This window comes from Eurosta solidaginis, chromosome 3 (genome assembly GCF_040869045.1).
Source record: "Eurosta solidaginis isolate ZX-2024a chromosome 3, ASM4086904v1, whole genome shotgun sequence".
Taxonomy (NCBI): domain Eukaryota; kingdom Metazoa; phylum Arthropoda; class Insecta; order Diptera; family Tephritidae; genus Eurosta; species Eurosta solidaginis.
In genome coordinates this window covers 52,890,107-53,014,440 of record NC_090321.1, presented here as the reverse complement: position 1 = coordinate 53,014,440, position 124,334 = coordinate 52,890,107, and the positions used below count along the sequence as shown (strand labels likewise).

Below are 124,334 nucleotides of genomic sequence, written 5' to 3'. Positions count from 1 at the left end.
TGTGTTCAAAGGAACCTTCGCACCCTGGGCAGCACAATAAAGATCTGTGGCTTTTGGAGTGAAGTGCGAGGACGCAATTTCTTCAAATGATCATCACAGCGCAAAAAATAAGTTTAACTAAAGCCATATCCGAATGAAAAAAAGACGGGGCCCAAATTCTGTTATAAAACAAGGATTCAAAAGTGAATTATTTGAATATACGCCAAGAAGAAGTAGTAAACTTAGTTCTTAGTCTGGGCTGGATGCTGGTTGGTTCCTTTTCTTTAATCAAAATCCAATTTAGGAGAACAAAAAACACCTTTTAGCCGACACAATTAGCGAGTTTTTACTGAAGTGATAGAACAAAGAAACTGCGTGGAACAAATCCACATACGCCATTCCATTAAACCGAACAATAACTTTAAAACAAAACACATTTAAGAAGCAAGAATGATGTAAAGGACATTCATTTCAATACACGCAGGATATTTATGATATTAGAAAATTAGAGAAGCAAACACCCGCACTTGAGAAATTTATCTAAAATTAGTGACAGGATGAGAATAAAAGATCGAGTAGGGCAGACACAATGCAATATTGTACAGTGAAATGGTGTAAGTGGGTATGTTGTTGTTGTAATGAAAAACAGCAGATGAACAATAAAAACGACGCAACACAAAAGCAGATAAGAATAAATGGAGGTGTGAGCGTTTGTGGGTTTTGTATTGAAAATGGAAGCTGAAAAATGAGCTGAGACACGAGTTAATGGAGTGCAGACATTTAATTGTTGTTACTGTTTATTGTTGTTGTTGTTGCTTTTTCAAGTACCGGCCTATATTAAGGAGTTGTGGTGTTTCGACTTATGTGAGGAAGCCCCGAAATTTCGGGATATTTTATAGTACCTAGTCTCAATGATACTTCAATCTCTTGGGACCACATTCCAAATCATTTGAACTTGACTTTCGGTGCCAAAATATCCAGTAGCGACATCGACCTGTCTCATAAAGTCGTCAAAATATACGCCTAAGTTGAATTTGCATATATAAAACAAAGAAAGCATACTCGACTTAGGCAATGGCGGACTTAATACCAAATAGTGTCATTGAACTCCAGATGGAGCTCACGTTTGGTTTTAACTCACTTAGAGTTCCTGGATAAATAAGCTAGGAACTCAACTCAATTATTAACCAGTTTGTTTATCGCAGATCATTCGGTGCTTCGATCGGTTAAGTTGAACTGACCGGTCCGTGAAGTCCTCACATAAACTGGCTGAGTCCATAGTGTTACTAGAAGTTTGTTTAACGACCCAACTAAAAAATCCCATCAAAAACCAGGAATTTTGTAGCAAAATAACTCCTCTTGGCAAATACTAGAAGCTTTCTAGTATCAAGGATGGGAGAGCTCCCTAAGAAATAAGTAAGCAAAAAAGACTATAGGTCTCGAAACCCAAAATTTTTCTTATTTTGTACAATTACGATAGCGAAACTTTTCTTTAGCCTATCCTAGCCAATTTCTGGTCTGTAGGTCGTATATGCTCGGGCACCAAAACAATTAATATACAACCATTTTTTTTTTTTTGTCACTAGCTTTGAGTTCAAACCTCTGTTTCAAGGAAAGAATCTGCTATGATTTTTTCTTATTTTCAGAACAAATATTTAGTCGGACTTATCCTCGGCATATTCAAAGCATATTTTTCCAAGGCTTACTCAACCGAAGTACAATTTTTACATCCGCACGATAACGATATGAACAACTCCGTTTAGACTTTAGATACGGACCACCAACTCAAACAACTTTCTTGTTTTTTTAACCAAGTACAAAGTCTACAGTAACGACAGCGGAAGTTCTTAGATTACAGACACATAGTTTATTTTAGCCAGTTGCGTATATGTCGACGGTGCCTGCTCGGGCACCACCGACCATTAAATCTTAACCAGTCATTTTATAGACACCAGCATTGAGATCATACCTCAGATTTCATCAAATACTCTTCTATGGCTGTGCTTATTTTCGAAATTTTCTAGCATTATCCTCGCGCTATTCAAAGCATTTCCTGCTCTGTATGTAGTCCCTGCTCGGGAACCATAACAATCAATTCTCAGCCATTAATTTTTTTTACACCAATTTTCAGTACAAACCTTCGGCTGCACTAATTACTCTTCTGCTGGCCTAAGTATATAGTTCATATGGTTGTACTTGTCTCCGGAAAAAACTTCCATTTGGAACTCTTCTCGCAACATTGTTATTGTTGTTGTTTTAGCGATAATACACTATCCGAAGGCTTTGTGGAGTGTTATCGATGGTGATGGTCCTTTGCGTATATAGATCCGGTACGTTCTGGTAACAAGCACCACTAAGGTGCTAGCCCGACTATCTCTGGGACAATTTAGTTTGACCGCATGAAACTTACAAGTTCCATGAGGAATTTGGGGTCGCCAGAGTTTCGTCTGCAAAGAAACAGTATTCGCCACGGGTAGGTGAGGTTGACCTTGAGTTGGAGAAGCTATACATTTCGCTGGCGGTCCTTTGAAAGGGTTGTGCTACACAACCCCTTGAATCAATTTGGTATTATAGTCACCTCTTACGACAGGCATACCTTCCGCGGCTTTATTCTAAACCACTATCCCGCTGGGGGTTCTTGGAGAGCATTCTGTTCCAAGGGTTACGAAAACTAGGTTAGATTCGGAAGATATATCAGGATTATCATCCCTAACTTTTTGCTAGGTGAGTGCAGTAACATGCAATTTCTGCTGTGCAAATGGATCGCCGCCATAACTAAATGATGATCCCACTTGCGTGACTGAATTGTGTAGGCTGATGCTGATATTGATGCTTTTGCTGTCTTCAAACTTGCATAGAACTAGAATGTAATTTTAAAAATTCAACATATCATTGCTGACTGATTGACGGTTGCAAACGGACTCTGCTTGTGATATCTCTCTCGTTGGCTCGTGTTTGAATTTTGCGCATATGGCACGATCTCTTCGGAGCACACTTTGTCTGACTGTGGGGGTGTGTGTGCTTAGTGTTAGTTGTAGATGATGGTTCTAAATTTATTTACCTCATAAATTTTTCTATTTCTGCCTCAGTGTGGAAAAATGAATGCGCGTGCGCAGCAGCAGAAACAAAAGCATTTGGAATTTCGGGCCAAGGACTAAAAGGCACAGCTGCTATTCCAATTTCGTCTGTGGCTTGTGCTATATTTATATCAATTGCATGTCACAACCATATCATACCACAAAATAAGTTTAATATATACGGTGTAACAAACATATGTACATATATTTTTTGTAAGGATAACAGGGCCGTCCACATTTTCAAAAGTGGTAAGAAGCAGCCTAACCTACGACGTGATAGACCTTTGTTATTACTTGAACGTCAAAAACACTCCTTGATTATGTATTTTGGGGAGTACAATTGCTGAATTAACGTGATTCCGGGTCGTTCCTGCACTCATATCTGTCAGGAGGCTCCACTGTTTTTGGATGGGAAATGTAAATAATTGGAAAACTCTAGCTTCAACTTGGATTGAAAACTAGAGTTAGCAGATCTGTAGGGTTTTGACGAACGCCGTGATTTTTCACTGTGACATCTCAAGCGCAGTGACTTTTATTCGTGACTGTGATTGCACAGTGATAAAAGAGCAATATGTTCTTAATCGCATTTCACAAACATGCTTACAAATAATCGCGACCACAGACCTAAGCAATGATTATTGCTGTGATACACTGATTAGTGTCACAGTAAGCAGCGATCGCGGACGTTTCCATACCTTACAAAATAGCAGTACATACAGTTAATGCGATATTTACCGTTACTTAAATCACAGGTGATCCATATCGCAGATCATAGCCCTGTAGACAAAAGCTGTGATAGGTTCTGTTATTGCTATAACTGATAAGCGTGATTGCGAACGGGATGCATATGCCATCACAGCCAGTCAGCCACAGCGATTTATTTGAAGATATCGCTGTGTTTAATTGAGAACTTTCTGTCACTATCATAAATGTAACTGTCACTGTAACATATTTCACACCATTGACCTAAAATTTTTATTTTCTGTTTTGACAGTAAAATTTTCAGATGATCTCTTCTTCCTGAATAGTAAGACATGTGGTGTTATAAGCTCCGGAAAACTTCTGATTAGCTGGAGTCGCAACGTAAGACCTCACACTAGCATCTTTATTCAATTTCTAATTCGACAACAAGTTCTTGATATCATTACCAAGGAGTCGCTATGTCCATGTCATTATTACACACTCCCCAAACATCTTCACGCATAGCTCCAAGCCATCTACTTCGAAGATATGCCGCTCTATTTAATGACATGAAGTAGATCTCTTAATGGCTACTACCTAAAATTCGGAATTTTTATAGATGAAATCTGAGTTCAAAGTCCGTCATCAAAAATATTGAATGCAGACTGGCCCTGCTGGCCACGCCAGCTGCGCTGTTGATGAACTGGAGAGGGTGCTGACTTATTGTGATTTTATGAAATCAGAAATAGTAAGGAAATGTGGAGCCTCGCTGTTGTCTCTTTGCTGGGTTCCTAGCACAGCAATATCGTAAAGAACGAAACTGCAAATGAGATGCCCAGGAAAGGATCAAAAATGGACATAAACTAGGCGGATGACTCTGTATGCCAAGCATTAAGCGATCTTATGAGGAGAATCGGAGAATATACGATTGAGGCAATTTTCTTGCTATGAATCAACCAAGACGACTCAGAGGTTTGATGGTACCTAAGATGATATTTGGACCGACAGATAACCAACTTCCTACTCAAATGTAAGGAATCTAAGGTGGTGTACTTACGAGTGTTATCTGAAAACATTGTGGTATTGCATCGATGCTTCCACGATACTACAGCGGCTTAAGAGACAGTAGGCATGCCTGTCATTAAAAGGCGAGGCAGTTGGGCTAGTACCAATAGCTGTTTGTACCACAGCGTATCGAATTCAGTCCAGAAAAGGACTGTCCGTATCCGTATCACTGCTTTAGCCTTCTGTGAGTGTTTCTGAGGATATAACAAGAGCAGCCAGAGAAAGAGGTGTATTTCCATCTGTTTATTTGCCAATGGCCAAGACTACAGATGAAACAAACAAGTTGAGGAACGTTGCGTGTCCTAATTCCTTGAGTTTTACTTCTTTAAGAAGTCTAATGGCACTGGAATCTACATGAGAGGTGTCCAGAAGAGTGTGGCATTGCCAAACTCCTAATTGATCGTCATCGCTCCCTAGGTACGCTTGTTATGCCATTAACCGGATACAGTCTAATGGCCGCCCCTCGGCAGTAAATTGGCAAGCACCCCGACTGTATTTCTGCCACGAAAAGCTTTTCAGTGAAAACTAATCTACTTTGCAGATGTCGTTCGGAGTCGGCATAAAACATGTAGGTCCCGTCTCGCCAATTTTTAGGCAAAATTAAAATGAGAACGACGCAATTGGAAGAGAAGCTTGGTCTAAAATTCGAGGGTGATCTTAAGGCCACAATAGAGGTGGACAGTTGGCGCAGGGGTGCTCAAATGGCGAACACGGCGATACATGTGTACACAGATGTTTCCAAAGTAGTGGAAGGAGTAGGGTCTGCGGTATACTGTGCTGATCCGGCAATAAACAGATCCTACAGGCTGCCGGATTACTGTAGGGTTTTCCAAGCATAAATATTAGCCGTAACCAAAGCAGTAGAAACCCTGGAAGAGAATAGCTTAAGCTGCAACCGTGTTAACTTTTATATTGAGAGTCAAGCATCAATTAAGGCAATAATATCGCATAGCACAGCATCTAAATGCGTGTTGGAGTGTAAGCAGTCCCTGGAGAGAATCAGGACAGGGAGAAGCATACATCTATATTGGGTCCCAGGGCATATGGGAATAGATGGGAATGAAAAAGCGGATGAACTAGCTAAAAAGGGCGCATCCCTTGAAGCTTGCTCCGTAGATGTCCCAATTAGACTGGGCGAAATTAAGCGAAGGTGAGAGGTGCACATGATCGACCAAGCAGGAAAGGCGTGTGTTCAAGCGCGGGGCTGTAAAGTGTCGAAGATTATGTGCAGGTCTTACAACCTTAGACTAACAAAGTTGCTTCTATCATTAAAAAGAGAGGACTGTAGACTCATGACGGGTATTCTGACTGGACACTGCCTTCTGGCGTCACATGCCTTTAGATTAGGCTTGGTCAGTGAAAGCAGATGTAGGAAGTGCGGGCTGGAGGAGGAAAAGATCAAGCATGTTCTGTGCTCTTGCTCTGCGCTTGCCAGGCTAAGACTCCAGCTATTGGGAGTGATACAGCTGTCAGATCTAGAAGCTGCAAGTGGCTTAAATCCTAGGAATCTTCTAGTGTTTGCCAAGAGGGCGGAGTTATTTTATAACATAGGTCCTGGTTTTTCAGTTTGGTCGTTAAAACAAACTTCTGGTAACACTACGGACTTATTCAGTCTATAAAATTTCTTCGGAGGCTATCGGACCTTACATTTATTTTATTTTAGTCTGCTGGGAGCGCATGGCAATTCCAACAAACGAGGAGAGGAAGGAACGGTTGTTGTTGTAGCAGAACTTCGCCCCATCCAATAGGTGCGACCGATCACATATTGTCATCAATGTCCTCTAACGGGAATCCAAGAAAACTTGCTGTTTCAACAGGGGTGGACCATAGTGAGAGGGATGTTAGAGGCGTTGGTTCCACATTACAATTGAAGATATGGTTGGTGTCATGTGGGGACACATTGCTAGCAGGACATACATTTTGTATGTCGGGTTTGATTCTGGATAGGTAAGAGTTTAACCTTTTACAGTACCCAAATCGAAGTTGAGATAGAGTGACCCGCGTTTCCATAGTGAGAGTGGGTTCCTCTTCTGCGAGTTATGGGTATTTTTCTTAGTGAACTGGATTCGCCGGGCAATTCCCGACATAGAGGTCCCACGCCTGTTTGTGGATATCACTGAGGACCTTTTCAGTTCGATTTGCTTGTATCATTTCGATACGTACTACCATCCGTCGAAGAAGTCCCGTTACTTCGCTCTTCCTCGTTAACGTCAAGCTCAGATGCCGTTCTTATTACGTGGAGGAAACTTCAAAAGAGTAAGGAAACCCATATGCCCCGTGCCTTGTGAAATCTAGCACTACTACAAAAAAGAGAACATGCTTTGGTCGCCACTTCTTGCCTCTTCCGCTTTACCGCCAAGCACATGCTCTTTTGTCACTAAGAGAAAAGGCCAAAGAGACCCACATACGACGTGCCTCGTAAAATCGACGCACAGAAAACACAACATACTTTGGTGGCCGTCGCAAAAACGAGAAGGTAATCGAAAGCGTTAACGGCTCTCTTGACCAATACTTATTCTTGATTTAAACGGAAACACTCCATTGGCAATAAGGCTAAATTCTACTCTACAATAGCTCAACTGCCTTAGAATTTGAACTGGGAACAGCTCGAGCTCTCATTCGTGCCTCTCTGCCTTGTCAGCTCTACAGTCCTCCTTAACTAACCTATGTCGCGTGCTTCAGAAGCGGAATCGTAGGTCAATGGACCGTGCTTTTGGTAGCCCTGACTTAAGCATTGTTCAAATAGACCAAAACCCAGCTAATTCTCATTTTTGAGGGTTAATATGCTAATTTTTTATTCATTTGATATGTAAATAAAGTTCCGAATGCTCGCTACGCCAACAACATCTGGTAATAAATGTGGCTTTCAAAAAATATTTTTGTTCATTGTAGTGAAAGCATAAAAAATAGCCACAAGGACATGTCATAGCACGCGATAAAGCACCATCTAAAAAGTCCTACTAATTACAAAGCCAGACATACTTACATTCATACAAAGTAGTTCATTAGTGCATCAACGCCAGTCACTCGCTATTTGGGCGTCTCGTATTGCATTGCTTCTGATAAGCACTCACTGCTACTCTTATCAGTTGGACACGATCAGCGAACATGCATTTCAACATTTTCCGATGGCTGTAAAATGCCATGGCATTTAATTGATATTCGTTTGCCAAGTAGACAAACATATGGCTCCCTGCAGAGCTGATGTAGGATATACGTAAGCAGGAAAGCACAACAACATCGTCGGTGTCGCTCAGGGATCGGTTCTAGGACCGTGAGGTGTGCTATAAATCGACCTCCCCGGAGATACGGAAATTGTTGGCTACTCAGATGATATTTTCGTCGTAATAGAGGCCAAGAAACTGTATCTGCTCCGTAGGAAGAATAAAGGAATCTTTGATGACTATGGTGCTGCAGATGGTTAGCAGCAAGACATAAGTGAGCTTAAAGCAGACTGTGGATGAGTTAGTGCTGACCATAGAAAGTAATCAAATAAATACAAAGCTTAACTTTAAATATTTAGTAGTAAACATTGACACAAAACTAACATTTATGGGCAATCGGAGCGAAATTTCTAAAGTTAGTGGAGCCATAATACTAATAAACCCTAGCATCGACTGTCCAAAAGAAGCTGGCTGTCAGCTATTGTCCAACGTAACAAGCTCACTAATATTATACGCTGCACCAGTGTGGCACGGATCTAAGCTCATCCACTAAAAAGACATAAGTACTAGCAGCCTACCAACTTATTGCCTTCGAATAGCAAGTACTTATCGGACGGTGTCCGACGACGCGATCCTTGTTCTATCTTTTAAAATCCCAACAACTTTTTTAGTCTAAGGTTGTAAGACCTACACATAATCTTCGACACTTTACAGCCCCGCGCCTGAACCCCGCCTTACCCGCTTGGTCGATCACGTGCACCTCTCACATTCGCTTAATCTCGCCCAATCCAATTGGGACATCTACGGACAAGCTTCAAGGGATGTGTCCTTTTTAGCTAGCTCATCCGCTTTTTCATTGCCATCTGTTCCCATATCTGGAACCCAATATAGATGAATGCCTCTCCCTGTCCCGATTCTCTCCAGAGACTGCTTACACTCTAACACGCGTTTAGATGCTGTGCTATGCGAGATTATTGCCTTAATTGCTGCTTGACAGTCAATATAAAAGTTAACACGGTTGCAGCTTAAGCTATTCTCTTCCAGGGTTTCTACTGCTTTGGTTATGGCTAATATTTTCGCTTGATATACTCCTTCCACTACTTTGGAACCATCTGTGTACATATGTATCGCCGTGTCTGCCATTTGAGCACCCTTGCGCCACCGTCCACCTCTATTGTGGCCTTAAGATCGTCCTCGAAGCGCAGATAGGGAATCAGGTAGTCTGTTCGTCTTGTGATTGATGACGCTATACTACTGTGGCCGTATGGTCGTCGCTCAAGCTGCCCGAGCCACCGAGGCGGGTTGCAGTTGTTAACGCTATGTTCCTTGCTAGCAGGTCTACAGGTGGAATGTGCCGAATGGCATACAGTGCAGCCGTCGGGGTTGTTTTCAGGTCTCCCGTTATGCTAAGCATTGATAGTCTGCATACCCCCTCTAATTTTTTGAGGTAGGTTGTTTTTTGTATGGATTTCCACCAAACAAGAACTCCATAGTATAGAATAGGGCTTACAATCGCTGTAAAAACCTATGAGAAAGAGAGGGCGATAAGCCCCACGTACACTCCAGCATTCTTTTACATGCATAAAGTGCCGTTGAGGCCTTCTTCACCCTCTCCTCCACGTTGAGCTTCCATGACAGCTTACTGCCTAGGATGATTCCTAGATATTTTGTGCAAGGTTTCTCCTATAGGGTCACCTCTCCTAACTTAGGCCTGGTCCAATTGGGGACCTTGTACCTCTTTGTAAACAAGACCATATCCGTCTTCTCCGCATTGACTTTCAACCCGACATTAGATGCCCAGGTATAAATATCCCGAAGGGCCCGATCCATCAAAGATCTAATCGTTGGAAGGCACTTTCCACTTATGACAATTGCAACGTCATCTGCGTAAGCCGTAAGTTTTACGGGTCCCTCATCCAATCGCCTGAGCAGTTGGTTAATGACCAGCGTCCATAGCAGCGGTGATAGCACCCCTCCCTGCGGCGTGCCCCTGTCCACTGATTTCGTTGCCTCGTCCACTCCTCATTGTGATACAATATTCCTGCAATTTTACATACAGCCGATCAATCAGGTTAAGGCTGGATGTATTTTAATGTAATTGAGACCATTATTGAAAGCTGCGGCAATGGCTAATAAGTGAGTGAAATCGAGGAAACGGTGCTGGATCTTCATATTAGTTCGGAAAATAGCGGAATGTATAACAAGCAGTGATAAAAATTCCTGAGCTGCTGTGAGCAAGATGGCGTTTATAGTTATGATGCCGTTCCACGGGATGTGGATTGGCATGGTTTCATTGGGGTACTTGGGCTCTGCAGACCGCACTTCAACTTATGTGCATGTGTCTTGCTCACATTTCGATAGACATCTGCCAAAAGCGATTTAGTACCACCCAGCCAGGGACTGCAACGTAACTTCCTTCATCTTTTTCGAGTAAGCCGGACTCTCGTTATCTCCTTTCAGCAGGTCCACCACTTCGTTTCTTCTTTTCATACCACCATTATTTATCTTTTTCACATCATCTTGGTCTTACGATCTCGTGCGAGACAAAGCGTGCTCAATGGTTTTATAAGTAATTTTTTTTACAGGTAGGCTTCCCAGGTATGCGTCGGGCGCTATGAGATTTGGTTAAGCTTGCGTACCTTTGAAAAAATGCCTACGATATTGAGGATACGGGCGAAAAGGAATAGTTGAGAGATTCCAGTGTATATGTATCTTTGTTTGGTTGGGAAAAGATAGTTTCCTTCTCAGGCTTGACAAAATTTCATCGTAAGCAGATATAGAGTTGGTTGATGGTAGCGTGCTCCGCCTACCACACCGTGAAAACTCATCGGCCTCGCAGATGCCGTTCGGAGTCGGCATAAAACAAGTAGGTCCCATCACACCAATTTGTAGGAAAAATTAAAAAGGGGCACGACGCAAACTGGAAGAGAAGAGAAGTTCGGCCTAAAATCTCTTCGGAGTTTATCGCGCCTTACATTTATTTATTTATAGTTACAGAGTTGGACAATGTGCAATCGCATCGATGATCCAATGACAACGTTTCCTCGCCAGAAACTGTCAAGATGAAGAGAAAGAGCAACCGATTCATAACTTCTGTCGTCCAATGTGTGAACTGCAGACAAAGCAACTCAGATTTTTGTCAATGTCTGGAGGCCTTCCCTTACGCCCTCTCCTTACTACTTGACATCACAAGGGAAAGCAAGGGGAAGGGAGAAAGTCGGAAATGTCTAGCAGATGACTGTCTGTAATCATTAAGACACCTCGCGCTTAAATGACGAGCTTTTGCAAGGAAAAGAGGAATGTTCCCTCGCCGGTTTTTGGAAGTCTCAACCACATTTAACTTCATAATGGGTTCCACCTGAACTTCCCCACAGCAGGGCAGCTACCTCCCAGCGTCACCTTCCCTCTAAAACTACTGTCATAATTAATTTTTACTCACCCCCGCTCAACGACGCATAGCATCCATAAGCGCCTGCGCAGCTGCTATTACTACGCTTACTCGCATGCTATGCATTAGACGAAAAAGGTATAGTCCTTTTGGGCTGTTATGTCATGCATAATAAATGAATGCATGAATTAAGCGTAAGCGGCTCTAAAACAACCCTCTCTAACTCTTGCTCTACCCTCCGTCAAGAAATGAATTCTAAATTTAGCAGCAATGCTATGTTGAAAATTAGTTAATTTACGAACCGAAAATAAAGAATGAAAAAAATAAATTTTTAAAAGGATTTTTCAGCAATTTAGGTGAAACTCTATACACAGCTGATGCGTCTCCAGCGTCGTCCTTTGTGCAGCGTGGGGGAGAAAGGACGAATGGAAAACAAATAAACAAATAAATGGAAAACTAAATCTTCTAAACACGTAACGTCCTTCCTCTTCACCGCACACAAACTCGGCTTTTACCACTTACAGATAGACTTTACGCTCCCTCTCTTCAAGCATTTGTCACAGGATATTGAACTCTTGCTCGCCTCGCATAGGTACACATAATTCCTAGAAGTAACGCACACAACAAGCCACAATTTCATTAAATGGTTATTTTTATCTTTTTTGCTATTTTGTTTTTGGTATGTCCTGACATGTCCTTGTTGATTAGCTTGCTCTTTCAAATATTCTTTTGCATTCCTTTTCTTTTGGATTTTTTTTCGTGGGCGTAACTGCTGACGGCTCGTGCCTATTGCCAACTGACACATAAGAACAACAAAGTTAACAATAAAAACAAACAATCGAAATGTTCCGCTGAGGAACATTTGAGCTCAATATTAATTACTAGCATAAACCCATATGGAACTTTTGTACATTTGTGCTGGTCACTAGACCGGCTGACTGTGACAGTTCAGTATGGCTATAACTTTCTATAGTATTTAGTTAACTGTACTAATATGCTTTCGTCCTTTTAAATATCAATTATGACAATTGACTAATGATTGGTTGAATTCTCAGCGTTGACAGTTGTGTGACAACTATTTTTGTTTCCCTTGTCAGTCTTAGCTCCCTATCTATTTGGGCCTAGGAAACCTGATAAGTCAGCTTCGTCTACATTTACCAGTCTACAAATTTGAGGCTCTGCATTTAAATACCCACTGTCCGATATAACCAAAGTATGTAGTAAATCGATTTCACTCTTACCATCTTTATAGCTTAGGCCCAATAGCCCACTATAAACCGTTTTAACCCTTTCACTACTATACTACAAGTAGCGGTCTGATACATGGTTGGTTGGTTGGTTGGAGTGGCGACTCCCAATTGACCCCAATTAGCGCTCATGCGCCGTTTTGATACCAAAAACTCGTGAGTTAACCAATGAAAGGGTGTTGTAAGAAGACTAATAAACATTTTCAAGCGTCTCAGGGAAACCCATCCCCCTATATCCATCCTGTGGAGTTTATAAATTTGAGAAGCTCTCCCGGTCTAACATCCTTGAGCTCTGCGAGGCTTTCGAAAAAGGGCTTTCCAAGAAACTTTATTCTGCTTCGACAGTGTGCTGGGCATTCGCACAGCAGATGCTCAACCGTTTCCTCCGCCTCCGGACGCTTGCAGTTGCGACAGAAGGTATTGTGTTTCAGTTCCATCCGTGCCGTATGTACCCAAATTGTCCAATGCCCCGAGAGCACCACAACTACTCTGAATAGTTCCCTTCTGTTCATCTTAAGGATAGCAAATACTCCCGCTCCCACTCCGCAAGTCATCTTAGATTCGGCCGTGAAAACCGAGATGTCGAATCTCTGAGTGACCCCCCCCCCCCCCCCCCCATCTTTCCAATCCTTCCTTGTCGGGAAGCAAAATTAGCAAATTTTTCCTGATAGCTATAGCAAACACTTTTTGAAAAAATCTTAAATCATTGGAAAATAGGTTTTGTTCCGGCATAATGTTACGAATATTAGCAAAACTAAGGGGTGCTGCTATATCTAAGCCGATGCTAAGCAGTGACGCGAATTCACATCAATAATTCAATCATTATGTATCCACATAAACGAAACAATAATTGCGTCTACACATATGTATCATGTACGTATACGAGCAGCGGAGAATCAATACACAAACACATTCATATATCTGAGATACTCCTGAAAGTATGCAATGAGAGAAGCCATAAAATCGTGGAATTGTAGTTACAGCTGAGAAGTTTGAGAGCTGATGGCAACTAGTAGATTCTGGAAGCGCCTAGAAGATGGGAACGTTGAAATCAGAGAGTATAAAAGGCAGCAAATGTAGAGGCGCTGGAATTCAGTTTGATTTGAGCTATCAAGCAGTATCGATTGGTTATTAAGCCAGCTAGTTGCAAAGTATAAGTGTTATTGTGAAGTACTTTAATAAAGGCCATTTTTCCATTATTCAATATTGGGGTTATTTATTCAACAGTTTAGTGATACGAACTTAGAAAAAGGGCAAATAAGAGGATTTTGCAAGTAAATTCGATACAATAATATGATCCGGTTGTTTTCTTACAAGCCGTTGATTGAGACTAATTAGATCATCGGTGTCATTTATTCAAATATAGTGCACCAAAGAAATGATATGTCTCATATTTTCTCTCGTAAATGGACGCACTTTGAAATAACACTGTCTCATTACACAATATTAGTTGTCAAAACAAGCTATCAAAATGTATAACGACATTGAACTAACCAAAACCGCTGATTGCGAAGGACTCATAGGGCCAATTAATGGTGACTTATCCATAACCAGATAAAACAGCTGATCGAACCAACCTTATGGAAATCAATGTAATCGATTAATGGTGCCATACCATAACCCTAAAGCCATAAACATACCATAGCCAACCAATTGGTTTTTGGTTTTTCGCCATATCCATAACCTAAAAATATTTGAGTTGGTGAATTTATTAACTTTTTGTATATTTTATTTATTGTTTTGGAGACGTTTTGACTAAGAGACTTATTGCTTGTGGAATATGTTTGTAATTTTTGGCGTTTTCCTCATTTTAATGAAAATGTCAGATGTTTAAGGTTATGGCACCATTAAACGATCACAATGGAGGTGGTTATGGATATGGGTATGGTTACGACTATGGCGTTAGGGTTAAGGAAGTTTAATTGACACTTACAAGAACCAATGTAAAGCTTGCGTATTCAAATAGGGGAGAAATGAATGAATTTTTTACAATTTTTTTTTTATTTCTTTTGAGATGTATAATCCCTATGGTAGTGAAAGAGTTAATGTTTGATAAACATTTATCCAGTTTATGTGTTACTGTCGCCAAAGTTACACGCATCAACCACGTCCATATCGAAGTCTCATTAAATTTATTACATATCTGCTTTTTTATTGATCTTGACTGTTTCTGCACAAATTTTCGAAGTCCGAAAAAGTCGAAATCCAATAAACATTCGAATTCGAAGTTCGTCTAATGTCTGAACCTTTTCCATTTTCCATATTAAATATGAATTTATAACACCCTGTGCACAAAATCGTTACAACAGTGGCCGCCAAACTTTTTGAAATAGAGATAAATACCCCCACAAGAACATTTTTTGTCAAATAAAGCATGATACAAGATATTTTATACGTTGTGCCCCCCGGGTGTGAACATTAACCTTATAAGGGCACAAAATATATCAAAATAAATTTTGGCAAATGCAGCGAAATTTGGCGTTTCTTTATATAATTTGTATTTAATTTTCGATTCGATTACTTTTGCTTACTTACTTACTGACTTAATTGGCGCTTAACCCTTTAAACGGTTATGGCCATCCAAAAAGGCGCCGTAGTTACTTTTTAGCTGTGCTAACTGGCGTTACCAGTACCAAGGCAATTTAAATCGTTTTCCACCTGGTACATCCAGCAGAGTAGGGGCTGCCGGAGTATCCTCCTTCATTCGTATAACATGGCTGTGGAGTTTACTTTACTTACTTGTTCACTTTTACTTTGTATTTTAAAAATATTTTAAATTATATTATCATGCTGAAAAGAAAATGTTTGAATTTTAAATATTTTGAAGTTAGTTGTTGAATAGATTTGTAAAATAATAAAAAAAATTTTTAAATATTAAATAAAAATAAAGATATTTTATGATGGCGCACCCAGCGTTGCCCTAAATCTTTCGAAGAAAGAAGAAGTTCTCGTTTTCCGAGAGAGGTCTTAACTTTTCAATAGCTCTCCTCTTCCGAAGTAGCAGCTTTAGGCAAGAGTGATTTTTCATTAAATTTCAAAGCCGATGTTGTTGTTTGTGTCAATGCTGGTTCCTAAATGAAAGAAGTATTTTACCAAAGTGTATAGAAATAATAAGAAGCGTCAGTTCGATATTTATTTGTAATCTTCCTTATTGGCGGGTATTAGAAAGTTACCTTCTACACATTTTAAGAGGTTTACATATTGTGATTGTTGGAAAGAGGCTGAATTGTTTAACTAATACAATCACTTAAAACAAACAAAAATACCTCATGAAAATGTGTAGGGCAATTTAAAATTACCCCGCAAATGGGACATAACACATGAATTTCGCAAAAAGTACGAACTGACGTCTCGTATTATTTCTATCCACCTCCATAAAGATACCTGCAATCTATCCATCAGGCATAAGATTGCGTTAAACGCATCTAAATGAAAAACTTTTTATGTGATGGGGTTTTTACCATTAGTATCATTGTGAATGATAACTAAGTGTGATATCTTCTGCATAGACGTCAAAATTCCAAAGTGATTGGATCACCTGATTTGTAATTGACTATCGCTGTATCATTCTGTATGTCTACCTATCACCCGCTGAAGATAGGCGCCGCCATATTGAAAACCCAATCGAAACGTTAAAAAGTACCCATATTAAACATCCTGTCAGGCAGTTGACAGATAAGATATCACACTTAGTTATCATGCACAATGAAATTTTTCATATAGATGCGTTTAACATAAGCTTATGCATTCCAGTAACATCGCCACAATCAACCAAGATGTTGCCATGGTTCAACTATATACAGGTTGGCTCATCTGTAAAGCAACAAAATATGTCTGTTCATATTGTCAAAATCTGTGTATTGGTGTTGGTGCGAATGGTATGGAATGGAAACATAAAACTTAGCAGTTTTTGTATGTGTAAGTAAAATGTTGCCAATGTGTTGGGTTCACTTTGAGTTTGCAATCTCCTTTTGACAATCCCTTCGACCATGCAATGACATAAATAAAATCAGCTGATGAGATGAGCCAACCTGTACATAATTGAACCATGGATGTTGCGTTTAGAAATATGAAGGAACGTCAGACTTGGCAATTGAAGTTTATTTCGCCTTGCCCATTCACATTCCAAATATTGCGAAGCACTGTTTTAAACATTCTCCCAATACAACAAAAGTACTTTCTAACATATTTTGTGTCGTATTTGCGTAATTGCGAAAAATAATAGAAAAGTTACCACTTAAGAGGTGTGCCAGCACGTTGTAAAAAATGTTGCTGTGAAAAAGTAATTATGCGGAAACTAAGAAGACGGTGAAGTTCGCCGCAACGTTATATAGCGGCAGGGCATTAAATATTACGGTCGTCATGACTGTAGAAACTCGCTCACCACCGTTTTTTGCCACCGCTATTTGCAAAGCGGTGCACATTTTGTCAAATAATTGAAATTATTTATATTATTTATTTAAAGAAAAAAATAAGGTAAGCATCCAAAACACACAAAATTAAATTTTGCGAATCGTCTGCCGTAACTTCTCGTAGTTTCCAACAAAGCGGTGCCGCTAAAAACGGTGAGTATACCGGCCGCCTTTTAGCGGTCGTAACATAGCGGCACCGCTTTTGGAGGAAACCAAGCCTTAACAGAGTCAAATGCTTTGCTGAAATCGGTATAAATCACATCGGCTTGCTTATTGGATAAAAAATCCATCCACAACTAGAGAAGTGAACTCAAAAAAGTTGGTTGTGGTTGACCTTCTACGCACAAAACCATGTTGCTGGATGATAATAAAGAACTACAAAAATACGAAACGTTTTATGTGACGGGGTTTTCACCACTAGTATATATAATCGATACCGAAGCTTGCAAACTGTTATTATAAATTATTGAACCTAAAGATTTTCCACTGTAATGTAAACAAAAAATGCTGCTGGTAACCATAGCAACGGGTGGTTACCATAGCGATCGGCACAAGCGGCGGTAGTCGTGCTCACACGTACTTGTTGTCGGCTTCGTGCTGATGAAAATCAAAATGGTCTATTTGATCGTGGCCAACGTGATTGACAAGCATTAGTGTGTTAGTTTTGTGAGAACGTGAAATCGGCAAGTTCGCGGAAGAAAAATATTTTACGTTGCGGTTTATTGAAACCTACGAATGCAAAGGTCGGATGGAAAAGAAATTGCCAAAAATCAGGTAATTTTCTTAGTGGCTTAAGATTAGCATACTCGAAAAAATTCTTAGAAAAAAATTCAAAAATTTTTATGAAAATTCGCAAAATTTACAAGCAATAAAAAATCGTCATCCGATGACATGTTTACGTCCGCACGCTACGAATTTTCAATACAAGCTTGATGCTTTACGCCAATTACACGGCTCAAGTATCCTTGTGCCAATTACCAATTTGCACAAGGATTTGCCCGGTGTGTGCACTGGTTGCGCTATTTGCGCAGAGAACTGCGCTAAAATCAAAACGATTTTGATATTTCCGCATGTCTACAAATATTGCACATGCTTTTTTCTTCGTGTGTGGTGAATCTTCACAGTTTACCTGTGGTTCCTGATAATATAACATCAGTAATTGTGCCGTTGCCAGCCAGCATAATTGTACAAAATGTGCACTTAAGGCTCGGTTTTCAGTAGTTGGTTAAGCTAAGCTTAAACCAAGTTTGCTTGTACTAGTCAAATTTAAACTCCGGTTCAACTACTGAGCAGTTTTTCAGTCACAGTTTAATTCCGCCTTTTTTGTACGGCACCATTGGTTTTTTATTATCTAGTTAATTTGTAGATACGGCAACGTGATATCCAACATCATTTTTTATTTATTTTTAAACTAGATAGTTCTCGAATTGATATCCAACTTCATTCTCCAATCACTATCCAACCTTTGAGAAATTATGTAAAATTTAGAGTTCTCAAGTTGATTATCATTACCAAATTAATATCCAAACTTTGAGAGATTTTGGGAAATGCATAGTTCTCAAATGAAAATCCAGCATATTTCTCCAGTTGATATCCTACATTGGATATCGCGCTGAGGTAGTGTTGAAAAAATTCCCAAGATGGTACCACCAAAACCAGCAGCTGTTTATTGTGAGAAATAAACACCTGGTTGATAGTAATAATAAAGCGTAATTTATCAAAATAAATTATGTGAAAATATTGTAGTGTGGAGTGTTACATTTGAGTCCCTTTAGAGAACCACAAGTTGGGAACTCAAATGCTCAAGCCCAAATGCTTGTTGGGTATATTCGACGTCATTTCGAACGAACGCAAATATCTGGTAGGTTAAATCCATCATCCAGTGATTTGTCTAGCTCCGTATCACGATCAATTCTCACTGGAATGCTCTGGATCATTGAGAGACTTGAGAAGCAGAGGTCGTGATATTTTTACATACGTGAAATGTGATATGCAGATGTCGCCGCTGTTTACCATTTAACTCATACTCATACGGCGAAAGACTAAGCAGGTTTATTAAAGGCAGCGTTGCCAAAACTAAAGACAAGTAATTAAGAAATTATCTGGTTCACAAATTGAACCAGACTTCTATCTGGATTTAGCTGGCTCAAATCATTGTTGTTGCATTTACATGCAAAATTATTAATCTGGGTCAGGATGTTTGCGACGGGATGATGGCTTAACCAAATATTTTTGAAAAATAAAGATGTTGCATGCGCGAACTTCGGTGGAAAGCAGCGGAGTTTCACAAAAATCGTATAGGTCTCTTTCACCACACCACAAACTTTAAAATAATTTAAGCACACAAAATACACTGATTGTAGTTTAAGAGTGTCAAAATGTAAATTCTGAACATAATAGCTGAATAAAAAGTGTACAAATAATTGTTAAATAATAAATACAGACATTGGTAGTTTAACACATTCTGCTATGGTGAGTGGTGAATGTGACCTACTAGAGTTTTGTGAAGCTTCACACTAGCTATCATCCCGTGGCAAAATCCTGAGCCAGATAAATAATTTTGCATGTAAATGCAACAACAATGATTTTAGCCAGATAAATCCAGATAGAAGTCTGGTTCAATTTGTGAGCCAGATAATTTGTTAATTACTTCTTTTTAGGTTAGCAACGCGGCCTTTAATATACCTAATTTTTCAAAAATAGATGTCGCTGCTTAGCCTTTCGCCGTATGAGTTAAATGAAAAACAGCGGCGACATCTGCCTATCACATTTCACGTGTGCGAAAATTTCACGACATCTGCTTTTCAAGTCTCTCAATGATCCAGAGCATTCCCGTGAGAAGTGAGCGTGAGCCGGAGCTGTAAAACTCACTGGAAGACGGCAACTATTTTTCGTTCCTGCGACATCTCTATTTTAAATTTATCTCTGGCTTAACTGTAGTTTAAGCCGGAGTCATTGGTGCCGTATGTCGTATCGCTGTAGTCGTATCCCTAACGTAATCAGCTGTTTATCGGTACGACGGTAAACCAAAACCCAATTGGTTGGCTACGATACGGTTGCGACTTTAGCGGCACCAATAATAGATTGCATTGATTCTCATAAGGTTGGTCGAATCAGCTGTTATAAGGTTACCGATAAAGCACCAATGTCTCCAGCTTTAACCCTGCCAGATGCGCTCAGCTTAAACTTCAGTTAAATTAGACCATGGTACAATTATCAGGTAAAGCATTAGCGAAAATGCAACCCTCCCGTATATTTTGTTGTTGCCGATTGTACATAAACTGTCAAACGTTCTTTCAGTTTCTTCTGTCAAAAGTGATGGAAGAAGAAAAATGTCAAAAGTAATTTTCGTCAACAAAGCCAAAACAAAAAAAGAAAAAAGTTGGTTTGCTGATGAAGCTGGAGGAAAAAGGCATTTTAAATGGAAAATAAAGGTAATTAGCTGATTTTTAAATGATATATATTTAATTTAATGTTATTATTTATTTACATATATCAGCTGAATCACTTCTTCAACGTTTCCAGCGCATCAACTCTTGGTAATTCTATACGACAGCATGACACTGATAATATGCGTTCATAAATATCAAGAGAGGTGTTAAAAGACGCGCATTGACCTCGACAACAATAATCAGTAGGCAGAGGTAAAATATTTTGTGTTGGACAAGAGATATTTGCAAAAGAATTTGAAATGTGCGCGTTGTAATGTTGATATTTGTTACCCACAAAAAAAAATGTGGACATAAGTGTTTTGCGCAGATATAGTTTTGGTCTCCAAACCGGTGTTGAATCCACCCAGATTAATTTTTTATAAGCGTGGCCGAAGGCCGCCAGCGCAAAAATGCTATGGATCTCACCGCGGTCTCGAAGCATTCCGGGGTCATTTTCGGTTTTTTGGGAACATCTTTTGAACGAGCTAAAATTTTTCTTTTCCGCCTTCGGATTACTGTTTTTGGATTTGGTGCTGCATGTTATCTTGCACTCAAAGAAATGGAATATGATAAGAAATTTCGAAACGTTTATATGATCGCATCACTTCAAGATTATCACATGGTATATGTAATGGTGATCCAGAGCAAAGGTATAGTGGTTTATTAAATTTATCATTGCTTATGGCCTTAAAAGATGTGGCGTTGTCTAGTGCCTCAGCATGTACTTCTGCATCACTGGAACCTACGTGCGATTGGAACTGATGAGGATTTGGCACATAGTTCAATAAGGTATACGAGTTTACCGTACTGAATTGTTTAGTTAATTTGAAAGTAATTTATTGTTAAATTTTTATAGATTTGGTATTGGTTGTTTTACCACCATTGAAGAGGTTGATTATATTACCGATATCTGCATCAAACATGTCGAACGTTTACGTGAAATGTCTCCATTATGGGAGATGGTACTAGAACCAATTGATTTGAAAAATATCCAATGGTCGCAACATTAATTTTGTTTATGATATATAAATAAAGGACCGTTTTGTATTGTATGCATCTTTTAGTAAATGTATTTATATTCCAAAGCAGTTTAATGTAAAGTGAGATACAACTTTTTTGGAATTATTTTGTTCCTACTTTATCTGCATAAGGTCGTTATTTTTTAGTATTAAAATTATATTGGGAAATGCTTTTGCTAAATGTTTTTTGTAGTGGACCTTATTTTCAATACATGTATGTATGAGTGCTAACGTTACTGTCTCCAAGAAATGTTGAAAATTTGGGATGAGATTGTATATAAAATGCTGAGTTAATAGTATGTTCATGAATAAGTACTGATTTATTTTAAAATTTCATGTATTTTGTAAAGTAAAAATTAACTAATTTCGTAACCTAATAAATATCGAAGATACATATATACATAATAACGTTTAACGTTGGAAACTCGTCGTGTCGGTATTTGAGGTGCAGATTTCTTTGAAGAATATGTACTCCATGTCTTTAGATGTAATCTTTTTTAATTAAAAAAAGCACGGTTGTGTTGGATACTAGTTCGGTTGTAGTACTGACTTCAATTACGGTTCCGGGTTTTCCTTCTGGCCCTAGCCAGGAGGCTTTTGTAGCAATTTCGGCTTTAGGTTTGATCTGGTATCGGTACCTGCTACGGTAAAGTTCGGCTTGGAATATTTCCGTTTTCAACTCCAGTATCGGTTATACTCCAGTTTTTTTCTTGTCATCATATGGATGATATAAATAATCCAAAAGTAAATCTATAGCATGTAAAACATAATTGTCCAGCAATATTTTCTCTTCGCAAACTGTTTGTGGCCCTGATAAGGGCAGCTTTTCGTAGGTATAATTGTTTAGCATTTTTTTCTCTTTGTTGACTAGTGGTGGCTCTGATAAGGGCCGTTTTGCGTATACTTGTATAGCATATTTTCGCTCTTTGTAAACTAATGGTGGCCCTGAAACTAGGGGAGGTTACTGCGTCTGGGTTTCACGGCTTATTCGTGGCACATCATGCATATCCGTTTGTGTGCTGCAGCTGTTCCGTGCAAAGTATTGACCTTTCGCTCCAACGGTGTCACTTAAAAAAAAGCGAACATGTAGAAGGGACTTTATTATTTATCCTTCATCCTTCCTTCACGTTGTAGCGGCGAAAGTATTGTCCGATATTTTGGTAGATAACTGTAGGAATGACCGTTGGGGACGATGTGACAACTTCCGTTTTTTGCAAACTCTTGATTAGCACTGCTAAGTCATACATAAAATTATATTATATTTTTTATCTTACAACATTCGGGAAACAATATTTACATCAAAGACGGTAAATATAGCGATGGAGTGGAGTTGGGCATCAAATTTACTCTCTTAGCTCCCACAATAAGGTCACAGGCCTGAAAATGGAGCGAAAAAGTTAAGCCATTTTAGGGAAGCTAACGCCACAAGCGTTTTCCCAATTTTTCCTCTTCCTTGATCTTGCGGGGTAATTCTTTACTTTAGCTCACAACTGCAAAAACTCGTGCAAAGTGTCAAAAAAATGCGTTTTGGACTCAGGACGACGAATCCGAAAGCGAAAATTAAAAATTTTATTTCTGTCAAAAAATATTCCAAAAAAACTGAAAAATGGCACCGGAGCGCTCCGAAACCGGGGGTGGAATCCATAGTATTTTTGCGCAGGTAATAGTCTAGTTGAGGGATCGACTGCTAATACCCTACCAGAGACGCGCCTTGACATCAGTATTAGTAATCCGAAGGCTGAAAATAAAAATTTTAATTCGTTCAGAAGATATTAACGAAAAACCAAAAAAAGACCCGCGGGTACCTCCGAAACCGGGGGTGGGATCCGTACTAATTGTGCGCAGAACACCGTTCTGCGTTGGCGGCCTTCGGCCGCGCTTATAAAAAATTACCATGGGAAACCAAATCTATATCCACGCAAAACACTTTTACCCACAGTTTTTTTTGTGGGTACCCAACACCATCAAAATTACAACAGCCACATAGAAATTTTCAACTTTGTAAATATATCTGGTAATAGTCTAGTTGAGGGGTCGACTGCTAATACGCTACCAAAAATATCGAGAGAGGTGTCAAAGGACGCGTCTTGACATCAGTATTAATAATCCGAAGGCGGAAAATAAAAATATTAACTCGTTCAAAAGATATTAACGAAAAACCGAAAAAAGACCCACGGGTACCTCCGAAACCGGGGTGGGATCCATAGTATTTATGCGCAGAACACCTTTCTGAGTTGGCGGCCTTCGGCCGCGCTTATTAAAAATAACCCTGGGCTACGCCATGCCAAGTCCGGGTGTGTGGTATAACCGTGGCTACCGCCACGGTGATGCACAAATTTTTTTGTGGGTACTAACACAACAACAACCACATGCAAATCGCCAACTTCAACTGCAAATATCTCCGGACATGGATAACATTTTTCTTTTCCGCCATCGGATTATTGTTCTCGAGATTAATACGCGTCTTTTGACACCTCTCTCGATATTTTTGGACGAGTTTTAGTAGTTGTGGGCTAAAGTAAAGAATTACCTAATAAATTTTCACATCAAAAGTAAATAAACAAAAAATGTAAACATAAACAAAGTTTAACATTTTATGACCAACTTCGAATGAAAAAACATGTAAATGCAACTCTGATGCGTTTACCTGGTTATTGTACCATGAATTAGACTGAAAAACTACAGAATAAGTGTAAGCGAACTTTAATTGCCAAAATGAGTACTGACTTGTACCGAAAAACCGGCCCTAAGTGGTACTAAGCATTTAAAATATAACATAAATTATCTAGTTAAAATCGAACTAATTAATCGCTAAAATTTTTAGTTTAGCAAATAAAATTGTTTCATACAGTTTGAGAGCCAGTGCGTTTAACTTTGAAATTCCTTAATTAGCTGTCAAAAAATTCAGTACTGCCAACGACAATTAAAATTTTACCCAAGAAGAATGCCAACAAAAGAGAATCCAGAAGAATTTTTTAACTTGTCGTCTGTCATCGGTTGTGTAAACGCAGTCTGCGTTCGTCGCCTTTTTTCTGCACAAAATATTTTCTACAGTAATTATTTTATACTCGCATTTATCTTCAACGTTTTAAATAAATAAAAAAATTGTTAGCTGTGTATTTGATGTTTACAAAAATGTTTATAACAAGACAATAATTGAATACAAATGTGCTATATCTAGACACGAAAAAGAGCAAAGTAAAGGTAGATAGGCACAAGTTAAAAAGGAGTAAAACAGGAAAAAACGAAACTTGAACTACAAAAAAAAAAAAAACCAAAAAATTATTCCTTTGTGTCGGTGCTTGGAATTTGGTATTTATTGAATTGTGTATACGTACGTGTGTGTGTGAATGTGTATCCATAGAAGCAAGTAGAAATTGTGAAGCGGTAGAAAAAAGCAAAAATAATACCAAAAAACCAACATTTAGCTTATTTTTATGGGCATCCCAGTTTTAAGATGGCAACGAAATTTAAAGAGCAGATTAAACAAATATTTTTGTGATGCTCATAAAAGGCAAGTATGCTGGCGTGCCGCTAGTGGACATAAATTTTACTTGGTTTGTTCTTACGCCCCTCCATTTCACAACGAAGCTGTGTAAGCAATTTTTAAATTGTTGGGGTTGGCATTTACTTTTTTCTTCCTTGAGCAAACGAATTTTCCGGTTTTGAAAAGAAGCGACTGCGCCTATTGCTTGTTTTTGTTGTTGCTGTTGGTCTGGATAAGCACTATTGCCACTTTGCAGCCAGTTGACTTGTGTGCGAAAAAATGCCGGCGGTCTATTAAACCACCACCACCGCAAGTAGTCTAGCTACCACCCGGTCATTTGTGATTTGCCATGTGACTAGCAACAGCTTTACTGGTTACTGTTTACTGCCTTTCCATGGGGTCAAATGCAATCGTACAATTGTACCTAGTTGTTGCTTATATATTTTTTCTTTTATTCATTAGCAAAAATTCAATTACAACAAACGCTGTAAATCACGACTTCAGTGTTAGTCATTTCATCTCTACTCTCTAAAAAGTATATCCCACAGGTTTGTACGTTCGCAAGTGGAATGTTCAGATGTTCGTGGGCAAAACAGTTTTTGAAAAGCGCACTTAAGTCGAATATGCAATGTGACCGATGTGCATATGCTTGGGTAGTAGCTCAGTTTGTGTGATGTTGGCGGAATGGGACGTGTGATGTTGGCGGAATGAGACCATCATTATCTGTGGTGTTCTAAAGGTTATGTCGGTGTTAACTGATAATGACGCCTTTCCTTATTGTAAGGGTTTCGCCCGATCCAATATATGCGATTATATACAAATTTTCAACAATATCTAAGGGGAGTCCCAGGAAACTTGCAGTTTCAACACGGTTGGCCATACGTGTTACTGGCGTCGGTTACACATTACATTTGCGAAGATCGTTGGTGTCATATGCAGACACAAAACATGCAGGACATTCTTTGTGTATGTTGTCGTTGTTATAGCAGTGTTGTGCTCTATCCAATAGGTTTGATCACTCACAATTTGGAGACAAGCAGTTTCTAAAGATTTAGACAAAAAAACATTGCTGTAACAGGCGTCGTTGGCTCCATATTGCAATTGAAAAGATGGTTGGTGTCATGTGGAGACACATTACATACCGGACATACATTGCGATGTCAGGGCGGAATGCTTCTTCAATCAGATGTTGCTTCCGATGCTCATGTATTTGTTGTTGTTGTAGCGGTGCTTCGCCCCGATGCCCATGTTTCTGGGTATTTAACAGAAACTGTTTAGCATCAAATTTTTCTCTCTATTGGTGATTATTCTCGCCTCACTGTGTAGATGGTATTCTGGAGCCATGAGAAGACATCATTTGGGAGTTCTGAGCGCGGTATTTGGCTGGCCTCGATTTTCCTCCAGTGTGTGGGTTTTTTTAAGCTCCGTGATCATATTGGGTACGCGTAGCAATCAAGCTATTACATATGTTCATTATCATCGCATAAATAGGGATAGAAGTTGGATTTAGATAAAGACATATGAAAACGTGTTTGATATTTAGATAGAGATTATTGGCTCAACACCAATCAACTAGATTATTGTGGTCGGTTTACAAAATGGCGGAATCCGATATAGCATTAATATTTCGTAAGACCATGGAGAAGTAAACTTGAGTGCTTAAAACAGGAACCAATATCTGTTAAGATTATTGCCTTTACGAACCCCTGCTGTCTGGACAAAAGGGCAAGACTTATAGTTAAGCATCATTAACTTTAAAAAGGAAAGTGGGACGAATACAAATCCTTTACATGCCCTACCTATCCCAACTGATTCCCGCCAAGGGGAGCTGCTTTCCGCAAGGTCATTGAATCCGCCTCGGCTCGTTTTATTCCCGCCGGTAGAATTGCCGAAATTTGGTCACACTTCCCGGCGGAGACCGCAATTTTAGCGAGAGAACGTGACCTTATAAGACAGCTCGATCCCGGCGACCCACAAATAAGGGATATAAACCAACGCATCAGATTGCTTGTGGATGAACACAAGCGGGCGAAATGGGAGGAGCACCTAAGCGGTTGTAACCGCTCTGCCGGTGTAGGTAAACTTTGGTCCACTGTAAAGCCTCTATCGAATCCGTCTATGCACAATGACAAAGTTTCCATCGCTTTTGGCGACAAAGTGCTGTCGGATGCGAAAAAATGCGCGAGCGCTTTCTGCCGACATTACATAATGCACCCTACGGTCGACAAAAATAGATGGAGGGCAACAGACACGCAGGTAAACATAAGTCAGCGCGTCACCAATTACCATCACCGCCAAAGGGGTTGACGATGCCATCGGTCATGCTAAACCATCCAAATCAGTGGGCCCAGACGGCATAGCCATTCCGATGCTTAAAAGCCTAGGGAAAGAGGGTTTCAAATATTTAGCACATGTCTTCAACCTGGCTCTTTCCACCTTTGTCATACCCGAAAAATGGAAAATGGCCAAGGTGGTACCGCTACTAAAACCTGGGAAACAAGCTAACCTAAGACAGACATATCACCCGATATCTCTCCTATCGCCAGTAGCCAAGACGCTCGAAGCCATTTTGCTCCCCCACTCAAAGCAAATTTGCAGCTAGCCTGTCATCAGCATGGCTTTAGAAAACTCCATAGCACCACCACCGCGCTGAATGCCATTAGCATCCAGATAAATTGTGGTTTAAATCAGAAGCCTCACCATAGAACAGTACTCGTAGCGCTAGACATATCAAAAGCTTTTGATACGGTCAACCATGGCACGTTACTGCAAGACTTGGAAGGGTCTACCCTTCCCCCATGTCTTAAAAGGTGGACGGCTAATTATCTGGGTGGTCGGCAGGCATCGGTGCAATTCAGAAACGAAATATCAAAGCCAAGAAGAATTAAACAAGGGGTGCCTCAGGGTGGTGTCCTATCCCCACTTTTGTTTAATTTTTACATATCAAAACTACCTTCGCCACCAGAAGGAGCTACTATCGTTTCTTACGCCGATGACTGCACAATAATGGCCACAGGCCCGGGCCCAAAGTCGATGAGCTTTGCAACAAAATAAACGGCTAACTCCCTGATCTCTCCAGTTTTTTCGCCACGCGAAACCTGACATTATCAACCGACTAAATCATCCGCGACCCTATTTACAACCTGGACGTCCCAAATGTCGACCATTTTGAACATCCTCGTCTATGGCACTACGCTACCGAGTGTCCTACACCCTAAAATCTTGGGTGTGACGTTTGATCAGGATCTACATTTTGGTGAGCACGCAGCGGCAATTGTTCCGAAAATCCAGAGCCGTAATAAAATCCTCAAATTCCTTCCTGGCAGTACTTGCGGAAAAGACAAAGAAACGCTCATTACCACATACAAAGCAATTGGCCCGCCGTTTGCGTGCTACACGTCCCGTATATGGTCGCCAAGCCTAAAAACTACCCACAGGAAGAAGCTACAGGGCTGCCAAAATTCTGCGCTCAGAACCGCCACGGGCTGTCTTCTTATGTCCCCAGAACACCATGTACATAATGAGGCGAGAATACTCCCCATCAGGGAGAGAAATGAGATGCTAACCAAACAGTTCCTGTTGAATACCCAGAAACCTGGGCATCCCAACAGACATCTGATTGATGAGCTAGCACCGCCTAGGGACTTAAGGAGTCATCTCCGTAAGCATTTTGAGGAAATACGGCACCTGAGAATTCAGCCGGGTGAACTCCACAAACAGGCGTCGGACCTTTATGCCGGCAATTGCCCGATGAATCCAGTACTCGGGGAACAGTACCCAAAACTTGCGGAAGAGGAACGCATACTCCCCAGGGAAACGCGAGTCACTCTGGCTCAACTTCGTTCTGGATACTGTAACAGGTTAAACTCTTACATATCCAGAATCAACCCCGACATACAAAATGTATGCCCCGCTTGCAATGTGTCCCCACATGACACCAACCATCTCTTTAATTGTAATGTGGAACCAACGCCTCTAACACCCCTTTCATTGTGGTCCACCCCATCAGCAAGTTTCCTTGGACCCCCGTTAGAGGATATTGATGACAATTTGTGATCGGTCGCGGCTATTAGGTGGGGCGAAACATTGCTACAACAACAACAACTTATTATTTTCAATTTTGAGACAGGATCCAATTCGTCAAATAAGACAAATAAGATTGGAAGATAATTCGCTCAATACAATATAAAAAAATCTAATAAGATACTTTCCAAAGCCTTCCATAAATCGGATAGCGATCTTCCATACTGGGTACCATACGGCTAGACAGGCCATCCGAACTGTCCCTCGTGCCTCGATTTAATTGACTAACGCAATTTACGTGAGCCTCTCATTATGATCCACCCCTGTTGAAACTGCAAGTTTCCTTGGACTGCCGTTAGAGGATATTGATGACAATTTGTGATCATTAGCACCTATTGGGTGGGGCGAAGCACTGCTACAAGAACAACAACAACGTGAGCCTCACCGTATTACACATGTCTAGTTCGTAGCAAAGACTACCAGCGATGCCAGCGATAACTGACGCCAAGGTACAATGTGATCATATAAAATCGTTCCCGAGATGGGCTTATACCTCAATGGTGCTTGTTACAGGATCTTATTTGGCAAAGACCATCAACATCAATAATACTCCCCAAAACCTCCGTCGAATGTCTTTATCGCTACAACAAGGGGCACTAAGGGAAGTCAAGTTTTCTTCATATGTTTTATATGTCAGAATATATCCGCGGTAGGTAGCCTGTCGTAAGAGGCTAATAAAATACCAGATTCAAGGTGTTGTGTAGCGCAACACTTTCTGCTTGCCAGCCCAGTATATATCTGGGGCGACCCCGAACTCCTCATTGATCTAGGGGCCCCCAGCGGGTTAGGGGGATTATAATATACCCGCGGTAGGTATGCCGATCGTAAGAGGCGACTAAAATACCAAATTGACTCTGGGGAGTGACTTTATCGTTAATAGAACAAGATCTACATCTAGGGGGTGGGAGGGCTGGATGGTTTAAAAGGTTGCATGTGGTCATAACATATCTTTCCCGAAATGGCCGGGCTTGGTACCGGAACTTACCGGATCTGCATCCGGCAAAGGACCATCAACATCGATAACACTCCCCAAGGCCTTCGGGGAGTGTCCTTATCGCTACAACAACAACAACATCAGCAGGCCTGCCCTTACATTTCTATAAATTTGTTTTCTATCTAACTACCTTATGGTATGGAGGCTATCATATCCTCATAGCTTATTTAACCCAGTTGTGGACGTACAGTCCAAGTAAGGTGTACATAAAATATCTGCGTATACCTATTATTTGGTCCCCCTGACTGTATATTAAAAATGTATATTGTACAACAGCTTGTACATATAAAATGCTGAAACAACACAGGCGAATGCACGTTGAAGAGGAACAGAGCAAAGGAAAATAAAATGCTTGGATACGAATTGAACTCGATACAATAAATATTTATAAAAACAATCAAAAGCAATAGCACACCAACACCTAGCGCACTCATCTACAATAACAATAGCCACAGAGAGATAGAGAGCCTGGGTCTGCTCAACGCCGTAATTTGTTTGTTTGTAGTATTGTGGCGTGAGGGGTATATAGAACGAAATCGTTCGAGAACAAAACTTGTAGTCGCGGACAAGGCGAATTCATTACAGGTGGTGTTATCCCATCAGCTGATTGCTTCTTCTTGATAATTTTCCATACAAAGGCTTGTACAACCAAATGTCAGTTAATCGAAATCTATGAAAATTTTCTTTTGACTTGACATTCATCTGTACGGCGAATTGATTGAATTCGCTTTGCCACCACCTGTATAGATTCGCCTTGTCGCGGACGTAGCCACAAACAAAAAATGCAATAACAACAAATATGTAGATATTACATTTATGTTGTGTGTAGAAATTTATGTTTTTGGTTAGTTGATGCCGTTCTTAATGAAAATCGTTTTTCAAAAATTGACTTTGAGCTAATTCAACAGGTCAAAATAAAATAAAATTAAAAAATTTCTTCATCATTTGCTACCATACCACTTTAGAAATTTTTGAGTTGTGTTGCTGTTTTGATGTCGCATATGTTTTTAAATATGATACATTCCATTTCGAATAAAGCAGTAAAATAGAAAAGCTACGACCAACATTTCACTTAGAACAACGCATAAAGTTGATTTCATGACATATTATTATTTGGAAAAAGCTTAAAAAATTTACCAATCTACAAAAGTCCGATTGACGGTGGGCGTAGATACTAACCACTATACTATCGAGTAATTGATTTGGGTCTTTCATGCATGCAAAAGACGTGAATACTAAGCACTATACTTATGAGTAATTGACTGCGACTTCACTTTAAAACGCAGTATAGTATCAAGCAATTGTCTTGTGTATCAAAAATTCTTATAAATTCAAGACAAATTTTTCAAGATATCTTCAGAAATCCACCAAACTATCAAATGAAGATTGATAGCGGAGGATTGTATTAACCACTATTCCATCGAGCAATTGATTGTGCATTTACCCCATACTAACCAGTGTAAGAAGTAGACATTAGAAAGAAATCAGAATACAAATTTAAGTTTTTTTACTTTGAGTAATTTTCACTGTCCTGTGTTTTTATAAAATAGAGCTTTACACCTTTTGTCTAAAAAAATGTAATGGTGTTGTTTAATTTTACTGATATGCCTTGTTCGCGATGTACATTTTCCGAAAACGTCAAACTGCTTGACATAGTTATATACGGTATCTTCTTCAAACGTTAATGGCCCATATATACACTATAAATAAGTTAGCCAAATCCAGCGCCTATCTGGCAACTCTTATCACTTTTGAGATAAAGAGTTTATTGAGCTCAACGTAGCTTATAATACAGCGATTGCGCTCCCCACATAATCGTCTGTGGGTGCAAGCGATCAGACGACGGGCGAGTAATGAAACAACGAAACATAGCGATGTCGGTGTTTTGCGGAATTTGATGCTTAACTTTTGCTAGTTCACTATTCAAAGCTGTGTCGTGCGGGCGCTACACACATACGTATACATAAAACACTTTGAATCGTCTACAATTTTACCTAAAATAGAACAAATGTGAAATTAAAACAAAAATAGTAAAAGGCAAATTTAAAGTTTTGGCGTGTGCAGAACGCGTATAAAGAGCAAGTATTCGCCAAATTGGAGAAGCAAATACCTATGTATAACATGTGAAAAATTCTCATCTTAAGCAACAAGTGTGGATATTAATTATTGAACAAACACAGGAGGTTTAAAAAATTGTTTATTGAAAAAATACGCTACTTAATATTGGGGCTAAGTTTTTATCTATTTATGTAGAAATTCTAGTTAAAAAAAAATAGTAATAGTTTAAAATCCAGAAAAGTTGTACATGAGCGCCTAATGAAATACTTTTTACAGAAATCTTTATATATTTAATGGTTTTAAACAAAATACGTCTATATGTATATGTATTACGAAAATATACCATGTTTTATTAACAAAACTGAAACAAAAATCAACGAAGGCTGATAAAAGAAAATATTAAAAAGTAAAACAAAGTTTTATATAATCATCGAAAAACTGCAAATAAACATTAGTTAAGATAATTTTTATTAAATCAGCAGAAATTAATTAAAACAACAGCAATATAAATACATATACAAAAACAACTGCATAAATAAACCGCCAAACATAGCTCACAGCTTAATAAAATTCTGCTTCAGCTGTCATACATAGTGGGAATCAAATAAAAAGCTATACAGCAAAGGGGAAAAATTTAATAAAACAATAACAAAAGCAAAATGGAAGCAATTGCCAAACACGACTTCTCAGCTACTGCCGATGACGAATTGAGTTTTCGCAAAAGCCAAATTTTAAAGGTATGTAGCGATCAGCTGATAAAATAAATACAATTATGTTTTTTTTTCTAAATTGTTGCTCTCATTGCGGTGTACCATGTAAATACAACAACAATTTGTATTAATGGGTTGCTTAAGGTTGCTGCAGCGAGGCCAGCGATTGCCATAAGCCACCTCTATTACAAAGCAAACAACGCACAAAATTCATAAATTCAAAAAAAAAAGTTTGTTTATTGTACTATCGAATTATCCATGAAGCTACAAAAATATACCAATTTATGAAATAGGCGCAGTTACCAACCACTATAATATCGAGTTATTGATTCGTTTTACTGTCCCATGCCAAAGGCGTGAATACTAACCACTATACTATCGAGTAATTGAATAAGGACTTCCGTACTAATGGCAGTATTTACACTATCGATGAACTTAATTGTGTCTTCCATGCAAAGGGCCAAAATAATAACCACTAAGCTATCGAGTAATTGAATACAGCTTCCCGACGAAAGGCAGCTGCATTGCCACTATACTATCCAATGGATCATATCTTCCATTTAAAGACATGAGCACTATATACCATACTATTGAACAGTAAACTTCAGTCTCACGTATACAGGACAGGGTTACTATAGCTTGAGTATCGCTTGTTTCCGTTCATTGTCATTGCTCCGACTTTCATCGGAACAGATTAAGGGATTCAAGTGATTGCTAAGCTCAATACAAAGCTTTATAGCTTCACAGCTTGCCCAACCCAATTCTCAACCTCACCTACCCGAGGCGAATCCTGTTGCAAATATGAATGTGTCGTTTACATAGCAGGCGACCTAGGGTAGAAGGCTTAATGGGGTCATATTAAACATCTCACGAGATATTCGGGCTAGTACCTCAATTCTGCTTGTGCACATAAATCATTTTTGAACCACCTGTTCCGCTGCTTTCGAAGCGGCGTGAATTATTAATATACTTCTATGCACTAAACTAGAACAACAGTAACTAAAGACTACCGTTTTTCCGTGAATTCTGACAAAGACCCGGCTAAAAGTCAGCAGCGTTTTCATCGAATTCCTTCGAAACTCATATCCCATACCTAATGATCATTCTATACGTGTACACAAGTTTCTGATCTAAAGACAACTGGCGCTATGCTAAGAACCATGGACATAATATATAAGAACCGATTTCGTGTCCTGAATTTATAGGCTTATTACGAACCATTTGTTTGGCTTTAGATTGAAATATAAATAACATTTCTGTTCAACTAGGTTTAAAATCAAAAGTGGTAAGTCATACAGCGAGCGTGACCAGCTCTCTAGTATATCAGTGTATGGTATAAACACCACGTAAAGCTATAATTCATTCTGTGATGCAGCTTGAAATTAGATTACATTAACTATATATATATATGTTTCATAGCAGCTCTGTAATTAAATCACGCACTTTAATTTAAATAAAAATTTGTTCAACACAAGCGAATATATTTTCCAGAATTGTTTAGCATTCCCAACTAACATTACCAAATGAGGCCGGCCACTTGCTGTGTAAGTAGAGGTTTTGAGGGGAGTTCATGCATAAACACGTTTGTTATGCATACAAACATTTTTATTATGCTTTTATTTATACCGACTTTGATAAAAAAAATTCGCAACTTAAATTTTTTGCTCAGTCTGTTGTCTGCTATTCCGAATAACGCTACATCATACTACATGTGTAGTGTACAATCTTATACATATTCATTGTATGATTCAGACGTGAATAAGTTTACATTTTCACATATGTATACAATATCACCGTAGTTAAGCTTCTAAGAAGTAAATAGATATGCTATTGAAGTCCCATATGAGCACTTACTCACTGGCTAACTTACTTATTCAACAACTGAACTGCAAACTGCTCGGTTTTGCAAATAAATGCAAATCTGCATGACAACAACTCCAATACAACGAACTCAACGTCATCGTCATTGCCCCATCTCCGGTCGTCTAGTGTATGCATGAATACATGCGTCGTTCGAGTGTGTTTTGCGCTAGCTCGTTAAGGTGAAAAGTAAATACAAGCGGAGTTCAAGAGATTTTCCACACAGCGCATTGACAAATAGACATAAACGACATGAATAAGGGAAAGCATTTCAAAGCACAAAATAAATATAAAGAAAAAATGTTTTTCTGTGAGAAAGAACAACTTTTGGGGCTTTTGTAATTTTCTTTTTCATCAGAGTAATTTAATTCAAGTTGTCAACCCCACTAGTTGGAGAGCGTTCGCGCGTTCGCAGCAATATAATTCGCTTAAGCCAGCCCATTATGTTAGCCAATTGCTAAACTTAAGTTTGTTGCAAACTCCAACGGTACTCGTAAATCTGTTTCCTTCTCAGAATATGAAAATTAGTACACTGCCGCCCATTCATGTTAAGAAGTTGAGTCACATTTGCCAGGTGAAGTTTCGAAGGCTTTCTGCTATAAGAATAAAACCGCGTGCACACTTTCAGAAGATGTAAGCTATTCCTTTGGGTTTCCGGTGTCAAGCTCCAAAATTTTTAAAGTTAGGAAAGAATATATGTGTTTTAAATAAAATACGATTAATCTAACTTTATCGCAAACTAAATACTAATATGCGGTGCAAACCCTAAATAGTTCAATGAATTTCAACCGCTGTACTAGAGAACAATTACACCCAGTTTTCCAAATGGAAAGAATAGCCAAAAGCTACTAAACTATTCAGTAAGGGTATTCAGCCTTCCACGCTACGGGTACTTATCTAGCGGTACTATCGAGAAATTTAATAATAGCGCCGATGTCGAACCTTCTTTTTATGCGCAGTCTTCTAGTAGCGATAAGGAGTTTTATCGATGTTGATGGTCCTTTGCCTGATAGTGATCTCCGGAACGATTTGATATTACCACGTTGCACCTTCAAGGTCATCCAAACTCCTCTTTGCTTGAGGGACTTTGGGTCACCAGAACATCGCTGCTAAATGAACAGGATTCACGTAACGAGGGTGACCATTGAGTTGGAAAAGCTATAAGTTGCGCTGACAACCCTTGAAATGGTTGCGCACACCACATTTTATTCTTAAAGAGAGGTGATTATCCATTTTTCACATCGAACCCTCGCATGCCATGGAGGAGTTAAAACGCTGGTTTTGTCAACACAGCAAGATTTTATCGACGATTTTAATTTTAGTACCTTATTACTGTTATTTTCCAGTACCTACCCATGAACTGAAACAAATGTTTCAACTTCATGATCCCCCAAGTTCATTTGTTGGACAATAACATCGCCACAATCACGTAACACTGTTGTGTTTGTAAATATAAAAGATCTAGGCAATTGAAGTTGGCAATTGAAGTTTATTTCACGAAGCACTGTTATAAACTTTCTCACTATACACGAAAAATCCTTGCTAACATAGTTTGTTTTCTTTTCCTTTGTTAAATGGCAGTTTTTAACTGTGGAAAATGTTAGAAAAGTATATTTCACTTGCAAAGTGTGAAAGCACCCTTAGCCAAAGCAATTCTTCTTATGCTGTGCTTGTAACAAAAGTTTGAAGTTGGCTACTTTTTGATGTCAGATTGCGCCAGTGTCGTTCAATCTGCTGTTCTCCATAAAAATATGTACGTGTAATCTACTAATCATGTATAAGATTGTCTTAAACCCGTTGATAGGAAAAACCGCTATGTGACAGGGTATTTAGTTTTAGTGGACGCCGTCCTATCCCGATCCGATCATTTTTCTTCGAGTTATGGCTCCCGAAACATAGAAAATTGCTTAGTCATAAAAGGGCCGTGCCACACCCATTTTCAAAAAATTTAGTGTTTTCCAATTTAATGTTATAATTCAATTTAGAAAGTAAAATTCTATTGATACAAAGCTCTTTTTCGCTAAGACATAGGTTATTATTTTCGTCCACGACCCTTTTAAAAATATTTTATATAAAAGTGGGCGTGTCCCTTAACCGATTTCGTTAAAGCATTCCTTATAGTAAAGGCAACCTCTGCCGAATTTTGTTACGATAGGTTTAACTATTTTTGATTTATGAATAATATTTGTAAAATTGATTTTATCACAAGTGGGCGGTGCCATGCCTATTTAAAAAAATTTTTCTAATTTTTATCAAGAGTCTCAATATCAGTCCACATGTCAAATTTCAACATTCCATGTGTATTATTTACTAAATAATCAGGTTTTTTTGTGTTTTCCAAAATATTATATGTATAAAAAGTGGGCGTGGTTATCATCCGATTTCGCTCATTTTCAGTACCAATCTATTCCAGATAAGCTCGTGTACCAAATTTGGTAAAGATATCTCAATATTTACTCAAGTTATCGTGTTAACAGACAGACGGACGGACATGGCTCAATCAAAGATTTTTTCGAGACTGATGATTTTGATATATGGAAGTCTATATCTATCTCGATTCCCATACACCTGTACAACCAACCGTTATCCAATCAAAGTTAATATACTCTGTGTGCAAAGCACGCTGAGTATAAAAATCATCAGCAGAAAATATCAAAAGATAAAGAAATACAGAAAAAGTATGCACGGTTTGAAAAGTAAACCGGTATATTTATATTCCCAAAAAAGCATTGCCAAATCGATATGTACACCAGCAACAACACTTCAATGTTGGGTTTTCTTTAGTTATTGAATTTTCCGCGCAATACAACACTGTCTCAACCGGCTGTTGACTGTGATATATTGCAGTCTTACAATATGCCTGTTGTTCCCCAGCGCTTTTTAATAGTATCATAGTTATTTTGTTGCTCTTGAGACTCCTTTGCCATTTCTTGTTGCTGATGCTCATTGATTCTTTTTTGTTGCGTCCTTTATGATTGTTTTGGTAGTTGTGCTGAGTGCCATGGTTCAACTATATGGTTAGCTCATCTGTAAAGCAACAAAATATGTCTGTTCAAATTGTCAAAATCTGTGTATTGGGGTTGGTGCGAAAGGTATGGAATGGAAACATAAAATTAACAGTTTTTGTATGTGTAAGAAAATGTTGTCAATGTGTTGGTTTCATTTTGAGTTTGATATCTCCTTTTGACAATCCCATCGGCCATGCAATGAAATAAATAAAATCAGCTGATGAGATGAGCCAACCATATAATTGAACCATGGATGAGTGCAATGTGCTGTGGGGGTATCGTAGTACAAAAACTTTAGGCCGAAAAAAATGTAGTTTTAGCGCGGCAGCGGCATGGAAGAAGAAGAACAGCAGCTGTTGGGACGTCTGCCAGGCAGCCAGCCACCACAGCTGACATGCAACGATTTTACTAAAGAGTTCATACTTACATATATGTACGTAGACATGCAATCTCAGTTTAATACAAGTATCTTTAAGCCAAATTAGTACTTCGACGTGCATAACAATGAGAGCACAATAATGAAGTTGCCGTATGAAGATTTCAAGGTCTAGCATTTCAAACATATAGGCCTCGAAAGTTAATTTAATTGATGGACGTATTTTCAGCATATTGAAAGCGGATCTTATCTTAAATAGATGTTCGGAATTACTAATACTTTGTATTAACGATAAAAGGACTCCACGAAGGTTTCGATGTTGATGGTCCTTTGTCGGATATACATCCGGTACTTTCCGGTAACAAGCACTATTAAGGTACTAATGATTACTTTATCACCGCCGCAGTCTGTTCATCCATTTTTTAATTCTCGGCTTCAATTTTGCATTGTGTTCTCTTTTTATTACCTTTAGTCCCTTTCATGTTTGTCCCCTCATTTCCATTCGAATTTTTGACTCACGGAAAAGTCTTTTTCGGTAACTTCCCGTTGAGCTACTTGATACTTAGAACATAGTTCAAATCTGGGAGATATTACAATGCAAGTGAAAAAAATCCGCTAGGTGGCGCACGGATCGAGATATACAGAAACTTAATTTTAAAATGGAAATTTTGCGATCGACTTTTAACTAACTTCTCGGTGATCCAGAGACTTGAAACTTAGCACATAGTTTGCGAGTCGATGGCACTACAATTCGTGGAAAACAAAATGCCGCCAGGTGGCAGACGAATCGAGATAAACGAAAGTCCCTGAAAATCTCTGAAAAAAAACGCAGGGAATCTTGCGATCGATTTTTAAGTAACTTCCCGGTGAGCTAGAGACTTGAAACTTGGGGCGTTGGTCAGAATCCGGTAACAATGCAACATTTTATCAAACAAAAATTTCGCTAGGTGGCACATGGATCGAGATATTAGGAAAATGTATTTTAATTTGGGAATCTTTCATTCCATTTTTAACTAACTTCCCGGTTACCTAGAGACTTGTAACTTAGTACATAGTTCGAGACCCGGGGACAATACAATTTACAGAAAATAAAATTCCGCTAGGTGGTGCGCTAAGCGACTTACTACAACAAATCATTGAAAAACGAGGGGAATCTTGCAATGGATTTTTCAGTAACTTCCGGGTGAGCTGGAGATATGAAACTTGAGCCGTAAGTCAGAACCCGGTGACAATGCAATATTTTATCAAAAAAAATTCCGCTAGGTGGCGCATGGATCGAGATATTAGGAACATTTATTTTAGTTTGGGAATCTTTCAATCCATTTTTAACTAACTTCCCGGTTTCCTAGAGGCTTGAAAGTTGGCACTTAGCTAGAGGCCTGGTGACAATACAATTTTAAGGAAACTAAATTCCGCTAGGTGGCGCGCTAATTGCGATAACTCCAAATCCTTTAAAATCGGGGGAATCTTGCGATCGATTTTCGAGTAACTTGCCGGTGAGCTAGAGACTTGAAACTTGGAGAGTGGGTCAGAACCCGGCGACAATGCAATATTTTATCAAATTGGGAATCTTGCAATCGATTTTTAACTAACTTCCTGGATATCTAGAGACTTGTAACCTGAAATATAGTTTAAAACTCGGTGACAGTGCAATGTTTGATCAAAAAATTTGAGCTACGTAACGCACAAGTTGAACTATTTAGAAGATTAGGCCATACCTTCATGGCTAGCCTCCTGAGATTTGCAGGCGTTGTAGAATTCCACCTCGTTGAAGGCCCAATTCAATGCACGTCCTTGCATACTTTTAGGCGTACGCGACTTTCACCACGATTCTTTTAGACTTTCAGGCGTATGCGAATTTTACCACGATTTTCAGCTGTGCAAATTAAGTAGCTAAGAAACGAGATGGAATTCTCTTGTTATGATGGGAGGTGGAATTCTGTTGTTTTCGCCAGTGTTGCCAGCGACAATTCCACGAATTCTCTTAAATCTTGCTATTTTGAACAAATAAATAAAGGTAAGAATTTTCACTTAGGAATTACTTAAATTACTAATCAAAGTTGCAATTGCCTTTTTGTAGGCAGTAATTAAAGATTGAAAATAAAAAGATGATAAAAAACATCTTAAGGATTACCTTTAAATAAATGGCCCAAAAATAGAACGCAATTTTTCCTTTAATACAGACATAATCTTGTTGAACTTTGACCAAAAAACTTTAACAATAGCTCCTGTAAATGAATTTTGGGATTTAAAATTATAAAGGTAGAGTGCGTGTTTAAATTTTTAATAATCAATTAGTTAATCCCACATTGCGCTCCACTTTTATAGTTTTAAATCCCAAAATTCTTTTACAAGAACTATTGTTAAAGTTTTTTGGTCAAAGTTCAACAAGACTATGTCTGTATTAAAGGAAAAATTGCCTTCTATTTTTTGGTTCATTTATATAAAGGTAGTCCTTAAGATTTTTTTATCATCTTTTTATTTGTTTTTGGTATTTCTTTTGTGTCTTGGCGTGTTCTTTGCATAGATATGCAACATTCATATCCCATGCGTGGACTTTCTGTTTCTGTATTGTGTATACATATTTGTATATCTTATTTTCTCTCTATGCTCTATATGCTAGCCTGCCACTTTTAGTTTCATTTTAATCCTTTTCGTTTCGTCCCGCTTACCTTTTTTACCCATTCTTTTATATTTTTTCGTTTTGTTTACTTACTCATGTGAATGCACGCAATGTAAGTTGATTGTGCTTTTCTAAATTGGTATTCACTTGGTCCGACCAGTTTGTTCATATTTCATTCGTTCTTTGCTACTATTTATTATTACTTTATTTTTATTTTTTTCTTTATTTAATTTACTCTTCTGCTATCCCAACTTGTATTTCGTTGTCGTAAACTCCAACTTCACAACGCTATTTTTAGCCCATTTAAACCAATTTTTGCTCGCCAGACCGTGTTTATTTGCTAGGAAATTATATGAGCCTAATATTAGCCGTGTTTTTTTTACAAGCGTATACGCGTTTACGTTTGTGCGTAAAAAAAACGCTTATCCTCGCTTAGATAATGCTTAGGAGGCCCATCTAGCGGCAGTGGTTAAATAACTAGCTACATAACAGGGTGTACCTAAAATCGGAGACACAAACCTCTGGTGGCCAAAATGTATAACATATAGCTGAATCGGGTGCGATGAATAGGGGATACACGCAATTTTTAGAGGTGAAACATAGAATTAGTGTTGAAGTGAAACATAGACACATATTTCAGTTACATCTGAGTATAATGCGTAGGTATACCTGTCGTAAGAGGCGACTAAAATACTGGATTCAAGGGGTTTGTGTAGCGCAGCCCCTTCAGGTCGCCAGCGCAATACATAGCTTCTCCAAACCCAATTGTCAACCTCACCTATCCGTGGCGAATCCTGTTTCATTAACAGCCGAGGCTCGGGCGACCCCGAACTCCTCATGGATCTAGTGGGTGGTAGGGCGGGATGGCCTAGAAGGTCGCATGTGGTCATAACAAATCGTTCCCGTGATGATCGGGCTTGGTACCGGAACGTACCGGATCTGCATCCGGAAAAGGACCATCAACTCGATAACACTCCCCAAGGCCTTCGGGGAGTGTCCTTATCGCTACAACAACAACAACATGCGTATTGAAATTTAGTAGGACAAATTTTATGCGCAGCAATTTCAGAGGTGTATTTAAAGTTTGACGCTTAGCAGTCCATATAAAATTTAAGCGCAAACGTCTATTAGCTGGTTTGTCTGGCACATGATACCTCTAGCTTAGATTAGGTTTAACTCTCCTGTCAAAAATGACTTCAAATGGACCGATTGTGTCCATAATGCTACCAGAATTTGTTTGACGACCAAACGGAAAACCCCCAATTAGTTATCAGGACTTATGTTTTAAAATAACTGTCCTCTTGGCTTAATAGCTGCCTCTAAATGTGCCAACTCTGCCGCTGTAGTTGTAGCCTTGACCTCGTGAGAGCAGAGAACATAACACGTGCTTAACCGTTTCTTCCTGCAGTCCGCACTTACTACATCTGCTATTACTTACGAGTCCTAACTGATAAGCGTGTGACGCCAGAACCCAGCGTTCAGTTAGTATGGCTATCATGAGCCTTAACTCTTCTCTCTTTAGAGATATGAGCAACTTTGTAAGTCTAATATCGTATGATTTGCACATGATCCTAGACATTTTGCATCCCCGCGCTTCAATTTCCGCCTGAAAGGCGCTACAGTGATTTGGCAGCCTGTAGGGTCTACTTATATATGGATGGATACTGAAAACAGCAGACCAGACCACTTCTATCAATTTGGAGCCATCGATATAAATGTGTATAGTATGTTCTGCCATTTCCGCCCCGCGTAAACCCTCAGGCTCTATTGCGGCTTCAAGATCTCTTTCGAAGCTCAGCCACCGGACTATGTATGAAGCTATAATAATAATTTGCCACAGTATACCTCCAAGTAGATTCTCCTCCAACTTTGGATTGCTATATATCCTTTTTCCTGTAAATTTGCGCTCCCTCAGTTTCAATGGTTACTCCGAATTGCAACTGTTAAGACAAATGAATTCTTTCGCGCTGTTCGGGCGTTTTGCAAAAACAAGTTATGCACCTGATAACACCGTGGTGTGATGGTAGCGTGCTCTGCCTACCACACCGTATGCCCTGGGTTCACACCCCGGACAAAGCAACATCACAATTTTAGAAATAAGGTTTTTCAATTAGAAGAAAAATTTTCTAAGCGGGGTCGCCCCTCGGCAGTGTGTTGTCAAGCGCTCCGAGTGTATTTCTGCCATGAAAAGCTCTCAGTGAAAACTCATCTGCCTTGCAGATGCCGTTTGGAGTCGGCATAAAACATGTAGGTCCCGTCCGGCTAATTTGTAGGGAAAATCAAGAGGAGCACGACGCAAATTGGAAGAGAAGGTCGGCCTTAGATCTCTTCGGAGGTTATCGCGCCTTACATTTATTTTTTTATTTTACCTGAGAACATTCGGTAGGGTAGGCAAAGACGGTACTCATGTTTCTCCAGAAACCTTAAAATCCTTCCTTCTAAAACGTTCAGCCTGACGTCGCTAAGTGCATACGCAACAAGGTTGTCATTGTAAAGCTAGATGCTAGTACTCCGCCTACAACACTGAAGGTCCTGGGTTCAATTCCCGTGTGGTAGTATCATGCTCCGCATACAAAACCGATGGTGCTGGGTTCTAGTCGGGTTCTAGACAAATAACCATGTAGCTCCCGCCAATTTGTAGAAAAATTGAGAATGGATCACGGCGCAATTTGGAAGAAAAGCTCGGCCTAAATCTCGTCGGAGTTAAATCGCGCCAAACGTTTTTTTTTCGAAATTTCGGGTTTAGCTCTGAGCCCCTTTACATTATTTAGCTCTTTGCAATTAGAGTTTTGTTTTCTTGATTTTGTTTGTATACAGTTTTCTTTGGTGGCTCCTTGCATGTGTTGCATGCAGTGCACATAGAATGTTGCAAACGGGTTTTACTTCATTGTATTGTATTTTGTTTTGTCTCGTCACACTTCCAAAGGTCAAGACAAGCCATTTCTAAAGCCGTATAGCACTCCAACTTGCTTATATCCACAAAAAAAAAAAAACAACAAATAAGTCATATACAGGATTATTCAATACCATACTAAGTCATGTACATACATTAAAGCTATCAAATGCTTAAAATCCTTGAAGTTCGTACTGGATTGGCTAGGTTAAGTTGAAGTGATGAGGTTAGATCAAACTGGCCACTCAAGAAAACCTCCCATAGACTTATGAACAGTTAAGTACTAGAATTTGTTGGGTGACCAAAGGCAATATATCAATTTATTATCAGGAATTGTGTTACAAAAGAGTTCTGCCCTCTTGCGAATATTTAAAGTTTTGTAGGATCAAACCTTTTTGCTGCGTCTAGATAAGATTACTGGGCTGTGCTAATAGGTGGAGCCTTAATTTGGAAAGGGAAGGAGAAGAATACATCTTATGCTCCACTGGCTGTTCCTCAGTCAACACTTTCTTCATCTGTTGTCAACACGACGAAAGTATTTGCGGGTAATGCCCAGAAGCAATTCCCTGTAAGAATGCCCATCATAATCCTATATATTTTTCTCTTATGTGATAAGACTAACTTTGTCAGCTTATATTAACGCGACTGTAGCTCAAGCATGTTTCCTCCAGCCTGAAAGTCATTGCAGTTATCTTGCAGCTTGCATAATCTCCTAAAGTTTTCTTCACCTTATTCTCTACATGGAGTTCCCACGAAAGTTTACTGTCTACTATGATGCTCAGATATTTTGTACGGTATTTCTCATGTAGGGTTACACCTCCTTACTTCGGAATAACCCAGTTCGGGAATTTTGACTTTTTAGAGAACAAGACTTGAGCGGTCAGAAGAGCCCCTATACCATGCGCAAAATTTCAAAACAGATTTTAACATTTTTCATATCTGATTGTTTTTTATAATAGCAGATTGTCACAATATACCAAATTGATTCAAGGGGTTGTGTAGCGCAATCCTCTCAAGGGGTTGCTAGCGCTATATATAGCTTCTCCAACCCAATTGTCAACCTCACCTACCCGTGGTGAACCCTGTTTCACTAACAGCCGATGCTCTGGCGATCCCAAGTTCCTCATGGAACTAGGGGGTGGGGAGGGCTGTATGGCCTAGAAAGTTTAATATGGTCATATAAATCGATCCCGAGATGGTCGGGCTAGTTCCTTAATGGTCCTTTGTTACCGGATCATACCGGATCTATATCCGGCAAGGGACCATCAACATCGATAACACTCCCAAAGCCTCCGGGTTGTGTCTTTATAGTTAGTACAACAATTCAAGTGGTTGGTTGAATAAAGCCTGGTTTAAATTGACTTTGAGATCATTTGAGATGGTCATAAACTCAATTGACGTTATTTTATAGTTGATGTATACATATGGAAGTTTTGGAACGATTTTTCGTCATGCCTAGTAATATTTGGCTCAGTATTATAGGTGCGCCATCTTCAGTCCCATTATTGGCGGGACAGAACGATTTTCATTGCAGAAAATACACTCGCAGTGTTTGCCAAGCCACTGCGGATGTGTGAACCGTTTAGAGTTGTTTTGCTTCAAATTAAAAAAAAAAAGTTTTTTCCACACATGATGTTGCTTTACGCGGGCCTTGAACCCAGGACGCATGCCCGACGATTTGAACCTGAGTGTTCTTAGCCAAGTCCACAAGAAAGGGGATACTGAAAACTGCGCCAACTCGCGGAATAAGCCTTCTAAATATCGCATATAAGGTCCTGTCAAACATATTGTGCGAAAGATTGAAGCCCACCATGAATCGGCTGATAGGACCTTATCAGTGAGGCTTCAGACTTGGAAAAAACCCGCGAAAAACGAATCGACACACATCACCTCTACGTCGCTTTTAAAACCGCCTACGACAGCACGAATAGGAGCTGCCTATATGCCGCCCGCAAAACTTATACGGATGTGCAAACTGACGTTGAGCAACACCATCAGCTCAGTCAGAATTGGGAAGGTCCTCTCCGAGCCGTTCGCAACTAAAAGAGGTTTCAGACAGCGTGACCCCTTATCGTGAAATTTCTTTAATTTGATGCTGGAGAAAATTATACTAGATGCAGAACTTAACTGCTCGGGAACAAAATCCTATAAAAGCGAGCGTGCAATTACTGGTGTATGCTGATGACATTGATATCAATCATAGCCTGAACACCCGCGTCGTAAGTTCTGCTTACACCAAACTAGAAAAAGAAGCGGTAAAGATGAGTTTGATGGTGAATGAGGACAAAACGAAGTACATGCTGTCATCGAGCAAAGAGTCAGCGCATATGCATATGTGTATTGGCTACTGTTGGCAGCCATAATTTCGAAATAGTACAACACTGCGTTTATTTGGGAACCAGCATAAACACTAACAACAACAAAAGCTCAAATCCAGCGAAGAATCACTCTTGCCAATGAATGTTACTTCGGACTTGGTCGGCAATTGTAAAGTAAGGTCCTCTCTCGGCAAACCCGTCCTGCTATATGGTGCAGTAGCATGGACCATGACAACATTTCTGGGAGTGTTCCAGAGAAAAGTTCTTCGAAAGATTTATTACCTCTACGCTTTGGCGATGGCGAGTACCGAGGAAGATTTAATGATGAGCTGAACGAGCTTTACATCAACAACCTCTAGCTAATTAAAACGCAGCGGCTCCGCTGGCTAGGTTATGTTATGCGAAAATTACACTACGGGTAAGAAAGTATTTTTGTCGGAATTCGCCTATTGAAGCAGAGGAAAAGGGCGGCCCCACTCCGCTGGAAGGATTAGGTGGGAACCGATTTAAACTCCCTTGGTGTGACCAATTGGCGCCAGTTGGTAGAGCTAAGATGCGACTGGCGCGCCTTGTTGCACGGTCATAACAGTTTAAACCGTTAAATGCCAATTAAGTAAGTAAGAACTATTAAATGACTGTATGGAGGGCCAGTCTTAAGGTATTCTGTAACATAATTCTTCTCTAAAAGCAACAAAATGAGATTTATTGCGTTTTTAACACACATATTAGCTTCATATTGTAACGAATTTACTGCAAATCCTCTTATTTGCAACCTTCTGCTAAGTTCGAATCACTAAACTGTTTAATAAATAACACCACTATTTAGTAATGCAAAATGTTCTTTATTAAAGTACTTCACAATAAATAACTCTACTATTGCGCGACAGATAGCGTGCTTAATCAAAACTGATTGTAGCGCCTCTATTGTTGAGGCCTTTTATTGATTTCCTCGTTGCATCTTCTAGGCACTTCTGTGCTAGAATCTATTAGTTGGTTATCTGTTATAATTATAACTACAGATGTACTTGTATAGCTCTCATATGCGCGTGTGTTTGTGAGCGACACTTCCACAATTATAATTGCATATCTCACATAAGATATCTGCATGTGTTTGTGCGTTGCTTCTCCGCTACGTGTACGTACATACATATGTGTAGACATAATTATTGAATTATTGATGTGCATTCACATCACTGCTTAGCATCGGCTTAGAGATGACAGTACCCTTTAGTGTTGCTAATATTCGTTACAATATGTATGTTTTTACCTCTCTAGGTTAGGCGCGCAAAGGGACCCATCTAGCGGCAATTATTGAAGAAGGCAGTGGTTAAATAAATCGCCACTTAAAGAGTTTTGCTTTCTAGCGGAGACACGAACCTTTCTTTTTAGTTTTTGTATTGTTTCGTTTTTTTTAAACAGTATTTATGTTATTATTCTGATTATCTTAGGCCCGGGTTTTCCGTACAAGTTCAACTCAGTTTGTCAGTTAAACTACGTTTAAACTTATTCGTCTACTTTAACCGAAGTTTAAGCTGAGCTTAAACGGCCGAAATGGCGTCGAATATACCCAACAAGCATTTTGGGCTTGAGTACCATTATAGCTCCTGTTGATAACTAGGCATACTTCTAAAATTTCAAGAGTTGTTTCGAAACAGTGGCTCAACTCGAGAATCAAAGTGTACTCAGCAAGACAGGGAATTTTTTATAAAGCAAAAAATGCTGCTGAACAACTTGTGGTTCTCTAACTGGACTCAAATGTATGATTCCATACTACAGTATTTTCACGAAAATAAAATGAAATATACATATTAGACTGGGTCGATTTATTAACCTATATCGCGCCATCGATTTTTTGATAGGATTTGGGCTCAGGAAAAAAATTCCACTACGCATACCCAAAAAAATAATTTTCGGGCCTGCGAAATCTAATTTTTTTGACTTTTTTTCGACTTTGATTTTTAAGGTTTTTTTCATGACTTACTAAAAAAATGTTCATATGTATACCCTGTCCGACCCAAAAATGTCCGCTAAAAACGTTGGCGATAACAGTTTATTGAAAAAAATATATATACTTTTTTGGGTATGCGTAGTGGAACTTTTTTTTCTGAGCCCAAATCCTATCGAAAAATCGATGGCGCGATATCGCTTAACTTTCGTCCATACAAATCGACCCGGGTTAATTCATATGTATATAGTTTAAAAAGTAACTAAATATGTAGCGCGATAACCTCCGAAGAGATTTAGGCCGAGTTTCTCTTCCAATTCGTCGTGCTCCTTTTCCTAAAATTGGCAGGACGGGACCTACTTGTTTTATTCCGACTTCGAACGGCATCTGCAAGGCAGATGAGTTTTCACTGAGACCTTTTCATGGCAAAAATACACTCGGAGTGCTTGCCAAACACTGCCGAGGGGCGACCACCCTTAGAAATTTTTTTTTGTAATTGAACAAACTTTATTCTAATATTTTGATGTTGCTTTGCCCAGAGTGTGAACCCAGGATCTTCGGTGTGGTAGGCGGAGCACGTGACCATCACACCACGGCGGCCGCCTGACTTAGGAATAATTAAATAAAGATGTTGCATATAACTTCCGGAACTAGATATATATTTCGCTGGAGAATTTTTTTCCATGTTTGTTGGGTAAACAAAATCCAGCTGTTGCCGTATCTACAAATTATTTAGATAATAAAAAAAACAATGTTGCCGTACAAAAAAGCATAGCCCAAAGGCGGCCTTAAACTGTGACTTAAAAACTGCTCAGTAGTTTAACTGGAGTTTAAATTTGACTAGAGTGTAAGCAAACGTAGTTTAAGCTTAGCTTAAGCAAAACCGGGCCATAGAAGACTGCCTTTTGCTTTGAAATCTTTATACAGTAACATTTTATTTTAATGTTAAAAAATAAAGTTTCTATATATGTATAACCAAATTTCAGAGAATAAAAGCAGTAATATTTGTTTTATACTGCTTTCTTGTTGCAAAATTGATTTACTGCTTTTTCGGTTAAAAAATTTTAAATACTCGACATATAGAATAAATTTTAAATTTTGTGCCATCTGTAAATTTGGTTTTTTAATGATTAATTTTTGAGGTAATTGCCAACGGCAGCCACCGTGGTGTGTTGGTAGCGTGCTCCGCCTACCACACCGTATGCCCAGGGTTCACACCCCGGGAAAAGCAACATCAAAATTTTAGAAATAAGGTTTTTCAATTAGAAGAACATTTTTCTAAGCGGGGTCGCCCCTCGGCAGTGTTTGGCAAGCGCTCTGGGTGTTTTTCTGCCATGAAAAGCTCTCAGTGAAAACTCATCTGCCTTACAGATGCCGTTCGGAGTCGGCATAAAACATGTAGGTCCCGTCCGGCCAATTTGTAGGGAAAATCAAGAGGAGCACGACGCAAATTGGAAGAGAAGGTCGGCCTTAGATCTCTTCGGAGGTTATCGCACCTTACATTTATTTATTTTTTAATTGCCAAAATTCCTAAAGAATACATGACTATACATAATATCAGCCTTTAATTTAATTTATGGAACTCACTCCATATCTTCGCAGCTCCCTCGTTCGCTGTCATCGCCAGCAAGGGCTACCGCTAACAGCAACATTTGATTTTCACAGTCGGTCGCATTTTTATACTCAGCTGAGCAGAATTTACAGAGTATATTAATTTTGATCACGTAACGTTACCCCGTAACGGCATAAACTAATCGAGATAGATATAGACTTCTATGTATCAGAATGATCTGGGCGAAAAAAGAAATTCATTTAGCCATGTCCGTCCGTCCGTCCGCCTGTCCGTTAACACGATAACTTGAGCAAATTTTGAGGTATCTTAATAAAATTTGGTATGTAAGTTCCTGGGCACTCATCTCAGATCGCTATTTAAAATGAACGAAATCGGACTATAACCACGCCCATTTTTTCGATATCGGAAAAATCTAAAAACCGAAAAGTCCGATAATTCATTACCAAAAAGGATAAAGCGATGAACCTTTATAGGTGGGTTGACCTTATGACGCAGAATAGAAAATTAGTAAAATTTTGACAATGGGCGTGACACCGCCCACTTTTAAAAGAAGATAATTTAAAAGTTTTGCAAGCTGTAATTTGGCAGTTGAGTATGTAATGTTCGGTTACACCCGAACTTAGCCTTCCTTACTTGTTTGTATAAAATTTATTCAACATCGTTTATATTTTCATGGCAACGTAATATTTTGCTTGTCTTTTTATTTTATATTGAAAATTTATTTGGTGTGTGTCTTTATGCGCTTGTTTATTTTTATTTGCTGTAAAATTTTAAAAAATTTTTAAATGCTAAATTCCGTTCGCTTTTCTTTTGCCTAATTGAACTCTGCTCTAAATATAAAGATTACTGTTGCTTTAATTTTTCTGTTGGTAGTATTTGTTGTTTTTTCATTTATTAAACAATAAAAATTGATCGGAACGATTGTGTTTTCCCATTCGCCCGCCCAATTGTCCTCTCATGCACAGTATCTACGTGTTTTGTCATTTGCCCTGGCCACTTGTTTCTATATGAATTTCGAAATGTTAGTAATTGAAGGCCGGATATTGTTTATTAAAACTTATATTTAGAATTTGTTTAGTGTATTTTTATTCGTTTGTATTCTAGACTCTTAGAAACTTACAAAGATCAATGATTGAGGTTTGCGGTTGTAGACTTTGCAAAAATTGATTTCCGCTATTTTTTTGACAGCCTCAAAACTATTCTGAAATGATCGTGAGCCTGTATTATACAAAGCTTACGTTTTCTTCTCTATTACAAGCGAGTATTTCGAGACTCGAGAAATTTAGAACTCGACTTCTCACGAGAAATTTCGTTTTGGAAAATTTCACCCCACCCTTTGACTTTCTCTTTCTCCCACTCCGTTTTTTCCCTCACATCTTTTCCGCTCCATCTATCCCTATCTCTCTATTATTCTAACTCTTATCTCTTTCTCGGTATCTTTCTCCTTCCCTATTTTCTCTTCTCTCTAGTTCTTATTCTTCTCCATCCCTTGTTCTTGGCCCCAATTCCAGTTACAGTCCCAGCCCAAGTCGCAGTCCCAATCCCAGTCGCAGCCCAGTCCCAGTGCCTGGTTCATTTTCCGAAAAAGTGTCGCAAATACGAATCTAGGCAAAGGGCTACTTATATACTAAACATGAGGCAAATCAAACCGTGAGTATAATTTGTTGGAATAAATCGGTCCCTGGTCCACTTCCTGGAAAAAAATATCGTAAATACTAATCTTGGCAAAGCGCTGCCTATATACCAAATTTTAGGCGAATAGAACTTGATCGAATAGATCGGTCTCCGGTCTACTTTACGGGGAAGGAAATAATCGTTATACTAATCTAGGCAAAGGCCTACCCATAAAAATAGATCGGTTCCTGGTCCACTTCCCGGAAAGACTTCACAGGACCACTCTCTTGCTGTGAAGCTATCCTGCAAATTTCAATAAAATCGGGGGAGTGGTTTCGGAGTCCATAAGCTGCATACAAACACACTTCCTTTATATAAAGATAAATAAAAGCTTATACAAATGACAACTGGTTATTCGACAATCCCACCGTTAGTTCTAATACACATTCAAAGCCACTTTTGAGTTGAATGCTGCATCTGAATCTGACCCTTGGGACATCGCAAAATTAAGATACAATTCCACTATTAAATAAAATGTTAAGGAATGTCAACAACTTATATAGATCGAAATCAAAAGTGAACTCTTCTTGCATATGAGGAAAAACTCCTAAAAGGGACGTTCCGAAGAACAGGAGCTGTATACAGGTCACCATTTGGCTCCTGCTTCCCGCGGCGCCAGTGTTTATGACCATAGTGGGTCGCCGCGCGCCACTGCTTGCTGCCTTTGAGTAATACACCTTTCTTCGGTACCCAGGATGTTTGGGCGCCTCTTACGACCGGCATGCCTGCCGCGAATAAGCATCATGAAGAATACGCCTTTGCGTGCCAAGATACCATAGCCATTCATGCATCGTGGTAGCTGACGTCATTTGGAATCACCGCGCGGGATCAAGTTTTCATCTACCTGCCTCTCCCTAATCACAGAAGGTCTCCCCGTTGCTCTGAACGCCGAATAGTTTTACGAAGCTTTGAGTGCACCATTGCACTAAGTTCATATCTGCGTTAGCTTCATACACACAAGTTTTCCTTTGCAGAATTACATTAGAAGAGCTTGCCAAAACATTTCCCAGAGGTGACCCCGGTTTCTGAAAAACTATAAATTGTTGTGATGTTAGGTAGTCACACTACTTCTATACCAAGGTGGCCGCCTAAAATACCTACAGATCGTGATTTGCGTCGCCGAGACACCCTGATGACGCATTTTTTAGTGAGGGTGATTGATTATTCCTTTTCGTTGTTAATGCTGATTTTCAGATAGACGAAGTCAGAGTAAGAGTAGTTGTTTGAATTCGTGCTGGAGTGGACTTTGTAGCACTTCTACAACCATTCTAGTTCGGCCGTCATCCTTAACCGAGCATAATGTCAACTATATGTATTTGCTCAGTCGGCTTCGGTACGATTATACGACACGTCTGTGTGTTATTTTAGCAAAACGCTGTATAATCAAAAGTATTTCAACTAAAAATGTAGAATCTCTGTATGTAGTCCACCACAGTTTTGCTCCTCACTCGTCTGGTCCAAGCAAACATTGTCACACCTAGAAAAAAAAACCTTTAAACTTAGCTCAAAACACACGATATTAATGTTTAACCTCGCTGTTGTTATAACGGTATAACAATTCGAAAGTTTTTGGAAGTGCGGTCGCATCTGATATGAGTCGAACTCGTTCCGAAACTTGGACCTGATTATATTGGCTAACAATGTATCTATATTGAATTACTTATCATAAACCTTCCACGTTGTTAATTGGACATCTTTGGGTACATGTCTATTCATACATAATTTAAAGGTAGGAACTAGAGGTTTACGCCGATCACCGCGCGCCGGCATACGCCGGTTTTCTTGCTTTAAAAGCTTGATTTTTCTATTTAAAAAAATAATATTTAGGAAAGGTTTTGTTTATATGTATTTAAGGAAATCAACTTGTTGGCCATTTCGGAGAGATCCGGGGTTTTTGCATCAAAATCTCGCAAACCGTTCAAAAATTTTCAGGAGTAGCTCCTTGCGAAGGGATTGTTCCTCGTTCGCATGCTGAGAGGCTTCGAACCTAACCCCGGTCTTTGGAATTGGTACTGCTGCGTATGCTGAAAAGAAATAGAGATACATAAAATAGTCACACTTTTGCCTGTATATCTCGGGCAAAGCGTAGTTTCACCTAGGGTTAACTCCTAATAATCGTCGCGAACACAATTTCTTTAAATCATTTGTGGCTCCTTGGCGGTCACGCATAAAGGCGACTTAGGGTTGCTATGAATGGTCTATTAATACTCATGACTATCGTGGCACAGGGCGCCTCCAGTTTTTTCGGCTGTTTTTAAGAGCTAAAATTTCCGATGTGCGAACAGTAGGAATCCCTACCACCAGTCGCTACCACGCCTCCTCACACCATATGCCAGTACAGAAGCTATAGGACTGCGACTTCGAACTCATACCTTCCTCGACGTCACTTTCCTAGAAGCTCTAGGTGTTGCTCCGAAGACTTTCCAACGGATGCTTTTGTCGCGCTATGCTGCCGAGCTACACTTTGAAACGTTATGAAGTGACTATTCGGCCAAAGATGCCGCCCTCGAAATCATAAGCAGTCTAAGTGGATGTCATTGCGTCATGGGTGAAAATCCGTATAATCCTCGGCGCATCTACATAATTAAAATTTTACAAGGACCCTGGATAAAATTTTTAAAATGTAGACCAAAGATTGCAGACGTTTGTGTTCACAACATTGATTTCAATAGTCTTCGTTAAATCAAATTTAGAATGAAAGTCGACGGATTTTAGGTTGAAAGTTGTTAACTACTGTTTTCCGGCCTTACGATATAGGAGCTCATTATGGATGACCGCGTAGCTTCAGTTTTCAGACAAGTTCGACTGTCCACTACGTTAGGGTAGTATCACACACGGTCATTAGTTCCACTGGCTTGGGAAAGCTTTTGCTTCACCACTTTGAGTGTTCTTGCGAAGGATAAAGCCTCACCTGGTAGATATATGTGCCTACGTATTCACAATTGTAAAAGGAGCCGTAACGTGTAGGTGATATTTAAACTTAGTTGATAGGCTATAATCAATGTGATTCACTCCAAGGGACTAGTATTGGATAGGGCCGCCAACTTGAGGAAATGTCCAACCGGGAGACTTGGGTGTTGAAGGATGAAGGGTGAAAATCAAAATTAACATTTCATACGTTATTGTATAGCTTCGCAAATAAACAGCAGATGTTTGAATGCAAGACTTAGTGATTTTTCAAACCCTTCTCATAAGTACATATATCCTCAACTTAAGTATGAGGTAAGAATAATTTCAAAGGAGTGTTTATGCCCCTAGAACCTACTAAAGGATTTTGCATCACTGATTTCGCTTATTCTTGAGGACAATTTAAAAACATTGGGTCATTTTATTTGAATTATGCAAAGTGAGCATATAAATTTATTATATAACTTTTCTTTTAGTATTTTGTTTTATTAACTTGCTGAATTGGGTGATGGAAAGTTCGTGTTGAGTTGACATCGAAAGCGCCTGTTATTTTAAATAACTTTTGAATTGTTATAAAGAGTTAAATTTCGCTATTAGTTTCTTATAACTGCCAGTGATGCGCATCCGTTGATACCACTTTCGACCATATCCGACCAATTTTCGACATGAACAATAAATGGCCTAAACAGTCTTAAACGAGTAGAAAATATAGTAACGCGCCGGACGCCACGCCGGTATTTTTGACATTCGGCGGCGGCGTGCGAAAAACGACCAAAATCGGCGGCGGCGGCGGCGTTTATCGGCGGCGTATATCTCTAGTAGGAACAGAGTACTTTAGACGTGCGTTAGCTTTGAGGACTTCAAATAGTTTGGCTTCATCTTTTTAGTGTGACAGGATAGATTTTTCTACGTATGTAATGTGATAGCAGACCAGATCGATTTGATTTAGTTTTCTGATAAGGCGGTATGCTATATGACTTTACCACTCCAATCATATACATATTTACAAATTTTTTACTTGCCTTTACCCGCGGCCCCATCCGCAAGCAGAAAATAAAATGTATGTTCTAGTCACGTTAGCTTGCTTTCCCGGACGTATCCCAAGAACCATTCAGAAATGATCCCGGAAGGGCCGCCACGTGATCCCGGAAAAGTCGTAAAATGATATCGAAATCGATTCAGAAATGACTCGGAAGGGTCCCAAAACTATCCCGAAAAAGTCCCGAAATTACCCTAACGGGATCCCGAAAACCATCCAGAAATGATCCCGAATGGGTCCCAAAACGATCCCGAAAAAGTCACGAAATGACCCCGCCGGGATCCCGAAATCCATGCAGGAATGATGTCGGAAGGGTCCCAAAATGAAATCTAAATAGAAGAATTGATCTCTGAAGGGTCGGCAAATGATCCCGAAATAGTCCAGAAAAAGTCCCGAATTTACCCTGACGGGATCCCGCACGAATCCCGTAGACTGTTCAGAAATGATCCTGGAAGTGTCCAAAAATTATCCTGAAATTACCCGAACGGAATGCTGGGAGGATCCCGAAATAGTCCAGAAAAATTCCCGAAATTACCCCGACCGGATTCCGAAAACCATCCAGAAATAATTCTGGAAGGGTCCCCAAATGATCCATAATACCATCCAGAAATGATTCCGGAAGGGTCCCAAGACGATCCCGAAATAGTCACGAAATGGCCACGACGGGATCCCGAAGACCATTCAGAAATGCTCCCTGAAGGGCCCCCAATGAAATGACCCTGACGGGATCCCGGACCGATCCCGAAAACCATCCAGAAATAGTCCCGATATTACCCTGACGGGATCCTGGACGGATCCCGAAAACCATCCAGAAATTATGGCGGAAGGGTGCCCAAATGATCCGGAAATGACAACGACATAGTCCTGAAAAAGTCCTAAAATTACCCCAACGGGATCCCGAAAACTATCCAGAAATTATAGTTTTGGTATGAAGTCTTCAGCATAGCCGAAGACAGTCCCGTCCTTAATTGTGTATTTCATATTTATCTTAAAAATCGCTTATGTACATACCTGTTCACTATATATGTATGTATTTGATATATTATACAGCCGATTATCTGGATGTTACGAATGTGATAAGATTATTGTTCAGTCCCATTCATGAAAGGTATGAAGTCTTCGGCACAGCCGAAGACAGTCCCGGCCTTACTTGCTTTTCCTTATTTTCTGAAGTGTTTTGATATTACATATCTGCTTAGAAATGTGCGCCTGATATCGTGTTTGAAATTTTCTTTCATTTCCTACACAAATGGCTGGTCATTTTAGTATCTATTGACCATTAAGATGCTCTTAAAAGAGAATAAAGCTCAGATTTTCTCCCAGAAATAAGGTTTAAGTAAAATACCTACTGAAACAGACATGTCGACCTTGTAACTAACGTCTTCAATCAACTATCCCGTCTTCGACCAAGACCGAAATTGGGATGATATATTTTTGATCTAGGTATTAGCGACTAAAGGGGTAGGACTGGAAAATATCGCTTACTTAAACGAACACCGTTATGTGCATCTGTTATGAATGTATACTTGAACTTGATTGCACATTTGCTATTTCTTACATACATACCTACATACATATATATGCATTTTTATATTTGTGTATTGTACACTAAAATCACACCAGTCACCACAACACGATAACTTATTAGATTAACCATTTGGTACCAATTCCATAGTTTCACAGATTTTTATTGATCGTTTGAATCAAAATCACTTTCGATTCGTGTTAAATGGGGTTACACTGAAATGACAGCCCTGGATCTGTAAAAATCTCGAGTCGCATAAAACGTGCTACAGTGATCGTATGGAACGATACTGCTCCAGCTTTTCAAAGTTTTGTCTTCATAAACAAATTTTAAAAGCAGCAAATATTCCAAACATCTTTTGATATTTGCCCATATTTCAAGCGTTTGAGTTTTGAAAGAAAATAATTTATTATTGATGAACTGCTAGGCTAGGCTCAGCTATGTACTTCAACCAAAAACAAATTGCTTATCTACGGTATGGTTATCACTAAGGCGTTATGCTATGGCGTAAATAACAGAATACGTTTATTTCCATTATGGTGATTGCATTAGCTATTTTATACGGAGTTTGCTAGGGCCATAAAGTACTTATTCCGGAATTTTCTTTTTATCTGAAGTTCTATTCATTAAAGAGGGAACTTCAAAGCTAAGAATAAAGTTGGATCTCAGAACCTAAAGCATTTGCATGGGTCACACTTTCATTGCATACAATGAAAAATGTGTTTTTTTTATCGCAATTATAATTATTTATTTATAGATAACACAAAAAGAAATATGGTCAAGTCGACTGCTGATTGAAATATCACCATATCTTAGCTACGGTTTCGAAAAAGCTCTATCTTACCATAAATTCTATATGTTTTGACGTGAGCTGCAGCGTTTATGAAAGAAGAGTTCTGAAATATGGCATTCAGCCAAGTTAGGGTGATTTTCCATTCAGTAGTCGATTTACAACAACACCCTGCAATTAAGCATTTAGAAATCGATCTATAAATTCTCGAACATCCACATTCATTATATCTGTAAAAACACTCGGATACAAGGCGTGCGAACAACCCATATTAAATGATACCACCGCACGAAGTTGTCTTCTCACAACGAGGTCTCTTAAGCTAGCCCAACCTTTTCAGCCCAATCAAAAAACGAGACCGTACTAAATTGCACAACATTTATTACTAATTTAGTACCGATTAATTAAATTTATTACCCTTGTATTTTAAAAAATATCGAGGGTTGGGCTAGCTTAAATTTAAGCCAGCCCAACCCATATGCACAATCAAAAAACGAGACCGTACTAAACTGCAAAACATTTATTACTAATTTAGTACCGGTTAATTAAATTTATTACCATTGTATTTTAAAAAATATCGAGGGCTGGGCTAGCTTAAGTTTAAGCCAACCCAACCCATATGCACAATCAAAAAACGAGACCGTACTAAACTGCAAAACATTTATTACTAATTTAGTACCGGTTAATTAAATTTATTACCATTGTATTTTAAAAAATATCGAGGGCTGGGCTAGCTTAAGTTTAAGCCAACCCAACCCATATGCACAATCAAAAAACGAGACCGTACTAAACTGCAAAACATTTATTACTAATTTAGTACCGGTTAATTAAATTTATTACCCTTGTATTTTAAAAAATATCGAGGGTTGGGCTAGCTTAAATTTAAGCCAGCCCAACCCATATGCACAATCAAAAAACGAGACCGTACTAAACTGCAAAACATTTATTACTAATTTAGTACCGGTTAATTAAATTTATTACCCTTGTATTTTAAAAAATATCGAGGGTTGGGCTAGCTTAAGTTTAAGCCAACCCAACCCATATGCACAATCAAAAAACGAGACCGTACTAAACTGCAAAACATTTATTACTAATTTAGTACCGGTTAATTAAATTTATTACCCTTGTATTTTAAAAAATATCGAGGGTTGGGCTAGCTTAAGTTTAAGCCAACCCAACCCATATGCACAATCAAAAAACGAGACCGTACTAAATTGCACAACATTTATTACTAATTTAGTACCGATTAATTAAATTTATTACCCTTGTATTTTAAAAAATATCGAGGGTTGGGCTAGCTTAATTTTAAGCCAACCCAACCCATATGCACAATCAAAAAACGAGACCGTACTAAATTGGACAATATTTATTACTAATTTAGTACCGGTTAACTAAATTTATTACCCTTGTATTTTAAAAAATATCAAGGGTTGGGCTAGCTTAAGTTTAAGCCAACCCAACTAATATGCACAATCAAAAAACGAGACCGTACTAAACTGCAAAACGTTTATTACTAATTTAGTACCGGTTAATTAAATTTATTACCCTTGTATTTTAAAAAATATCAAAAAACGAGGCCGTACTAAACTGCAAAACATTTATTACTAATTTAGTACCGGTTAATGAAATTTATTACAAGCCAACCCAACCCATATGCACAATCAAAAAACGAGACCGTACTAAACTGCAAAACATTTATTACTAATTTAGTACCGGTTAATTAAATTTATTACCATTGTATTTTAAAAAATATCGAGGGCTGGGCTAGCTTAAGTTTAAGCCAACCCAACCCATATGCACAATCAAAAAACGAGACCGTACTAAACTGCAAAACATTTATTAGTAATTTAGTACCGGTTAATTAAATTTATTACCCTTGTATTTTAAAAAATATCGAGGGTTGGGCTAGCTTAAATTTAAGCCAGCCCAACCCATATGCACAATCAAAAAACGAGACCGTACTAAACTGCAAAACATTTATTACTAATTTAGTACCGGTTAATTAAATTTATTACCCTTGTATTTTAAAAAATATCGAGGGTTGGGCTAGCTTAAGTTTAAGCCAACCCAACCCATATGCACAATCAAAAAACGAGACCGTACTAAACTGCAAAACATTTATTACTAATTTAGTACCGGTTAATTAAATTTATTACCCTTGTATTTTAAAAAATATCGAGGGTTGGGTTGGCTTAAGTTTAAGCCAACCCAACCCATATGCACAATCAAAAAACGAGACCGTACTAAATTGCACAACATTTATTACTAATTTAGTACCGGTTAATGAAATTTATTACAAGCCAACCCAACCCATATGCACAATCAAAAAACGAGGTCGTACTAAACTGCAAAACATTTATTACTAATTTATTACCGGTTAATCAAATTTATTACCCTTGTATTTTAAAAAATATCGAGGGTTGGGCTAGCTTAAGTTTAAGCCAACCCATATGCACAATCAAAAAACGAGACCGTACTAAACTGCGAAACATTTATTACTAATTAAGTGCCGGTTAATTAAATTTATTACCCTTGTATTTTAAAAAATATCGAGGGTTGGGCTAGCTTAATTTTAAGCCAACCCAACCCATATGCACAATCAAAAAACGAGACCGTACTAAATTGGACAATATTTATTACTAATTTAGTACCGGTTAACTAAATTTATTACCCTTGTATTTTAAAAAATATCAAGGGTTGGGCTAGCTTAAGTTTAAGCCAACCCAACTAATATGCACAATCAAAAAACGAGACCGTACTAAACTGCAAAACATTTATTACTAATTTAGTACCGGTTAATTAAATTTATTACCCTTGTATTTTAAAAAATATCAAAAGACGAGGCCGTACTAAACTGCAAAACATTTATTACTAATTTAGTACCGGTTAATGAAATTTATTACAAGCCAACCCAACCCATATGCACAATCAAAAAACGAGACCGTACTAAACTGCAAAACATTTATTACTAATTTAGTACCGGTTAATTAAATTTATTACAAGCCAACCCAACCCATATGCACAATCAAAAAACGAGACCGTACTAAACTGCAAAACATTTATTACTAATTTAGTACCGGTTAATTAAATTTATTACCCTTGTATTTTAAAAAAATATCGAGGGTTGGGCTAGCTTAAGTTTAAGCCAACCCAACCCATATGCACAATCAAAAAACGAGACCGTACTAAACTGCAAAACATTTATTACTAATTAAGTACCGGTTAATTAAATTTATTACCCTTGTATTTTAAAAAATATCGAGGGTTGGGCTAGCTTAAATTTAAGCCAACCCAACCCATATGCACAATCAAAAAACGAGATCGTACTAAACTGCAAAACATTTATTACTAATTTAGTACCGGTTAATGAAATTTATTACACTTTTATTTCAAAAAATATCGAGGGTTGGGCTAGCTTAAGTTTAAGCCAACCCATATGCACAATCAAAAAACGAGACCGTACTAAACTGCGAAACATTTATTACTAATTAAGTGCCGGTTAATTAAATTTATTACCCTTGTATTTTAAAAAATATCGATGCTTAAACTTAAGCTAGCCCAACGCTTGATATTTTTTAAAATAAAAGAGTAATAAATTTCATTAACCGGTACTAAATTAGTAATAAATGTTTTGCAGTTTAGTACGGTCTCGTTTTTTGATTGTGCATATGGGTTGGGCTGGCTTAAACTTAAGCTAGCCCAACCCTCGATATTTTTTAAAAAACAAGGGTAATAAATTTAATTAACCGGTACTAAATTAGTAATAAATGTTTTGCAGTTTAGTACGGTCTCGTTTTTTGATTGTGCATATGGGTTGGGTTGGCTTAAACTTAAGCTAGCCCAACCCTCGATATTTTTTAAAATACAAGGGTAATAAATTTAACTAACCGGTACTAAATTAGTAATAAATGTTTTGCAGTTTAGTACGGTCTCGTTTTTTGATTGTGCATATGGGTTGGGTTGGCTTAAAATTAAGCTAGCCCAACCCTCGATATTTTTTAAAATACAAGGGTAATAAATTTAATTAATCGGTACTAAATTAGTAATAAATGTTGAGCAGTTTAGTACGGTCTCGTTTTTTGATTGTGCATATGGGTTGGGTTGGCTTAAACTTAAGCTAGCCCAACCCTCGATATTTTTTAAAATACAAGGGTAATAAATTTAATTAACCGGTACTAAATTAGTAATAAATGTTTTGCAGTTTAGTACGGTCTCGTTTTTTGATTGTGCATATGGGTTGGGCTGGCTTAAATTTAAGCTAGCCCAACCCTCGATATTTTCTAAAATACAAGGGTAATAAATTTAATTAACCGGTACTAAATTAGTAATAAATGTTTTGCAGTTTAGTACGGTCTCGTTTTTTGATTGTGCATATGGGTTCGGTTGGCTTAAACTTAAGCTAGCCCAACCCTCGATATTTTTTAAAATACAAGGGTAATAAATTTAATTAACCGGTACTAAATTAGTAATAAATGTTTTGCAGTTTAGTACGGTCTCGTTTTTTGATTGTGCATATGGGTTGGGCTGGCTTAAACTTAAGCTAGCCCAACCCTCGATATTTTTTAAAATACAAGGGTAATAAATTTAATTAATCGGTACTAAATTAGTAATAAATGTTGAGCAGTTTAGTACGGTCTCGTTTTTTGATTGTGCATATGGGTTGGGTTGGCTTAAACTTAAGCTAGCCCAACCCTCGATATTTTTTAAAATACAAGGGTAATAAATTTAATTAATCGGTACTAAATTAGTAATAAATGTTGAGCAGTTTAGTACGGTCTCGTTTTTTGATTGTGCATATGGGTTGGGTTGGCTTAAACTTAAGCTAGCCCAACCCTCGATATTTTTTAAAATACAAGGGTAATAAATTTAATTAACCGGTTCTAAATTAGTAATAAATGTTTTGCAGTTTAGTACGGTCTCGTTTTTTGATTGTGCATATGGGTTGGGCTGGCTTAAACTTAAGCTAGCCCAACGCTTGATATTTTTTAAAATAAAAGAGTAATAAATTTCATTAACCGGTACTAAATTAGTAATAAATGTTTTGCAGTTTAGTACGGTGTCGTTTTTTGATTGTGCATATGGGTTGGGTTGGCTTAAACTTAAGCTAGCCCAACCCTCGATATTTTTTAAAATACAAGGGTAATAAATTTAATTAACCGGTACTAAATTAGTAATAAATGTTTTGCAGTTTAGTACGGTCTCGTTTTTTGATTGTGCATATGGGTTGGGCTGGCTTAAATTTAAGCTAGCCCAACCCTGGATATTTTTTAAAATACAAGGGTAATAAATTTAATTAACCGGTACTAAATTAGTAATAAATGTTTTGCAGTTTAGTACGGTCTCGTTTTTTGATTGTGCATATGGGTTGGGTTGGCTTAAACTTAAGCTAGCCCAACCCTCGATATTTTTTAAAATACAAGGGTAATAAATTTAATTAACCGGTACTAAATTAGTAATAAATGTTGAGCAGTTTAGTACGGTTTCGTTTTTTGAGTGTGCATATGGGTTGGGCTGGCTTAAACTTAAGCTAGCCCAACCCTCGATATTTTTTAAAATACAAGGGTAATAAATTTAATTAACCGGTACTAAATTAGTAATAAATGTTTTTCAGTTTAGTACGGTCTCGTTTTTTGATTGTGCATATGGGTTGGGTTGGCTTAAACTTAAGCTAGCCCAACCCTCGATATTTTTTAAAATACAAGGGTAATAAATTTAATTAACCGGTACTAAATTAGTAATAAATGTTTTGCAGTTTAGTACGGTCTCGTTTTTTGATTGTGCATATTAGTTGGGTTGGCTTAAACTTAAGCTAGCCCAACCCTTGATATTTTTTAAAATACAAGGGTAATAAATTTAATTAGCCGGTACTAAATTAGTAATAAATGTTTTGCAGTTTAGTACGGTATCGTTTTTTGATTGTGCATATGGGTTGGGCTGGCTTAAACTTAAGCTAGCCCAACCCTCGATATTTTTTAAAATACAAGGGTAATAAATTTAATTAATCGGTACTAAATTAGTAATAAATGTTGTGCAATTTAGTACGGTCTCGTTTTTTGATTGGGCTGAAAAGGTTGGGCTAGCTTAAGAGACCTCTCACAACGCCCGGTGCCCCATTATCTTTAACGCACACATCAGCTGTATCATGAGTAGCACAAATCATTGATGGTGTCATAACTCTTCCTGAAGTAGAATAACGACACGCACAATCATCAAATCGTAATGTACGCATAAGCGTAGACTGGAGTATTTTCGAAGGACTCTCATATTGTACAGTTGTCCAACCCCATCCACTAACTCGCATTTCTGCTCTCGGTGGAAATGTATGAGTGGGAAGTTCTATTGCTTTTACTGTTAGACAATCGTTAAAAGATCCACGCAATATCATCACAGCAATATCCATATGATTTGTTTCGCGATTATAATTACGTGGATGATGTGCTCCACGCACACCAAGAAATTGTCCATGTGAGCGTATATGACGTAAATCCGTTACACCAGCTGCAACAACGAATAAGTCCACATCAAAACCTGCCACGCAATTTGCAGCTGTAACCACCTTACTCATACTGAGTAATGACCCAACGCAATGATATTCTTCGTCATAATGGATTGATACTAAGTATGGTTCTCTATTTATATACCAAGTCCTGCCACCTACTATGCGATATTCCGAATTAGTATAAGTCAAAGAGCAGTTAAGAATGACAAACAATAGCGCAAAATATACGCGTAAATTCATAGTTTAGGAATATTTCCTTCGCTTTTAAAGTATAGAGTACACCAAGATCAATTTTGTGGACGCTATTTATACATAGTTGGGTGGTGTGATTGAAAAATAAATAAAAATAGATTCCAGGAATTTGAACAATAAAAACAAATTAAAGCTAATTAAAATTTCAATGACCTTATTGATGAAAAATACAAAATATTTATACAGCTTTTTAAAATGACATTTCTACAGAAAGTTCTTATTATATCAGCTTTATATTTTTACTAGCCTTTATCCGCGGTCCCGTCCGCAAGGAGAAAATAAAATATATGGGGTATTCACGTTAGCCTGCTTATCATGTTATCAATTTAAATTTTTTTTGTGTCTAATTTATTTTATTTTAGTAATAGAGTAAAAAAAAAAACTAAATGGGCTGATAACCTTATAGGGTCCCCAAATGATCCCGAAATTATCCAGAAAAAGCTGCGAAATGACCCCGACGGTATCGCGGACGGATCCCGAAAACCATCCAGAAGGGTCTCCAAAAGGTCCCGGAACAGTCCCGAAATGACAAGGACGCGAATCTAGACTGATCCAGAGAACCACCAGAAATGATCCCTGAACGGTACCCAAATGATCCCTACATAGTGCCGAAAAATTTCCTAAATGACCCTGATGTGCTCCCGTACGGAGGATCCCGAAAACCATCCAGAAATGATCCCGGAAAGGTCCCAAAATGATCCAGAAATTGTCCCGAAATAACCCTGACGTGCTCCCGGACGGATCCCAAACACCATCTAGAAAATATCCCGGAAGGGTCCATAAATTATCCCTACAAACTCCAGAAAAAGTCCCGAAATTACCCCGACGGGATCCCGGGCGGATCTCGAAAACCATCCCGGAAAGGTCCCGAACGGGATCCCTAGAAACGATTTCGGAAGAGTACCTAAATGACTCCTGAAATAGTCCGGAAAAGGTCACGAAATTCTCACGACAGGATCCGGACGGATACCGAAAACCATCCCGAAATGACCACGACGGGATCCCGGACGGATCCAGAAAACCATTCAGACATGATCACGGAAGGGGCCCAAAATGATTCCGAAATAGTACGGAAATTACCTCAACGGGATCCCGGACGGATCCAGAAGTGATGTCGGAAGAGTACCTAAATGACTCCTGAAATAGTCCGGGAAAAGTCTCGAAATTCCCACGAAAGGATCCGGACGGATACCGAAAACCATCCAGAAATGCTCCCTGAAGGGTCCCCAAATGACCCCGACGGGATCCCGGACGGATCCAGAATTGATGTCGGAAGGGTCCCTAATAGTCCAGAAAAACTCACGAAATGATGCCGGAAGGGTCCCCAAATGATCCCGAAATAATACAGAAAAAGTTACTAAATGACCCCCACGAGATTACAAATACGGGAAGCTAATTATAAAAGCAATTATGCAAGCATGGCAGCAGGCGCGTTGAAGCGAATGAAGAGTTACAAACAAACAAACATACAGATAAAGCTAATAAAAGCGTGTTAATAAAAACAATTGAAGGAGGGAGGATGGGAGAGCGCCACTGATCGTTTTTCCAAAATTGTTTAGATATCGATCTGTATAAGCCAGATACCAAAAATTATTGATCTACGAGCAAATTTATTTCAAATTATAACCATAACTCATCAGAATGTGAGAGGGGGGGGGGGGGGGGCGACGGAGGGTGTCACTGTTCACTTTGTAAGCCCTCGACTTATTTGACCCATTGGGTTTGTAATATTGGTGAAGGTCAGTATACTTACAGTTATAATGTGTAAAAATTATTAAAAAGTAATTGTTCGAAGGGGTTGTAGGACCTCTCCCCTTTCCATTTTCGAAAAGTGTTTAGCCAGTAGACTTTTATCTATCTGTGTCCCAAATTGCATCAAAATCCGTTCTGGCGTGATTCAGTCACAAAGACGAAAAAATATAATTAAATTATAACTGTTCCTACGGGGCGTGAACCCCCCCCCCCCCCCTTTTGAAAAACATATAGCTAGTGGATCCTGAAGACTATTGGCTACATGTGTGCCCAATTTCATCCGAATCCGTCCACCCGTTCTTGCATGATTGGGTCGTGTGAATGAAAAATAACTAAAACCAGATTCCAGGAATTTGAACAATAAAAAAAATTAAAGCTACTATTGAAAGGAATTTTTTTTGTTCACTAAGCCCATTTAACCTTGAGGAAATTTTATTAAGGCAGCAGGCGCGTTGAAGCGAATGAAGAGTTACAAACAAACAGACATACAGACAAAGCTAATAAAAGCGTGTTAATAAAAACAATTGATGTAGGGAGGATGGCGGGAGGAACGATTGTTTAGATCTCGATCTCTATGAGCCATATACCAAAAATTATTGATCTAGGAGAAGATTTATTTCGAGTTGTAACCATAAATCACCAGTTGGAGAGAGGGGGCGGGGTGGGGGGGCTGGGGCAACGGGTGGTGTCACTGCTCATTTTGTAAGCCCTCTACTTATTTGACCCGTTGAGTTTGTATTATTGGTGAAGGTCAGTATTCTTAAAGTTATAATGTGTAAAAATTATTAAAAAGTAATTGGTCGAAGGGGTCGTGGGACCTCCCGCCTTTCCATTTTCGAAAAGTTTTTAGCCAGTAGACTATTATCTGTGTCCCAAATTTTATCAAAATCCGTTCTGGCGGGATTCAGTCACAAAGACGAAAAAATTTAATTAAATTATAACTGTTCCTAGGGGCGTGAAACCCGCTCCCCCCTTTTCATAAAAATATAGCTAGTAGATCCTTCTAGACTATTGGCTACATGTGTGCCAAATTTCATCCGAATACGTCCACAAAAATAAATAAAAATAGATTCCAGGAATTTCAACAATAAAAACTAATTAAAGCTATTATAGAAAGGAAATTTTTTTTTGTTCACTAAACCCATTTAATCTTTAGTAAATTTTTGGTTAGAAGTGCCTAATTAAAATTTCAATGCCCTTAATGATGAAAGATACAAATATTTACACAGCTTTTTTAAATGACATTTCTATAGAAATTTTTTATTATATTAGCTTTATATTTTTACTAGCCTTTACCCGCGGTCCCGTCCGCAAGGAGAAATTACAAAATATGGGGTATTCACGTTAGCCTGCTTATCAAGTTATCTGTTAAAATTTTTTTTTGTGTCTATTGTATTTTATTTTAGTAATAGAGTAAAAAAAAGAACTAAATGGGCTGATAACCTGTTAGGGTCCCCAAATGATCCCGAAATTATCCAGAAAAAGCCACGAAATGACGCCGACGGTATCGCGAGCGCCATCCCGAACCATCCAGAAATGCTCCCGGAAAGGTCTCCAAAAAGTTCCGGAAGAGCCCCAAAGAAGTCCCGAAATGACAACGACGTAGACTGATCCAGAGAACCACACAGAAATGATGCCTGAACGGTACCCAAATGATCCCCAAATAATACGGAAAAGAGTCCGAAATGACCTTGACGGGCTTTGGGACGGATCCCAAACACCATCCAGAAAAAATCCTGGAAGGGTCCCTAAATTATCCCGACATAGTTCAGAAAATGTCCCGAAATTTGGGGACCCTTCCGGCATCATTTCTGTATAGCTCTCGGGATCCGTGCGGAATCCCGTGAGGGTTATTTCGGGATCATTTGGGGACTCCTCCGGTATACTTCCTGGATGATTTTCGGGATCCCGTCGGGGTTATTTCGGGAATTTTTCTGCAGCATTCTAGGGTTACTTGGGGATCCTTCCGGGATCATTTCTGGATAGTTTTCGGGATCCCGTCTGGGTTATTTCGGGACTATTTCGGAATAATTTGGGGACTCTTCCGGTATAATTTTTTGGATGATTTTCGGGATCCGTCCGGGTACCCGTCAAGGTAATTTCGGGACTATTTTGGGATCATTTTGGGACCTTAACGGAATCATATCTGGATAGTTTTCGGGATCCGTCCGGGCCATTTCAGGACTGTTTCGGGATCATTTGGGAACCCTTCAGGGATACTTTCTTGACGGTTTACGGAATCCCGTAGGGGTAATTTCGTGACTTTCTGGATTATTTCGTGATCATTTGGAGAGCTTGCCATCATCAGTTCTGCATGGCTTTCGGGATCAATCTGATATCCCGTCATGGTCATTTCGGGATCAATTGGGGACTCTTTAAGGATCATATCTGGATGGTTCTGGGATCCGTCCGGGATTATTTCGGGATAATTTGGGGATCATTTCTGGATGGTTTTCGGAATCCGTCCGGGATCACGTCAGGGTCATTTCGGAACATTTTTGGCTATATTACGGGATCATTTGGGAATCCTTCCTGTATCATTTCAGGAAGGCTTTCGGGATCCCGTCAGGGTAATTTCGGGATTATTGCGGGATCATTTTCGGACCGTTCCGGCATAATTTCTGGATAGTTTTCGGGATCTGTCCAGGATCCCGTCGGGGTTATTTCGGGACTTTTTCGGGAGTATTCCGGGGTCATTTGGGGATTCTTCAGGGATCCTTTCTGGACGGCTTACGGAATCCCGTCGGGGTCATTTCCTGACTTTCTGGACTATTTGAAGGTCATTTGAGGACCCTTCTGAGATCATTTCAGGATCCGTCCGGGATCCCGTCAGGGTCATTTCGGAAAATGTTTGGCACGGGATCATTTGGGGATCCTCCTTGTATCATTTCTGGATAGCTTTCGGGATCCCGTCAGGGTATTTCGGCACTTTGTCTGGATCATTTGGGGTTCTTCCGGCACCATTTCTGGATGGTTTTCGAGATCAGTCTGGGATCCCGTCAGGGTCATTTCGGCATTTTTCGGGATCTTTTCGGGGATCATTGCCGCATGGTTTTCGGGACCCCGTCATTGTAATTTCGGGACTTTTTCGGGATCATTACTGTAAGGTTTTCGGCACCCCGTCAGGGTAATTTCAGTACATTTTCGGGGTCATTTTGGGACCATTCCGGCATCATTTCTGGATGGTGATCCGGATCCATCCTGGATTCCGTCAAAGTCATTTCGGGACTATTTCGGGATCATTGTCAGACCCTTCCCACATCATTTCTGGATAGTTTTCGGGATCCGTCCGGGACCCCGTCATTGTAATTTCGGGACTATTTCGGGATGATTTGGAGACCCCTCAGGGATCATTTCTGGATAGTTTTCGTGGTTTTTCCGGGATCCCGTCGGGATCATTTCGGGACTATTTTGGTATCATTTTGGAACACTTCTGGGATCACTTAAGGACTCTGCGAAACCGGTAGTTCAGCACACATGACTTTTTAAATTATGAGCTTTTATGACCATGGATCTGCTGCTAATTATTCGTAATTAAAATTCGGTATTTAATAATTTGGGAAAAATTTAAACAACGTGACATCAGGACGGACAAGGCGACAGCTGTTTCGATTATACCTTGTAAATCTCTTCAAAGCCTTTTCTCCCCGGAGTGGGAGTCGAACCCGTACTCCTACGATAGTTGAGATGGTTATAAACGCATTCAGCTACGTCATGCCTTAGTTGTTGTAAAGTTTTTCGCAATTGCCTTCTTTTTGCATATTTTAATCTTTTACACATTGCATACTTCGTATGCAATTATGTGCTAAAGCTATGCTTGGTACGGCGGTTTTCAAAGAAACTTTGGTTTTGTTGCTGTTTTTGTTCTATTTATAGAACTACAACGAATTAACCAATTTTGTCTGTTTGTATGATTTAATAAACTTTAAAATTTTTTTTGTATTTTTTCCGAAAAGTACATTTAAAAACATATTTAAAAAAAAACTGATCCCAAACGGTCAATTTTTGAAAAAGTTATAGCATTTTGAAAACAAAAACGGGGTTTTTTTTTAAATTCATAACTTTTTTTGAGTTGGATGAAAAAATTTAAAAAACTTCTGAAAAACGTCTTTCGTAAGCTAGAAAAAGAAGAAAAACTTTCAGCCAATTCTAAAGGGGTCGGGTTCAAAATTGGTTGAAATGGGATGTAATACCCCATATATAAACAAACAATTACTCGGAAATTTTCTTTTGCAAAAGTATAGCAAAATCTTTGTCAAAGCCGCGTTCATTTCATTTCGCTGGTGTATGCGTCAATATGAATCTGTTTCTTTAACTAATTAAAACTTTCCATTATAGTTATTAATTAAATATGCTCATTAGGCTCCTATATCAGAAATTTTGTATGGGAAAGTATAAACACTTAATAAGCTTTTTGTATTTGCCATAAATCCCGAAAATCATCCAGAAATTATCCCGGAAGGGTCCTGAAAGTACCTCTCTGAAGTTGGCAAGACAACTTTTACGTGGAAAAAATTACCTATTGGGAAAATTGCCGTGAATTTGCCGTGAATTATCCGTGAAACAAAAAAATTTTCCGCTGCCATATTTTAGAAAATATAGGGCGTGCCACTCTCAGAAAACTACTTTAGCGACCAGATAGGAAAATAATTCTTGCACACGAATTTGCCGTAAATTTGTCGTAGATAAATGGCATATTTTATAAATTCGAAAAAAAAATATTTAAATTTTTTTATGGTGCACCGCCAACTTCATGTGAAGTTTCGAAAACCACCTTAGAGACCAGTTAGGAAAATTATTCTTGCATTCTTAAAAAAAAAAAAATTCGACTGCCTAAAAAAGTTGGGCCAATTTTGCACGGTTTACCGCGGGGACCTGTTGTTGTTATTGTTGTTGTAGCGATAAGGGTGCTCCCCGAAGGCTTTGGGGAGCGTTTCGATGTGATGGTCCTTTGCCGGATACAGATCCCGTACGCTCCGGTAACACAGCACCATTAAGGTGCTAGCCCGACCATCTCGGGAACGATTTATGTGGCCAAATTAAACCTTCAGGCCATCCCTCCCTTCCCACCCCCAAGTTCCATGAGGAGCTTGGGGTCGCCAAAGCCTCGTCTGTTAGTGAAACAGGATTCGCCACGGATAGGTGAGATGGACAATTGGATTTGGAGAAGCTGTATATTGCGCTGGTAACCTGAAGGGTTGCCCCTTGAATCTGGTATTTTAGTCGCCTCTTACGAAGGCATACCTACCGCGGGTATATTCTAACCCCCTAACCCGCTGGGGGTCCGCGGGGACCTCAAGCCATTGTTCATATAAATATTAAAATTTGTAATAAAACTTTTCGCGCACTTGCTAAGTGAAACTAAACCGTCTAAATCAAAGAATGATGCGATAGTTATTTGGGTAACCCAATTTCTATTCCATGTGCCATTTCAATAGACATCATCATTTTTCATCGCACTTACCACACATTAGGAACAATTTCAATCCTTTCAAAAAAAATCCTGCCGCGCTTGTGCAATAAGCGGATTAAAGATTTCGTAAAATGCAACGTCAACTTGGGAAAAGCTGCGGCACAAATCCTAGAAAATGTTCTCTATACTCCTCATACTTGAGTATCACAAATAGGACAACTAAGTGGATAGCTACGGCCATGTGCACACGTACATATGTATGTACATTTGGCTGGGTCGATTTGTATGGACGATAGTTAACCGATATCGCGCCATCGATTTTTCGAGAGGATTTGGGTTCAGGAAAAAAGTTCCACTACGCATACCCAAAAGTAATTTTCGAGCGTGTGAAATTTCATTTTTTTTGACTTTTTTTCGACTTTGATTTTAAGGTTTTTTTCATGACCTACTAAAAAAAAATTTCAAAATTTCGACCCAAAAATGTCCGCTAAAAACGTTGGCGATAACAGTTTTTTTGAAAAAAAAAAATAATAATAATTTTACAATCAAACGAAAATTTTTTAGTAGGTCATGAAACAAACCTTAAAAATCAATGAGCCCAAATCCTCTCGAAAAATCGATGGCGCGATATCGGTTAATAAATCGACCCAATCTAATGAACATACATATGTATATGACCTTCCCATTTTCGCTTATTTCATGTGTGTAATTAGTTTTTTTAATCACTGCTGCTAAAAAGGAACAAAGTATGTACATATGTAGCATTTCCTAAAGGCCGCGGCACAATGACATTTTTCATAAAGATGCATTTAACACAAGCTTATGCATTCCAATAACATCGCCACAATCAGCCAAAATGTTGCGTTTGTAAATATGAAGGAAATTCAGACTTGGCAATTGAAGTTTATTTCGCCTTGTCCATTCACATAAAAAATTTAGCGAAGCACTGTTATAAACATGCTCCCTATACAACAAAAAAAAAACTGCTAACATATTTTGTGTCGTATTCGATTGTTATATTGCAGTTTTTTCTTGCGAAAAATATAATTATAAATTATGAAATTTACCAACGAGGGGCAAAATAATTTCACTTGCAAAGTGTGCCAACACTCTTAGCTAAAGCAAATGTCAATTTTTTCTTCTTATGATTTGCTTGCAATAAAATTTAGAAGTTGGCTACTTTTCAATATCAGATGGCGCCAGTGTCGCTCATTCAACCGTTCTCCATAAAAATACGTACAATTTACTCATAAAGCTGGCGACATTGGTGCTTTATCGGTAACCGTATCGGTAACCTTTTAACAGCTGGTTCGACCAACCTTATGAGAATCAATGCAATCGATTATTGGTGCCGCTAAGGTCGTAACCGTATCGTAGCCAACCAATTGGGTTTTGGTTTACCGTCGTAACGATAAACAGCTGATTACGTTAGGGATACGGATACAGCGATACGACATACGGCACCAATGACTCCAGCTTAATGCATCAGCTTGTGTTAAACCCATCCATATGAAAAACTGCTTATGTGACGAAGCTATTAGACTCAAGCAATAAAGTAGTATTTGTATGGCATATTTACGAATTACTTTTTGTGTGTTAGCAAACATGCGTGCATAATTCCTACTTCATTGATTTTTCATCAACAACTAAAACACTACTAATAAGATGATTTTAGTTTTACTCACACAGCTCAGTTTTCATTTTGGTGACCACTGTACTAATATAACAACAAACAAAGACGAACAGGATCGCTACTGTTTTTTTCATCTATTTATCTTTGCGTATGGGTGTTTCGGCGGCCACCGTGGTGTGATGGGTAGCGTGCTCCGCCTATCACACCGTATGCCCTGGGTTCAACTCCCGGGCAAAGCAACATCAAAATTTTAGAAATAAGATTTTTCAATTAGAAGAAAATTTTTCTAAGCGGGGTCGCCCCTCGGCAGTGTTTGGCAAGCACTCCGGGTGTATTTCTGCCATGGAAAGCTCTCAGTGAAAACTCATCTGCTTTGCAGATGCCGTTCGGAGTCGGCATAAAACATGTAGGTCCCGTCCGGCCAATTTGTAGGGAAAATCAAGAGGAGCACGACGCAAATTGGAAGAGAAGCTCGGCCTTAGATCTCTTCGGAGGTTATCGCGCCTTACATTTTTTTTTTTATGGGTGTTTCCCACGTTATGGACGCTCCACCCTACACACTCTTTTGAGCATAAAAACCATAGCAGGCATAATGCAGAAAATTTGCATAGCTTTCTATCTAACTCAAATACAACAAGCAAGGAAGGCTAAGTTCGGGTGTAACCGAACATTACATACTCAGCTGAGAGCTATGGAGACAAAATAAGGGAAAATCACCATGTAGGAAAATGAACCTAGGGTAACCCTGGAATGTGTTTGTATGACATGTGTATCAAATGGAAGGTATTAAAGAGTACTTTAAGAGGGAGTAGGTCATAGTTCTATGGGTGGACGCCATTTAGGGATATCGCCATAAAGGTGGACCAGGGCTGATTCTAGAATTTGTTTGTACGTTATGGGTATCAAATGAAGGGTGTTAATGAGTATTTTAAAAGAGCGTGGGCCTTAGTTCTATAGGTGGACGCCTTTTCGAGATATTGCCATAAAGGTGGACCAGGGGTGACTCTAGAATTTGTTTGTACGATATGGGTATCAGATGAAAGGTGTTAATGGGTTTTTTAAAAGGGCGTGGGCCTTAGTTCTATAGGTGGACGCCTTTTCGAGATATCGCCATAAAGGTGGTCCAGGGGTGACTCTAGAATGCGTTTGTACAATATGTGTATCAAACGAAAGGTATTAATGAGTATTTTAAAAGGGAGTGGGCCTTAGTTCTATAGGTGGACGCCTTTTCGAGATATCGCCATAAAGGTGGACCAGCGTGATTCTAGAATTTGTTTGTACGATATGGGTATCAAATGAAAGGTGTTAATGCGTATTTTAAAAGGGCGTCGGCCTTAGTTCTATAGGTGGACGCCTTTTCGATATATCGCCATAAAGGTGGACCAGGGGTGACTCTAGAATTTGTATGTAAGATATGGGTATCAAATGAAAGGTATTAATGAGTATTTTAAAAGGGCGTGGGCCTTAGTTCTATAGGTGGACGCCTTTTCGAGATATCGCCATAAAGGTGGACCAGCGTGACTCTATAATTTGTTTGTACGATATGGGTATCAAATGAAAGGTATTAATGAGTATTTTAAAAGGGCGTGGGCCTTAGTTCTATAGGTGGACGCCTTTTCGAGATATCGCCATAAAGGTGGACCAGCGTGACTCTATAATTTGTTTGTACGATATGGGTATCAAATGAAGGGTGTTAATGAGTATTTTAAAAGGGCGTGGGCCTTAGTTCTATAGGTGGACGCCTTTTCGAGATATCGGCATAAAGGTGGACCAGAGGTGACTCTAGAATTTGTTTGTAAGATATGGGTATCAAGTGAAAGGTATTAATGGGTATTTTAAAATGGAGTGGTGGTAGTTGTATATGTGAAGGCGTTTTCGAGATATTGACCAAAATGTGGACCAGGGTGACCCTGAACATCATCTGTCGGGTACCGCTAATTTATTTATATATGTAATACCACGAACAGTATTCCTGTCAAGATTCCAAGGGCTTTTGATTTCGCCCTGCAGAAGTTTTTCATTTTCTTCTACTTAATATGGATGGTGTGTGTTACACCCATTTTGCAAAGTTTTTTTCTAAAGTTATATTTTGCGTCAATAAACCAATCCAATTACCATGTTTCGTCCCTTTTTCGTATTTGGTATAGAATTATGGCATTTTTTTTTTAATTTTTCGTAACTTTCGATATCGAAAAAGTAGTCGTGGTTATAGTCGGATTTCGGCCATTTTTTACACCAATACAAAGTGAGTTCAGATACGTACGTGAACTGAGTTTAGTAAAGATATATCGATTTTTGCTCAAGTTATCTTGTTAACGGCCGAGCGGAAGGACAGACGATCGACTGTGTATAAAAACTGGGCGTGGCTTCAAACCGATTTCGCCCTTTTTCACAGAAAACAGTTATCGTCCTATAATCTAAGCCCCTACCAAATTTCACAAGGATTGGTAAATTTTTGTTCGACTTATGGCATTAAAAGTATCCTAGACAAATTAAATGAAAAAGGGCGGAGCCACGCCCATTTTGAAATCTTCTTTTGTTTTTGTATTTTATTGCACCATATCATTACTGGAGTCGAATGCTTACATAATTTACTTATATACTGTAAAGATATTAAATTTTTTGTTAAAATTTGACTTAAAAAAAATTTTTTTTGTAAGTGGGCGGGGTCGTTCTCCGATTTTGTTAATTTTTATTAAGCATACATATAGTAATAGGAGAAACGTTCCTGCCAAATTTCATCATGATATCTTCAACGACTGCTAAATTACAGCTTGCAAAACTTTTAAATTACCTTCTTTTAAAAGTGGGCGGTGCCACGCCCATTGTCCAAAATTGTACTAATTTTCTATTCCGCGTCATAAGTTCAACTCACCTACCAAGTTTCATCGCTTTATCCGTCTTTGGTAATGAATTATCGCACTTTTTCAGTTTTTCGAAATTTTCGATATCGAAAAAGTGGGCGTGGTTATAGTCCGATATCGTTCATTTTAAATAGCGATCTGAGATGAGTGCCCAGGAACCTACATACCAAATTTCATCAAGATACCTCAAAATTTACTCAAGTTATCGTATTAACGGACAGACGGACGGACGGACGGACATGGCTCAATCAAATTTTTTTTCGATACTGATGATTTTGATATATGGAAGTCTATATCTATCTCGATTCCTTTATACCTGTACAACCAACCGTTATCCAATGAAAGTTAATATACTCTGTGAGCACTGCTCAACTGAGTATAAAAATCTTTCGCAAGCGATGCACAGGTCATCATAAACTTGCTGCTCAGACGTACAATACATATGTAACTCATATTTTAAGCGGTTGAATGGTTTACGAAGGAACATGCAAAGACTATAGCTCATAATCATACTCAAAATAAAATAGATTTCATAGTTAGCTGCAGCTTTTTTGACAGATAGCTAATAGAAAATTATATCAAAAAGCTGTAACTAAATTTAAAACCTATTTTATTTTGATTATGACTATGTGGCTATATATTTTTATAAAATATGCCACTTACCATATGGTGCACCATAAACATTTTTTTTAAACTTTTTTTTTCCGAATTTATAAAATATGGCACTTATCTACGTCAAATTTACGGCAAATTCACGTGCAAGAATTGTTCTCCTAACTGGTCTATAAGGTGGCTTTCGAAAAGTGGCACACTTCATTGGCGGTGCACCATAACAAAATTAGAAAATTTTTTTTTTCAACAAATTCGTGTGCAAGAATTATTTTCCTAACTGATGTCTAAGGTGGTTTTCGAAAAGTGGCACGCTAACTTCACGTGAAGTTGGCGGTGCACCATAAAAGAATTTAATATTTTTTTTCGAAATTATAAAATATGCCACTTATATACGGCAAATTCGTGTGCAACAATTATTTTCCTAGCTGATCGCTAAGGTGGTTTTCTGAGGGTGGCACGACAACTTCACGTGAAGTTTGCTTGCCACCCTATATTTTCAATTTTTTTTGTTTTACGGATAAATTACGGCAAATTCACCGCAATTTTCCCAATAGGTAATTTTTTCCACGTAAAAGTTGTCTTGCCAACTTCAGAGAGGTCCTGAAAGGACCCCGATGGGATAATAAATAAGGTGAAGCTAATTATAAAAGCATCTTAATAAGGCAGCAGGAGCGTTGAAGCGAATAAAGAGTTACAAACAAACAAACACACCGGCAAAGACAATAAAAGCGTGTTAATAAAAACAATTGAAGGAGGGAGGATGAAGAGAGGAGACGGAGAGAACCACTGATAGTTTTTCCAAAATTGTTTAGATCTCGATCTGTATGAGCCAGATACCAAAAGTTATTGATTTAGGAGAAAATTTAGTTCGAGTTATAACAATTTATAGATTTTGTACCAAAGGGTGAGGAGGGGTGAGGGTTTCACTGCGCACTTTGTAGCCCTTAGACTATGATCTATCTGTGTCCCAAATTTCATCAAAATCCGCGTAGCCGTTCTAGCGTGATTCAGTCCCAAAACGAAAAAATATAATTAATATATAATTGTTCCTAGGGGCGTGGACCTCCCCCTATTCAAAAAAATATAGCTAGTAGAACCTTCTAGACTATTGACTATATTTGCGCCAATTTTCATCCGAATACTTCCAGCCGTTCTTGCGTTATTGAGTCACAAAGACAAACGTCTGGACATCAGCAACATCCAAACTTTCGCATTTATAATTTTAACTAGCCTTTACCTGCGGCCCGTCCGCAAGGAGAAAGTAAAACATATGGGGTATTTATGTTAGCCTGCTTATCAAGTTATCTGTTTTAAAATTATTTTTGTCTAATATATTTTATTTTTGTAATAGAGTAAAAAAAAAATAACTAAATGAGCTGATAACCTGATGAGTCATGGGAAAAATACTTGGTTACATGCTCAAGTACAAAATAGGGTTTTACTTGCTTATGAATATATCTAAATAAAAGTGCATATGCGTAGTAGGAGGGGGAGTGGCATTAGTCTCGTTTTATGAACGAAAAAATGTTTCTTTTTGTCGGTTGTGTGCCATGGTTCCGAGTGGAGACAAGACCTACAGGTTTTTAAGCCGACTCCCACCAGCATCTGCAAGGCAGATGAATTTTCGCTGAGAAATAGCATAAATACACTCGGCGCGTTTACCTAACGACTGTCGAGTGGTTTCACCGCTTAGAATAGCGTTTTTTGCCTCGTTGTCGCCTTACCACATTAGTATCTTCAGTGGCTACCTAACGAAAAATCACCTTTACCAACAAACGCGGCTTTGAACTGAGTATGCAATTGAATAGTAAAGTTTTCTCTCGGCAACGAAAATCATACTCTACAATTCACTTATCGTACCAGTCGTGTCCTACCATTTGGTGCAGAAGCTTTAGATGAGGTGGCTTGCGGCTTACGGACATCTGCAGGTTGGCGACGGCGGATACCAAAGAAGATTTCATAATGAGCTTCTTATTCTTTATCTTGTAGCACTGCCTCGTCCCATCTCAAAAGAAGGTGTTCTTGTCGGCATCATCCTATGGAAGAAAATGAAAAGTGAGGTTCCTAGTTCATTGAAAGGACCAGCGGAAGATGTTTTGAGTTCTCTTGGTGTTTCCAATTGGTCTCATGTTGCGCACCGAAAAATCGACGGGCTCGATTTGTTGGACGACTTAAACCGTTTAGACGGTTAAGCGCCAATTAAGCAAGTAAGAAATAACGGTAACCGAATCGAGCATTTTACGCCGAATACGATCTAAACCGAAAAAAGCGGAGTAAGCTCTCCCATAACAATAAGAGTTTCATGATAAGAACTGCTTGAAAGGACCAGCGGAAGATGCTTTGAGTTCCCTGGGTGTTTCCAATTGGTCTTACGTTGCGCAACAAATAAGTGACGGGCGCAATTTGTTAGACGACTAAGACCGTTTAGATTAAATCGCCACTGCTTCGCATGTGCATTTCCCACCGCTCCGATTCAGTATGTATCAATCGTGTCATAACTATAAACGCCTTTCGCCCACAGCAGTCCAAGAATCTATATGTCTGCCCATTAGAGGATCAGTGTGGTCAGAAGGGATCCTCGTCTAGTCTACGCTTGTATAAATACTCCTTGTATCCGCTGTGTTCACTCAATATCTGCTTGATGTGGTATTTTAGTTCGCGTGTTTACGCTCATACCATTACGCTATATTCGGACCTACCGTGAGGGTCCAACGCCTCTTTCTCGCTTCCTCATATTTTTCTTGCCGTTACGTTGGACAATAGGTGACGGTTAGTTTCGTCTGGGCTACCGATTTTGGTCGTTATTCGCATAAAGGCTCCACTAACTTAAGAAACTTTCCCTACCATCGCTCAGATTGCTGTGGTACTTGTTTACTCCTGAATCTTTCAAGTAGGGCTGTGCATTTATTTGATAATCCCTGATGATTATGACAAACTCATCCATAGTCCGATTCGAGCTCACCAACACAACTTCTGCCTCAATGCAACCCCCTACTTTATCTACACCCATGTATACGGATCTATAAATGACAGTAGTTTATTATTTATGTATGTTTATAGACGGGCGCCCAGTAACTGGCTTTGGCCCCTTAACGGGCGCATAACTTATCTACTGTATATCTGTATCAGCTTCTGTCTGTCTGTCAGTCATTTGTTATGGCATATTTTGCCAACAATGCCATTAGTTAATGTTATTCGTTTCTAGTCGTATACACACATACATACATACATACATACGATTTAAGATACAAGCGCCTAATCAGCAACACCTCGCATACATACAGCTGCTTGGCCACATCCTCTTTTGCCTCAGTTCCTCCTTTTAGAGCTGCTGAGCTATCCAACCTTTGTTTAATTTACATTTTTAAGTAATTGCTTTATTATAATTCCAGCTGTGGAAAATTTCTATTTTTTGCACATTTCTCACATAGTTTTTATACCCAGCTGTACTTGCACACGGGGTATTATAACTTTGATTGGATAACGGTTGGTTGTACAGGTATAAAGGAATCGAGATAGATATAGACTTCCATATATCAAAATCATCAGTATCGAAAAAAAATTTGATTGACCCATGTCCGCCCGTCCGTCTGCCCGTTAACACGATAACTTGAGTAAATATTAAGATATCTTCACTAAATTTGGTACACGAGCTTACCTGGACTCACAGTAGATTGTTAATGAAAATTAGCGAAATCGGATGATAACCACGCCCACTTTTTATATATATAACATTTCGGAAAACACAAAAAACCTGATTATTTAGTAAATAATACAACAAGAATGTTGAAATTTGACGTGTGGACTGATATTGAGATTGATAAAAATTTCAAGAAACTTATTTAAATGGGCGTGGCATCACCCACTTGTGATAAAATCAATTTTACACGTAGTATTAATCGTAAATCAAAAATCGTTAAACCTATCGTAACAAAATTCGGCAGAGAGGTTGCCTTTACTATAAGGAATGCTTTGAAGAAAAATTAACGAAATCGCTTAAGGACCACGCACACTTGTATATACAAGATTTTTAAAAGGATCGTGGACGAATAAAATAAGCTATATCTTAGCAAAAAAGAGCTTTATATCAATGGTTTTTCATTTCCCAAGTGGATTTATAACAATAAATAGGGAAAACTTCATATTTAAAAAATGGGCGTGGCACCGGCTCTTTTATGAATAAGCAATTTTCTATGTTTCGGGAGCCATAACTCTAAGAAAAATTAGTTCAGAATAGAGCCATATGTATATGTATTATTGCGCAGCCTTGTAACACTATTAAGCACACAAAACAAACAACAACAGCATTTCAAGTGTACAGCTGGGTATGTAATGTTCGGTTTATCCCGAACTTAGACTTCCTTACTTGTTTTATTTTCCTTCGTTGATTTTTATTGCAAATGTAAAATAGTCAATGAAATAATGAATTGAAATGCATTGAGTGAATTTGAAGAGATCGTTTGCCGACATCCCGTGAGTTTTTGTGAAATTATGACTAATTAATTACACAAGTTTACAAATTCAGGTCAACTTTTGGATCTGATCAGATAAGAGCGATTCTTAACTATATTTGATATGCTGAATTCGAATCTGCATTCAGTTTTTCAAGATTGATTCTAGTTTCCGAGATCTCGTATGATAGCACTATTGTGCTGTTATAGCAGCTTTTAAATCGTGGCACTGCTTGATAAGTAAGTAAAAATGGCAGAATGTTCATAAAAGTATGAACATATAACTACGCCGCTCTAAAATAAGTAAATTTATACAGTCCACTAGAATTTAAGATAATATTTTCATACATACATACAAACAGGATAAGGTACCTAAACCTATCACACATACACACACATATGTACACACATGAGTACGCTCTGGAGGGAACCTAAAAACCATAAAGATGATTGCTTCTTTTGTTTGATGAAAGTTACGGGTATAAATGCAAAAAAATTAGCAAAATATAATTATCCTTATGTATCATCAGTATCCAAGCCAGTTCCACGTACTGCTAATGATCCATTGCCAGTTTATCGGAGTATAAGTGCAAACGTCCTGGAAACTTTAACTCCATCACCCCCGAGCAGTGAAAGCGACTTTGTCATGGAAGGGCCACATTTAATTTTGCAAGATGAACTAAGCGATTTGATTCGTGATTTGAATTTGTCCAAACAAAAAGCAGAGTTGCTAGGATCACGGCTGCAGCAATGGAAAAATCTAGACTCGCGAACAAAAGTTACTGTATACAGAAACAGAAATGAGGTACTTCGACCGTTCTTCAAAAAAGAAGACAACATAAGTTTCTGTAACGATATTAATGGTTTATTTAATGAAATGAATGCACTCTACGATCGAAACGAATGGCGTTTATTCATTGGTGGTTCCAAATACAGCCTAAAAGCTGCTCTTCTCCACAACGGGAATAACAAACCATCTATTCCGATTGCTCATGCAGTACAAACGAAGGAATGCTACGAAACAGTGCGGAAGATCCTGTGCTTCATCAAATACAATGATCATAAATGGAAAATATGTGGTGATCTAAAGGTATAAACATTAATTCCAATTAAATCGAAAACACTTATTTTTTATATTATTTCAACAGGTTATTGGCATCTTAACTGGGATGCAATCTGGATTCACCAAATTTTGTTGTTTCTTATGCTTGTGGGATAGCCGCGCAACTGAACATCATTATGTGAGGAAAGAATGGCAAAGTCGTACTCAATATGAGCCTGGACAGCAAAACGTCTCCGCTGAACCACTTGTAAATCCACAAGACATTTTCCTGCCACCTCTTCACATTAAACTTGGTCTTATAAAGAACTTCGTCAAAGCATTAAACCGTGAAGGACCGGCTTTTCAGTACTTAGTCAAGTTGTTTCCTAAATTGTCATATGCAAAAATCAAAGAAGGAATATTTGTCGGACCTGATATTAGAAAACTAATGGCTGATAAAGAATTTACAAAATGTTTAACGCCCGATGAAGCAGCCGCGTGGGCATCTTTTCAAAATATCGTTCACCACTTTCTTGGTAATCACAAATCCCCTAATTTTGAGGAAATTATTGGCGATATGTTGGAAAATTATCGCAAGATTGGAGCTCGGATGTCTCTAAAGATGCATTTTCTGCATTCCCATCTCGATTTTTTTTCCGAAAACTTGGGTGATACGAGCGACGAACAGGGAGAGCGGTTACACCAAGATCTAGCCAACATTGAAGACGATACCAAGGATTTTGGGATGAAGGCATGATGAGCGACTATTGTTGGACTCTAATACGCGAAACAGATACTAAACAATACAAAAGGCAAAGTTCCACCAATCTTCATTTCTGATTTGTTACTTTTAAGTTAATAAAATGAATATTATTTGACAAAAATCTTAAAAAATGAATTTATTGACTATATTAAAAACTAGAATCAATCTTAAAAAACGGAATGCAGATTCGGATTCAGCGTCATAAATTGACTTAAAAACTACTTTTAGTTGCCCAGATCCAAAACCGTGTATACTTGTGTTATTATTTTTTTTTTTTTTAATTGATGGAAGATGGCACAGTTTGACATATGTTCACAAAATAAGAGACAAAAGACAATGGTAAGGTATTCTCCCTACGAAATCGTATTGAGTAACTGTTAATTTATCTCTGAGAAATCTGTGAGAATGAATCGGGGACTAACTTTAATATACTGCAAGATGCAATATCTATGATATAAAAGCGTGCAGGTTTAATCCGTCGTTCATATAAGCCCAGAGTTTACGGCTAATTTTTTTTTTCATTCAGTTTGTACTCATCTGTAATTCTCCAGTGGTTAATGGTTATATCGCTAGCTCTTAATGACCAATACAGTAAAACATCTTCGACTCCAAACCTACCAAATCCATAAACTTACAGTCAGAAGTGTGGGCAATCACCCCCAGAGTTTCTAACAGTCGTGTCTCGTCGAAATAAGCGACATGAAATCGTGTTCGATGTATTGATTTAATAAAGTTTTCAAGTGTTGCTCTAAAAAATTTACTACCCATTAATATCGAAAAATTGAAGGAACAACGAAGGAGATAAGCCTCTTAAGGATTACATAGGCCGACCGCTCGTCAGCAAACGATATCAGCCTGAAACGCCGAGTGTTCGAGGTATGTTTGTGGCCCAAGATTTTCCATTACAGCGGTCGTTATTTTAATTAATGCTACTATTAGGCCTCGATGCACTGCGACCTTCATTTAGATCTATTGTGCTTGATTTACATAGATCTATGCGTACTTTGCAGACGGAGTATATTAACTTTGATTGGATAACAGTTGATGGTACAGGTATAAAAGAATCGAGATAGATATAGACTTCCATATATCAAAACCATCAGTGTCGAAAAAAAATTTGATTGAGCCATGTCCGTCCGTCTGTCCGTTAACACGATAACTTGAGCAAATATTAAGATATCTTCACCAAATTTGGTACACTAGCTTATCTGGGCCCAGAATAGATTGGTATTGAAAATGAGCGAAATCGGATGATAACCACGCCCACTTTTTATGTATATAACATTTTGGAATACACAAAGAACCTGATTATTTAGTAAATAATACACCTAGAATGTTGAAATTTGACATGTGGACTGATTGATATTGAGACTCTTGATAAAAATTTGAAAAACACCGCCCACTTGTAATAAGATCAATTTTACAAATATTTTTAATCATAAATCTAAAATCGTTAAACCTATCGTAACAAAATTCGGCAGAGAGGTTGCCTTTACTATAAGGAATGCTTTGAAGAAAAATTAACGAAATCGGTTAAGGACCGCGCTCACTTGTATATAGTTAAAAGGGTCGTGGATGAATAAAATAAGCTATATCTTCGCAAAAAAAGAGCTTCATATCAATGGTATCTAATTTCCCAAGTGGATTTATAACAATAAATAGGAAAAACTTCACATTTTAAAAAATGGGCGTGGCACCGCCCCTTTTATGACTAAGGAATTTTCTATCTTTCGGGAGCCATAACGAAAAAAAATTAACGGATCGTAATAAAATTGGGTACACAGATTTTCCCTATAGCATAAAATATTTCTAGAATCTAGAAAGAAAAATGGACCGGATCGGTTAAAGACCACGGCAACTTAGATATAAAACAAGTTTAAAAGGGTCGTGGACTAGAATAATAAGCTATAACTTAGCCAAAACTAGTTTTGAATCAATGATATTTCACTTATCAAGTTTTATTGTAAGAGGAAATGGGGAGACATTTTTTTTTTTCAAACGGGCGGTGCCACATGTAATTTATCTGAAATGAAATGTGCAATTGAAGCTCACGGTGAGTATATATTGTTCGGTTACACCCGAACTTAGACACCTTTACTTGTATGTGTATCAGATAGATTTAAGTGATATTTATTGAGCAAATCAACGCTGAAATTAGTAGCCATACCAACTAACCATCATTTGATGTGACATTTTTTTAAATTAATTATATACATTGATGTGATATATCAATATTATATTCTCGAGGTTATCAGATCACCTTTCAATCGATTTTCGCTTCTGTTAGACGTGTTATCATTAGGGTTCCCAAATTTTTATTTTGGGTTCCCGGTACAAACCTAAAATTTGAGCCAAATTCCCGGGATTTTAAAAAATTTCCCGGGACATTTGAAAAATAAGAAACACCTATATATTTGTATGGGTTGCTCATTCGGCGAAATAAGTTTTTGATGGAATTAAACTTTTTAAACTCATTTATATATAACAAATATTTTTATGAAACAGGCTAACAATTAATACGTTTACTGTGTTTAATGCTAATTCAGTATTCTATGGATTCATTTTCCTAACGTTATTTTAAAACACAACACTTCCCCATGCAAAATGAATATTTAGGTGTGCGAAATGTCAAACATTGACAATATTCAGAACCACAGTAGGGATGAATTATTCTTCTTTACACAGTTGCATGCAATATGTTTATGAGCTGAATACAATCGAAGTCGCAAATATGGCCATGTTTCGTAGCAGATAATAATTTTGGTATTGTGAAAATGCCGGGATATAGCATTTCCCGGCGGGGACACTTTAAAATTTGTGAAAAATACGGGATGTCCCAGCCAATACGGGACATTTGGCAACGCTAGTTATCATGTGGCTTTGAACTTTGATCTACATATTTCATATTTTATCTGCCTTATTATATAAAGGAATATATGCAGTTTGAGAATCTAATTTGGAAAAAATATCAATAAGATTAATTTGTTTTATTTTTTGTAATTTAACAGATTTTATAAATAAAAAATGATGTGATGTCGCATGAAATTATGATGCGATGTGATGCGATATGGCGATGTGATGTGATAAAATAATATGTTTTTTTTTTGTATTTTTTACATAATTTCGTTTGCTTATTTATATATTTTTTTAACTATGGATTAAATTTTCAGCTCATTCATGACATGTGATAGCACATCATCTGCTACGTTTTTTTAATGGACTTCGTTTTTCTTCTTAATGTAATTTTATTGAAGTTTCATTTGTTTTTTGTTATAATTGTATTCATACAAAATTAAATATGCTTACGTGTTTCTAGTTTGTATTTTTTATACTCAGTTGAGCAGAGCTCACAGAGTATATTAAGTTTGATTGGATAACGGTTGGTTGTACATATATAAAGGAATCGAGATAGATATAGACTTCCATATATCAAAATAATCAGGATCGAAAAAAAATTTGATTGAGCCATGTCCGTCCGTCCGTCCGTCCGTTAACACGATAACTTGAGTAAATTTTGAGGTATCTTGATGAAATTTGGTATGTAGGTTCCTGAGCACTCATCTCAGATCGTTATTTAAAATGAACGATATCGGACTATAACCACGCCCACTTTTTCGATATCGAAAATATCGACAAACCGAAAAATTGCGATAATTCATTACAAAAGAGAGATAAAGCGACGAAACTTGGTAGATGAGTTGAATTTATGACGCAGAATAGAAAATTAGTAAAATTTTGGACAATGGACGTGGCACCGCCCACTTTTAAAAGAAGGTAATTTAAAACTTTTGCAAGCTGTAATTTGGCAGTCGCTGAAGATATCATGATGAAATTTGGCAGGAACGTTACTCCTATTACTATATGTACTCTTAATAAAAATTAGCAAAATCGGAGAAGGACCACGCCCACTTTTAAAAAAATATTTTTTTAAAGTAAAATTTTAACAAAAAATTTAATATCTTTACAGTATATAAGTAAATTATGTCAACATTCAACTCCAGTAATGATATAGTGCAACAAAATACAAAAATAAAAGAAAATTTCAAAATGGGCGTGGCTCCGCCCTTTTTCATTTAATTTGTCTAGGATACTTTTAACGCCATAAGTCGAACAAAAATTAACCAATCCTTTTGAAATTTGGTAGGGGCATAGATTTTATGACGTTAACTGTTTTCTGTGAAAATGGGCGAAATCGGTTAATGCCACGCCCAGTTTTTATACACAGTCGTCCGTCTGTCCTTCCGCATGGCCGTTAACACGATAACTTGAGCAAAAATCGACATATCTTTAATTAACTTAGTTCACGTGCTTACTTGAACTCACTTTATCTTGGTATGAAAAATGAACGAAATCCGACTATGACCACGCCCACTTTTTCGTTATCGAAAATTACGAAAAATGAAAAAAAAATGCCATAATTCTATACCAAATACGAAAAAAGGGATGAAACATGGTAAGGTAATTGGATTGTTTTATTGAAGCGAAATATAACTTTAGAAAAAACTGTATAAAATGGTTGTGACACCTACCATATTAAGTAGAAGAAAATGAAAAAGTTCTGCAGGGCGAAATAAAAAACCTTTAAAATCTTGGCAGGTATTACATACATATGTATATAAATAAATTAGCGGTATCCAACAGATGATGTTCTGGGTCACCCTGGTCCACATTTTGGTCGATATCTGGAAAACGCCTTCACATATACAACTACAACCACTCCCTTTTAAAACTCCCACTAATACATTTAATTTGATACCCATATCGTACAAACTCATTCTAGAGTCACCCCTGGTCCACCTTTATGGCGATATCTGGAAAAGGCGTCCACCTTTAGAACTAAGGCCCACTCCCATTTAAAATACGCATTAACTCCTTTCGTTTGATACCCATATTGCACAAACGAATTCTAGAGTCACCCCTGGCCCACCTTTATGGCGATATCTCGAAACGGCGTCCACCTATGGAACTAAGGATTACTCCCTTTTAAAATACTCATTAACACCTTTCTTTTGATACCCATATTGTACAAACAAATTCTAGAGTCACCCCTGGTCCACCTTTATGGCGATATTTCGAAAATGCGACCACCTAAACAACAACCACCACTCCCTTTTAAAACCCTTTACCTTTAATTTGATACCCTTTGCCTTTAATTTGATGCCCATATCGTACAAATACATTCTAGAGTCACCCCTGGTCCACCTTTATGGCGATATTTCGAAACGGCGTCCACCTATAGAACTAAGGCCCACTCCCTTTTAAAATACTCATTAACACCTTTCATTTGATACCCATATCGTACAAACATATTCTAAAGTCACCCCTGGTCCACCTTTATGGCGATATCTCGAAAAGGCGAACCCCTATACAACGAAGGCCCACTCCCTTTTAAAAATACTCATTAACACCTTTCATTTGATACCCATATCGTACTAACAAAGTCTAGAGTCACCCCTGGTCCACCTTTATTGCGATACCTCGAAAAGGCGTCCACCTATAGAACTAAGGCCCACTCCCTTTTAAAATACTCATTAACTCCTTTCGTTTGATACCCATATTGCACAAACGAATTCTAGAGTCACCCCTGGCCCACCTTTATGGCGATATCTCGAAACGGCGTCCACCAATGGAACTAAGGATTACTCCCTTTTAAAATACCCATTAACACCTTTCTTTTGATACCCATATTGTACAAACAAATTCTAGAGTCACCCCTGGTCCACCTTTATGGCGATATTTCGAAAATGCGACCACCTATACAACAACCACCACTCCCTTTTAAAACCCTCATTAATACCTTTAATTTGATATCTACCCATATCGTACAAACACATTCTAGAGTCACCCCTGGTCCTGGTCCACCTTTTTGGCGATATTTCGAAACGGCGTCCACCTATGGAACTAAGGATTACTCCCTTTTAAAATACTCATTAACACCTTTCTTTTGATACCCATATTGTACAAACAAATTCTAGAGTCACCCCTGGTCCACCTTTATGGCAATATTTCGAAAATGCGTCCACCTATGGGACTAAGGATTACTCCCTTTTAAAATACTTATTAACACCTTTCTTTTGATACCCATATTGAACAAACAAATTATAGGGTCACCCCTGGTCCACCTTTATGGCGATATCTCGAAACGGCGTCCACCTATGGAACTAAGGATTACTCCCTTTTAAAATACTCATTAACACCTTTCATTTGATACCCATATCATACAAACGCATTCTAGAGTCACCCCTGGTCCACCTTTATGGCGATATCTCGAAAAGGCTACTACCTATACAACAACCACCACTCCGTTTTAAAACCCTCATTAATACCTTTAATTTGATACCCATATCGTACAAACACATTCTAGAGTCAACCCTGTTCCACCTTTATGGCGATATTTCGAAACGGCATCCACCTATAGAACTAAGGCCCACTCCCTTTTAAAATACTCATTAACACCATTCGTTTGATACCCATATTGAACAAACAAATTCTAGGGTCACCCCTGGTCCACCTTTATGGCGATATCTCGAAACGGCGTCCACCTATGGAACTAAGGATTACTTCCTTTTAAAATACTCATTAACACCTTTCATATGGGTATCAAATATCGTACAAACGCATTCTAAAGTCAACCCTGATCCACCTTTATGGCTATGTCCCTAAATAGCGTCCACCTATAGAACTATGGCCCACTCCCTCATAAAATACTCTTTAATGCCTTTCATTTGATACACATGTCATACAAACACATTCCAGGGTTTCCCTCGGTTCATTTTCCTACATGGTTATTTTCCCTTATGTTGTCACCATAGCTCTCAACTGAGTATGTAATGTTCGGTTACACCCGAACTTAACCTTCCTTACTTGTTGTAAATAACTTTCACATTGGTTTTATAGTCCAGTGGAATCGTGCAAAATTACAAACAGTTGACGACGAACATTGTTTTAAAAATTGCAAAAAACTGACTTGGCGCTTGAATGAGCTGAATTGTTTTAGTTATACAGTTGCTTACTTGCATATTCGTCACAGTCTTGGAAACATTTATGCATATATACACTTATACATACATATGTATTCAATTGTTTTTTACATACTTAAATTATTACAACTTTTGACGGTTTTTTTTTATAATTTTCTATTAGCGCTCGTGTAGTTAACAATACACTTTTTTTGATAATGAAAACTTTTTAAATAAAACTTGAGTGAGAAAAACAACTTGACATTTTAACTCAAAAATAAGAAAATTTATAGAAAATCCCATATTGCAACTATGTGATGCAATGGCTCCCATCCTCATTATGTGAAACAGCCAGGCAGGTTTTGGTGGCATGGGTTCCCGAGCAACAGCGACATGAAGGTAATGAACAGGTAGGCTGCCTGAGGGTGCTATAGCAGCACTCTATGGTCCAAAGCTGTGGAGTCACAAAGGCATGCACTAGGGAAACCAGAATTAACTGTTAGAGAAAGCAGTTCAGACAACACTTGATGCATGCCTAGGGCAAAAACGAGCCAAATTTTTTAAACTCCTAGCATTGAGAGTACCAACAAAATTATTTAATCTAAGCAGAGAAGGCCTACGAACTCTCACTGGGCACTATACGGGACACTGTCATCCATGATATCATCTAAGTAAGTTATATCTATCCGATACAAAAATCTGTCGCTTTACAGGTACTCTTCCATCTAGGAGGCGTGAATCTTAATCCCTCAAAATAAACAAAAGGATACAACTCTTTATCTGCGTAGTAATAAGTGAAAGTTTTCATACTTTTAAATAAATTTTCGCATAAAATTTGTTTTCATTTTATGACTTCACAGAACGCTAATTATGTTTATTAATTATTTTCGAAAGATAATTTTTTATTTTCTATGTCACATACATATATATAAATCTTATTTTTTATTAGTTTGCGTTGAAATTATTAATAACTTTTTTTCAACAAATGCTCAGACATTTGTTCGTGTTTTTTTTTTTTTTTCATATCATCTTTGCGTCACTTGGCAGCTACTTTGCTTTTTGTTTGTGTTTTGCGCCTCAATACAATTGGGTCAACGTAGCTGACTGCCAGTGGGGTATATTCTACATTTCGACAAGTGATGTACTTGCTTATATGCTAATAGGGTTGACAGAAGGTGGTACTAATGCTGATTAACCACGCGCTTAATTTTATTTAAAGTCGAATGTGATAGACAGCAGTACGAACGTATATGAACCCTTCAAAGAAGAAGTAAATTCAGTAAAAAAAAAAAAATCACCAAAAGCGAGGTGACAAATGCTGTAAGAGAAGATGATATGGCATTCCACCAAGCAAGGTCGGTTGGCTTATTGGTCATGCGAAAAATGTCTTCAACATTATCAGATTATATGGCATGCTCGCGCCTCTAAAACACTTTTTCAACATACCCCATACTGGCCACATTTAGGAACTACCTAAAAGATAGCTGGCTCAGTTATGAAGCAAAGCAAGGCCAGAGAAAAGTAAGAACAACAGGCAGAGCAGCTCAGGAATCGGTGTTAGATTCTGACCTCCGGAGTTCTACTTATGACAGCCTTCTTAGCTTGCCAAGAAAGCACTTTTCTCTTCGCTTTCGGAGATGACGTGGCTGCCGTAATTAAAGCACGAAACTACCAGTTGACATATGTAGTTTAAATTAAATCAAGCAATACTCAGTGTAAATACATGGATGTATGACCATGGACTTCATCTTAGTACAGTGGGAACTGAGATCGTGATCCTCACGAGGAAAAGAAATCCCACCATAATCAATATAATGGTTGGGGATGAGCAAGTAGAAACACCCAGCTCCACGAAACACCTTGGGATGAGGCTATATAAAAAGCTTACATTTTGCGACCAAAGAGCCTGCGAGAAGACTGCGCAGATCACAGGGTACCTAAGTCGATTAATAGCAAACATAGGCGGGCCAAGGCATATATAAAAAAGCTGCTTGGATGCAATGAAATTGTAGAAGTACTGAGCAGCTATTACCACAGCCCAAGCGGAGGGGAGCGAGCTACGAATTGGCTCTTCTTACTGCACGATTTCTACAGAAGTTAATTCCCTCCGTGTCGGCGAAAGAACGTTATCAACATGGAGGGAATGTTCGGAGCTGCTTATTGAGGGTTCTTTCCTATGGCTGAGGTCCAAGTACATAGAAGACGCCTGGATGCATGTTCAAGACTGTGTTGAGAGAAGTGCCAATAAATATGTCCGTTAGTGGAGCTCGGCTGCCCAGAAATCGCTCTCTGGAAGAGCTATTTCTCAGACAGACGAGCTTCTATCGTTGGTACCTGTGAAAGTGTGGAAAGGGAGGTGGCTCGAGGCTGTCAGCAGGGATCCATCTGTGGTCTATATATATGGAACATGATGATGGACTCGCTGCTAAAGCAACTCCAGCATCTTTGCAAATTCTGCGCATATGCGGATGACCTCTTATTAGTAGAGGGTGATTCTCGCGCCAGCGCTGAGCTCCCACCGGTTGTCCGCATCGGCGGGGTCAGCATCAGGTATGCGACTCAAGTCAAATATCTGGGGCTGACAATGGGTGAGCGACCTACTATGCTGTCAGGGACAAGATGCAGAATGTTTCGTGGCAGTTACGACGCTTCATTCCGAGTGACTGGGGCCCGAGTCGCCGTGCCGTTCGTACAATATATCGTGGCCTATTCGTAGCATGTACTACTTTTGGGGCCGCCATATGGTACCGAACAGTCATGACTGCTCATGGTCTGAGGCCCGTGCTGAGAATACAGAGGTGCATGATGCTCCCATGCTTTCCCTTGTGTCGTACCGAGTCAACGGATGCGATGCAGGTGCCGCTTGCTGCAATTTAATATTTAATTTATCTTTAATATATGGCGTTTTCTCAACAATGTGGAAGGAATCTTTTCTTATCCCGGGGCATAGCAAAGTTATCCGAGGCTATTGTTACCCACCAGCTAACTTTCTCTATTTCCCCCATAATTGCAAGCTCGCAACATGAGTTCTGTAAGGGCAAATCAACTATAGCATTTTCAGGTCAAATGAAACTTTTTTCAAGTCAAATGAAACTTTTTTTCATTTTAAATGAAACTTTTCATTTTAAATGAAACTTTTTTCATTTCAAATGAAACTTTTTTCAAGTCAAATGAAACCATACTAAGGTAATTGTCAATATATTTATATCGTACTTTATAACGCTAAGTATTTATCAAATTTTTCTTTAAGACAACTATTTCTAATTAGCCACATTGGAGGCAAAATTTTTGCTTAAATTTTCTTTGTGAATTTAAGCTGCAGTTAAGGTCGGCTTAGTTTAGCCTTTCCTTTTGATCGTTTCAATTTTTAATAGATAAAGTAGCAGGGTTATGCGCTAGGCAACTTATATACTACAGTTTAACCACCCACTTAAAATAAGCACCTATATTTTTTACTTGTATCTACTCCTCTTATATGTATATAAAGCACATTCTTCTTCTACATATACTTCGTTAATAACGTAGGAATAAAGCAACGTAGAAGGAACCAAAGAGTATGATGTGAGCGTATTTCCTATTCACTGTCTGACACCAACTAACACATCGGTTGAATCCTCTGTATTATGCTTTTCTCTTTGACCAACGTCTTACCAAACAACATAGTAGGTCATGAAAAAACCCTTAAAAATCAAAGTCAAAAAAAGTAAAAAAAAAATGAAATTTCGCAGGCTCGAAAATTATTTGTTTGGGTATGCGTAGTGAAACTTTTTTCCTTACTCCAAATCCTATCGAAAAATCGATGGCGCGATATCGGAAGTATTACATTTAAATACAATATACAATGAAAAATAATGGAATAAAAACAAATATATATGTTTTCAAATGCCCAAACGAGTGAAGTACAATGTAACTACGCCATAGAGTAGAAAAGATCACTTTTTACCGTTATGTTTTTCAGCATAGTTAAAAAAGATCTCTCCACAGTCCACATGCTCTACTATATAGTTGGTAAAAGTAATGTTTTTCTCAATACCTTGCTATCGTTCTATGTTGTTTGGTAAGACGTTGGTCAAAGAGAAAAGCATAATACAGAGGATTCAACCGATGTGTTAGTTGGTGTCAGACAGTGAATAGGAAATACGCTCACATCATGCTCTTTGGTTCCTTCTACGTTGCTTTATTCCTACGTTATTAACGAAGTATATGTAGAAGAAGAATGTGCTTTATATACATATGTATAAGAGGAGTAGATACAAGTAAAAACAAGTAAGGAAGGCTAAGTTCGGGTGTAACCGAACATTACATACTCAGTTGAGAGCTATGGAGCCATAATAAGGAAAATGAACCTGGAGTAACCCTGGAATGTGGTTGTATGACATGTGTATCAAATGAAAGGTATTAAAGAGTATTTTAAGAGAGAGTATGCCATAGTTCTATGGATGGACGCCATTTAGGGATATCGCCATAAAGGTGGACCAGGGCTGACTCTAGAATTTGTTTGTACGATATGGGTATCAAATGAAAGGTGTTACTGAGCATTTTAAGAGGGAGTGGGCCTTAGGTCTATCGGTGGACGCCTTTTCGAGATGTCCCCATTAAGGTGGACCAGGGGTGACTCTAGAATGTGTTTGTACGATATGGGTATCAAATGAAAGGTGGTAATGAGTATTTTAAAAGGGAATGGGCTTTAGTTCTATAGGTGAACGCCTTTTCGAGAAATCGCCATAAAGGTGGACCAGGGTGACTCTAGAATATGTTTGTACGATATGGGTATCAAATGAAAGCTGTTAATGAGTATTTTGAAAAGGAGTGATCCTTAGTTCCATAGGTGGACGCCGTTTCGAGATATCGCCATAAAGGTGGACCAGGGGTGTCTCTAGAATGTGTTTGTACGATATGGGAATCAAATGAAAGGTGTTACTGAGCATTTTAAGAGGGAGTGGGCATTAGGTCTATAGGTGGACGCCTTTTCGAGATATCGCCATTAGGGTGGGCCAGGGGTGACTCTAGAATGTTTGTACGATATGGGTATCAAACGAAAAGTGTTACTGAGCATTTTAAGAGGGAGTGGGCATTAGGTCTATAGGTGGACGCCTTTTCCAAATGTCGCCATTAGGGTGGGCCAGGGGTGACTCTAGAATGTGTTTGTATGATATGGGTATCAAATGAAAGATGGTAATGAGTATTTTAAAAGGGAGTAATCCTTAGTTCTATAGGTGGATGCCTTTTCGAGATATCGCCATAAAGGTGGACCAAGGGTGACTCTAGAATGTTTGTACGATATGGGTATCAAACGAAGGGGTATGAGGTCTATAGGTGGACGCCTTTTCGAGATATCGTCATTAGGGTGGGCCAGGTGTGACTCTTGAATGTGTTTGTACGATATGGGCATCAAACGAAAGGTGTTACTGAGCATTTTAAGAGGGAGTGGGCATTAGGTCTATAGGTGGACGCCCTTTCGAGATATCGCCATTAGGGTGGGCCAGGGGTGACTCTAGAATGTTTGTACGTTATGGGTATCAAACGAAAGGTGTTACTGAGCATTTTAAAAGGGAGTGGGCATTAGGTCTATAGGTGGACGCCTTTTCGAGATATCGCCATTAGGGTGGGCCAGGGGTGACTCTAGAATGTGTTTGTACGATATGGGTATCAAATGAAAGGTGGTAAGGAGTATTTTAAAAGGGAGTAATCCTTAGTTCTATAGGTGGACGCCTTTTCGAGATATCGCCATAAAGGTGGACCAAGGGTGACTCTAGAATGTTTGTACGATATGGGTATCAAACGAAAGGTGTTACTGAGCATTTTAAGATGGAGTGGACATTAGGTCTATAGGTGGACGCCTTTTCGAGATATCGCCATTAGGGTGGGCCAGGGTGACTCTAGAATGTGTTTGTACGATATGGGTATCAAATGAAAGGTGGTAATGAGTATTTTAAAAGGGAGTAATCCTTAGTTCTATAGGTGGACGCCTTTTCGAGATATCGCCATAAAGGTGGACCAAGGGTGACTCTAGAATGTTTGTACGATATGGGTATCAAACGAAAGGTGTTACTGAGCATTTTAAGATGGAGTGGACATTAGGTCTATAGGTGGACGCCTTTTCGAGATATCGCCATTAGGGTGGGCCAGGGTGACTCTAGAATGTTTGTACGATATGGGTATCAAACGAAAGGTGTTACTGAGCATTTTAAGAGGGAGTCGGAATTAGGTCTATAGGTGGACGCCTTTTCGAGATATCGCCATTAGGGTGGGCCAGGTGTGACTCTAGAATGTTTGTACGATATGGGTATCAAACGAAAGGTGTTACTGCGCATTTTAAGAGGGAGTGGACATTAGGTCTATAGGTGGACGCCTTTTCGAGATATCGCCATTAGGGTGGGCCAGGGGTGACTCTAGAATGTTTGTACGATGTGGGTATCAAACGAAAGGTTTTACTGAGCATTTTAAGAGGGAGTGGGCATTAGGTCTATAGGTGGACGCCTTTTCGAGATATCGCCATTAGGGTGGGACAGGGGTGACTCTAGTATGTGTTTGTACGATATGGATATCAAATTAAAGGTATTAATGAGGGTTTTAAAAGCGAGTGGCCCTTAGATATATATGTGAAGGCGTTCTCGCGATATCGACCAAAATGTGGACCAGGTGATCCAGAAATACATCTGTCGGGTACTGCTAATTTATTTATATATGCAATACCACTAACAGTATTCCTGCCAAGAGTCCAAGGGCTGTTGATTTCGCCTTGTAGAACTTTTTCATTTTCTTCTACTTAATATGGTAGGTGTCACACCCATTTTACAAAGTTTTTTCCAAAGTTATATTTTGCGTCAATAAACCAATCCAGTTACCACGTTTCATCCCTTTTTTCGTATTTGGTATAGAATTATTAGCATTTTTTTCATTTTTCGTAATTTTCGATATCGATAAAGTGGGCGTGGTTATGGTCGGATTTCGGTCATTTTTTATACCAAGATAAAGTGAGTTCAGATAAGTACGTGGGCTAAGTTTAGTAAAGATATATCGGATTTTGCTCAAGTTATTGTGTTAACGGTCGAGCGGAAGGACAGACGGTGGACTGTGTATAAAAACTGGGCGTGGCTTCCACCGATTTCGCCCATTTTCACAGAGAACAGTCACCGTTATAGAATCTATGCTCCTACCAAATTTGAGAAAGATTGGTAAATTTTTGTTCGACTTATGGCAATTAAAGTATTCTAGACAAACTAAATGAAAATGGGCGGAGCCACGCCCATTTTGAAATTTTCTTTTATTTTTGTATTTTGTTGCATCATATCATTACTGGAGTTGAATTTCGACTTAATTGACTTATATACAGTAAAGATATTAAATTTTTTGTTAAAATTTGAATTAAAAAAAATTTTTTTTTTAAAAAGTGTGCGTGTTCTTCATCCAATTTTGCTAATTTTTATTTAGCGCATATATAGTAATAGTAGTAAAGTTCCTGCCAAATTTCATCATGATATCTTCAACGACTGCCAAATTACAGCTTGCAAAACTTTTAAATTACCTTCTTGTAAAAGTGGGCGGTGCCACGCCCATTGTCCAAAATCTTACCAATTTTCTATTCTGCGTCATAACGTCAACACATCTACCAAGTTTCGTCGCTTTATCTGTCTTTTGTAATGAATTATCGCACTTTTTCGGTTTTTCGAAATTTTCGATATCGAAAAAGTGGGCGTGGTTATAGTCCGATATCGTTCATTTTAAATAGCGATCTGAGATGAGTGCTCAGGAACCTACATACCAAATTTCATCAAGATACCTCAAAATTTACTCAAGTTATCGTGTTAACGGACGGACGGACGGACGGACATGGCTCAATCAAATTTTTTTTCGATCCTGATTATTTTGATATATGGAAGTGTATATCTATCTCGATTCCTTTATATATGTACAACCAACCGTTATCCAATCAAACTTAATATACTCTGTGAGCTCTGCTCAACTGAGTATAAATATAGGTGCTTATTTTAAGTGGGTGGTTAAACTGTAGTATATAAGTTGCCTAGCGTATAACCCTGCTACTTTATCTATTAACAAGTAAGGAAGGTTAAGTTCGGGTGTAACCGAACATTACATACTCAGTTGAGAGCTATGGTGACAACATAAGGGAAAATAACCATGTAGGAAAATGAACCGAGGGAAACCCTGGAATGTGTTTGTATGACATGTGTATCAAATGAAAGGCATTAAAGAGTATTTTATGAGGGAGTGGGCCATAGTTCTATAGGTGGACGCCATTTAGGGATATAACCATAAAGGTGGATCAGGGTTGACTCTAGAATGCGTTTGTACGATATGGGTATCAAATGAAAGGTATTAATGAGTATTTTAAAAGGGCGTCGACCTAAGTTCTATAGATGGACGCCTTTTCGATATATCGCCGTAAAGATGGACCAGGGGTGACTCTAGAATGCGTTTGTACGATATGGGTATCAAATGAAAGGTGTTAATGAGCATTTTAAAAGGGAGTAATCCTTAGTTCCATAGGTGGACGCCGTTTCGAGATATCGCCATAAAGGTGGACCAGGGGTGACCCTAGAATTTGTTTGCACATTATGGGCATCAAACGAAAGGTGTTAATGAGTATTTTAAAAGGGAGTGGGCCTTAGTTATATAGATGGACGCCGTTTCGAGATATCGCCATAAAGGTGGGCCAGGGGTGACTCTAGAATTCGTTTGTGCAATATGGGTATCAAACGAAAGGAGTTAATGAGTATTTTAAGAGGGAGTGGGCCTTAGTTCTATAGGTGGACGCATTTTCGAGGTATCGCAATAAAGGTGGACCAGGGGTGACTCTAGACTTTGTTTGTACGATATGGGTATCAAATGAAAGGTGTTAATGAGTATTTTTAAAAGGGAGTGGGCCTTCGTTCTATAGGTGTTCGCCTTTTCGAAATATCGCCATAAAGGTGGACCAGGGGTGACTCTAGAATGAGTTTGTACGATATGGGTATCAAATGAAAGGTATTAATGAGAGTTTTAAAAGGGAGTGGGCCTTAGTTCTATAGGTGGACGCATTTTCGAGGTATCGCAATAAAGGTGGACCAGGGGTGACTCTAGACTTTGTTTGTACGATATGGGTATCAAATGAAAGGTGTTAATGAGTATTTTAAAAGGGAGTAATCCTTAGTTCCATAGGTGGACGCCGTTTCGAGATATCGCCATAAAGGTGGGCCAGGGGTGACTCTAGAATTCGTTTGTGCAATATGGGTATCAAACGAAAGGAGTTAATGAGTATTTTAAGAGGGAGTGGGCCTTTCTGGACCAGGGGTGACTCTAGACTTTGTTTGTACGATATGGGTATCAAATGAAAGGTGTTAATAAGTATTTTTAAAAGGGAGTGGGCCTTCGTTCTATAGGTGTTCGCCTTTTCGAAATATCGCCATAAAGGTGGACCAGGGGTGACTCTAGAATGAGTTTGTACGATATGGGTATCAAATGAAAGGTATTAATGAGAGTTTTAAAAGGGAGTGGTGGTAGTTGTATATGTGAAGGCGTTTTCCAGATATCGACCAAAATGTGGACCAGGGTGACCCAGAACATCATCTGTTGGATACCGCTAATTTATTTATATATGTAATACCTGCCAAGATTTTAAGGGTTTTTTATTTCGCCCTGCAGAACTTTTTCATTTTCTTCTACTTAATATGGTAGGTGTCACAACCATTTTATAAAGTTTTTTTCTAAAGTTATATTTCGCGTCAATAAAACAATCCAATTACCTTACCATGTTTCATCCCTTTTTTCGTATTTGGTATAGAATTATGGCATTTTTTTTCATTTTTCGTTCTTTTCGATATCGAAAAAGTGGGCGTGGTCATAGTCGGGTTTCGTTCATTTTTCATACCAAGATAAAGTGAACTGAGTTTAGTAAAGATATATCGAATTTTGCTCAAGTTATCGTGTTAACGGCCATGCGGAAGGACAGACGGACGACTGTGTATAAAAACTGGGCGTGGAATCAACCGATTTCGCCCATTTTCACAGAAAACAGTTAACGCCATAAAATCTATGCCCCTACCAAATTTCAAAAGGATTGGTTAATTTTTGTTCGACTTATGGCGTTAAAAGTATCCTAGACAAATTAAATGAAAAAGGGCGGAGCCACGCCCATTTTTAAATTTTCTTTTATTTTTGTATTTTGTTGCACCATATCATTACTGGAGTTGAATCTTGACATAATTTACTTATATACTGTAAAGATATTAAATTTTTTGTTAAAATTTTACTTTAAAAAAATTTTTTTTTTAAAAGTGGGCGTGGTCCTTCTCCGATTTTGCTAATTTTTATTAAGCGTACATATAGTAATAAGAGTAACGTTCCTGCCAAATTTCATCATGATATCTTCAACGACTGCCAAATTACAGCTTGCAAAAGTTTTAAATTACCTTCTTTTAAAAGTGGGCGGTGCCACGCCCATTGTCCAAAATTTTACTAATTTTCTATTTTGCGTCATAAGTTCAACTCATCTACCAAGTTTCGTCGCTTTATCGGTCTTTTGTAATGAATTATCGCACTTTTTCGGTTTTTCGAAATTTTCGATATCGAAAAAGCGGGCGTGGTTATAGTCCGATATCGTTCATTTTAAATAGCGATCTGAGATGAGTGCTCAGGAACCTACATACCAAATTTCATCAAGATACCTCAAAATTTACTCAAGTTATCGTGTTAACGGACGGACGGACGGACATGGCTCAATCAAATTTTTTTTCGATCCTGATTATTTTGATATATGGAAGTCTATATCTATCTCGATTCCTTTATATATGTACAACGAACCGTTATCCAATCAAACTTAATATACTCTGTGAGCTCTGCTCAACTGAGTATAAAAATTGAAACGATCAAAAGGAGAGGCTAAACTAAGCCGACCTTAACTGCAGTTTAAATTCACAAAGAAAATGTAAGCAAAAATTTTGCCTTCAATGTGGCTAATTAGAAATAGTTGTCTTAAAGAAAATTTTGATAAATACTTAGCGTTATAAAGTACGATATAAATATATTGACAATTACCTTAATATGGTTTCATTTGAAATGAAAAAAGTTTCATTTGACCTGAAAATGCAATAAAAAAAAATTTCATACGTCCGACCCAAAAGCGTCCGCTAAAAACGTTGGTATACATGAAAATTATACAATCAAATGAAAATTTTATAGTGTTCATAGAGTTTAATGTGACAAAGTGTACCACAAATCTATGGTACCGATTTTCTATGTAATTAATGGTGTAATTTTTGTAAATTTTACTTAATTTTAATTTGTAATTTTGTCAACCGCCACATCTAAAAATATTACGACCCTGATGATGCCAAGGAAATTTGGCGAAATGTTGGGCCGTAAGGTGGAATAAACTTTGTTTTATTCGCACTACAACGAAATAAATCAGAATAGTTAAGGAAACTTAATTTCCGAAAATTTTTTTAATAGGTCATGAAAAACCCCTTAAAAATCAAAAAAAGTTTCATTTGAAATGAAAAAAGTTTCATTTACGGCCCGATTCTTAGCGTTACCGGTAAAATAGTACCCAGAACATTATGTAACCGAAACTCGTTACCAGTTGTTTTATTCGCGATTCTGGCCAAAGTTGTAACGCTGTCATCGCCGAAAAACTCACCAGTGTCTGTGGTGAAATTTAAAAGTTGGTTTTCTTCGCTTTACCCATGGCGGAACGATACAAGGTGGCAGCATGGGACAGCTGAATAAAATTTTTTTTTATTTAGTTTGATACATCAACTTCCGGCGCAGTACGATTTTGACATTTGTCCATCGAATTTACAAAAACGAAGTACATGGAATTTTTATTTATGTTTGTAGGTATGTCACCATGCTGCCACCGTGTATGGTTCCGCCATGGCTTTACCGAAAATGTGTCACTCGTAGATACGATGTTAACGAATAAACGGGACGATGTGTATATACATACATATGTGCATACATGCATACGTTTTTACATAGCTATATTGTAATATATACTGTGAAAGTGCATGGAAACAAATATGTATAGCAAGAGGCAACACTTTTTTACTATTATGTTTACTTATTTGCGCTCACAATTCTTTATTTTTCAGTATTGCCTTTTTCCAAACAACAGCTTTTGTGTGGTTACATCGATGTTACCACCTATTTTAGTGGGTAAACAATTATCCGGCTACTTTCGTGGGCAGAAAACCAAAAGGGTACAAAAGTTACCATATGAAGAAAGTTGCCGTGGTGAAGAAAGTTGTTACCACATTAGAATCAGGCTGTTAAAATGAAAAAAGTTTCATTTAAAATAAAAAAGATTCATTTGAAATGAAAAAAGTTTAATTTGAAATGAAAAAAGTTTCATTTGAAATGAAAAAAGTTTCATTTAAAATGAAAAAAGTTTCATTTGACCTGAAAATGCTATATCACCAATTTACTGGAATTTACCACTCACGTTTCTAATGGATTTATAAAAGGCCTTCATACCGATGTAATTTACACCGATTTCAGTAAAACTTTCGACAAAGTACATTACTCGGTCAACTTGGTTTTCAACCCCGTTTTATATGCTGGATTTCTTCGTATCTTGATAATCGTACGCAAAAAGTAATCTTTAAAAATACACTTTCTGGGGTCATCAATGTTTCTTCTGGTGTTCCTCAGGGCAGCCATCTTGGTCCGATTCTGTTCTTGTTGTTCATAAAAGATATATCTAATACAATTAAATACTAAAAAATCTTGATGTACGCAGACGATGTAAAACTTTTCAAATCATATGCCTCGGTTAAGGAACATTCCTTGCTTTAAATCACTTGGTTACCTGGTGCAATGTAAATTATATGCCGCTCAATCTCAAAAAATGTAAATTTATGTGTTTTTCTCGGAGAATTTCGCCACCAGCTTCATATACAATTAACAACTATAGTCTAGAAACTAAATAATTTTATTGACTTGGGAGTCATGATGGATTCCAAACTTAGTTTCAACCTTTATACTAATGCTATAGTGAATAAAGGCAAAGGTGTTTTTGCATTTGTTAAACGGTGGTCAAAAGAATTTAACAAAACAAAATAAGTCAAAATTTAACGACCCTTACATAACTAAAGCACTTTTTACAACATTAGTTAGGCCAATATTAGAATACGGCTCAGTAATCTGGAATCCGCGTTATCAAGTCCATGCAGACAGTCTCGAATCAATACAAAAACAATTTTTACTATTTGCCTTAATAAATTTTCAATGGGACTCTTTAACTAATCTTCCACCTTATACTAATCGATTAAAGCTTATCAGTCTTCCAACTCTTGCTATTGGAAGGGAAATGCTTGATGTAATATTTATGACAAAATTTTTAAATGAATCAATTTCGAGCCCATTCCTTCTGAACGAAGTGAACTTTTGCGTTCCCTCTCGGACATCGAGACACTTCAAACCTCTTCTCCTGAAACAATGTAGAACGAATTTCGAACAAAATGAACCTTTTCGGCGTTTTTGCCAAGATTATAACTCTCACTCAAACACATTTTATAGCTAGGACTCCCTTTTTTATATAAAAAAGATTGTTCGCACCTCTCTTAATAATTAATGTATAATACATTTGCTTCTGCTCTCTTTAAGTATTACGCTTGGCTGTAGCTGAGTAGTCTTAGATCGCGTCGCTTCACAAACCGCTGCCCATTAAAGACTCAACAAAAAAAAAAAAAAAAGTTGTTATATATATATAAATCGATCGCGTAATTAGGCTTAGCCCGGTTTCATTGGGCCACTTGAGGGCAGCGCGAAAAAAAAATATATATACCATTAAAATAAAAAAAATTTATCTATCAATTTCAGATTTATTTATTACTAAAATAACTTTTTTCTTTATATTTTTAATAACAGATTTTAAATATGGAAGACGATTCAAATTGGTATCGAGCCGAATTAGACAGTAAAGAGGGTCTCATACCCAGTAACTATATAGAAATGAAAAATCATGAGTAAGTGTGGCTCCCGGCTATGCCTGTATTTAGTATTTTTCCCCTAGATAAATTTTAAATTTCTCCTTCCGCCACCTGTATAGCTGGTACTATGGCCGCATCACACGTGCCGATGCTGAAAAATTACTCTCAAATAAACATGAAGGTGCATTCTTGATTCGTATAAGTGAATCCAGTCCTGGTGATTTCTCCCTATCAGTCAAGTACGTATTCTTCTTTAAAGTTAGCAACCTCTATTAATATTTTTATTATCATAATTTCTCTATCCCGCTACAGATGTCCTGATGGTGTGCAACATTTTAAAGTTTTACGTGACGCACAGGGTAAATTCTTCCTTTGGGTAGTTAAATTTAACTCACTCAACGAATTAGTAGAATATCATCGAACCGCAAGCGTATCAAGATCACAAGATGTTAAATTAAGAGATATGATACATGAAGAGGTAAGTAATCGTGGATCCGAAATTAAAATTGTATTAACCTACATATGCACAAACAAATCTGCATGGAAATAGCGACCTAGGCAGGCATAGCATGTTACCGGAACGTACCGGATCTGCATCAGACAAATGACCATCAACATCGATAACACTCCCCAAAAGCTTCGGGGAGTGTCTTTGTCGTTAATACATCAACAACAGCAAAAACAACAGGAGCCAATCAGCATTCTAGTTCACCAAGAAATGTTGTTGTTGTTGTTGTTGTAGTTGGTTCGTTACGTTTCGGTAAAAAGCACCATTAAGGTTCAAGCCCTACAATCTCGGAAACAATTTAATGTGACGAGATTGATTGTTCCACTACTCCCTAGTTCCTACCACTCCCTAGTTCCATGGCACTTGGGGTCGCCAGAGCCTTTCTACTACAACAAAAACAACCAAGAAAATGTCAACTAACATTCCTCCTAGCAATATTTCAGCAATATACCTTGCTGAGCTAACTATTGCACCATTTTTATGGGTTTCTCTTCTGTCAATATATTAGACTTGGGGCTGCGCTAAGGAAATCACTTTGTCACAATTTTTATATACAGTGGGTTTCAAAATTAATTATTGCCCATATTTTCTTAGTTTTATCAAAACTATTTATTTACTACTATTTACTATTTTACTATTTGTAAAATCTGAATGAAACATTTGGATTTCATAATCTCATGAAAGCGGCAACTTGACGGCTGCCTACACCTTACGGTTGCCTATTATTGGCAGAGTCATCGCTGCCTTAATAAAAAGGAGTATTTGATTTAATATTCCTCAAACAGGACCTAGTTACGATATTCAAAAACACGAATGTGGAAGCTAGTTCTGCAATCATGCCAGGACATAATTGTGTATGGCGATTTTCACTCACCACACAGTAGAAGCCTTTATATTTACCCCTTTTGGGTTCCACCAACTTTAGTTCAGTGTCTGCCACAAATAGTTCAAGGATTAAAAAAATTGGATACAGTTCATCTATAATGCAGGGTAAAGCCAATTGTCTCAACACCAAGTTTATGTGGTGACGCTTTTTGGGGTATTAGGCAATTGAGGTGGATGGACATTTAGATGATCTTTGGAAGGAAACCAAGCCAGTCAGATCATTCTTCTTTTAGCAGTGCTTCGCCCCATCCAATAAGTGTGACCACTCACAAATTATCACGTATCCTCTAATGGAAGCCTAAGGAAATTTGCAGATTCAATAGAGTTAGGCAAAGTAACATGGCTGTTAGAGGCTTTAAAAAATAAATAAATGTAAGGCGCGATAACCTCCGAAGAGATCTAAGGCCGAGCTTCTCTTCCAATTTGCGTCGTGCTCCTCTTGATTTTCCCTACAAATTGGCCGGACGGGACCTACATGTTTTATGCCGACTCCGAACGGCATCTGCAAGGCAAATGAGTTTTCACTGAGAGCTTTTCATGGCGGAAATACACCCGGAGCGCTTGCCAAACACTGCCGAGGGGCGACCCCGCTTAGAAAAATTTTCTTCTAATTGAAAAATTTTATTTTTAAAATTTTGATGTGGCTTTGCCCGGGGTGCGAACCCAGGGCATACGGTGTGATAGTCGGAGCACGCTACCATCACACCACGGTGGCCGAGGCTTTAGTCCCACATTTAAATTGTAAAGACGGTTGGTGTCAAATAAAATGCACGAAAAACATTGTGCCTGTCGGGGTTGATTCTAGATAAATAACGTATTACATTATCCAAATCGAAGTTGTAACAGAGTGATGCGCGTGGGGTTGGGGTTACTAACGCGCATCTTCCTAGGAAGTCTGCTTTCTTATATTACGAGTATGGTAATAAACTCTGGGAACTGGACTCGCCGGGCATTATCGGCATAAAACTTTGGCGCCTCTTTGTGGAGGAGACTGAGGGCCTGTATATGCTCAACAACTGAACTTGTGTGCTGGATCTATTCGCAATGCTTGTGGATATATCCCCTTATATCCTTTGGAGGCGAGACGTTATTAATCGGTTGTCTGTTACGATGTCCAAGTTTCTGAGCATTTATCAGAGTATTCGTCGTTGTTGTTGTAGCAGTGATTTCGTTTCTCTCCGTTATTGCGAAAATGCCTGCCTCACTGTATAGATGATGTTCTGGCGACATGAAGAGACATCCCGTAGCAGCTCTGAGCGCGGTGTGTTGACAGAACAGCAGATTCCTCCAGCTGCGCAGCACACAAGCGGTGGCGAATTGGTTTAGTAGCTGTGCGCATCGTTTCCTTGTCCATCCCCAAGTGTTGGCGGCGAGGGACTTAAAGAGTTTGTTCCGGCTCTGAACTGTAGGTCCAATTGCGGCAGTCTGTTCAAAGAGGTTCTATTTGTTTTCTTCAAACAAGATATTATACAGATCGTTTTCAAAATTTTGCGCAGAAAGACCGTTTTTGAAGCGGCAGTCGAGATAGGGTTATATCACACTGAGAAGTCGATAATTAATGAAGGCAATCTAGACTAAAGATGTTGCTGTGTCATAGAAAGAGAAGTTTATGGAATGTATCTCTCAGAATAATCGGAGTTTCCGCAGTCAGTACCGCAGATGCGCGAACTTGATTTCGCAACTGTTGTTTGATATTTGCCCTTTTTGTAAACAGGATGATGAAGCGTGAGCGATTGGAGAAATAACTACTTAGTTTGGTTAAAAGTTCAGCAATCTGTCCAATGGGTTCCAGCAGCCTTTCCATCTGGTGGTTTAAAGAGCCTTTGTCTGTAGAGTTTTTCAGAATGGGAGACATAAGGCCATTCCGCAGCCTGATGCACATTTGACAAGTGTCGACCACATGCCGGTTCTAAGTTTTATATCCCATCCTAAAGTAAAAAGCTTTCGATATCTGCAAGTAGCGTTGCATGGTGTTGGAAGTAGCGCCCTGAGTTATATCACCACCACTCAGAGCCCCTTTTTTAACTCTGGTGTTTTCATGTATGTTTCCAAAATACAACAAATAATTGTCGATAGTACACCTTGGCCTTTTTATTAAATTCTATTAATTTATTTTGTATTCACAGATGCTCGTTCAAGCATTATACGATTTTGTGCCACAAGAATCTGGTGAATTGGACTTTAGACGCGGCGATGTTATTACCGTTACAGATCGCTCAGATGAGAATTGGTGGAATGGTGAAATTGGAAATCGGAAAGGCATCTTCCCAGCAACCTACGTAACGCCATACCACTCATAATAGAATAGAATTTCGTAAAATTAATGACAATTCATTAAAAGTAAAAAAAACAAACTAATTATAAATTCAACAAAAAAACAAAAACAGCAAACGAACACACAAAACAATAATAACTTGGGAGAGATAAAAACGAACCACCAATTCAGAAAACAATTTCCACCATTTTCATTTAAAACACACAACAACAAACTGCTATAGCAACAAACAATCAGAATTGTAGCTAAAACAATAACAAGTGACACTGCTATAAAATTCAAAATTTAAGCAAAAATATTAACATAAATTGTGCAAGCAAATAATAGCAATATTTATAAATTATTTAATTCTTATTTACATGTGCGAGGATATTCAATGTGCACCCCTCACATGTAGGTGTTTCAATTTTTGTTTGCTTGCGTAGATATAACATACAATTAGTCCTATTTTTATGACTTCACACACCTTTTCAATATTTTATTTTATTTTTCCTTTTTATTATTTTTTTATTTTCTGCTTTTTGATGTAGTTTTTTCTGTTTTCAAACGCTCATTACACAAGCTGAGATGTTTTCCTTTCGCAAAAAACTGCTTTAAAAGCAGAATAATGCTAAAAAATAGTAATAATCCGAAAAATTATAAAAGCATGCCATAATAGGGCTGTAAAAAAATAGCAATTAAATTTTTATACATCACAAGCCACTTCATTTAGTTCTTTTCACTTTTATAATAAACCGTTTGTAAGGCATTTTAAAAAAAATTATTTAAAAAAAATAAAAATTAAAAAATGTTTAAAATATGAATGCTGTGCTAATTTTTTTTATTTTATTTGTTTTTTTTTTCATTTGCGAATTGTATTTAAATGTCACTTTGACCAATACTAAAATGACTTTTTCAACAAAAAAAAAAACAAAAAACTTATAAATATAATTTTATCAATAATTTTTTATATCAATTTTATCAATACGAATTGTATTTTCGGCCTTAAAAAAATGTTTTTTTTTTTAATTTTTAATTTAAAATTTTTAAATAAAACATATTTACATAAAAAACTTTTTCTTAATATCTACATAAAAATGTTTTCATATAAACATTTTTTTTAGTTTTTTTACATCTTTCATGTATGTTACTTTAAAATTATTTTTATTTTATTTTGTAGATACATTAGGGCAAATCTCTCTGTCTAGAAAGCGTTAGGTTACGTTAAACTGGTCGGTCCACGAGAACCTCAAATATACTGAATGAGTTCGTAGTGTTACGAGAAGTTTGTTTTAACGACCAAACTGAAAAAACCTATCAAAAACCAGGACGTATGTTATAAGATAACTCTGCCCTCTTGGCAAATACTAGAAGCTTTCTAGGACCTATGGCACTTGTTAATTCTAGATCTGTCAGCCGTATCACTCCTAATAGCTAGAGTCTTAACCTGGCAAGCGTAGGGCATGAGCACAAAACGTGCTCGATCTTAAAATTTTTGTTTATAAATTGCAAAGTCAGTTTCAACCGTCTTGTCATATTTTTAAATTTTCTATTCAAATATTCATGGGTTTCGGGCATGGCGGAACGATAAAAGGTGGCAGCATGGTGACATACCTACAAACATAAATAAGAATCCTATGTACTTTGTTTTTTTAAATTTGATGGACAAATGTCAAAATCGTCCTGCGCCGGAAGTTGATGTATCAAATAAAATAAAAAAAGTTTATAATCAGCTGTTCCATGCTGCCACCTTGTATCGTTCCGCCATGGGTTCGGGTCATAATTTAATTACTAGAGGTTTATTCTCTAAACACAGCAGAGCATTAACTCTCCCAAATTTAAAAATTAAAATGGGTTGCTTTTACGATGCAAGGAAAACGGGTTACAACCCAATCAGCTTCAGCAGAAATTGTAGTAGAAAAGTACCTTTAGTAGTATATTAGTAGTGATAGTAATTTTGTATATGTCAACAGGTTTTGGGCAATATATTCATTTTTACTACACATTTCGTGAAATGATGCTAGGGTCTTTCTTTCAGATTTTGTTTGAAGAACGTCGTACTTACCTCAGAATTTTATTCAAAAATGCGCTAACTCAAATTTTATTTCAAAAACGCCTTATTTGGGCATAAATTCAATACATTTTAACATAAGATCGGGATTTATAAAAAAAAAAAAATGAAAAAGGACATTCTTCTACCTAATTCTGAGATAGGGTGCTTTTGAAACAAATCTTGAGATGGGAAATTTTTGTAAAAATATTTTGAGATTGGGCTATTTCAAATTGGCAGCCGACATAGGGTGACACTTCACTCAGCAGTCGCAGAGAACTCACAATATTCCGTCTTTGATTTTAACAGAGGAGCTCAGCTTATGTGCGGCTTTGCTACACACGGATTTATTCTGAAACTACAAAAAGAACTTTTTTATTCAATTTGGAGTGTTCCAAATATATAAATATTGTTGAAAATATAAAAATATATAAATATTGTTGAAAATATAAAAACGATTTCATAAATACTTAAAGAGGGACTAATTTTCCGAACATACTTAATGAATAAATTAACACAATGAGTAAAACATTTTGTTACGGGATTTCAAGTATGCCATTTTTGCATGAGTCGATTTTCCAGTAGAGTTTCTGACGTTCAACCATGAATTTGAATTTTGATTAGGCGCCTTATTCCCTTATTCTCAATTGCGAAACGAACTTGCGGACGCCCTGAGGCGAATCGGTACGCTAAGCGATAGAGACATATCATTTGACAAATGCTTTCGCTTTTCTCTTTGACATAAGGCAATAAATGTTAGAGAACGCTATTGGTCTGAGATGTCGTTCGCAATAGAGAATGATGCTCTTAGATGTCGTATGTTTGTAGGTTTACGGCAAGGATTCCTTGGTATACGTAGTTTTCATAAAAATTTTATATATTTAATAGATTTACTATGAAATAAAAAAATATAATACTTAGGATTTATGCAGTTCGGTATGTATCGGGCAATTGTAAATTGTTTACCTCATATTTCTGCTACTTACATTTTTCATGAATTTTCAAAGAAACAACACTTTTAATGGGCGTCAATTCGATTTGGTAGCAAGATGGCAGCAAGTTGCTAAAAGTTTGTCAACTGAGCAAACCCCTTGTGATTGAACCCTGCGTTTGGGTATAGGAAACGTAAAAACTATAGAAAATGTTTCACAAATGTATTGTAACGAATTTTGGGAAATTTCGCTTATTTGAAACCTTCTGCTAACTTTCGAATCACTAATCTGTTGAATAAATAACTCCGATATTCAATAATGCAAAGTGGTCTTTATTAGACTACTTTGAGTGTACTTCACAATAACACATATACTTCACAACCAATAGCGTGTTTAAATCAAAACTGATTAGTCATGCCTCATCTTGCGTTGCTTTTATACTCTCGGTTCCTCGTTCACCTATTTCTCTTAAGGTCTAGTAATTTCATGCACTTCATGCTTGGTTACCAGCCATCTATATGTATATTTGTAGTATGCGACTGTATATATGAGTACCACTTCGGCTGATGGTGAGTATCTCTCTGTTGCCTTGTATGTACATGTGTAAATGATGGTTGATTTGTTTACGTACATACGAGTGGCTGCTTAGTATGGGATTAGGGATGCTAGTATCACTTAGTGATGTGAATATTCGTCACAGTATTTTGTTGTTGCGAATGGAAAACGTTCTACTTTTTTTGGTTTCTGGACAGTGAGAATACCTCTATTGTTTTCCACATTTTTCCGTTAAAATTTTTTATGTTAAAAAAATTATTGTCATAGGCCTTCAGCTCGAATGGAACCTGCAATCCTTTATCAAAAGGCCGATAAAAAAAAAATAATTGTTAATTAAATTTTTTTAATTTATTTGTGTTTTTCTAGCTTTAAATAATAAATAGAGATTTAAAATACAAAATTTTATTTCGCATTTAATTTTCTTGAAAAGTAGTGTACTACTGTCCCGCCCCCCAACTTTAAGCAAATTTTCAAATTATTTTTAATGCAATTTTAGTCTAGCTACCGCTTTTTTTACAATATATTCAGTTTTTTCTGCATTGAATTTATTTAATCGGGTAAAAACAATTTTTTTATCCTCAACAAAATTTTTGTATTGCAGCATGTTTTCTCCAACCTTTTTTTTTATTAGAATATGCAAATAATTATTTATATGCCCATTATGTATTAACTTTATAAAGATTTTCTAAAATAGTATGTCTTTGCCAAGTTAAAAAAAATATTTGTAGTAAAAAGAATTTTCAAACTTTTTTATATCAAATTTTATACTTATAAAACATTTTCTAAAGTCTTTGCCAAGTTAAAAAAATATTTGTAGTAAAAAGAATTTTCAAACTTTTTTATATCAAATTTTATACTTATAAAACATTTTCTAAAGTCTTTGCCAAGCTAGAAAAATATTTGTAGTCAAAAGAATTTTTCAACTTTTTTATAACAAATTTTATACATAATTATAAAATATTTTTTATGAATCTGATTTCAAACAAGTTACCAAATTTCTTCAACACAAGTTGCGTAATCAAAAAATTTATTTCATATAAAAATTTTTTTCTCATTGAAAGATGCATAGATACATATATCGCAACGCACTTTTTCTTTCCAGAAAGTTTTTTTAGAGTTTAAAGTTATCAATTTTTACTTCTGCGTTTTGTGTTTTTTTGTGTTTTTTCGTTTTGTTTTTTTTTTTGCTTTTAGTTCAAGACTAAAGTTTTAAAAATCAAGATTTAATTACCCTTTGTTTTTACATAACGCAATGTTTCTTTTTTTTTTTGGAGATGTTCCAAAAAAAATCGCACAGCACCAAAAAAAACCATCCTCTCAAAACCTATACATCTCAGAAAAACACCAACAGCAATTAAAAAATTAGATATTTAACTATTAAAAATAAATATTTAAAGTGCATTTTTTAAGTAAAAAGAATAAATTTTACAATAAAAAAGCCTAAAATAAAATTATTTCGCTTAAAAGCATGCGCTTAATGTTAATTTACAAATTAAAATTAATTTGCTGAAATTTCATAAAATTTTTAAGCTTTTTTCAACTTAATTATTATTTTTTAATTTCTTTACTTTTTAGTTTTCAACTTATATATTTTCGTATTTAATTCATTTAAACTTTCAATCCTGAAGTTTTTTTTGTATATTTACATAAAAAAATAATACAAAAATTTAATTTTTTTGGTTTTAAAATTTTTTATAACTGTTTTTGTTATCTGTGTTTGATACAATTAAAATTAATTAAAACACCAACAGAAATTTTCGAACATGTTTTTTTTTGGAGCTTGTTCCCAAAAAAACAAAAAATAATAAAATCGCGCGACACCAAAAAAAAAAAAACACATTCTCTTAAAACCCATACATTTCAGAAAAACACCAACAGCAATTAAAAAATAGATATTTTACTATTAAAAATAAATATTTAAAGTGCATTTTTTAAGTAAAAAGAATACATTTTACAATAAAAAAGGCTAAAATAAAATTATTTCGCTTAAAAGCATGCGCTTAATGTTAATTTACAAATTAAAATTAATTGCTGAAATTTAATACAATATTTGTAAGCTTTTTTTCAATTTAATTATATTTTTTAAATTATTTACTTTTTAGTTTTCAACTTATATATTTTCGTATTTAATTCATTTAAACTTTCAATCCTAGAAGTTTTTTATTTGTATATTTACATACAAAAATTTGATTTTTCTGTTTTAAAATTTTTTAACCGTTTTTGTTATCTGCGTTTGATGAAATTAATAAAAGATGTTAAATCTTCTATTTTATCCAAAAGTCAAACAAAAGTTTTAAACAATATCGATATAAAATATTTAAAATTTTTTTAATGTTCTTTCTTCCTCAAACTACCGAAATTGAAGTGCTATAGAGTATATACATACATACAAACATATGTACATACTTATATTTTAAAACATTTTTTGTTGTTTTAGCGTTTCATAAAGTATTTATACGTTCAAATATGTGTCATGTTTTTAAATTTATATTTTTGATAATTTTTTCTTGTTTTTTGTTTTGTGTATGAATAAATTCAATAACAAAATTATTATATAACAAAACTGAACTAAAAATTGTGCTAAGAGACAACAAACAATTATATATAACTTAAATAAAACAAATATTAAAAAAAAAAACATAAATATGTATAATAATAGTGTTTATATACATACATTCATATGTAGTTTTAGTACTAGTTTTTTTTATACCCAGCTGTGCTTGCTAAACAGGGTATTATAACTTTGTTTCATATACACGAGTTATACAAAAATAAAAATAAACTTTGCGCTTAAAAAGGGTGAAGAAACACACAACTTTTTATTTATTTATTTGCGCCTAAAAGTATACTTGAAGCTTTATTTCGTAAATATATTAAGAAAAACAGCATTTGAAGCAGTCTGCAACTGCGTTTATTTGACAGGCCAAAAGAGAATATTTAAAAAAGCAAAGTTCAATAAAAGTGCAATCAATTTACAAAAAACACAACAAAACTCAACGAAAAGAAACTAGGCCATGAAAAGCAAAAAAATAAACATAAAATTGCACGAACTGCTCACATATACACACATACATATGCTCGCCAAACTAACAATAGTTAAAAATTGTGTAGATGAGATTTGAGTTTGATCTTATACATACTTAAATTTGATTTTCCGCATAACAGAAATAGAAAAAGTTTAAAGTCTGGAAATGTTTAAGAAATATTCGTTTGACAGCTCTCAGGAATCCTATACATTTTGTTCTATTATCCGACCGACACCCTTTATTTTTTCAAAAGCACTCTCTTCGCTGCACCGAGGTGTGCACATCTTGGCTGCTACAAAACAGTGTTCCGAGTCGCTATTTGCATATATTAGCATGCGCAGATCCGTGACACTAGTGATATGTCTATTGTCAATCGCTAGTGCATCGACTTATTCGCTCAGAAAACAGCCGGGTAACTTGGTGTATCATGGCGAATTCAATGAACTTCGAACTTTGGGCTACTTGTATTATGTGGTCTAAATTCCCACCATGGCGGTGGCACATATCGTATGCCTTGTCTGGTTTCTCATTAAAAAACTCCTATGCAAAACATCGCCTTGATACGGACCGCCGTGAGTCGCCCGTTCACAGCCATGATTAACCGTACCTGACGTCAAAGTTTCTTTCTCACCACAAAGACAAAACCTTGGCTCAGAAATGCGCTCAACCTTGGCCACTTTGGTAGTCGTCAATCTGCCTTTCCCCTCTTCCGTCGTGCTTCCTGAAAGACGCTGATGTCAGCCTTCACGAGAATATCAATCAGCTGGGCATCTAATGCAGGACTCCTGACATTCCTTTGCCGTGGTCGTCATCTGAACCGGAGGCTTGTTACCTAGTGTTTTCATTGGTAGAAGTTCTAGGGTGGCGGACTACGAACACAGTGCACAAAGCGAACCATCTCTAGGTTTTCATCTCTAAATAAACGTCAAACGTCAAAAAAAAAAACAAGCTTAAACAAGATGATAGACACATTTCACAGCAAATAATCTAGCTTTCAGGGATGTGTCATACGTGCATGTGTAAATAACTTCTGAAGATTATTTTAGATTAGTGCATCGTCTTGCCTATACCAAATTGGTCCTCGAACAATTGGCAATTTGTGAAAAATTTGGAATTTATCATTATTTGTTAACTTGGGCTTACTCGCGCCAGTCATCCCTGTTACGCGATAACTAACGTTCATTCGGAGCACCAAGGGAGATCAAGTCTTCCTCCTCCTGCCTTCGCCAACTCCGTTGAAGTCTTTCGCTTCCTCTGCTTTTAGATAGGAGTGTCAATAGAAATACTTCCTGGACCGACGCTTGTTCGTTCTTCCGAATCGCAACCGTTCATCATTTGGTGATGAAGTTGGATAAGCAAACTATAAATGCAACGGAACCATACCTCAACCAACAAAGGGACTTCAAAGTATGTATCGTAGGCTGGTCAGCTGACAGAAAAATAATTTTCCCTATCATGAATTTTATACGGAAAAACTTCTAGATAACAAAAAAATTGATTGGGTTCAATGTTTTCTGCTGTCGAAAGCAATGCATTCAGTATGTTTTTGTTTTACGATTTTTTTTATATATTTTGTTGTTCAAAAAACCCATTCATCGAAAGAAATTTGTTCACATTATGCTATAATATTATAAACAAATAACATTAGAAAAAAAAATATTTGGTAACCTTTTACTAAGCCATTTAAAAATCACTTTTTTACAAAACAACCAATTTTACTTTAGTAAATAAAAGTTTGAGGTACTAACTTTATTAATAACAATGAAAAGTAATAATATTAATTGAAAATAAATAAAATGTAGTGCAAAACTCAAACAGCACAGTTGTTAAGCAGTTTACGAGCACAGTTTTATAAATTTTATCATACGCATATTATTTAAATAATTGGTAAAACTTTTTTCATATATTACAATAATAAATATACGTATACATAAGATTGTGTGTTTTATTTTTTTTTAGATTAAGTTTTTTTAATGACTAAGCAAACAATGATAATTTTAATTTGCATAAATTATATAACAAACATTTATATTATATTATACAACATATTGTACGTTTATATGCCTTGATATAAAATATGATTACAAAATAAAAATTCTAAAATAAAAGAAATAATACTTAGTAATGAAGTACTGCATAGTTTTTCTTTAAGTTAAAAAAAATTCATAACTTTCTGTTCAAAATTATTTTTCCATTTTAAGACCTCTTATCTAGAGTCTCCTGGGCCTAGTCTCTACATCTCATCCTCTCGGAAAAACAAAGTTTACATATAACGAGATCATCTGAATTTTCTCCCTAAACTAATCGTTAATAAAATAACCTTCGATCATCGGTAATTATGAAAAAACTTTAGAAATTCCGATTTTTTCCCAGATCTAGAACCTCCTCTAGGATGTCATCTCTAAAACGAGACACGAAGTAAAACATATGCGAACGCGTAGATTAACGGATTTTTTGTAGATTGGTGCATGTATAAAATTGGTCTAAAACCACATGCACTAATCTAAGACCTAATTTCTACATGCCCTTATAATCAATAAATCCACCACAATTTACGCGTTCACATATATCCCATTCCTAGGAACTAGGTCATTAGTTGTCAGATTTTCCATTTCTTTTTTATTTCGTGCCTGCACTTAGAGATAACACCCTAGAAGTGTTTTTTTTTTTTTGTTTATGAAAAAATCGGCTTATCTAAAAATTTTTCATTACCGATTATCGAGGTGAAAAATTTGTATGGGAAATTTAGTCGTTTAATTAAGGATAGGGAGCTAAAATGCAAATGAAAGTAATGTCGTTATATGTAAACTAGGTCTAAGATTATATATCTGATCTAGAGGCTACCTTTTTGCTGTTGTATTCACAAAAACATTTCCTTCAGGTTTAGAAAAGTTACGGTCGTGTTCAGTCTTTTGTCGGATATGAATTCGGAACCATCATCTTCTGGTATTTGCTCAACTCCCACGGCATCGATAATTTTGGGCTCACGCACCTTGTGGTAAGCGACAAGTATAACTTCGAAAATATTCTAGTCCCCCCAACCCGCTGTGGAATGGTGGTTAGGACTATTACAAAGAGTCTATTCTTTGACGTTCAACCGAAATTATAAGACAACTAGCAGACCCGGCAGACGTTGTTCTGCCCTAAATTTGGTCTATCTGCATACATTTTAATAAGCTTTTTCCGTCTAGCTCTGCCCTCCCCCCCTCTTCACTTTTTCCTAATCCTTTTATTCACTCCACCCTCCGTCTTTTTCGCTTCATCTATCTCTTTCCCAGTCTCCTTTCTTTTCTCGTCTCTCAAGTTCTTCTCATTCTTCTTCATACCTTATTGCCAGTCCCAGGGGGTGGTATGTATTTTGTTCCAATCCCATTCCGAGTCCCGGTCCCAGTGCCACTCCGAGTCTCAGTCCCAGTCCTAATCCGAGTCCCAGTCCGTCTCTGGTCTACTTCCTAGAAAAAAGGATCGTAAATACTAATATAAGCAAATTTATTTCAAATTTCAGGCAAATCGAATAGGACGTTTGTAAGGCAAGGTGCACACGAGGCTACGCGTCATGGACGCGTATTAGACGCTGCAGGCGAAATCTGTACGCTTTGATGTCGAACACATGTACTTGAATGGAGAGCTGCACACGAGGCGTAAGCCGCATGAAAGCCCCAAAGAATGAAATCTTCATGTAGCTAAGCGTACAGCAATGTTGGTCGCTGAGCGTTCGTACGCTTGAAAAAAAGGAAGAACTAGATATCTGTTTAGATTTTTTTTTGTATGCAAATTTGTGTAATTAGTTAGAAAATGTTATTTTAGTTAATAAAATTGCGTGAAAGGTATATTACCAAAGCGAAAAAGAGTATTCAACACCATAAAAGCTTGGTTAGACATTATTGAAGCGATTAAAAGGCTAAAAAGGGTTGGAAAATAGAAATCACTTTTTTCTCTAGTCCGTGGTGGTGTAAAGTGGACTTTCATAATTTACAAAGGCACGGGGATGCAAACAACTTTTAATACCTATTTTGCTTTGGTTTCGGGGACGGATATACCTGAAGAAATTTAATTTCTTATTTTTTTCAATAATTGTTTGCTTTTAGAGAGAAATCGTGAGAAATCGTAGCTACATGTCATATCTTATACGCGTCTATGAAGCTACGCCTCGTGTACATCTTGCCTAAATAGGTATGTGGGTATTATTATAAGTCCAAAGGAGATCTGTCTGATCTTGCTGATATTAACATTAACGAATTAAATGCCAGCTTCGTAAGACTACCAACTTCAGTCGCTAATATCTGTACGGATAGCTATCCTGAGTATGCTAATATAGATTCCAGTCCTTTGCGTTTATGTGTGTCGATGACTGTGATGTATTGCAAGACCTACTTTCTGTGAAGTCGAATGCCATGGGGTTCGATGTATAAATGCCAAATTCTTAAAGATCATTCTTCCTATAATCCTTCCCCATTTAACTTATTTGGTCAACTCTATTCTGTACACTGGTATTTTTCCTAAATGCTGCAAAGCTGCTAAAGTTATCCCAATTCCTATGCAAAATAAAGAGTGTCGGCCTATAGCCACATTCCCTTTTCTTTCAAAGGTCGTTGAACGAATTTTGCATATACAGATCACGAGGTATGTTCAGACAATAAGCTCATTACTGACTGTCAGTCCGGTTTCCGGTCAAAGAGAAGCTGTACAAAGGCACTTCTATCTGTGATAGAAGACATTCGAGAGCGAGTTGATGATAATCATATTATTTTTCTAACCCCTCTTGACCACTCTAAAGCCTTTGACTCTATAGAGCCCACAAGGCTCTATTCTGGGTCCTCTGCTATTTGTTCTGTACAACAATGACTTGCCAAATGTGGTTAAGTTTTGTAACGTCCATATTTATGCTGATGATGTGCAATTGTATACATGTTGTCCCCGTGATGGTACCGCTTTGTGTGTAAATAATCTGAATTATGATTTGAATCAAATAGGTGTGTGGGCTTCTAAGAACAGCCTATGTCTTAACCCCAAAAAGTCGAAATGCATCGTTATTAATAGAAAGTCGTTCCCTACTCATGATTTGGACAACATAGTTATTGACAATTCTGTCATCGAATACGTTGACGCTGCAAAAAAACTAGGAGTAGTTTTTAATAAGACCTTGACATGGAATGACCACATTTTTATCACGGTAGGAAAAGTGTATGGAATGCTTCGTACACTGTGGCTAACTCAATATTTTACTTCCCTACATATTAGACTACTTCTAGCGAAAGCGTACCTAATACCTAAACTCCTTTATGGATGTGAGATTTACTCAAATTGTGACTATGTGTGTATGAATAAACTTAATGTTGCTTACAATAATATTGCTAGATATGTATTTGGGTTGAAAAGACTTGACCACGTTTCACATCACGCTGAAAGGTTGCTAAATATTTCTTTTCACAATCTTTTTAAAGTTAAAACCACTGACTATCCTTCACAAAATTATATATACAAAGGAACCTGATTATTTATATCCGAGGCTTACGTTTCTTCATCCACCGAGATCAGTGCTTCTCACGCACATAATATACCATTTGCTAACCTCTGGACGGCAGTTCTTCGTTACTTCCCTACGCCTTTGGAATGCTCTTCCGGCAAGACTTAGACACATAGGAAATGTTTGGCACTTTTTATAATGATTTGCAAGCCGAAACAATTTTGTATTTCTTGCTAATGAAATTGTATTGTCTCATCTTGTTTTCTTGTTTCGTTTCCCCTATTGTCTAAATGCTGATTTCTACTTGCTTAATCTAACAATCATATTTGTATAAGTATCATTTCTATTTTTATACTCAGCTGAGCAGAGCTCACAGAGTATATTAATTTTGTTCGCATAACGGTAATCCGTAACGGCATAAACTAATCGAGATAGATATACAGCCCTATTCTACATTTCGACTTGGATTGGAATTTTTTCGATTTGGCAATTTTGGTATTCTGTGTTCCAATCTCTTTCGATCCAACATCGAATCGTTCGATTTTTTGTATTCTGCATTTCGATCGTAGTTCCGTTTTTCTAAGTTGCAAATTAGTTGGCGGAAAAATATTTTCTTTTTATTTTTTTATTAATTTATAACAGAATTTTAACAAAAATGTAAGTAAAACTTGTTAAGAAACGTAGAAGGTTTGATGATGATTGTTTTTTATATGTTTCCAGGTCAAAAACAACATGTCGATGTCGAAGTCCTTGGACGTATTTGCGCGGCAAAAGTATCTAACACATACTTGAAAGCATCCTTGTTAAGTCGAAAGTTTTTTATGAACCTAAATAAGAAAATAAGTCATTAAACTATACCACTTTTAAGTTCAATTTCTTACAATTCGTCACTCATCTCAAATGGATTACACAAATCTCGCAATATTTGCCTTTCCATTCTCGCCTGGCAATTTTCGTATGCGTTGCTTTCCAACTCCATAAATAATGCCGCGGCTATTGATTCCATTATAATAGACAGCTATAATTTGTGTCTGTTCGTTGGGTCCAGATATATGCCAAAGCAAGCTGCCGGAGTAGAGGAAGGTGAAGCGAATACGTAAACAATCCTTGCGGAAAGAATAAATAAATCTTCATAAAGTATTTTAGGGCAGTGCAATGAAATTAGCATCCTTAAAATTCAGAAAATGTCAACTATATTCGTGCAGGAATACGTTTTAACAAAATTGGGTGGCCACGGCAGGGAATTGGCCAAAAGAACGACAAAATCACACTTACAATTATGAAAGCACTTCACTCAAAAAGATATAACACTGCGGGAATATATTCTATTGCTTTTTTTTGTACAAAATGGCGTGGATAATAAAATATAAACGTTTTTCAGTATTTTTTTACAAATTTTCTTTAATTTATTTTGTTCCAATGTTCACACATTCCGTACCAACAGCTGATTTCGAAAAATCATTTGCTCTTCCTCTTCTCTTTACAATTCCGTCGTAATGCAGAATACCAAACTTCGATTGAAGCGGAGCGTAGAACGGGAACGTAATCGAAATGCAGAATAGGGGTGATAGACTTCTATACATAAAAATGATCTGGGCGAAAAAAGAAATTCATTTAGGCATGTCCGTCCGTCCGTCTGTCCGTTAAAGTAAGTGAGTAAATTTTGAGACATCTTGATGAAATTTGGTATGTAGGTTCCTGGGCACTCATCCCAGATCGCTATTTAAAATAAATAAAATCGAAAATTGAAATTTTGAAAAACAGAAAAAGTTTGATAATTCATTACCAAAGACGGATAAAGCGATGAAACTTAGTAGGCGGGTTCACCTTATGACGCAGAATAAAAAATTTGTAAAATTTTGGACAATGGGCCTGGCACCGCCCACTTTTAAAAGAAGGTAATTTAAAAGTTTTGCAATCTGTAATTTGCAGTCGTTGAAGATATCATGATGAAATTTGGCAGGAACGTTACTCCTATTACTATATGTATGCTAAATAAAAATGAGCAAAATCGGATGAGGAAAAAAAATTTTTTAAAAGTCAAATTTTAACAAAAAATTTAATATCTCAACATTCAACTCCAGTAATTATATGGTACAACAAAATATAAAAATAAAAGACAATTTCAAAATGGGCGTGGCTTCGCCCTTTTTAATTTAAATTGTATAGAATATTATCAATGCCACAAGTCGAACAATAATTTACCAATCCTTGTGAAATTTGGTAGTGGCATAGATTCTACGACGAATCGGTTGAAGCCACGCCCAGTTTTAATACACAGTCGACCGTCTGTCCTTCCGCTTGGTTAACATGATAACTTGAGCAAAAATCGATATATCTTTACTAAACTCAATTCACGTACTTATCTGAACTTACTTTATATTGGTATAAAAAATGGTCGAAATCCGACTATGACCACGGCCACTTTTTCGATATCGAAAATTACGAAAAATGAAAAAAATTCCACAATTCTATACGAAATACGATAAAAGTGATGAAATTGAATTCGTTTATTGAAGCAAAATATAACTTTAGAAAAAACTTTGACAAATGGGTGTGACACCTACCATATTAAGTAGAAGAAAATGAAAAAGTTCTGTAGGGCGAAATCAAAAGCCCTTGAAATCTTGGCAGGAATACTGTTCGTGGTATTACATATATAAATAAATTAGCGCTACCCGACAGATGATGTTCTGGGTCAACCTGGTCCACATTTTGGTCGATATCTCGAAAACGCCTTCACATATACAACTAAGGGCCACTCCCTTTTAAAACCCTCATTAATACCTTTAATTTGATAACCATATCGTACAAACACATTCTAGAGTCACCCCTGGTCCACCTTTATGGCGATATCTCGAAAAGGTGTCCACCTATAGAACTATGGCCCACTCCCTTTTAAAATACTCTTTAATACCTTCCATTTAATACCCATACAAACACATTCCAGGGTTACCCCAGGATAATTTTCCTACTTGGTGATTTTCCCTTATTTTGTCTCAGCTGAGTATGTAATGTTCGGTTACACCCGAACTTAGCCTTCTTACTTGTTACTATTATTATTGTTGTATTGTTTTATTTACTTGTTGTTAATTCTATTGGCATATTAAATCATCTTAACTATTTACAATTCCTGACTAGCACTGTAAAATAATTTACCAAATTGTTGTGCTAGGAAAATATTTAAATAAATAAATGTAAATGTAACGGGGAATGATCACGTAATAGTGAGGAATCCTTTGAAGTGCTTTTCGATACACATTTACCATCGGGGGATGGTTTGGAAAAGCCAGCAGACAGCACTCACACTTCCATCACGGAGCGGGTAGTGCCGGGATTGGCGATCGATACCAACATCGAATGGGCAGTGAATACGTTTTATAAGTTTAAATCGCCGGGCCCAGATGGTATATTCCCGGCCATGCTGCAAGTTTCAAGTAGATCGGTCGTGGAATGGTTTAAAATATTATTCGATGGGTGCATAAGAATGAGTCATGTACCGCACGCTGGGAAAACTGCTCGTGTAGCTTTCCTACCAAAGGCGGGGAAGATCCGTCACGTGGCAGTCTGTTCTATGTACGGGAGCGACTCGGGATTTTTCCCGACCAAGGACTGTCATTTCAGTGTAACCCCATTTAATTTGTTGCGTCCTTCCCACAAATTGTCATCGTCCCAGCAGCTCCTTGCAGCGGGACTGCTCCATATTCGTTTGCTCCGGGAAGGTATCGAACCCAATCCGGATCCGTCTCCTGACCCCGGTCCTGAGAAATGGTTTTGCTGCGTCTGCCGGAAAAGAATCTTTTTAGGATGGTCATACTCTTGTCAGTGTGTCTCGTGTAAGGGATGGTTGCATCGGACAGGTTGTTCTGGGCTTGATCCCAAAACTCGACGTCCACGTAATTTTTATAAATCTTTTATGGCACCTTGCTGTTCACGCCCAAGGGGGTCCAGTAGTTTACCCCTTAGCGTCTTAAAACGTCAAGGCTTATCTGTCCGGTCAGGCGATGGAAACCTAGAAATCATCAACATCTACATCCCTCCTGCCACTTGTTGCCCCAGTGGATACCGCCTTAATATCAGCGCCTTACTCTCTGGAAATAATCGCATTATCTTAGGAGATTTCAATGCCCGTCACGATCTATGGCACTCAAACTTGCAGGCAGACAGTAGGAGTGAGATGTTGGCGGATCAAATAGAAGAAACGACGTTCTGCATAATAAATGGAGACGCCCCCACACGTATGGTAGGAAGCTGTCACAGTTCGCCGGATATATCAATCGTGGGCGCAGGACTCGTAAACTGCGTCAACTGGCAGCCGATGGTAACATTGGTATCCGACGGCCTGCCTATACTTATTTCGCTCGAGCGTACCGCCGACATCATCGTAACAGAAAAACGCACTTTCACAAACTTTAAAAAAGGAAAGTGGGATGAATACAAATCGTTTACAGACAGCCGCTTTGCTGCCCTCCCTATCCCGACTGATGCTCGCCAAGGGGAGCTTGCTTTCCGCAAGGTCATCGAATCCGCCTCCGCTTGCTTCATTCCCGTCGGTAGAATTCCCGAAATTCGGCCTCACTTTCCGACGGAACCACAAATTTAGCGAGAGAACGTGACCTTATAAGACAGCTCGATCCCGGCGACCCCCAAATAAGGGATATAAACCAACGGATCAGATTGCTTGTGGATAAACACAAGCGGGCGAAATGGGAGGAGCACCTAAGAGGTTGTAACCTCTCTGCCAGTGTAGGTAAGCTTTGGTCCACCGTAAAGTCATTATCGAATCCGTCTAAGCACAATGACAAAATTTCCACCGCCTTTGGCGATAAAGTGCTGTCGGATACGAAAAAATGTGCGAGCGCTTTCTGCCGACAATATATAATGCATTCTACGGTCGACAAAGAAAGACGGAGGGCGAACAGACACGCACAAAAACATAAATTCAGCGCGTCACCAATTACCATCACCGCCAAAGAGGTTTAGGATGTCATCGGACATGCTAAACCATCCAAAGCAGTGAGCCCAGACGGCATAGCCAATGCTTGAAAGCCTAGGGAAAGAGGGTTCCAAATATTTAGCGCATGTCTTCACCCTGCCTCTTTCCACCTTTGTCATTCCCGAAAAATGGAAAATGGCCAAGGTTGTCCCGCTACTAAAGCC

The 124,334-nt window shown here is 37.8% G+C and overlaps 1 protein-coding gene and 1 long non-coding RNA gene across 11 annotated transcripts; both read left to right on the top strand.

The window, feature by feature from the left end:
• The first annotated feature begins 20,784 nt into the window (after window positions 1–20,784).
• LOC137246374 (uncharacterized) lies at window positions 20,785–21,490 on the top strand. The gene is made up of 3 exons (XR_010951457.1): window positions 20,785–21,094; window positions 21,155–21,233; window positions 21,301–21,490. It is a non-coding gene; the product is annotated as an uncharacterized lncRNA (long non-coding RNA).
• Window positions 21,491–24,456: 2,966 nt separating this feature from the next.
• drk (growth factor receptor-bound protein 2 drk) lies at window positions 24,457–115,836 on the top strand. 10 transcript variants are annotated; one of them, XM_067771735.1, is made up of 6 exons: window positions 24,457–24,667; window positions 32,565–32,822; window positions 103,436–103,533; window positions 103,617–103,736; window positions 103,810–103,975; window positions 107,017–115,836. In XM_067771735.1, the coding sequence occupies exons 2-6, from the start codon at window positions 32,745–32,747 to the stop codon at window positions 107,188–107,190; spliced, it is 636 nt and encodes a 211-aa protein (XP_067627836.1). In that variant the 5' UTR covers window positions 24,457–24,667; window positions 32,565–32,744; the 3' UTR covers window positions 107,191–115,836. The 10 variants fall into 10 exon arrangements, with proteins under 10 accessions (XP_067627836.1, XP_067627835.1, XP_067627832.1 ...); XM_067771734.1 differs by having other exon boundaries at window positions 32,468–32,822; XM_067771731.1 differs by having other exon boundaries at window positions 32,362–32,822.
• The last annotated feature ends 8,498 nt before the right edge of the window (window positions 115,837–124,334 follow it).

Coding starts and splice junctions, on each gene's coding strand:
- drk (XM_067771735.1), top strand. CDS start 32,745: ATGGAAGCAATTGCCAAACACGACTTCTCAGCTACTGCCGATGACGAA. Junction 32,823..103,435: donor GCAAAAGCCAAATTTTAAAG/GTATGTAGCGAT, acceptor TTTTAATAACAG/ATTTTAAATATGGAAGACGA. Junction 103,534..103,616: donor ATAGAAATGAAAAATCATGA/GTAAGTGTGGCT, acceptor CCACCTGTATAG/CTGGTACTATGGCCGCATCA.